This window comes from Heptranchias perlo, unplaced genomic scaffold (genome assembly GCF_035084215.1).
Source record: "Heptranchias perlo isolate sHepPer1 unplaced genomic scaffold, sHepPer1.hap1 HAP1_SCAFFOLD_43, whole genome shotgun sequence".
In the NCBI taxonomy this organism is placed as follows: Eukaryota; Metazoa; Chordata; class Chondrichthyes; order Hexanchiformes; family Hexanchidae; genus Heptranchias; species Heptranchias perlo.
The window spans coordinates 7682437-7826615 of record NW_027139442.1 but is presented as its reverse complement, the minus strand read 5'-3'; the positions used below and the strand labels follow the sequence as shown (position 1 = coordinate 7826615).

Here is a 144179-nt window from a genome sequence, read left to right as displayed (position 1 = left end):
ATTTTGGATGTTGTTTTGTGTAATGAGTCTGGGTTAATTAGTAATCTCTTGGTAAAGGATCCTGTGGGGAAGAGTGATCATAATATGATCGAATTTCACATTGAGTTTCGAAGTGATATAATTCAGTCAGAAGCTAGAGTATTAAACTTAAATGAAGCCAATTCCATAGGAATGAGGGGGGAGTTGGAAACATAGAACCAGAGAAAAGGTACAGCACAGAAGGGGGCCATTCGGCCCATCGTGTCTGCGCTGGATCGAAGAGCAACCAGATGCCGATTCCAATCCCACCTTCCAGCACCTGGTCCGTAGCCCTGTAGCTTACAGCAATTTAGGTGCAGGTCCAGTACTTTTTAAATGAGTTGAGGGTCCCTGCCTCGACAACCAATTCGTGCAGCGAATTCCATACACCCACCACCCTCTGGGTGAAAAAGTTTTTCCTCAAGTCACCTCTATTCCTTCCACCAATCAGCTTAAATCTATGCCCTCTAGTTATTGAACTCTCCGCTAGGGGAAACACGTACTTCCTGTCTGCTCTATCTGGGCCCTTCATAATTTTGTACACCTCAATCAAGTCTCCCCTCAGCCGCCTCTGCTCCAAGAAAAACAACCCCAGCCGATCCAATCTCTCCTCGTAGCTGCAATTTTCAAGCCCTGGCAACATTCTTGTCAATCATCTGTGCACTCTCTCCAGAGCAATTACGTCCTTCCTGTAATGTGGTGACCAGAACTGCGCACAATACTCCAGCTGTGGCCTTACCAGCGTCTTTTTCAATTCCATTATTACATCCCTGCTTTTGTATTCTATACCTCGGCTAATAACGGAGACTATTCCGTAAGCCTTCTTCACAACCTTATCTACCTTTACTGCCACCTTCAGGGACGTGTGCACATGCACTCCAAGATCTCTCACTTCCTCTACCCCTCTCAATATATTCCCATTTACTGCGTATTTCCTTTTACGCTTTGCCCTCCCTAAGTGCATTACCTCAGACTTCTCCGGGTTGAACTTCATTTGCCACTTTTCGGCCCACTCCACCAACCCATTGATATCTTTTTTGGAGTCTACAGCTATCCTCTTCACTATCAACTGCATTTGCCAATCATGTCGCCAACATTGAAGTCCAAATCATTAATATATGCCACAAACGGCAAGGGACCCAACACTGAACCCTCTGGCACACCACTGGAAACAGATTTCCATTCGTAAAGACATCCATCGATTTTTACCCTTTGTTACCTGTTACTGCGCCAAATTTGGATCCAATTCGCCACACCTCCCTGTATCCAATGGGCTTTTACCTTTCTGACCAGTCTGCCATGTGGGACCTTGTCAAATGCCTTACTAAAATCCATGCAGACAACATCCACTGCATTACCCTCATCATTCCTCCTTGTCATTTCCTCAAATCATTCAATCAGATTTGAAAGACATGACCTTCCCTGAACAAATCCATGCTGACTATCCCTGATTAAAACATGCCTTTCCAAGTGACAGTTTATCCTATCTCTCAGTATTGATTCTAATAGTTTGCCCACCACCGAGGTAAGACTGATTGGCCTATAATTGTTCGGCCTTTCCCTCGTACATTTTTAAACAATGGTACTACGTTTGCAGTCTTCCAGTCCTCCGGTACCTCCCCTGTATCTAGTGAGGATTGGAAAATGATCCTCAGAGCATCCGCTGTTTCCTCCCTGGCTTCCGTTAATAGCCTTGGAAACAATCCATCCAGCCCTGGTGACTTGTCAACTTTCAAGGATTCCAGTCCCTCTAGTACTTCCTTTCTCGTTACGTTTACCTTATCCAATATTTCCCACCTCTCCTCTTTAACTACTATGTCCGGATCATCACTTTCCTTTGTGAATACGGAGACAAAATAATCATTTAAAACACTACCCACATTCTCTGCTTCTTCACACAAGCTACCCTTATCATCCCTGATAGATGCCACCTTTTCCTTAGCTAGTCTCTTGTTCTTAATGTATTGATAAAACATCTTTGGGTTTTCTTTAATATTACTAGCTAATATTTTCTCATGCCCTCTCTTTGCTTTCCTCATTTCCTTTTTAACGTCATCCCTGTACTTTCTATACTCCGCTAGGCTTTCTGCAGTACTTAATTTGCTGTGAGTCATAAGCTTTCTTTTTCTGTTTTATCTTGCCCTGTATACTTCTAGACAACCAGGGGGCTCTAAATTTGGCAGTGCCACCCTTTTTCTTTGAGGGGACGTGTCTCCATGTGCCCGTAGAATTTCACTTTTTAGTGCCTCCCCTGGCTTGCCAGTGATTTCTCCTCAATTAGTTATGTCCAGTCCACTTCTGCCAAATCACCTCTTAGTTCTGTAAAATTTGCCTTCCCCCAAATTAAAACGTTTACTCCTAATTTAACTCTGTCCTTTTCCATAATAATGCTGAAACTGACTGAATTGTGGTCAACAACCCCATATGGTCACCCGCTGTCAATTCACCCACTTTCCCATCTTCATTTCCCAGGACTAAATCTGGAATTGCATCCCCTCTTGTTGGGCTTTTCACGTATTAGCTAAAAAAAGTTCTCCTGGACACTGATCAATAATTTTGCGCCCTCTGTGCCCCTCACACTGTTTGAATCCCACTTGATGTTCGGGTAGTTGAAGTCCCCCACTATTATTGCCCTCTTATTTTTGCAGTCAGAAATTTGCCCACATATTTGTTCTTCTATCTCCCTTTCGCTATTCGGGGGTCTATAGTATACGCCTAGTAGTGTAACTGCCCCTTTTTTATTTCTTAGCTCAACCCATATGGCCTCGATTGATGATCCATTTAGCATATCATCCCTTCTCACAAGTGTAATTGATTCTTTAACCAATAATGCTAACGCCCCTCCCATTTTATCACACACTCTATACTGCCATAAAAAAACTCTGTTTCCAGGGACATTGAGCTGACAATTATCCCGCTCTTCAAGCCCGGTTTCCATTATAGCAATGATATCATGCTGCCGTGTGTATATCTGTGCCCTTAGCTCATATGTTTTGTTTGTAATATTCCTTGCATTGAAGTATACACCCTTCAACCCCGTCAATTTCCTCTGCTGAACACGAATTAACCTTTGCTTCTTTTGTCTTTCTGAGTTGCTAACTACGTCACTGTTAGGGTAAAATTTGGGCTGTTGGGTTAAAGGCAAAGATGAAGTGACTATTGTGTGCATGGCTGCGGTCATTGCCCCAAGACCACACTGAAATGCGCTTTGTGCAGACCAGACTAACCCTAATTAAAAGCTTAAACATAACACGTGCCTACTAACAAAATGGACTGTACTAAACAAAATGGATACTGTGACTGTGGGAAAGACAGGTAAAGTGCAGAGTTTGTATATTCCGAAAACTGACTTACAGTCTGGGAATACAAAAGACATTTCACAACGAACTGATAAAAACTACAGAACCAGACTGAATAGACAAAGACCATACTGTCTTAAGGTGATAATAGTTGTTTTAATATGATTGGAGGTCCGTGGTTGCTGTGCTAATGTATACACTAATAAAGACTAATGATGTAATAGCTACTGAAAATCTGTATTTCAAAGGTATAAAAAAGCATGACAACCATTTTGAAGTTGAGAAGGTAGTTGCGAACGCTGCGGAGCGTCCAGTTCTTCTCCCAAAGTACTTTGTCCAATAAACTGCATGTTGAATCTTTAAGTCTGACTCCGAGTGGTGATTTTCCCACAACAAATTGGCGTAGTCGGCAGGTTCTCACTGCTGGTGAGCTGATCAGTTGGCCTCTATCAGCGAACTGGAGTAGAGATTATTGAACTGTGGGAGTCAGACTGAGCCAACAGTGCAGTTAAAAACGTGGGGTAAGTTAAGAGAATTCATGGGACTGTTGGGTATAAACAGGAACTGGTTGCTTGTGCTGATCCGGTATCAAACTCTGTAGTGGCGAACAAACGCAGAGATTAGAGCATAAGTTAGAGCTTAAGTTAATTTACGATGTGTACTATCTGATCATATTAACCTGGAGCCGAACTCCATGCGAGGAAGCACATTACCAAACTGGTAATTGTGGCCGTGAGTATTTAGTTGCAACTGAAAGTAAAATCTGGAGTGGAGTTCGGGCTGGGATTTCAGAAAGTTTCAGAAAGTTTGGGAGGAAAAAGTAAGTCTGGTGAGACCGGCAGTGACCGGTGATTAGAGGTCGGCAGTGCCCGACAAGACCGACAGTGATCGGTGATTAGATCCGGCTGAGTTCCGGGGCCAGGATCCGAAAGTTTGAGAGAAAAGAAAATCCGGTGAGAGACAGGAACCCGAAAGATTGAGAGAAAAGAAAATCCGGTGAGAGACCGGAACCCGAAAGATTGAGAGAAAAGAAAACCCGGTGGGTGGACCGGGACCCGAAGGATATAGCGAGATCAGGACACAGCAATTAAAGATGACAAGTGAACAACCTCGATGGGGACCTGCGAGTTCCCTTATTGAGAAGAATATGACAGACAGACGCTCGTTGATTAAGCAGATGCAAAAGGATGGTTGAGATATTTCTCAGACCTTAGAACAACAGAGAAAGTGGATAGATGGGGAAAAGAAGGATAGAACAAAAAAGGCAGGAGTATTACTAGTCCACCAACTAGCTGGACTAATAGGACAAGTAGGCACCTCCTCTAGAAAGTGGAGCGAAGATAAGGATAAAATAAGGGAATTCGAAAAAAAAATCAATTAAAATGTTTAAAAGACAGAGACACGGAAAAGTAAGGGTGTACTGTCTCTTTAAAAAGCCTGTCCTGATCGTGAGTGTTTTTTTTCGGTGTTGTGGGCCACGCCCCCTTCTTACTGCGTCTTCCGTGTTTTCTTCTTTTGTGTGTGTTTTGTCTTGTGTTTAATTCTGAGATTGCTGAATTAAAATTGGAGTTATTGAGGTTAAGTCACCTATTAAATCCTGATTCTTATAAAATGTGAGCATGTCAAATTCCAGACATGGGATCTTCTAAAAATTGGCATTTTGAATTTTTATCTTGTGATTGGCTGTGGTTAAAAAAAAAGGTTAAAAAAAAATAACGGGACAGATATAAAAAAGCTATCTGGTATCACCGTGATCGGAAACGTTGGAAAGCTGGAACAGCTCGGAGAGTTGGTCACAATCATACCCACTAAATGTATGTAAAAAAAATGAATTGGAAAGCTATAGTTGTGTATGACGAGCAAATTTCAAAACTTACGAAGACTAACTATAAACTAAAATGTACGATGGGAGATGTTGTTTCCCGGTATGAATTTTTTTAAAAAAAAGAATTTATGTGAAAATTACGTTGACGTATGCTGAGAAAAGTTTAACGTTCCCAAGGACACCGATATCTGTTTCCAATTCACCAAGACAAAATGAGGTTTTAATTGTAAAGAAAGATAAAGTGCAGATTTAAAGAATTACAAGTTACAATTGCAGGATGATCTCTAGTTATAATTTAAACTGATCTTCGAAGCATTTTGTGCTATTGTGATTGATTAAACACTATGATTAAAATAAATCTCAAAAAATAGTGTGAGAAAGATAAAGTGAAAGCAATCCACAAATGTGAGAAGTGAAAAAAAAATTCAGTCAAAGCTGTGTGAAGTTAATTTTAACCCCTTCCATCCCAAGAAGCCAGACTGTCATGCCAAGCAGTTCAAACAGATAGAAATGACCCAACCCAGTCGGTTGAGAACTGTCTGAGGCTTGCCCAGAACACAGGTTGAACATGAGGTAACAATTGGTATAGGTTATATTATTAAAGTTGACCCAATTACTCGGAAATGCCAAAGGCACCCAGACAATGCTACAGTGGAAAAAATTGATAAGAAAGGAATGTAAAACAAATCATATGAAGAGAAAGCATAGGTTAGACAATTGGAAGTCCATTACTTGAGCTATGTACTGACAGAGCGTACTAAACGCCTATCAGTTTTACCCCGCCACAGCATGATAAGGAACTTCGACAAGTTCGGGGGCTATTCACGAATAATAGATAGAATACAAATCTGACCATCGAGGGGAGACGTTCCCTGACAAATTATATAACTCGCATTGAGAATGCTAAGAAAATTCAACAATTATCTCAACACCTCCTAACTCAAGTGTTAAAACAAAGCGAGACATGGAATAGATGTGGACATCGTAAAAGAGATAGACAAATATGGAGACCTAAAGGTCTGTGATAAGTCATTGATTTGGACATCTTGAAAACACGGGGATTAGGACTTGGAGTTGGGAATTCCAGTCTGCAGTCCTACGTACATCTGAATGTGGGAGAGGCAGTGTTTATTTCAGACAGGCTGCGTGCTCCAGAGAGAGAGAGAGAGAGAAAGAGACAAGGCAATTTCTCTCTCCTGTTTTGTTTTCTCATTTGGTTTCGGGTAAAGGGATTATTCCTTTGGACAAAATAAATAATAAATGAAGATTTGACAAATTAACCCCTTGGGCTCTCAAGAAGAGCCGCAATGGATTTTCTGTGTTTCTTTCAAAACAGGTGACCCTGGTTTTTGGGACCACATGAGTGTTGATGTTGCAGGATTACCAAGAGTAATTACAAAGTTACGATGCAACCTTTGCTGGACAAATTTGGTGCATGAAACGATCCAGTGATGTTAAAGATTTAAGACTTTAGCTGCAGACATCAGCAGATACCAAATGTCACAGCGTGGTGATATCAACCTGATTCACTTCCTTTGAAAACATTTTGATTTGTTTTGTTTTAACCCATTTATTGTCTTCTGAGACAGAGTGCTCGAGGTGGGAAAATATGGGAGTTACTTCCAAAAAAAAAAATTATGAGTACTTCATCTCTACTATAAAACCACAAAGCCTGGACATAATTTGTTTCTGAAATTGGAATTGATAACAAAAATTTATATGAGGAGAAAAATTCACTGGTAATTTCAGGGGATAATCAAATTATATATTAAAATAAAAGAAGTCCAGTCGAAATGGTTCCTATTGAATGCTGTGTATCAAGAATTCTTTTCGGGAGGGAAGAAAATTTTACATTCACAAGTCCTGTCAGTCCAACAATACTGCTCTCAAGTTGGGATAATTGTGAAATGATAGAAGGGACTCGGGCACAATGTAGTGGGATATTTTGGGAAATGAAAAGCGGTTCAAGAAGAAATTACGTAAAATAAATACATTTTGGGATATTGGAGCTAACTGTAAATATTGTATCGGACAGTAACATTGATTTGGCAATATTAGATCAAAAGGTCAGAGATTTAGGGCCTCGCATTAAAGATATATTTAAAAATAAATGAAAATACAGATAAGGAATTGTCTAAGGATCAAATACTGATCATACATTTGCACAGGATAGCTACAGTGCTAGAAACACATGCCCGAACGATTAATAAATTAATAAAAGACGAATATAATGTATCTTAGCAGGCGGCTGCTAATAACATCTGCAGTACATATGGTAACTGGATTGTGGAACAAACACGAGAGAACCTAGCCCAGATACAGGCAGGGGAAGTACCCTTATGAATAACGAATCAACAAACTGAGGGTGAGCCTGACCTGTGGGCATGATGGAGGTGGTACCTCCAACCGGCTGTTACCAAACAAGAACATCACCCCTTGCCAATTCAGGGCAATGGAGCGAGTGTACCCCACTCAAGTGGAGTGTAAACCTGACGGAGGAGGGCTCCTAGGGTTGGTACTAGTAATACTGGTGATGGCACCCGAAACCCAGGGACGAGAGATGTAACAAGAATATTGGGGTAATGAAGGACGGAATGCACATATCCCATCACAATATGTTACAATATGCTGAAAAAAAAAATTAAAGGGAATTTGGCTGGAACAAAATTGAAGGGATGTGTTACTTGACATGCTGTGACTGTATGTCCACATAGTGTTGGACACAGCCCAGAAGCACAGGGTGAGATAATTTACAACAGAAATGCGTATGTGCCGCCCCAACAGCCGAATAGCATAAAGATAGGGCACTTTGCACCCAAAATCTGTAACATTTAACCTGTGAGTTACGGGTTAGGCATACGCACAGAACATCACGGAAGATAAATACCCGAAAGGCTGTGTATTAAGTGTCGGACCAATGTTCCATGGACTTTATCGGTATTGGTCTCAATGATTATTAAGCCATAATCATGACCAAAAGGGGGGTCTGTTACGGTAAAATTTGGGCTGTTGGGTTAAAGGCAAAGATGAAGTGACTATTGTGTGCATGGCTGCGGTCATTGCCCCAAGAGCACACTGAAATGCGCTTTGTGCAGACCAGACTAACCCTAATTAAAAGCTTAAACATAACACGTGCCTACTAACAAAATTGACTCAACTAAACAAAATGGATTCTGTGACTGTGGGAAAGACAGTTAAAGTGCAGAGTTTGTATATTTCGAAAACTGACTTACAGTCTGGGAATACAAAAGACATTTCACAACGAACTGATAAAAACTACAGAACCAGACTGAATAGACAAAGACCATACTGTCTTAAGGTGATAACAGTTGTTTTAATATGATTGGAGGTCCGTGGTTGCTGTGCTAATGTATACACTAATAAAGACTAATGATGTAATAGCTACTGAAAATCTGTATTTCAAAGGTATAAAAAAGCATGACAACCATTTTGAAGTTGAGAAGGTAGTTGCGAACGCTGCGGAGCGTCCAGTTCTTCTCCCAAAGTACTTTGTCCAATAAACTGCATGTTGAATCTTTAAGTCTGACTCCGAGTGGTGATTTTCCCACAACAGTCACTAACTGCTTTTCTACTTCCCGTTTCCTGTTCTGAATTTGTCCGATCTGTACCTGACCTTTGGTTCCCATCCCCCTGCCATACTAGTTGTAATCCTCCACAACAGAACTAGCTAATGACCCCGCGAGGATATTGGTCCCGGTTCTGCTGGGGTGCAACCCGTCCAGCTTGTACAGGTCCCGCCTTTCCCAGAATCGTTCCCAATGCCTCAGGAATTTAAACCCCTCCCTCCAACACCATCTTTCAAGCCGTGCATTCATCTGGTCTATTCTCCTATTTCTGCTCTCGCTAGCACGTAGCACTGGGAGTAATCCTGAGATTACGACCTTAGAGGTCCTGCTTTTTAATGTATTTCCTAACTCCATATATTCTGCTTGCAGGACCTCATCCTTTTTTTTAAAAAAAGTTTTTGTTGGTACCGATATGGACCACGACCTCTGGCTGTTCACCCTCCCCCTTCAGAATGTCCTGCAGCCGCTCCGCGACACCCTTGACCCTCGCACCAGGGAGGTGACATACCATCCTGAAGTCACGTCTGCGGCCGCAGAAACGCCTATCTGTTCCCCTTACGATGGAATCCCCAATCACTATTGCTCTCCCATTCTTTTTCCTCCCCTTTTGTGCAGCTGAGTCACTGGTGTTGACCCGGTCTTGGCTCTTGATGCATTCCCCTGATAAGCCATCTCCTCAAACAATATCGAAAGCGGAATATCTGTTTGAAAGAGAGATGGCCACAGGGTCTCCTGCTCTAATTGCCTCGTCCTTTTACTCTGCCTTGCGCTCACCCATTTCCTTTCTGACTGCGTAATCTTTATCTGCAGTGTGACGACCTCACTGAACGTGCTATCCACGATAATCTCACATCACGGATGCTCCACAGTGAATCCACCCGCAGCCCCAGCTCCGAAATGCGGTCAGAAAGTCGCTGCAGCTGGACATACTCCCTGCACAGATGGTCGCCAGGGACACCGGTAGTGCACATGACTTCCCACATAGCGCAGGAGCATATCACGTGTGCGAGCTCTGCTCGTTAAGCTCGTTAGTTATTGAGTTTACTCCTTTAAATTACTCCTAATTTAGAGAATGTTAACTACACTAGGGACCTTGATTCACTTGCTATAACTAAATTAAGTTGCGTTTTTTAAAGTTTAGTTTTACGCAATGAGTTACTTCGCCCACAGTGCGAAGAAAGAAGAATACAGAAAAGATTCTCACCACCAACCACCGACCTGCCTTACCTGCGACGTCACACTGCAGTTTTGTGTTGTTGTTGCTGTGGCCCGCTCTCGGTTCGCTGCTCTCCGCTCTGATGACTAATCAAATGCACCTCACCCCTGACTGCACCAAATCGTCAATTATAGACTCTGTCGAAACCAAACTCCGTCGATGGCGATGGCTGTTGCTTCTCCATGCTCCCTCATTCCCGTGCATTAGGAAAACCTTTCTTAATTTATGCTCGCTAGAATACCAGTCACCTGAGTGAGCCCAGCTGACAGTAGATTACCAGTTCTAACAAGTCACCTAATTAACTAGGTGACCAACTGTCACTTCAAGCTGCTTGTTTACCACTAACTGAAAACTGCAAGTTAAGATTAAATTTAAGGTAAATGCTTGATGCCAAACTTAATGAAATTTTAGATGAAGGTCAACCCTTAAAAATCCCCTCACTCACCAAATTCCCAATCACAGACTCTGTCGAAACCAGACTCCGTCGATAGCCGTTACCCCGTGCTCTCTGATTGATACAACTCACGTGAGTCTCATCGGGTGCAGCCTGCGGTGAATGTCTCAGTCCTTCCCGTCTGGAGAGAAAGCTTCTTGTCCAATGATTGATTAGAAAGGAGAAATAAGGTGCACAGAGGACTGGGAGAGACAAGTAGCATTAGAATAAAGAATAGTTCAGAAATAGCAGGGACCAGGCAGGGGGCAAATGTGGGGCAGTCTTTGATGACATTGGAATGCATGTCCATAAATGGGCGTAGCTTGGGAAATAATGTCGGTGAGCTGCAGGCTCAAGTCCAGATGGCACTATGATATAGTGGCAATAACAGAGACCTGGCTCAAGGTGGGGGAGGATTGGGAAGGGGACGTACTTAATATTCCTGGCTAGAAGGTATTCAGGAAAGATAGGGAAGGAAAGAAGGGAGAGGGTGGCAGTATTAATCAAATAAACTATTATAGCACTGGAAAGGGATGATGTCGTTGATGCGGCCAAAGACAGAATCTATTATCTGGTGCAGAAACTTAAATCCGGGACAAAATAAATTGGCACTTGGAAAAGTATGGCCCAACAAATGAAAGTCGGGACGGATTTGTGGAAGTAAAATCGCGTTTGACTAAATTGATTGAATTCATTGATGAAGTAACGTAAGGATTGATGAGAGTAGTGCGGTTGATGTGTATGTGGATTTTCTAAAGGCATTTGATAAAGTACCACTTGTTAGCAAAATCAGAGCCCATGGCATTAAATAGACAGTGGCAGCGTGGATATAAAATTCGCTAAGGTACATAAAGCAGAGAATAATGGTAAAGAGTTGTTTTTCAGACAGGAGAGAAGTAAACAGTGGTGATCCCCAGGAGTCAGCATGAGGACCATTGCTCTTTTTGATATATGTTAATGACCTGGGCTTGGGTATAGAGGGTATAATTTCAAAGTTTGCCGATTACACGAAACTCGGAAATGTAGTGAACAATGTGGAGGATAGTAACGGACTTCAGGAGGACACAGACAGACTTCTGAAATGGGAGGACACACGGCAGATGAAATTTAATGCAGAGAAGTGTGAAATGATGCATGTTGGTACGAAGAATGAGGAGAGGCAATATAATGTAAATGGTACAATTGTAAAGGGGGTGCAGGAACAGAGAGATTTGTGGGGGTGCACACACACAAATCTTTGAAGGTGGCAGGACATGTTGAGAAGTCGGTTAAAAAGCCTATTTGATCCTGGGATTTATTAAGCATGGAAGTTATGCTAAATCTTTGTAAAATAATGGTTAGACCTCAGCTGGAGTATTGTGTTCAATTCTGGGCACCATGCTTTAGGAAAGGATGTCAAGGTCTCAGAGAGGGTGTCGAAGAGATTTACCAAATTAGTGCCAGGGATGAGGGACTTCAGTTTCGTGGGGAGATGGAGAAGCTGGCGTTGTTCTCCTTGGAACAGAGAAGGTTAAGGGGAGATTTGAGAGAGGTGTTCAAAATCATGAACGGTTTTGACAGAGTAAACAAGGGGAAACTATTTCCAGTTGCAGAACGGTCGGTTACCAGAGACACGGATTTAAGGTGATTGCCGAAAGAGCCAGAGGGGAGATGAGAAAACATTTTGTTTTTTACGCAGCGAGTTGCGATGCTCTGGAATGCACTGGAAGCAGATACAATGGTAACTTTCAAAAGAGAATTGAATAAATATTTCAAGGAAAAAAAATACAGGGCTATGGGGAAAGAGCGGTGCAGTGGAACTAATTGGTAACTATTTAAGAGAGCTGGCATAGACACGATGGACCGAATGGCCTCCTCTTCTGCTGTACCTACTATAATACTGTGATACAATGATTCCTCCTCCCAAAATTAATCTTTCTTGATCTACTCGTTGCGATATTTTGACAAACATATCCTAAGGGTAGAGGGAGAGAGAGAAAAGGAATTGATTAAGAAACAAAGCAAGGTATTAAAAACAAAGAGAAAGAGCCCAGGGCTCCCTCACCCTCACTCTCTCCGTTACTCGGGCAATCTCTCAGCCACAACATTGACAAACAAATCCCATTTACAAACCAGAAGATCTACAGGGGATAGCGAAAAGTTGGGAGAGACAGAAAGATACTTAGGACAGACTGAAGAGCACAGGCTGACTGAGAAATTCTCCCCACCCCCCGAGAGAAAGGGGAAAGGGTTTGGGATGGGACACACCGCCCAGCCATCCTCTCCCATGTGAACTCCTTGCTTGAGCCTTTGACGTGTTGGGATGAATCGCAATCTACTCCCTTGGGTGCCTGTCCATTGTGATGTTAATCCATAGACAGCCCAGGCCAGGACTAGTTTGACCAGGAGACATGTTGGAATGAGGCACATTCAAATGACCTCGTTTGCTGATTTGAAACCATTACAGTCTGTCTACCCTCCCCCTGTGGCCCAAACACCACAGGATCCCATTGCAGCCTGTCACCACCTCCCAATGTGGCCCAAGAACCCCGGGTCCATTCACAACCTGTCTCCTCATTCCCCTGAGGCCCAAACACCACAGGGGCCCCTCGCACATCCCATACTGCCTGGCAACGATATTTAAAGAACTGAAGTTAAAAAGAATCTGCTCCAAAGACACTATTGATTCAGACTGGAATTGGTGTTGAAACAGGTTTTGTGTATTCTCCCATCTCTTCCTTTCTGTATTTTGTCATTTTGAAGTTTTTCAGACATTTTTTAACGATATCCCATCTGGTACTTTACGGCCTGTGTATATCTCAGTTTCAGCTCCTTTGCATGTACAGTGCACAGTGGGTAGAGGGGACGGTCACTCTGGTCTTGTAATGTGCAGATCATATGTGTCTCAGTGTCAGTTCATGAACATGTACTGTACACTGTGGGTAAAAGGAAATGATTCACTCCCATCTGGCACTGTACAGCCCATGTGTGCCTCAGCGTCAGCTCCTGTACATGTACAGCATACATAGGATAAACGTTGATGATTCATTCTTGTCCAGTACTATACAGCTCACGTGTGTCCCAGTTACCGCTCTCGTACATGTATAGTGCAAAGCTTATAAAATGGAACGATTCACTCCCGTCTTCTAATCTATGGATAGTGTGTGCCTCAGTTTCAGCTCCTGTATATGGACAGTACACCGAAAGAAAATGGGAATGGTTCACTCCTTACTGGCGAGTCGAATAACTAGGATGGCAGATCGGGCTTTAAACTAATGAAAGAGGGGGCAGGGTTCAGATAAGGGTAAATTGATAAGTCTAAAGAGAATAGTCAAGGCTGGATATCAGAGTAGCGATTTTGGTAATAACAAGCAGAGTGTGTTCGGAAGGGACAGCGAGTTTAACAAAGGTAACACGGCTTTAGAATAGAATCACAGAAATTTACGGCAAATAGGAAGCCATTCGGTCCATCATGTCTGTGCCAACCGAAAAAGAGCTATCAGGATAATAATTCCACTTTCCGGCTCTTGGTCCGCAGCCTTTTAGCTTATGGCACTTCAAGTGCATTTCCAAGTACTTTTTAAATGCGATGAGGTTTCCAACTCGTCCAATCCTTCAGGCAGTGAGTTCCAGACTCCCAACACACTTTGGGTGAAAAACATTCTCCTCAACTGCTCTCTAATCTTTCTACCAATAACTTTAAGTCTATACCCCTGGTTATTGAGCTCTCTGCTAAGGGAAACAGGTCCTTCCTATCCACTCTCTCGAGGTCCCTCATAGTTTTGCTCACATCAATTAAATCTCCCAATAGCCTCCACTGTTCCAAAGAAAACAACCCCAGCCTATCCAATCATTCCTCAAAGCTAAAACTCTCCAGTCCTGGCAACATCCTTGTAAATCTCCTTTGTACCACCTCGAGTGCAATCTCATCTTTCCTATAAAGTGGTGACCAGAACTGTAGGCGGTACTCAAGCTGCGGCCTAACTACTGTTTTATAATCTTGAGCATAACCTCCCTGCTCTTACTTTCTATGTCTCTGCTAATAAAGGGAAGTATCCGGTATGTCTTCTTAACTGCCTTATCTACCTGTCCTGCTATCTTCAGGATCTGTGGACATGCACTCCAATGTCCCTCTGTCCCTCTTCACCTCTCAGTATCCTTCCATTTATTGTGTACTCCCTTGCCTTGTTTGCCTTCCCCAAATGCATTACCTCAGACGTCTCTGGATGGAATTCCATTTGCCACTTTTCTGCCAACCGGACCAGTCCATTGATGTCTTCCTGCAGTCTACAGGTTTCTTCCTCACTATGAACCACACGGCCAATTTTTGTTTCATCTAAAACTTCTTAATCATGCTGCCGACATTAAGTCTAAATCATTGATGTATACCAAAAAAGCAAGCGACCGAGTAATGAGCCCTGCGGAACCCCACTGGAAACAGCCTTCCAGTCACAAAAAGACCCGTCGACCATTGCCTTTTGCTCCCTTCCACTGAGCCAATTTTGGATCCAACTTCCCACTTTCCCTTGGATTCCATGGGCTTTTACTTTTATGAACAGTGTGACATGTGGAAACTTGTCAAAAGCCTTGCTATAATCCATGTAGACTACTTCAAAAACACGACCCTCATCAACCTTCCTTGTTGCCTCCTCAAAAAATGCAATGAAGTTAGTCAGACAGATCTTCCATTACAAGTCCATGCCTACAGTCCTTGATTAATCCGTGCCTTTCTAAATGTCGATTTATGTATCCATCAGAATTTTTTCCAATAATTTGCCCACCACCGAGGTTATGGTGACTGGCCTATAATTACACGGTTTCTTCCCTGCTCCCTTTATAATCAATGGTGCAACGTCAGCAGCTCTCCAGTCCCACAGCACCACACCTGTAGCCAGAGAGGATTGGAAAATGATGGTCAGAGCCTCCGCTGTTTCGTCCTTAGTTTCTCTTAACAGCCTGGGATACATTTGATCCGGGCCTGGCGATTTACCTAATTTCAAAGATGCTAAACCCCTTAATATTTCCTTTATCACTATGTTTATCCCATCCAATGTTTCACAATCCTCCTCCTTAACTACAATGTCTGCATCGTCCCCCGGTTTTTGAAGACAGACGCAAAGTATTCCTTAAGAACCATACCCAGGTATTTTGCCGCCACACACAGGATACCTTTTTGGTGTCTAGTCGGCCGTAACCTTTCCTTAGTCATCCTCATGTTCTTTATGTATTTTTTAAACATCCTTGGGTTTTCCTTGATTTTACTTGACAATACATTTTTCCCGTGCCTTCCCTTTGCTTCCTTAATTTCCTTTCTAAATAGTTACTGCACTATCTGTACTCCTCTTGGCTTTCTTGCAGTGTTGAGCTCTCGTTATCTGACATGAGCTTCCATTTTTTGCCTTCACGTACCCTGTATGCTCTTTGACATCCAGGGGGCTCCAGGCTTGGGGGTGCCACCCTTTTACTTGGTGGGAACATGTTTGCTCTGAACCCTCCTTATCTCCCCCTTCAATGCCTCCCACTGCTCAGACACTTATTTACCTTCAAGTAGCTGTTTCCAGTCCACTTTTGCCAAATCATATCTCAGTTAAGTAAAATTGGCCTTTCCCCATTGAGAACTTTTTTTCCTGTTCCATCTTTGTCCTTATCCATAAATACGCTAAATCTAACTGAATTATGATCACTACCACGAAAATGCTCTCCCACTGATACTGCTTCCACCTGCCCAGCTTCATTCCCTAAAACGAAGTCCAGAACTGCCCCCTTTCTTGTCCAGCTTGCTACATACTGGGAAAAATAAGTTCTCCTGAATGCAATTTAAGAGTTCTGCCCCCTGTATACCTGTTGCACTGATTCCTCCCAGTTAATATTAGTGACTAAGGCCATATCAAGGAAAAATAGTAAAAAGTTAAAATTAAAGCCGCTATATCTGAATGCACGAAGCATTCGCAACAAGATAGATGAATTAATGGTGACCAAGGCTAGGAACTAAATATTCCAGGGCACTTGACTTTTCGACAAGAAATGCGAAATGGAAAAGGAGTGGGGGTGTGGGTGGGGGTGGGGGGTGCGAGGGGAGGTGGGGTGGTGGTAGTTCTGATAATAAAAGATGAGATGAAGTCAGTCGTGAGAAAGGACCTTAACTCAGAAAATCAGGATGTAGAATCAGTATTTTTAGAGCTAAGAAATTACAAGGGGCATAAAACACGGGTGGGCGTAGTTTCTCACACCTTAACAGTTATAGTATTATACAAAGTATGCATCTGCACATTGGAGGTGCATGTAACAAGGGCAATGCAATAATCGTGTCGAACTTTAACCCTCATATAGACTGGGAAAACCAAATTGGCAAACGTAATTTGGATGACTAGTTGATGGAATGCAATCAAGACAATTTTCTAGGACAATATATCGAGGGATCAACTAGGCGACAGGCTATTTTACATTTAGCATTGTGGAATGAGACAGTGTTAATTAGTATTCTTGTCGTAAAGTATCCTCTGGTGAAGAGTGATCATAATATGATAGAATTTCATATAGTGTTAGGACGTCGTGTATTTAAGTCCGAAACTATGGTCTTAAATTTAAACAAGAACAATTCTATAGGCATCACGGGTGAGTTGGCTAAGGTAGATTCGGAAAGAATATTGAAGAGCAATGGTGAATATTTAAAGAAATAATTCATAATCCTCAACGAATATACATTCCCTTGAGGAATGTAAATTCCACAGTAAAGTGATCCAAACGTGGCTAACTAGAAAAGTCAAGGGTAGTTTTCGATTAAAAGAAGAGGCTTACAATGTTGCCAAAAGACTAGTAAGCTTGAGGATTGGGAGGATTTTAGAAATCATCAAAGGATGACAATGAAATTGATGAAGAGGAAGAAAATTGAAAATGAGTGTAAACTAGCAAGATATATAAGAACAGATTGTAAAAGCTATTACAAGCATGCAAAAAGGATGAGATTGGCGAACGGAAACGTGGGTCCCTTAGAGGCAGAGACAGGATCGTGCATGAAGAGGAATAAAGAAATGGCAGAGACGTTAATCAAATACTTTTATCTGCTTTCACAGTAGAAGACACAAAAAACATAACGAAAATATTTGGGAATCAAGGCTCTAATGAGGGTGAAGAACTTAAATTAATTAAGATTAGTAAAGAAAAAGTACTGGAGAAGTTAATGGGGCTAAAAACCAACAGAACTCTTGGACCTGATGGCCCCTATATCCTAGCGTATTAACAGATATGGCTGCAGTGATAGTGGATGCATTGTTTTTGATCTGAAATCAGTTGTAGGAAAAATGCTGGATCCTATTATAAGGACCTAGTAATGGGGCACTTAGAAAATCATAAAATAATTCGGCAGCGTCAACACAGTTTTATGAAAGGTGTTTGAAAAATCGATTGGAGTTTTGTTAGGGTGTAACTAGCTGAGTAAATAAGGGGGAACCAATGAATGTATATTTCGATTTCCTAAAGGCATGCGATAAGGTGCCACATAAGAGGTAGTTACAGAAGATTAGGGCTCATGGGATTGGGGGTAATATATCAGCATGGATTGAGGATTGGTTTAACGGACAGAAAAGAGAGGGTCGGAATAAATTGGTCATTTTCGGGTGGCAGGTTGTAACTAGTGGGATGCCGCAAGGATCAGTGCATGGTCCTCAACTGTTTACAATATATATCAATGACTTAAATGAGGGCACCGAGTGTAATGTTTCCAAATTTGGTGATGATACAAAGCTAGGGGGTAAGTAAGCTGTGAGGAGGACGCTAAGAGACTGCAAAGGGATAGATAGCGGTTAAGTGAGTGGGCAAGAAGTTGGCAGCTGGAGAATAAGATGAAAAACAGTGAAATTATCCACTTTATAGGAAGAATAGAAAAACGGAATCGTTTTTAAAAGGCTAGAGACTGAGAAATGTTGATGTTCAGACGGATTTATGTGTACTTGCACACGAACCACAGAAAATTATTATGCAGTCTCAGCAAACAATTTGGAAATGAAATGTTGTGTTAGTCTGTGTTGCAAGAGTTTCGGAGTATGAGAGTAAGGAAGACATGCTGCCATGATATAGGGTCTGGTGAGACCACATCTGGAGTACTGTGCACAGTTTTGTTCTCCTTATCTAAAGAAGGATATACTTGACTTAGAGTGGTGGAATAAAGGTTCACTGGATTAATTCCTGGGATGAAAAGGTTGTCCTATGAGGGGAGATTGTGTAGAATGGGCCTATAGTCTCTCGAGTTTAGAAGAGTGAAAGATGATCTCATTGAAACATAGAAGATTCATAGAGGGCTTGACAGGGTCGGTGCTGAGAGGCTGTTTCCCCTTTCTGGAGAGTCTAGAACTCGGGGTCATCGTCTCAAGATAAAGGGTCGGCCATTTAGGGCCAAGATATGGAAATATTTCTTCACTCAGAGGGTAGTGAATCTTTAGAATTCTCTGCCGCAGAGAGCTGAGGATGCTCCGTTGTTGACTGAGATCAATAGATTTTGGGGCACGAAGGGAATCAAGGGATATCGGGTTGGGGCGGGAAGGTGGAGTTGAGGTAGAAGATAAGCCATGATCTTATTGAATGGTGGAGTAAATTGAGGGGCCATACGGCCTACTCCTGCTCCTATTCTTATATTCTTATGTTCGTATGAGAGAGAGAGAGAAAGAGAAACAGAAATGGACCGGTGCAAACTTGGATCGGTGGATTGGTCGGGTCTGGCTTTCAGATTGGGTGATATGGGATGCAGTTTTGAGAAACCCTTATTCAATATTTTAAAACAAAACACAGTTTTGAAACACAACACGATCTGCATTTGTGTTTTACTTCTGCAACTTCTGACCTGGCAGATGCAATTTAATGCAGATAAGTGTGAAGTGATGCACTTTGAGAGGAACAACACGGAGAGGCCGCATAATCCAAATGGTACTATTTTGAGTGAGGTGAAAGAGCCGAGGGACTTCGGGGAGGCGGCGGGAGAAAATATTCATAAATCTTTGAAGGTGGCAGTGCAAGTTGATAAGTCGGCTAAGAAAGCAAATGGGATACTTGGCTTTTTAAATAGGGACATTGAATACAAAAACAAGGAAATCATGTTGGACATTTACAAAATACAGGTTATGTCTCAGCTTGGAGTGTTGTAGTCAATTCTGGGCACCACACTTCAGGAAGGATTCAAAGGTCTTGGAGCGGGTACAGATGAGATTTACAAACATACCAGGGGTGAGGGACTTCATTCATGTGAAGAGATTGGAGAAGCTGGGATTTTTCACCTTACAGCAGAGAAAGTTAAGGGGAGCTTTAATAGAGGTGTTTAAAATAATGAAGGTTATTGATAGAGCCAATAGGGAGAAATTGTTTCCTCTGGCAGGCGGGTCGGTATCCAGAGGTCATAGATTTAAAATAATTGGCAAAAGAATTAAAGCGGAAATGAGGAGAAATGTTTTCACACAGAGGGTTGTTAAGATCCATAACTCATTACCTGAAAGAGTAGTGAAAGCAGATTCGATACGAACTTTCAAAAGGCGATTGGACATGTACTTCACAAGGATTAATTTGCAGGGTTATGGGGAAAAAGCTGGGGTGTAGGATTGAATGGGATAGCTCTTTGGAAGTGCCGGCACAGGCACGGCGGGCTAAATGGCCTCCTTCTGTGTTGTATGATTCTATCATTCAATGATTTTGTGTATTTCGTGGTCCTCTGTACAGTGTGTGTCTTTCCCAGTGAGGAGAGGTACTCTGTAAAAATGTCCCAGTGCTGTGTTAACACAAAATGGTGCCTAAGAACAAACTCAAAATTGAGGTCAGCACTTGAATCAAAATCGCTGTATTTACATTAAAATAAAATGTCTCTCTCAGTCTGTATCTCCTTCTCTGAACTCTACGGCCATGTGTGTCTCAGTGTCAGTTCCTGTACATGTAGGGTAGACATTAGGTAAAAGGGAACGATTCATTTCTGTCATCACTGTACATCTCCTCTCTGTCTCAGTGTCAGCCCCTGTACTGGAGCCGCACATAGCGGGTTAAAGGGATCGATTCACTCCCTGCTGGTAATATGTGTGTTGACCGGAGACACTACAAAGGCATGTCTGAGGGTTTCAGCAGCAGATGAGCAGGGCGGTGGGACGGTCATTATTACCGGCACGGAAGTCGGTGGGCTTTGCAATGGATAGGATAGGGGATCAGACGCACAGCTCGGGGTTGAATCTGACATCGAAGTTACGAACAGTCAGGATTAGCCTCAGACAAAAGCCCGGGATGGGAATGCAATCAGTGCAAGGAAGTGGAGATCGTGAGACCATGTATCATGACTTTCGAATTGCAACTGTCTCATTTAAAACCGGATGTCGGCCTGACAACACAAAGACATTGGAAGGGTCAAGAGAGGTGTTGGTTTTGTCAGCATGCAGCTGAAGCTGATCCATCTCTGCGGACAATGTCACCAAAGGACAGCATGTAGATGAGGAAGAGGAGGGCGCCAAGGATTGAAACTTTAGAGACATCAGAGATTACAGTGATAGGGTGGGAAGAGAAGCTTCTCCTGCCTATGATCAGATAGGTGAGTGGAACCAAGCGAGGGTAGTTACAACCAAAGAGGCCAGTGTCAGATGAATGAGGAGGTCACGGGTGAGTTTACAGCAGGTGTATGGGGAAATTTGCATGGCTATGGGGCAAGAGCAGGGGCATGCGATTAATTGGACATCTCTTTCAAAGAGCCAGCACAGGGACGATAGGTCGAATGGCCTTCTGTGCATTATGATTCTATCATTTTATATGTCGGGGTGGGTGGGGGGGGGGGGGGGGCGGAGGGGAGTGCGGATGACTGGGCCATGGAAGGATTTAAACCCAAGACTGAGAATTTCAATTGTAAGGCGATGTGGAACTGAGAGACAGTGAGGTTCAGTGATGGCAAACAGGACCTGGTACACGTCCTAAGATGGAGAATGGGTGCCCGGCCAGAAGTGAACTGGAGGAATGGAGTCTGGAGGGGACAGAGGCATGGATGAGGGTTTCAATGGCAATGGGCTGAGGAAGGAATAAAGGCGGGTGAGAGAAGCACGGGGCTCAAATCGGGTCATGAGCTTCACTCAGTTACACGGGACCAATGTTAGGGAGCCATGAACCACATGTAGAATAAACGGGGAAACATCTGCAATAAAGCAACGGAGAGAGGAATGGAAATGAAGCTCGTTCAGTGTCCGACCCCTAATATCACCCACTGTCATTTCTCGGCTAAAATACTGAACCTGCCAGTTAATTCTGTCAGAGACTCAAAATTAATATTTTAACTGGGAAACTGCAGGAACAGATTGAAATGGGTCTGCTGTGTCCGTGGATTCAGTGTAAACTGCGGTGAAATTGGTTTAAATTGAAATGAATAGGTAAGAATGAATATGGTGAACACAATTAGATGAAGACTGTAAATGAAGCAGCTCATTATTGTTGGATCAGTCCTGAATGAGCACAGCTTGTAACTTTATTCCTGAGAGAGATCTGCTTTATTAATGTCCTTGACTTTCAAATGTTTCTCTTATAACCACGTCATTATTTACACCGGAGTCAAAGCAGCTGATTTAATGTGTTTGTTCAAATGACTGTAACTGTAAAGCAATGATCAGGGGTATAACCGTGTCAGTGGAGAATTATTCCCTCTATATATCAGGGATCGGTGGAATGAATCAGCTCACAGTAGCTTCCCGAGCTGTGGTTTCCAGGCCAACAGAAGTCAGTGCTTCTCACAGAAATGGGATATTCAGTAATCTATCAGATACAACTCATTTATTATCCTGTTCTTGCAGCCGTTGGAGTTCTAGGTAAGCCGTTATCTCAGCTGTTAATGGTGTAAATCAGTGTTAACTGTGCCGCTGTACTTGGCACTTTTTTCACCCATCAAGTTTAACACAGCCACCTGTTTTCTTCTATCAGCTGAAGGAATGTCTTGTCTCTGCTCTTTCTGTCTTGTAAGAGTTACATTTGTTTATGTAACGTACATTTTATATCCAATCCTGCGATCGATGCTGGATTATTCTCTGTTCCGAATGCATTATTGAATAATGGTATGTCATTAATTTCTAAACCTTCGGTCTTGCAGCAATTGCATTATATCTGGAATGAAATCTGTACATCCAACCCTGGCAGTGTTACTGGATTAGTCCCTGTATTGAATATATGGAAATCAGGTGTCTGGGCTATGAGCTGGTATCAGACAACCAGAAGCTGTTAAACAGTTTCATGTTGTGGAACTAATCTGTCCTGAAATATTTTTTCAATCAATGTGTTTTCAGTGATTGATAATGAGACAGCTCACTGTCTCAGTGTTACAAGGAGGCAGCGCAATGTCCTCCCTCCCCAATCACATAGCTCAGTTTAACTGGGATTTCAATGTATTTATTGATTATCATTGTTATGAAAGATTATTTGATTGTGTTTGTATCTGACGCCGCTTCAGATGTCTGGCTGCTGAACTGAGTTTGCTGCTTATCCTTTCACATCTTCTTCTCTGATTCACTGTGGATGAATTCACTGTAAAATGCAATGCTTTGAGATTATTTTGCATGAGTTTGCACTTTATCTGTTGGACTCAAGAGCCATTCTATTTATCTGTGGGTTTTTAGCAGCAGCGATGATGTTGGCGTTTTGTTAATTGAACAATGCCGCCAACTAACGCTCTACTTTGTAATTACAGGAGAAAGAATTTCAATTATTGAGGTTTGTCTGGAAGAGGCATTCGATTCTGTTTATTCCATGCATTGTAGACGAAGTGAACAGTGTAGGTGAACAGGTGGATACCTGGATGTTCTGTAAAAACATTAAACAATTCACAGAGGCTTCACCATTTATCAAACTGACATTCAGAATAGAATCGTTGGAACACGGGAATGTTGAACAGAGTGCAGGCGCAGGATGTTAATATTGAATCGGATGTGAAAAGGGGCATTGACAAGGGGAGTAGGGAGTGAGGAGAGATAGAGAGAAGAGATAGAGAGAGGCCGAGAAGGAAAACGAGAGGGGGAGAGAAGAAACGTGAGAAAGAGAAAGTGAGAGTGAGAGATACACAGGGAGACACAGAGACAGGGAGAGAGAGAGAGAGACTGAAAGAGAGAGAGAGACTGAAAGAGAGAGAGAGATAGAGAGAGAGACAGAGACAGACAGACAGGGTGAAAGAGAGAGAGAGCAGCAGCGGGCTGAACACTTAATCGGAATGAACTGCTGAAACTTCCAGCACAAGTATTTGGAGGAAATAAGACTTGAAGGAGCTATTAGGATGTTGTCAGATTGTGAGAGTTGTATTCTGCTCTCTCCAGGTGTGTTTATCGCTATCAGGTCCTCAATCTCTTTAGATGAATGTTCTTTTTTCTTATTTACAAACATAAATATATAACATAAACATTTATAAATAAACATGATTGAAATGTATTTAAATAATAGACTCAGTCATTTCATGACCGTTATGAATTATTTGGATATGTATTCTAAAAGCTATGTGCCAGCTTAAATCAATATAGAATGAGGCTGCATTCTTTAATGCATTAATTTCATATTAATTGAATGTGCAAAGTAAATTTATGAGCACATTTTATCTGCAAGGAGCTGTTTCCTGACACCAATAACCACAGAAACCAATGGTTGAATTTATTGATTGGATTGTGTTACTGGGACCTATAGATTAGATCTCCTCCATCACTCTGCTGCTGTCTCTCCCTGTGAATCCCAGCCACCCCTCCCACTGTATTGAATCCTCTGACTCCTGATCCGTTGCTTCAGTTTATTCTCTTCCACAAACCATCTGCTCCTGATTCCCCTCCAGCTCCTACATGTCCTTTTCCTTGTCTCCCTCCAATCTCACTCACTGGCTCCGTCACCAACTGCCTTTCGTCGTTTACCCAGCCCCGTCGGCTCTCTTAACCGAGAGCAACAAACCAGCTGCACCTCCCCCTGTCCCCTCATCATCCCGGCCCTTCGCTTTCTTTCACCATCCATCTGGAGCCCAAATCCGGCTTTAACCCTTTGGATTCCCGCTCAGTAAAACACCTTCTCCCTTCCCAACCGGCACTGCTTCCACACACGGCACTTCCAGTGGATCCGGTGCTCACTTTATTCACTTTCCTTATCGATTTCCCAATTCATTATTGATCATTGTGTTTAAAAACATTTCTCTGCCCGGAAGTGCTGCCCAGGTCAATGAATCACTTTCCACCCTTCGAGGCAGCAACAAAGACTGAAATTTTATCCCAGATCCTCTCAAACTGCTACTTTGGCTCCAGGTTTGTTCAGTAATTTCTCTGCTTCTTTTCTCTCTCTTACAGTTAACTTGGTGGCGATCGTGATCCTGTCCCGAGGAAAGTGCGATCTCTCCAAATGTATCAGTCGCTACCTGGTGGGAATGGCAGCGGCCGATCTCCTGGTCGTTATCACTGATGTGATACTGAGGCGGATTAATGCCTTTTATTTCCCAGTTTTATTCCTGGACATTACTCACGTGTGTAGTCTCATTAATTTCCTGGTTTTTGGAACCACCGAGGTTTCTGTCTGGCTCACAGTCACTTTCACCTTTGATCGATTTGTGGCCCTTTGTTGTGAGAAGCTGAAAACAAAATATTGCACCGAGAAAACGGCGGCTGTGGTTCTGGGAACAGTGAGTGTGCTGAGCTGTTTAGAGAGTCTCCCCAGGTACTTTATATATAAACCTAAATATATGATTAATAATGTTCCCTGGTTCTGTTTGATTAAAGCAAGCTTCAAGACTTCCCCCGCATGGGCCGCATATGACATGTTTCACCGCCTTTTAACCCCATGTGTCCCGGTCTTTCTGATTTTGCTCTTCAATGCTCTGACGGTCAGACGTATTTTAGTGTCCAGTCGAGTCCGCAGGGGACTCCGGGGCCGCAGCAATGGAGAGAATCAGAAGGATCCAGAGATGGAGAACCGAAAGAAATCCATCATTTTACTCTTCAGTATATCTGGCAGTTTTATATTGTTATGGGTGACACAGGTTGTATTTTACATCTATCAGCGAATTACAAACCGCTATTCTAACTCCTACACTGACACTCTTTTTATCACAAAACGCACAGCAGGAATGCTGCAGATTCTCAGTTCCTGCACAAACACGTGTATTTATGTCCTGACCCAGAGTAAATTCAGAGAGGAGCTGAAGAACGGGGTGAAATACCCACTGATTCTAATTGTTAAATTAGTTAAATTATAGAAAGAGCTGAAGAGTTTCAAGCACTAGAACTAAATCCCATTTCGAATTCTGTCCCCTACACTTCCCATTGGATGGAAAGTACATTTTATATTAGCAGCACCGAGCCCGCAAATGATCTTAAATCTGATTTTGAAATATTTTATTGATAATCTGACCTATTGTGGCAAGTCTTGTCCTGCAGACGACACATGAATTGTTGCTCAAAAAGGCGGCACTAAAGAGCTCAGCTGGACTTCAACTAAATAGCCGCCTTGAAACTACAGGAAAATGGGCAAAGGTGGCAATCATAGTCACTGCTGTGGGTCGGATCCGAATGGGTGCACTCTACATAAGTGAAGAGACGGAATTGCGGAGATAGACAGACAGACAGGCAGACAAACGACAGTTAGGTTCTGGGACCAGAAAACCCTGAGACACATGGGGCACAGGGGGAAGGGGTGACAGGCTGCGAGTGGACCCCTGGTTTCGGTTATCTTACTAGGAGAGCCTGAAAAACATGGCGCACTGATAAAAGGTAAGACAGGCGGTAGAGTGGGAGCCCTAAGTAACGTTATTGGACCAGGAGTGTCTGATACAGATGGGGCACTCCTGGAGAGGGGGAGACAGGATTTGTGGGGGACCCCTTTGTTACGTTATGGGACCAGTGACACTGCGGCACACACAAACATACACACACATACACACACACAAACATACACACACACACACAAAATTTACTCTTAGGAGACACGTGTGCCTTGTACACGCATTGATGTTGAATTGAGCTGAGCTGTGCAACGAATGAATATGGGTTTAAATATCAAATTCAAATCAGTTTGTTCCAGAGCTTCACAATTTTGATTCAAGACACTTTGTCAGAAGCAGACAGAATGAGTGAAAGTGAGAGAGGGTGAGTGAGAGAGAGAGAATGAGGCAGAGAGGCAGAGAGAAACAGAGAGATTAGGACAGATACAGACAGAGAGAGAGATAGTGTGGGAGAGAGGGTTTATTGGGTAGATTAAAAAGGAGAAGGTTAAATTGGGGTCGAGTTTGCAACTGTTTACACCTATGGTATCAGTTCAATCCGGGTGGAATTGGCCGAACCAGGGAACAGATCCGGGGAATTTTAAACGTCAGTGAGTTGCACACAAAAACACTTACGTTGATATTTTCAGCCATCTTTTACATTGGTTGAAGATTCAGATGTCCGGGATCAGGTCCCGCCCTCAGAACTGACCAGATCCCCTGGTCGACATTGCGAGATTCCACCTGTTCTGCTGGTTCGGGAAGCCCTTCAAATTGTACTCGTTTTCTTAGGCACTCAGATAATAATGGGCACGTTTTAAAGGTTGCTCACTTCAAAAAAATATTAATTTACTAAGACATTGACTAGTGTACATCAATGAAACAAGTAAATGATTCAATATCGTTGTTTAAAGTCATTTTCAGTGATTATAAACCAGGTTACTCACAGGTGGAGGAAAGGAAATTATTATTTAAAATGCTAATTTTTGTGATAAGCCCCATTTTGAGCTGTACTAATAAAACTGCACCAGTTTACTACTCCTAAATACATCAAGGAATACTTTTTAATGGAAATAAATTAAAATAAATGATTACTTTCTATTACACTGCCTGATTACGCTGGTTAATTGAAGATTATACCTTTGCGATTATGCAAAAGAAATTCAACGGAAATTTGAAAAGGTTTGATTCCTGCTGTGTGCTGATTCTCTGAGGATGAATGGAACCCTGTCTATGGTGATTCCCGGATCGTGATTCTCTCTCTCTTAGTCTTTCTTTCTGCCCCTCACTTTCGTTTAATTCTTGCTGCCCCCAATCGCCTCCTTCCTCCCTCTGGGATTACGAGCCCTCAAGTCTTGTCCTGGGGTCTCGAGGAATGAAGGATTAAGCTCCTGGACACTGCCGTGAGCAAAAAGCCGGGAGAAAAATCAATGGAACGTCAAAAATTACTTTGAACACTTTTGTTTATTAATGAGGCTGTTTGACCGGGTGATGGGTGAACGGGACTTGTTGCGACTTAGGTTACGGGCAGCAGGAGTTTCGGATGAGCTGGAGTTTCGGAGGATGAAAGATGGGAAACCGGCTTGGAGAGCATTGGAACAGTGGAGTCTGGAAGAGACAAAGGGATGGATGAGGGGGACAACTGGATTACGTTTTGGGACCAATGACACTGACACACACACACACACACACACACTGTACAGTCAGGAGGCACGCGTCGCTTTTACTGACATTGAGGCTGAATTGAGCTGAGCTTTGCCACAAGTGAATAGGCAATTAAAATATCAAATTCAAATCAGTTCGCTTCAGACCTTCCCCATGTGGCTGAGTGGTTGAATTATAATACGATTTCACATCAGGGCCCACAATAGATTCTGAATTTCCAGCTATTTCGTTCTGTCTGTGCAGCTTTTTCAAAATAAAACATAAAACTAAGGAAATATTTTAAGGCTGTTTTCACATTTGGGCAAATTGGGTGCTGCAGGGCGCTCCCTGCCAGTTTTTTTTTAATTCGTTCACGGGATGTGGGCGTCGCTGGCGAGGCCAGCATTTATTACCCAACCCTAATTGCCCTCGAGAAGGCTTTCAATTTCAGTTAAAACCACACACAGGTCACATTGTCAGCCGTGGCTCAGTGGGCAGCACTCTCGCCTCTGAATTAGCAAATTGTGGGTTAATAATCCCACTCCAGAGACTTGCGTACAAAATCTAGGCTGACAGTCCTCGTGAGGAACTGAGGGAGTGCTGCACCATCAGAGGTTCCGTCCTCAGATGAGACGTTAAATTGAGGCCACTTCTGCTTTCTCAGGTGGACCTAAAAGTTTCCATGGCATTATGTTGAAGAAGAACAGGGAGTTCTCCCCGATGCCCTGGTCCATATTTATCGCTCAAACAACATTACTAAAACACGGACGATCTAGTCATTATCACATTGCTGTTTTTGGGGTCTTGCTGTGCGCAATTTGGCAAGATTCCACAAACAGCAGTGTGATAAAGACCAGATCATCTGTGTTTTACATCTATCTTTCCTACAGTACTACAGTGACTACACCTGATCAGTACTTCATTGGCTGTAAAACTCTTTGTGGTCGTGAAAGGAGCTGCATAAATGCGATTCTTTCTAACTTTGCACTCGCCCCAATTCAAAATCACGGCAGATGTTAAATGGGGACAAGGATTGAGCTTAAATTTTTAGAATCGATGAAATGGATGTCAGATGTCAAGGTGACTTTATGAAGCTTTCTGCTAGTCAAACGTACGTTTACGAATGCATATTTTGTTCTCACTGTTGGTAATAAGTTAAAAAGCTGTCGGAAATGCACACAAAATCTGGACTTCTTTGTCTTTCACTCTCTCTCTCTCTGTCTCTGTCTCTCTATGCCTCTCTCTCTCTCTGTGTCTCTCTCTGTATCTGTCTCACGCTTTCTTTCTCTGTATCTCTGTCCATCTCTCTGCCTCTTTGTATCTCTGTGTGTGTGTCTCTCGCTTTCTCTCTCTCTCTGCCTCTCTGTCTGTCCCTCTCTTTCATTTAATTCTTGCTGCCCCGATCGCATCCTTCCCAGCTCTAACATTCCCAGTCCTCCAGAAGTTTCCCGGTCGCTCCAAGAATGAAAAAAATAATCTCCTGGACACTGTTGCGAGCAAAAATCCGGGAGAAAAATCATAGGAACGTTAAAAAATGATTAAAATATTACTTTGAACACTTTTGTTAACAAATGATAAAAATATTGGAGAAAAAGAAGGCTTTTTGACCGGGTGATGGGTGAACGGGACTTAGTGCGAGTTAGGATACGGGCAACAGGAGAGCATTGGAATAGTGAGTCTGGAGGTGACGAAGGCATTGACGAGGGTTTCAGCAGCTGGTGAGCTGAGACAGGGGCGGAAACGTGCGATGTTACGGAGGTGGGACGAGGCGGTCTTGGTGATGGAGCGGATAAGATATATCACTGTATATTTCTGTATATCTGTTTCCATCTCTCACTGTCCCTCTCTCTCTGTCTCTCTCTCTCTCTCCCGCTCTGTCTGTTGGTCTATTTCTCTCTCAATCCCGTTCTCTGTTTCTCTCTCGGTCTCTCTCTCTCTCGATGTCTCTCTATCTCTCAGGAGGAGTTTCGGATGTGCTGCAGCTTACAGGGGTTGAAGATGGGAGGCCGGCCAGGAGAGCTTTGGAATAGTGGAGTGTCGAGGTGACAAAGGCTTGGATGAGGGTTTCAGCAGCAGATAAGCTGAGGTAAGGGCAGAGACAGGCGATGTTACGGCGCTGGAAGTACGCGGTCTTGGTAATGGAGCGGATTTGTTACGCCTCTCTGTCTCTCTCTCTCTGGCTCTTTCTCTCTCTGCCTCGCTGTCTCTGTGTTTCTCTCTCTCTTTCTGTCTCTCTCTCTCTCTGTCTATCTAACCCTGTCTCTATTTCTCTCTATCTCTCTGTGCCTGTCTGTCTCTCTCGATATCTCTTTCTCTCTGTTTGTCTCTCTCTCCCTCTATGTCTCTGTTTCACTCTCACTGTCTCTCTCTGCTCTCTCTCTCTGCCTCTCTAACCCTCTCTCTATTTCTGTCTATCTCTCTCGATTTCTCTTTCTCTTTGTTTGTCTCTCTCTCTCCCTTTATGTCTCTGTTTCACTCTCACTGCCTCTCTCTCTCTCTGCTCTCTCTCTCTCTCTGTCCATCTCCAGGTCTGTCTCGGCGGCTCCAGGAATTACAAATTTATGTCCTGGACACGGTTGCGAGGAAAAATCAGGGAGGCAAATCTTCGGAACGTTAAAAATTGATTTTTTTGAACAATTACTTCGAATAATAGAATAATAGGATCATAGAATGATTACAGCATAGAAGTAGGTTATTGGGCCCGTCGAGCCCGTGCTGGCTCTGTGCACGAGCTCTCCGGCTGCTCTCACTCATCTATCCGTTCCCCATAGCCCTGCAACTTATTTTTCCTTCAAACAATTGTCCAATTCCCTTTTGAAAGCCACTATTGAATCCGCCTCCCCCACAACCTCAGTCAGTACATTCCAGATTCTAACCACTCGCTGTTTAAAAAAAGTTTTTCCTCCTGTCGCCTTGGGTTCTTTTACAAATCATCTTAAATCTGTGTCCTCTGGTTCTTGACACTTCCTCCAATGGGAAAAGTTTCTCTCTATCTTCTCTGTCTAGATCCTTCATGATTTTGAATACCTCTATTAGATCTCCTCTCAACCTTCTCTGCTCGAAGGAGAACAACCCCAGCTTCTCCAGTCTATCCACATAACGTAATTCCTTCAGGCCTGGAATCATTCTAGTAAATCTTTTCTGTAACATCTCTAAGGCCTTCACGTCCTTACTAAAGTGCAGTGCCGAGAATTCGACACAATACTGCAGTTGCGGCCGAAGCAATGTTTTATAAAGGTTCATCATAACTTCGTTGTTTTTGTACTCTATGACTCTATTTATAAAGCCCATGGTCCCGTATGCTTTTTAAATGCTTTCCCAACCTGCCCTGCCACCTTCAACGATTTGCACACATATACCTCCAGGTTTCTCTACCCCTGCACTCCCTTTAGAATTGTACCATTTAGTTTACATTTCCTCTCCTCGTTCTTCCTACCTAATTGAATCACTTCGCACTTTTCCGCGTTAAATTTCATCTCCCATGTGTCCGCCCATTCGACCAACATGTCTGTGTCCTCTTGAAGTCTATCAATATCCTCCTTACTTTTCACTACAAATCGAAGTTTTGTGTCATCTGCAAATGTTGAAATTGTGCCCTGTGCACCCAAGTCAAAGTCATTAATATATCAATAAAAGATAGTGGTCTTACTACCCACCTCAGGGGAACAACACTGTAGACCTTCTTCCAGTGAGAAGAACAACTGTTCACTACACTCTGTTTCCTGTCACTTCGCCTATTTCGTATCCATGCCACCACTGCCCCGTTTATTCCATGGGCTTCAACTTTGATGACAAGCCTATTAAGTGGCATTTTATCAAACACATTTTGAAAGTCCATATACACAACATCAATCACATTGCCCTCATCTACCCTCTCTGTTACCTCATCAAATAAAACAATCAAGCTGGTTAAACACGATTTGCCTTTGCAAATCCGTGCTGGCTTTAGTTAATCCATACTTGTCCACACTTGTCCATCTGATAGTTCATTTTGTCCCTGATTATCCTTTCCAGATATTTTCTTACAACCGAGGTTAAACTTACTGGCCGCTGGTTGCCGCGTTTATCCTTACACCCTTTTTTTAACAAGGATGTAACAATTGCAATTCTGCAGTCCTCTGGCACCACCTCCGTATCTAAGGACGATTGGAAAATTATGGCCAGTACCTCCGAAATTTCAAACCTTATTTCCCTCAGCAACCTAGAATGCATCCCATTCGGACAGGGTGGCTTATCTACTTTAGGTACAGCCAGGCTTTCTAGTACCTCCTCTTTGTCATTTTTTAGCCCATCCATTAACTAAGCTACCTCCTCTTTTACTGTGAATTTGACAGCATCTTCTTCCTTGCTAAAGACAGATGCAAAACATTCATTTTGTACCCCAGCCATGCCCTCTGCCTCCATGTGCAGATCTCCTCTTTGGTCCATAATTGGCCCCACCCCTCCTCTTACTACCTGTTTACTATTTATACGCCTATAGAAAACTTCTGGATTTCATTTAATGATATTTACCAGTCTATTCTCATATTCTCTCTTTGCCGCTCTTATTTCCTTTTTCTCTTACCCTCTGAACTTTCTATATTGAGCCTGATTCTCACTTGTATTTCTGAACCTAACATTCCCTTTTTCTGCTTCATCTTACTCTCTATCTCTTTCGTCATTCAGGGAGCTGTGCTTTGGTTGCCCTACCTTTCCCCTCGTGGAAATGTACCCAGACTGTACCCGACCAATCTCCTCTGACAAAGGCCGCCCTTTGATCGATCACTGATTTGCCTGCCTATCTTTGATTCCACGTTACCCGGGCCAGATCCATTCTCAACCCACTGGGTTGGTGCTTACAATTAAGTACTTTTACTGTAGAGTGCTCCTTGTCCTTTTCCATAGCTAATCTAAACCTTATGATACTATGATCACTGTTCCTTTGAACACTTCTGTTAGTGATAAAAGTATTGGAGAAAACAAAGGCTGTTCGACCGGGGTGATGGATGAACCGGGCAGCAGGGGTTTCGGATGAGTGGCAGTTTACAGAGGGTGGAAGATGAGAGTTCGGCTGGAGAGCGTTGGAATAGTGGAATCTGCAGGTGACAAAGGCAGGAATGAGTGTTTCAGTAGCAGAGCTGCCAGAGGCAGTAGTAGAGGCGGGTACAAATTTGTCTTTTAAAAAGCATTTGGACAGTTACATGGGTAAGATGGGTATAGAGGGATATGGGCCAAGTGCAGGAAATTGGGACTAGCTTAGTGGTATAAACTGGGCGACATGGACATGTTGGGCCGAAGGGCCTGTTTCCATGTTGTAACTTCTATGATTCTATGATTCTATAAGCTGAGGCAGGGGCAGAGAAGGGCGATGTTTTGGAGATTGAATTAGGGGACTTGGTGATGGAACGGATATGATATGTCGTTCTATCTCTCATTCTGTCTCTGTCTCTCCCTCTCTGTCTCTCTATGCCTGTATCTCGGACTGTCTCTCTCTCTGCCTCACTCTCTCTCCGTCCCTCGCTCTCTTTCTCTTTCTGTCTATCTATCACTTTGCCTCTCACGCTCTCTCTCTCTGTTTGCATCACACACACTCTCTCTCCCTCACTGTCTCTGTCTCTCTTGCTCTCGAACTCGCCCTTTCGCTCGCTCTTTCTCACTGTCTCTCTCTCTAACTCTCTCTCTGTCTCTCTCTGTCTCACTCCATTACTGTCCCAGAAGCTCCAGGAATGAACGTTTAATATGCTGGACACTGCTGCGAGCAAAAATCCGGGAGAAAAATCATAGGAACGTAAACAAAAAGGATTTGAAAAAATACTTTGTACATTTTTGTTTATTAGTGATAAAAATATTGGATAAAAAACACGTTTGACCGGGTGATTGGTGAATGCGATTGGTGCGAGTTAGTTTCCGGCAGCAAGAGTTGGTGTTTACGGAGGGTGGAAGATGGGAGGCCGGCCAGGAGAGCATTCGAATAGTGGAGTCTGGAGGTGAAAAAGGCATGGATGGGGGGGATTCCTGTGTTATGTTATGGAACCAGTGACACTGAGGCACACACGCAGAGACTGTTCAGTCAGGAAGCGCGTATCCCTTGTACAGATATTGGGATTGAATTGAGCTGTGCTATGCCACAAATGAATTTCCGAATACAATAATAAATTCAAATCCGTTCACTCCAAAGGTTCCCCATGTGTCTGTGTGGTTGCATTACAATACAATTTCACAACAGGGCCCAAAATGGCTTCTGAATTAACAGCTGTTTCTTTCTGAGTTTTAGGTGCACTTGTTCAAAAATAAAACTTAAAGTAAGAAAACATTTAAAGGCCGTTTTCAGCATTTGTGTAAATTGCAAGTGCTTTTAATTTCAAATAAAACTCTACATATGTTACATTGTCAGCCGTGGCTCAGTGGGTGTCACACTTGCCTCTGAATTAGAAAGTTGTGGGCTGAAGTCCCACTCCCAAGATTTGAGCACAAAAATCTAGGCTGACACTCCCGGTTCTGTACTGATGGAGTTCTGCACTGTCGAACGTTCCATCCTTCAGATGAGACGTTAAACCGAGGCCACATCTGTCCTGTCAGGTGGACGTATAAGATCCCGTGGCACTATTTTTAAGAAGAGCAGGGGAGTTCTCCCGGATGTCCTGACCCATATTTATCCACTGTGATTTGAGCCACATCAAATATTTTGCACCGAGCATGTGCCTTGTTGTCGGGCATGCGCACATGATGTTGAGCCGCATAGGCGCGCGTGGTGTTGAGCCCACGGCCGCGCATGGTCCATCGTGCCGCGCAGACACGCCATGTTCGAACTTCAGCCATCGTAGTAGCTGCCATTGGTAAGCCGTGCCTGGAGGGAGACCGAGTCTGCTGAAGGAACTTTGACCGATGCCTTGCTGGACCAACCGAGCCTACCAGGGGAAGCAAGAACCCCTTTGCTGCCTTGCTGGACTGACCGAGCCTGCGAGGGAACGTTGACGGGGGAACCTTTGACCCGTTTGATACCATGCTGGACTCACCGAAGTTGTTCAATGCTCTGCGGCATAAAGCTAAGTGGATCTTTGTGGTATCTTTGGATGTGCTTTGCTTTTTAATTGTTGATTGCTGGTTCAATATCAGTGAGTTCATAGTAGTTGCGCTTTAACGTTCTTGTTGATTGCTGCTTTAATCACGGTTGTATTTTGTGAGTTCATAGTAGTTGCGTGAGCTACCAGTAGAATCGCTTCAACCGCTGTAGCGATTCGTAGATTCTTATCGTTGCACGTTAACATCAGACGTGCTTCGAGATAGCATCATCAACGACTGCATGAATCATAGTAGTCAGGTTAGTGCTTGCTCGATGTGGCCTCACATTTTCCTTTGCTGCATTAACCCTGATGAGCACCGTATTTTTAGCCAATTGAAGAATCCTTCAGGTCTCCCTTCTGTGAAAGTCCGTGGGTACGGTTAACATCACTGTGTGAAAGTCTGTGAGTATAGTTCGCTACATGCCGCTTATTGTGTTCAGTGCATTTGATATGATCCATGCAAAACTGCCTGCCTGTTACTTTGTTTCTTGCGTTTGTCTCCACGTGTTATGCCCTGTGCCTTTTGTCTGGAGCACGTAAAGCTGCAGCACATTGTGTAAGGCCCACGTGCTCCCATTTGTCCACCGAGCTTCTCACCATGAGCTCCCCTTTGCCCATTGTACAACGAACTTCTAACCATGAGCTCCCCTTTGCCCATTGTACAACGAGCTTCCCACCATGTGCTCCCCTTTGCCCATTGTACAACGAGCTTCCCACCATGAGCTCCCCTTTGCCCATTGTACAACGAGCTTACAACCATGAGCTCCCCTTTGCCCATTGTACAACGATATTCCAACCATGAGCTCCCCTTTGCCCATTGTACAAAGAGATTCCAACCATGAGCTCCCCTTTGCCCATTGTCCACCGAGCTTCTCACCATGTGCTCCCCTTTGCCCATTGTACAACGAGCTTCTCACCATGAGCTCCCCTTTGGCCACCTGACAACAAGCTTCTCACCATGTGCTCACCTTTGGCCACCTTACAACGAGCTTCTCACCATGAGCTCCCCTTTGCCCATTGTACAACGAGCTTCTCACCATGTGCTCCCCTTTGGCCACCTTACAACGAGCTTCTCACCATCTTCTCCCCTTTGGCCACCTGACAACAAGCTTCTCACCATGTGCTCCCCTTTGGCCTCCTTACAACGAGCTTCTCACCATGTGCTCCCCTTTGTCGGTGTATCCATTTCATTTGTAGTATAACTATGAGAGCTGTGTTTTCTTACTTGCAGGTGCAGGAACCTCGGACAATGTTCCTCCTTTGTGCATTTATTTGGCGCATCTGGACCTAGATTTATCAATTCACAAGCGAAAGACATTGGGGTTTGAGGCCTGGAAGGTACAAATTTTCTGACCATCTGTAATTTTGCAGTGATCAAGAATTTAGGGAGCTAGGTAGCAGATTAAAGAGCAGGACCCCAAAGGTTGTAATCTCTGGATTACTCCCAGTGCCACGGGCTAGTGAGTATAGAAATAGGAGGATAGAACATATGAATGCGTGGCTAAAGAGTTGGTGCAGGAGGGAGGGTTTCAGTTTCCTGGATCACTGGGCCTGCTTCTGGGGAAGGTCGGACTTGTACAAGTCGGACGGGTTGCACCTGAACCAAAGCGGGACAAATATCCTTGCGGGGAGGTTTGCTAGCACTGTTGGGGGATTTAAACTAACTTGGTAGGGGGATGGGATACAGAGTGGAGCTACAATAGGGGGTGATGTGCAGCCAAATATAGAGAAAAAAACAAGTCAGCTTGGAAGACAGGGCAAATATGTGAGGGCAAGGCTGGATGGCATCTATTTTAATGCAAGGAGTCTTGCGAATAAGGTGGATGAACTGGAGGTGTTGATAAACACATGGGAGTATGATATTGTTGCTGTCACAGAGACATGGTTGAGGGAGGGGCAAGACTGGCAGCTCAATATTCCGGGGTACAGAATCTTCAGGCGAGACAGAGGGGGAGGTATAAGAGGAAGGGGGGGGGGGTCGCAATATTAATTAAAGAATCAATTACTGCCATAAGGAGGGATGATATATTAGCAGGTTCCTCTAATGAGGCCATATGGGTGGAGCTTAAAAACAAAAAGGGGGCAAGCACTTTGATGGGAGTGTACCATAGGCCCCCAAACAGTGAGGGGGAGATAGAGGAACAGATATGTAGGCAAATCTCAGAAAATTGTGCAAATAATAGGGTAATAATAGTGGGGGATTTCAACTTCCCCAATATTAACTGGGATATTCAGAGTGTAAAAGGCTTAGAGGGTAAAAAATTCTTAACGTGCATCCACGAGAGATTTTTGAGCCAGCATGTAGAAAGTCCGACAAGAGAGGGGGCGGGACTGGACCGAATTCTAGGGAATGTGGCCGGCCAAGTGGAAGAAGTGCCAGAAAGGTGAGCACTTTGGTGACAGTGACCATAATTCGGTGAGATTTAAGGTGGTCATGGAAAAGGACAGGGAGGGGCCGGAAATAAAGGTTCTAAATTGGGGGAAGGCCGATTTTAATAGGATAAGGCAGGATCTGGCCAAAATGGACTGGGATCAGCTGCTTGTAGGAAAATCCGCATCGGAGCAATGGGAGTCTTTCAGAAGGGAGATTGAGACCATACAATGGCAACATGTTCCCGTAAAGGTCAAGGGTGGTTCCAAGAACTCCAGGGAACCTTGGATGTCAGGGGATATACGAGAATGGATTCGGAAAAAAAGGAGGGCTTTTGGCAGATACAAAAGGCTAAAGACGGAGGAAGCCCTAGAGGAGTACAAAAAGTGCAGGGGGTTACTTAAAAAAGAAATTAGGAGATCAAGGAGGGGCCATGAAATAACACTGGTGAGCAAAATAAAGGAAAATCCTAAGATGTTTTATAAGTATATTAAGGGTAAGAGGATGACTAGGGAAAAAATAGGGACCATTAGGGACAAAAATGGCAATCTGTGTGTGGAGCCGGCAGATGTAGGAGGGGTTCGAAATGAATTTTTTGCATCTGTTTTCACTATGGAGAAGGACGATGTAGACATAGAAATACGGCAGGGGGACTGTGATATACTCGAACATATTAACATCGAGCGGGAGGAGGTATTGGCGGTTTTAGCAGGCCTAAAAATAGATAAATCCCCAGGCCCGGACGAAATGTATCCCAGGCTACTGTGTGACGCAAAGGAGGAGATTGCGGGGGCTCTAACACATATATTCAGAACCTCTCTGGCCACAGGGGATGTGCCAGAGGACTGGAGAACCGCTAATGTAGTACCATTATTCTCAAAGGGGAGTAGGGAAAAACCGGGGAACTCAAGGCCAGTGAGCCTAACATCGGTCGTAGGAAAATAATTGGATAAAATTCTGAAGGACAAAATTAGTCTCCACTTGGAGAAGCAGGGATTAATCAGGGAAAGTCAACATGGCTTTGTCAAGGGAAGATCATGTCTGACTAATTTGATTGTTTTTTTTGAGGGGGTGACTAGGCGTGTGGATGAGGGTAACGCAGTGGATGTGGTATACATGGATTTCAGTAAGGCCTTCGATAAAATCCCCCACAGGAGACTGGTCAAGAAGGTACGAGCCCATGGAATCCAGGGTGCCTTGGCACTTTGGATACAAAACTGGCTTAGTGGCAGAAGGCAGAGGGTGATGGTCGAAGGTTGTTTTTGTGACTGGAAGCCTGTGGCCAGTGGGGTACCACAGGGATCGGTGCTGGGTCCCTTGCTGTTTGTGGTCTACATTAATGACTTGGATATGAATGTAAAAGGTATGATCAGTAAGTTCGCTGATGATACAACAATTGGTAGGGTGGTAAATAGCGAGGAGGATAACCTCATTCTGCAGGACGATATAGATGGGCTGGTCAGATGGGCGGAACAGTGGCAAATGGAATTTAACCCGGAAAAGTGCGAGGTGATGCACTTTGGAGGGACTAACAAGGCAAGGGAATACACAATGAATGGGAGGACCCTAGGCAAGACAGGGGGTCAGAGGGATCTTGGTGTGCAAGTTCACAGATCCCTGAAGGCGGCGGAACAGGTAGATAAGGTAGTAAAGAAGGCATATGTGACACTTGCCTTTATTAGCCGAGGCATAGAATATAAGAGCAAGGAGGTTATGATGGAGCTGTATAAAACACTGGTTAGGCCACAGCTGGAGTACTGTGTGCAGTTCTGGTCGCCACACTACAGGAAGGATGTGATCGCTTTGGAGAGGGTGCAGAGGAGATTCACCAGGATGTTACCAGGTCTGGAGCGCTTCAGCTATGAAGAGAGACTGGGAAGATTGGGTTTGTTTTCCTTGGAGCAGAGGAGGCTGAGGTGGGACATGATTGAGGTATACAAAATTATGAGGGGCACAGATAGGATGGATACTAAGGAGCTTTTTCCCTTCGTTGAGGGTTCTTTAACAATGGGACATAGATTCAAGGTAAAAGGCGGGAGGTTTAGAGGGGATTTGAGAAAGAACTTTTTCACCCAGAGGGTGGTTGGAGTCTATAACTCACTGCCTGAAAGGGTTGTGGAGGCAGGAACCCTCACAACATTCAAGAAGCATTTGGATGAGCACTTGAAATGCCATAGCATACAAGGCTACGGACCAAATGCTGGAATATGGTATTAGAGTAGACAGGGCTTGATGGTCGGCGCGGACATGTTGGGCCGAAGGGCCTCTATCCGTGTTGTGTCACTCTATGACTCTCTATGACTCTATATTATGGAGGTCTTGGCAATGGAACGAATATAATATGCCTCTCTGTTTCTCTGTCTGTCTCTCTGTCTCTGTCTCTCTTTCTTTGTCTCTCACTCAGCAGGCTACTGAAGGTATGCTGCATTGTCGGTGGTGACGTCCTTCAGATGAGACTTTAAAGCGAGTTCGAGTCTGCCTTCTCAGGTGGACGTAAAAGATCCAACGGCACTATTTTGAAGAAGAACAGGGCAGTTCTCACCGCTTCTCTGGCCATATTTATCCCTCAACCAACATTTAGTGATTATCTACACAGATTATCCGGTCACTTTTACTACATTTCTACAGTGACTGCACTTCAAAAGTACTTCATTGGCTTTAAAATGATTTGGGGTATCCTGAGGTCATGAAAGGCGCTGTATGAATGCGATTCTTTCTTTCCTTATTTACATTCACCGCAAGTCAAAATCATGACAGATGTTAACTGGGACCAAAGTGACCCAATATTTTGAGATTCAATTTATTGGATATTAAGATTTCCAGTGGGGAAAGTCGCTTTATGAAGCTTGGGCCTCGGTTACAACATCTCAATGTCTCCATAAGTTCAACTGAAGGTCGTATTCTCTCCACACATAAGCCACAAATAGTTTGATACACTTTGTGCTATTTTTGAAACGTTGCACTTGTAAGGAACTTAGAGAGGAATTTGGGCCCCAGCAGATGCTAATTTTCTGGCACTACAGAGCTGGGTGGAGATGAGCAATTGGGTCCACAGCTTTCCTGGTCTCTTCACCATCTGCTTTAACTTATATTTTTTGTATTGTTAGAAACAACATGTCAGGGGTTAACTCCTAACACCACACAAAGTTTGCTTCTAACAAGACAGACATCATCTGGACTCGCGAATCAGAAGTATAATTGACACCACATTGGAGGGTTTGGTTAATACAAAGAACATAAGAACATAAGAAATAGTAGCAGGAGTAGGCCAATCGGCCCCTCGAGCCTGCTCCGCCATTCAATAAGTTCATGGATGATCTGATCCTAACCTCAATCTAAATTCATATCCAATTTCCTGCCTGCTCCCCGTAACCCCTAATTCCCTTTACTTCTTGTAAACTGTCTATTTCTGTTTTAAATTTATTTAATGATGTAGCTTCCACAGCTTCCTGGGGCAGCAAATTCCACAGACCTACTACGCTCTGAGTGAAGAAGTTTCTCCTCATCTCAGTTTTGAAAGAGCAGCCCCTTATTCTAAGATTACGCCCCCTAGTTCTAGTTTCACCCATCCTTGGGAACATTTTGACCGCATCCACCCGATCAAGCCCCTTCACAATCTTATATGTTTCAATAAGATCGCCTCTCATTCTTCTGAACTCCAATGAGTAGAGTCCCAATCCACTCAACCTCTCCTCATATGTCTGCCCCCTCATCCCCGGGAAGGATTGCAGTACTGAGGAGGACTGCGACAAAACACAGGGAGACGTTATAAAACTTGAAGAATGGGCGAGTAAATGGCAAATGAATTTCAATATAGATAAGCGTGAGGCGGTACATTTTGGTAGGAGTAATAAGGAGACCACATATTCCTTGGAAAATAAAAGTCTAAATGGGGAAGAGGAGCAATGGGATCTCGTCGAACCAATACACAAATCATTAAAAGTAGCACCGCGAGTTGACAAAGTCATTAAGAATAAACAAATAAAGCTATGGGGTTCATTTCTATGGGACGATAATTGAAATATTTTAAGCTTCTATAGAACATTGGTTTGTTCACACTTGGAGTGCTGTGACTGGTTCAAGTCTCCATTTCATACCATAACTCTGTAGAAGGTTCAAAAAAGATTTGCAAGGATGATATCAAATTGAAACGGTGCACCTCTCACATCCCACAGACTTTTTTTGGCTGATTTGTAACCTTTCCGCTCTCTTAAATCCTTGTGGAGAATATTAGTGCAGTTTTAATTAGTTACAAACACTGATCCTACTTCCCCACTGCCCCGGAAACAACTCACACGAGCCCCTTTCACAGGGCTCGAGGGCAAAAACCAGGCCCCAGTGAAAGAGATCGATTACAGACACAGCTCACCCTCAACACCCACACACAGGGGCTGGAAGGAGCAAAGTGTGGACATGGGACACACTCCTTCTACACACAGAATGTACAATCGGGAGGCACGTCTCCGTGCATGTAAAAGGGAACGATTCACTCCCGTCTGGTACTGTACGTCCGGTGTGTGTCTCAGTTTCATCTCCTGTACATGTGCAGTACACAGCGAGTAAAAGGGAACGATTCACTCCAGTCTGATACTGTACGGCCCGTGTGTGTCTCAGTATCAGCTCCTGTACATGTACAGCACACAATGGGTGAAATGGATCGAATCAGTGAGAGATTGCAATATTCAGTATAACGGTTATTTGAGGGGTTCAGTTGCTAAACCGGTTTTGATTTTGGCAGACACTATTTACAGTAAAGTATTGAGTGGGAGGTTGGTATAATCCATGTCCGGTGCATACTTGACCTGTGAAATACTGAATTTTGATCATAATAAAGTGCTTTTGGATTAATAGGGGATACGATTTAACTACACTGGGCTGGATTGTTGTTTTTAAATCATTCATTAACTCTCTCTCTCTCTCTCTCTCTCTGTAAACACTCTGAGGCAGTGAAACTCTCTCTGACAAACTGTTCAAAGAAATAAATACATCAGACATGGACAATAAATAAAACCCTGGGCTAGAAATGAGCCCTCGCCGCCCCCCCCCCCCCACCCCCCCCCCCAACCCCCCCTCCCCCCACCCCCGTACTTTTCAATAAAGAAGAAATGAGAGGGACAACAGAGAGTGGAAGAAAGAAATAGAGAGGGAGAGAAACAGGGTGAGATATAGGAGCAAGAGAGAGGAGCCAGAGATAGGGAAAGAGGGAAAGAGAGAGAGAGAGCGAGAGAAACAAGGACTCCGTGTCAGCTCCTGTACAGGTACAGCACATAATGGCCTAAAGGGTATGTATGATTCAATCCTGTCTGATAATGTACGGCCCGTGTGCATCTCAGTGTCAGCTCCCGTACATGTACAGTGCACAATGGGTAAATGGGAACGAGTCACTCCTGTCTGGTAATGTATGGCCCACGTGTGCTTCAGTGTCAGCTCCTGAACTTGCATCAGGAAAGATTGAGCAGGCTGGGGCTCTTTTCTCTAGAAAAGGGAAGACTGAGGGGTGAAATAATAGTCTTTAAGATTATTAAAGATTTTGATAGGGTAGACATAGTGAAGATATTTTCACTTGCATGGTAGACCAGGGGCCATAAATATAAGATAGTCACTAATAAATCCAATAGTGAATTCAGGAGAAACTTTTTTACCCGGAGAGTGGTTTGAAAGTGAAACTCGCTACCACAAGGAGTAATTGCGGCTTCCAGCATTGATGCATTTAAGGGGAAGCTAGATAAACACAGCAGGGCGAAAGGAAGGGAAGGGTATGTTGATAGGGTTAGATGAAGAAGGAGGGAGGAGGTGCATATGCAATATAAATACAGGCATGGACCTTTTGGGCCGAATGGCCTGTTTCTGTGCTGTACATTCTACGTAATTCTATGCAAATGTAAATGGAAACGATTCACTCCTTCCCATACTGTACAACCCGTGTATGTCTCATTATCAGCTTCTTTGCATGTACAGTACACAGTGAGTACAAGGGAATGATTCACGCCCGTCTGGTACTGTACGGCCCGTGTGTGTCTTAGTGTCGGCTCCTGTACACGTACAGCATATAGCTTGTAATAGGGAACATTTCATACCCGTCTGGTTCTCTACCGCCCTTGTGTGTCTCAGTGTCAGTTCCTGTACACGTACAACATACAGCAAGTAAAATAAATGATTCACTCCCGTCTGGTACTGTACGGCCTGTGTGTGTCTCAATGTCAGCTCCTGTACATGTACAGTACACAGCACGTGTGAGATGAATGAGGAGGTCACCAGTGGGTTTCCTGTAGTTGTATGGGGAACTTTTCAGGGCTATGGGGCAAGAGCAGAGGAGGGCGACGAATTGGATAGTACTTTCAAAGGGCCAGCACAAGCACGATGGGTCGAACTGCGTACTCTGTGCTCTAGATTCGATCATTTTATGTGTGGAGCTGGGGGGAGGGGGCAGTGGGATGCGGGGGGTGGGGGCGGGTCTATGGTATTTAAACCCAAGAATGATAAGTTTAAATATAAGGCGATGGGGAACTGGGAGCCAGTGAGGGTCATTGAGGCCGAGAAGGTCCTGGTGCGGGTCGGAAGGTGGAGGATGGATGGTCGGCCAGGAGTGAACTGGAGGAATGGAGTCTGGAGGGGACAGAGGCATTGATGAAAGTTTCAATGGAAATAGGCTGAGGAAGGAATGAAGGCGGGTGTGGGAAGCACGGGGTCTTTGTGATGGAGGTCAAATCGGGTCATGAGCTCAGCTCGGGGTTACACGGGACCAGTTTTATTGGAGCCATGAATCAAATTTAGTAAAAACGCGGAAACATCTGCAGTAATACAATGGAGAGAGGAATGGCAATGAAGCGCGTTCAGTGTCCGACCCCAAATATCACCCACAGTCATTTCTCGGCTGTAATTCTCAACCTGCCCTTTAACTGTCCTTTTGTAAGATTATACTGTCACCTGCGAAATCTGTATCAAATATATCGTTTTGGCAATGTACTTTTTGTATTAATTAAATTTATATTTGATGATTGTTAACCAATGTATTGCCCTAATCATACGTGTACTTGGACTCATTGTACAACCTATTTTTGGGACATGTACCTTCTTCTATCCTTGTATGAACGCAATTTTCTCTTTTATATTAAATAAGCAAGTATATAGTAATTAACCACACAACTTAGAATCTGCCAAGCTTTGTAAAAAGTATGAAATCGCCAGCACGGCACATAACCTGTCACCATAGCTACGCAGACATGTCCACGAGGCTGGAACCTAACGTTCCATATGAAACAATAGAGACTTAGATTTCCAAGCCTGGGGCCCAGACAGGAGTGGAAGATAGCAGACGGTGCTAAAATTGGCTTTTAGAAAAACACCACCAGATAAAGTGAGGGTCCAGTCCCGAGGGAATGGTGGTAACTGGTGATTGGTCAATTCAAGGGGCATGGCATGGTGGTAGGAGTGGCAACTCCATCACCCCCTGTCCATCCGAGAAAGAGAGAAGGATACTCGACGCTCTATTGGCATCTCGCCCTTTTGAGAGACCCCAATTGTGTAAACCCCTCTGCCAATAATAGGCTCACCCTCAAAAGTGGCATGAAAGAGACAACCCTTGCGAGTGTCAGGTTATAGAGGACACAGACGTGAGTAACCGTTGACCCTGGATCGAAAGTAGGCATCCTTAAGGAAGGAAGTGTCTGGATCCAAAATGGTCAGAGGCCAACGAGACAGGGACCGACAGGGAGCCTTGTCTTGGAGAACAGGAAAGCCTCAGAGGGGGTAGAAAGGGAACCTTGTCTCGAGGGATAGGAAGACCCCAACCGTAGACAGAGGAAGCCTCTACGGGGAAGGACAACGATATTAGCGGAAGAGACCACTGGGGGGATGACCGTCAAGAGTCCTGTGCGAAGTAAGCACACTCTCGACACAGGACGGGTGATATAACTCTAGTTCTGTATTTACTAACTATTGCTTAAGCACGCATAGTGCTGAACCTTCTGAGAAACATAATAAAACTCCACTGTACCATAATCGTGTTAGAAATACCCTACACAGATGTTCAAATCCATATTTTAACTGGGAAACTGCAGGAAAAGAGCGAAACGGGTCTGTTTGTGTTCCTGGAATCAGTGTGCAGGCGGTGAAATCGGTATAAATCGGCAAGAGTGAACATGGTCAATGCAATTATATGAAAATTGTAAATGAAGCCGCTCATTATTGTTGGATCAGTCGTGTATGAGCACAGCTTGTAACTTTATTCCTGAGATAGATCTGATTCAGGTGGTTTTCTGAACTTTGGGATGTTTGTGATATATCCATGTCATTATTTACATCGGAGTCAAAGCTGCTGATGTAATGTGGTTGTTCAAATGACTGTAATTAATAACAATAATCAGGTGCATAACCGTGTCAGTGGAGATTTATCCCCTGTATAAATCAGGGATTGTTGGAATGAATCACCTCATAGTGCCTTCCAGAGCTGTGGTTTTCAAGCCAAAATAAGTCACGGCTTCTCGCAGAAATGCATTATTCAGTAATTCGTCAGATAAAACACATTTATTATCCTGTTCTTGCAGCCGTTGGAGTTTCGGGTAAGTCGATGTTAACTGTGCTGCTGTACATGGTATTTTATTTCTCCCATCATGCTTTACACAGCCGGCAGTTCTTGTATTCTATCAATCGATGGAATGTCCTGTCTCTGCTCTTTTCGTCTTGTAGCAGCTGCATTTTATCCGTTATAATTCAACCCTAGCATTGTTACTGGGTTATTCTCTATACTGAAAATATTGTTGAATAATGGTATGTTCTTAACATTTAAACATTTGGTCTAGGAGGAGCTTCATTATATCTGTAATGTACTTTGTAATCCAACTCTGGCATTGTTATCAGATTATTCTATGCACTGAAAGTACTGGTGTCAGGTGTTTGGTCTAAGAGCTAGTATCAGACCATCAGGAGCTGTAAGCAGTTTCATGGTGTGGAACTAACCAGTCCTGGAATATTGTTTCATCAATGAGTTTTCAGTGATTGTTAATGAGACAGTTCACTGTTTCATTGTTACTGAGAGACAGCGCAATGTCCTCCCTCCACAATAAAATGGCTCAGTTTAACTGGGATTTTCATGTATTTATTGGTTATCACTGTTGTAAAAGATTATTTCATTGTGTGTATCTGTCGCGGCTTCAGATGTCTGGCTAATGAACAAAGTTTGCTGCTGATTCTTTCAAATCTCCTTCTCTGATTGACTGTGGATGAATTGACTGTAAAATGCAATATTTTGAGGTTTTGTTCTATTAGTTTGCACTTTTTTCTGTTGGAATCAGGAGCCATTCCATTTATTTGTAGATTATCAGCAGCAGAGGTGATTTTGGCGTTTTTTTAATTGGTCAATGCCGCCATCTAAAGCTGTACTTTAAAGGAACATTTACCTGAGGAAGGAGGAAGCCTCCGAAAGCTTGTGAATTTAAAATAAAATTGCTGGACTATAATTTGGTGTTGTAAAATTGTTTACAATTGTCAACCCCAGTCCATCACCGGCATCTCCACATCATGTACTTTATAATTGCAGGAGAATGAATTTCAATTATTGTGAGATGTGTCTGGGAGCTGCATTCGGTTCTGTTTATTCCATGCATTGTAGGTGAAGTGAATAGTGTCGGTGAACAGGTGGAGACTTGGATGATCTGTAGCAACATTAAACTATTCACAGAGGCTTCACCATTTAATAAACTGCCACGGAGAATAGAATCGTTCGAACACGGGGCTGGTGAACAGAATGCAGGCTCAAGATGTTAGGATTGAATCGGATGTGCAAACTGGCATTGAGAAAGAGAGCAGAGAGACAGAGAGATACGGGGGCGGGGGGGGGGGGGGGGGGGGGTGGGGAGAGACCGAGAGAAAGCAGCAGCGGAGTGAACAATTAATCGGAATGAGCTGCTGAAACTCCCAGTACAATTATGAAGCAGAATTGTAACTTGAAGGTTTTATTAGGATAATTTCAGATTGTGAGAGTTTTATTGTACTCTCTCCTGGTGTGTTTATCGCTTTCAGGTCCTCAATCTGTTTAGATCAATGTTCCTTTCAATAATTCACTGACTGAATAAATAAACATAATTGAAATATATTTAAAGAATAGACTCAGTCATTTCTTGACCGTTATGACCTATTAAGATACTGCATTCTAAAAGCTATGTGTCAGCTTAATCCAATAAAAAACGAGGCTGATTTAGTGAATAAATTTTAATTTAATTTTAATCGAATATGCAAAGTTAACTTATTGAAAGCAACATCTACCCAACGAGTAGTTCCCTGACACCAATAAGGACAGAATTCAATGGTTGAATTTATTGATTGGATTGTGTTAGTGGAGCCTATAGATTAGATTCCCTCTAACATTCTGTTGCAGTCTCTCCCTATGAATTCCAGCCTCTCCTCCCCCTGCATTGAATCCTCTGTCTCCTCACCCGTTGCCTCCGTATATCCGCTTTCCCAAACCACCCGTTCCTGACTCCCCTCCAGCTCCCACATGTCCTTTTCATTGTTCCCCTCCCAATTTCACTCAATTGCTCGATCTCCAGCTGCCTTTCCCCGTTCAGTGCCAGTCCCTGTCGGCTATCTTAACCCAGAGCAACAAATCAGCTGCACCTACCCCTGTCCTCTCACATTCTCGACACTTAGCTCTCTTCCCCGTCCGTCTGGAGCCCAAATCCGGCGTTAATTCGCTGCATTCCCGCTCAGTGAATCCCCTTCTCCTTCCCCACCATCACTGCGCCCACACTCAGACCTTCCACTGGGTCACGTGCTCACTTTATTAACTTTCTGTCTCGTTTTCCCAATTCATTATTGATCATTGTGTTTAAAAACATCTTTCTGCCCGGAAGCGCTGCACAGGTCAATGAATCATTTTCAACCGTTTGATGCAGCAACAAAGCTGGAAATTTCACCCCAGATCCTCTGAAACTGCTGCTTTGGCTCCAGGTCTGGTCAGTAATTTCTCTGCTCTATGTTCTCTCATTACAGTTAACTTGGTGGCGATTGTGATCCTGTCCAGAGGAAAGTGCGGACTCTCCAAATGTATCACTCGCTACATGGTAGGAATGGCATTGGCCGATCTCCTGGTTGTTATCTCTGATCCGATATTGAGGCGGATTAGTGTGATTTATTTCCCAATTTCATTCCTGGATATTACTCCCGTGTGTAGTCTCGTTACATTCCTCGTTTTTGCAACCACGGTGGTTTCTGTCTGGCTTACAGTCGCTTTCACCTTTGATCGATTTGTGGCCATTTGTTGTGAGAAGCTGAAAACAAAATATTGCACCGAGAAAACGGCAGCTGTGGTTCTGGGAACAGTGAGTGTGCTGAGCTGTTTGGAGAGTCTCCCCTGGTGCTTCATAATTGAACCTAAATATATTATTGATAATGTTCCCTGGTTTTGTGTGAGTAAACCGAGCTTCAATACTTCTACCGCATGGGTCGCATTTGACATGATTCACCTCATTTTAACCCCTTGTGTCCCGGTCTTTCTGATTTTGCTGCTCAATGTTCTGACGGTCAGACGTATTTTATTGTCCAGTCGAGTCCGCAGAGGACTCCGGGGCAGAAGCAATGGAGAGAATCACAGGGATCCAGAGATGGAGAACCGAAAGAAATCCATCATTTTACTCTTCAGTATATCGGGCTGTTTTATATTGTTATGGATGACACAGGTTGTATTTTATATCTATCAGCGAATTACAAACAGTTATTATTATTACTCCCCCACTGACCCTCTTTATATCACGGAATCCACTGCAGGAATGCTGCAACTCCTCAGTTCCTGCACAAACACGTGTATTTATGTTCTGACCCAGACTAAATTCAGAGAGGAGCTGAAGAAAGCGGTGAAATACCCACTGATTCTAATTGTTAAATTAGTAAAATTATAGAAAGAGCTGAAGGTTTTCAAGCACAAGAACTAAATCCCATTTCATATTCTGTGCCCACACTTCCCAATGGACGGAAAGTTAATTTTATATTAGCAGAACCGACACCTCAAATGATCTTAAACCTGATTCTGATATTATGTTTTGTAAATAATCTGACCTATTGTGGCAGGGCTGGTTCTGCAGATGACACATGGATTGTTGCTCAAAAAGGCGGCACTAAAGAGCTCAACTGGCCCTCAACTACATGGCCGCCCTGTATCTACTGCAAAATGGGCAAACCTGGCAACTATAGTCACTGCTGAGTGTCTGATCAGAATGGGTGCACTCTACAGAAATGGAGAGACAAAATTTCAGAGATGGACAGACACACAGGCAGACAAACGACAGGGTTACGTTATGGGACCAGGAAACACTGAGACACAAGGGGCACATGGGGTGGGGGTGACAGGTTGCGAGTGGACCTCTGGGTTAGGTTATTGGACCAGGAGAGTCTGAGAAACATGGCGCAAACGGAAAAGGTGAGACAGGCTGTGAGGGGGATCCCTGCGTTACGTTATTGGGCAATGAGTGCCTGAGACACATAGGGCACAGGGAGAGCGGGAGACAGGATTTGAAGGGGAACCCATTTTACGTTATGAGAGCAGTGACACTGCGACAGACACACACACACACACACACATACACACAATGTCCAGTCAGGAGACACGTGTCCCGTGTACACACTTTGATGTTCATTTGAACTGAGCTGTGCCACAAATGAACATGGGATTAAAATATCAACTTCAATTCAGTTTGTTCCAGAGCTTCACAATTTTGCTTCAAGACACCTTGTCAGAAGCAGATGGAATGAGTGAAAGTGAAAGAGGGTGATAGAGAGAGAGAGACAGAGAGAGAATGAGACAGAGAGACAGAGGGAAACAGAGACATTGGGACAGATACAGACACAGAGAGAAATAATGTGGGAGAGAGGGGTTTTGAGGGTAGATTGAAAAGGAGAAGTTAAAATATGAAGGTCGAGTTTGCATTTGTTTACACCAGTGATATCAGTTCAATCCGGGCGGAATTGGCCAAACCAGGGAAAAGATGGGGGGGGATTTTAAACTTCAGTGAGTTGCACCCAAAACCACTTAGGTTGGTATTTTCAGTCATCTTTTATGCTCGTTGAACAATCAATTGTACCGGATCAGGGCTTGCCCACAGAACTGATCAGGTCCCCAGGTCGACATTGCGAGATTCCGCTGATTGCGCTGGTTCGGGAAGCTCTTCAAATTGTCTCGTTTTCTTCGGCACTCAGGCATTAGTGGGCACGGTTTAAAATGTTCTTCACATCAAAAAATAAGAAATTGACTCGTGTATATCAATGAAACACACTGTGACTCTATACAAGGCTACGGACCAAATGCTGGAATATGGGATTAGAGTAGACAGGGCTTGATGGCCGGCGCGGACACGATGGGCCGAAGGGCCTCTATCCGTGCTGTATAATTCTATGAAACAAGTAAATGGTTCAATGTAGTTGTTTAAATCATATTCAGTGATTAAAAACAGGTTACTCACAGGTGGAGGATTGGAAATTATTATTAAAAATGCTATTTTTGGTGATAAACCTCATTTTCAGCAGCACCAATAAAACTGCACCAGATTACCACTCCTAAATACATCAAGGAATACCTTTTAATGGAAAGGAATTAGACGAAACGATGTCGTTCTATTACAATGCCCGATTACGCTGGTTAATTGAAGATCATACGTTTGTGATTATGCAAATGATTTTTAACGGAAATTTGAAAGGGCCTGATCCCTGGTCTGCGCTGATTTACTCATAGTTTACTGGGAAACGACCCTGATCTCTGGTGTGTGCTGATTCACCTGATAGTTTAGTGGGTAAAGGCCCTGATCCCTGGTTTATGCTGTTTTACTCATAGTTTACTGGGTAAAGGCCCTGATCCCTGTCTGTGGTGATTCCCTGATCGTTTGGAGGGTAAAGGCACTGATCCCTGTCCTGTGCTGATTCACCCAATGATTTACGGGGTAAAGGCCCTCATTTCTGGTTTGTGCTGATTCACTCATAGTTCACTGGGTAAAGGCCCTGATCCCTGGTGCGTGCTGATTTACCTGATAGTTCACTGGGTAAAGGCCCTGATCCCTGGTGCGTGCTGATTCACCTGATAGTTTACTGGGTAAAGGCCCTGATCCTTGGTCTGCGCTGATTCACCTGACAGTTTCCTGGGTAAATCCCCTGATCCCTGGTCTATGCTGATTCACCTAATAATTTACTGCGTAAAGGCGCTGATACCTTGTCTGTGCTGATTCTCTGATGGCTTTCCAGGTAAATGTTATCAAGTGTGTCAGTCTTCTATTTTGAAGAATACTTGTAAATACTTGTAGTAAGCTGAATACAGTAGGCTTCTTCCAATTAAAAGAAAGCCTCTCCTTTAGTGAGAGAGATTCAACAAACTCGGTACAATCAAAGGTAGATATGTGCTCTTTTATTCCAGCATGTCTGTGGATACAGCACAGTGGAGACAGCTCCTTCAATATTGCACGAAAACTAAAAACTAACACCAAGAACTGTGGGCTTTTGTAGATCAAAACATGGTTGCACACAGTACATTCAGTATCCGAATGTTACAATGAAACGTGACAATATCTAATTAAACAACTGTCAGCCCACAGGTGCAGAATTTCACTGGATCAACAACCTCACCAAATGTTAAATCACATCTCGTAGCAAGATCCACAAACCGAACACAAGTTGAATGGGCAAATACACCAATCCCTGACCTTCCTTAAAGGTTTACTGGGCAAATGTTATGGAGGTGAATGTAAGCGGTCCTGGTGAAGGAACGGTTATGATATGTCTCTCTGTCTTTCTCTCTCTATCTCTGTGTGTGGGTCTCTCTCTGTCTCTCTTCCTGTCTCTATCACTCAATTGATCTCTCTCTCTCTCTGTCTTTTTGTCTTACCCTCTGTCTCTCTCTCTTTCTGTGTGTGTGTCTCTCTCTGTCTCTCCTTATCCCTCTCTGTCTCTCTCTCGGTCTCTCTTTATCTCAGTTTCTCTCTCTCTCTCTCTATGTCTGTCGCTCTCTGTCTCACTTTCTCAGTCTTTCTTACTGTCCCTCTCCTTAATTTAATTCTTGCTGCACCCAATCGCCTTCTTCCTCTCTCTAGGATTCCGAGCCGTCAAGGTCTGCCGCGGGGGCTCGAGGAATGAAGGATTAAGCTCCTGGTCACTACTGTGAGCAAAAAACCTGGAGAAAAATCACTGGAACGTCAAAAATACTTTGACCACTTGTCTTTTTACTGAGGCTGTTTGACCGGGTGATGGGTGAACGGGACTTGTTGCGAGTTACGTTACGGGCAGCAGGAGTTTCGGATGAGTTGGAGTTTCGGAGGGTGGAAGATGCGAGGCCGACCAGGAGAGCATTGGAAAAGCGGAATCTGGAGGTGACAAAGGCATGGATGAGGTGGACTCCTGGGTTACGTTTTGGGACCAGTGACACTGACACACACACGGACTGTACAGTCAGGAGACACGCGTCCCTTGTAATGACATTGGGCTGGAATTGACCTGAACTGTACCACTAATGAATAGGGAATTAAAATATCAAATTCAAATCAGTTCGCTCCAAAGCTTCCCCATATGTCTGAAAGGGTGAATTCCAATAAAAATTCACATCAGGGCCCAAAATAGATTCTGAATTAACAGTTATTTATTTCTGTAGGTGCACCTTTTAAAAAAATAAAACTTAAAACTAAGGAAATATTTTACGGCTCTTTTCACATTTGGGCAAACCGGGTGTTGCAGGGCGCAAACTGCGAATGCTTTCACATTCAATTAAAACCACACACAGGTCACATTGTCAGCCGTGGCTCAGTGGGCAGCACTTTCGCCTCTGAATTAGTAAATTGTGGGTAAATAATACCACTCCAGAGACTTGCGTACAAAATCTAGGCTGACACACGTAGTGAGGAACTGAGGGAGTGCTGCATTGTCAGAGGTTCCGTCCTCAGATGAGACGATAAACTGAGGCTGCGTCTGCTCTCTCAGGTGGACCTAAAAGATTCCATGGAACCATATTGAAGAAGAACAGGGGAGTTCTCCCCGATGTCCTGGTCTATATTTACCCCACAAACAACATTACTAAAACACAGACGATCTGGTCATTATCACATTGATGTTTGTGGGATCTTGCTGTGCGCAATTTGGCAAGATCCCACAAACAGCAATGTGAAAAAGAACAGATCATCTGTGTTTTACATCTGTCTTCCCTCCGCTACAACAGTGACAACATTTCATAAGTACTTCATTCGCTGTAAATCGCTTTGGGATATCTTGAGGTCGTTAAAGGGACTGCATAAATGCGAGTCTTTCTTACTTTATACTCACCCCAACTCAAAATCAGGTCAGATGTTAACTTGGGCCAAATTGATCCTAAATTTTTAGATTCCATGAAATGGATATTTAGATTGATAATTGTGAAGGTCACTTAATGAAGCTTTCTGCTGGTCAAACGTACGTTTATGAATGCACATACTGTTCACACTGCTGGTAATAAATCGGAAATGCACTCAACATCAGGACTGCTTTCTCTTTCAGAGTGTCTATATCTCAGTCTCTCTCTCGCTCTGGCTCTCTCTGCTGCTCTATCTCTCTGGCTATCTCCCTGTGTCTCTCTCTCTGTATCTGTCTCTCTTTCTCTCCTTCTTTCTCTGCCTCTCTCTGTCTCTCTCTCCCTCTTTGTCTCTCTCTCTCTGTCTCGGTCTCTCCATCTTTCAGTCTCTCTCTCTGTCTTGCTCTCTCTCTGTCTTCTTCTCTCTTTCTCTCTCTCTCTGCCTCTCTGTCTGTCCCTCTCTTTCATTTAATTCTTGCTGCCCCCGATCGCATCCTTCCCCACTCTATCATTCCCAGCCCTCCAGGACTGTCCCGATAGCTCCAGGAATGAAAGATTAACCTTCCGGACACTGCTGCGAGCAAAACTCCAGGAGAAAAATAAAAGTAACGTTAAAAAATGATTAAAAATTGCTTTTAACATTTTTGTTTATAAATAATAAAACTATAGGCAAAAAGAATGCTGTTGGACCGTGTGATGGATGAACGGGACGTACTGCGAGTTAGGATACTGGCAGCAGGAGTTTCGGATGAGCTCGAGTTTACAGAGGTTGGATGATGGGAGGCCGACCAGGAGAGCATTGGAATAGTGAATCTGGACGTGACAATGGATGAGGGTTTCAGCAGCTGCTGAGCTGAGGCAGTGGCGGAGGAAGGTGATGTTATGGAAGAGGAATTGGACGGTCTTGGTGATGGAGCAGATATGAAATGCCTCTCTGTCTCTCTGTCTCTCTTTCCCTTTCCATCTGTGTGTGTGTTTCTCTCTCTCTCTCTTTCTCTGTCTTTCTCTCTCTGAGTCTCTCTCTGTCTCTCTATCCCTGTGTGCCTCTTTCTCTATCTCGCTCTCTCTGTGTCTCTCTCTGTTTCTCTATCCCTGTGTCCCTGTCTCTGTCTTTTTCTCTCTGTGACTCTCTCTGTCTATCCAACCCTGTCTCTCTTTCGCTCTATTTTCTCTTTCTCTCAGTCTTTCTCTGTGCCTGTCTGGCGATCTCCCTGTATCCTTCTCTCTGCCTGACTCTCTCTCTCTTCCTCTCTCTCTGTTTCTCTCTCATTGTCTCGCTCTCTCTCTCTCTGCCTCTCTTCAGGACTGTCCCGGAGGCGCTAGGAATTAAAGATTAATGTCCTGGACATACTGCGAGGAAAAACCAGGGAGACAAATTTTAGGAACATTAAATAATATTTTAAAAATGCTTCGAATCATGGAATAATAGAATCATAGAATGGTTACAGCACAGAAGTAGGCCATTCGGCCCGTGGAGCCCGTGCTAGCGCACTGCATGAGCAATCCAGCTCATCCCACACCACATTCCTTTCACTGTAGCCTGCAATTTATTTTTCCTTCAAGTACTTATCCAATTTCCTTTTTGAAAGCCATGATTCAATCCGCCTCCACTAGCCTCTCAGGTAGTACATTCCAGATCCTAACCACTCGCTGTGTGAGAAAGTTTTTCCTCATGTCACCTTTGGTCCTTTTGCAAATCACCTTAAATCTGTGTCCTCTGGTTCTTGACCCTTCCGCCAATGTGAACGGTTTCTCTCTATCTACTCTGTCTAGACCCCTCATGAATTTGAACACTGCTATCAAATCTCCTCTCAACCTTCTCTGCCCCAAGGAAAATAACACCAGCTTAGAATCATAGAATCATAGAAAATGTACGGCACAGAAGGAGGCCATTCGTCCCATCGTGCCCGCACCTGCAGAAAATGTGCCAGCCAGCCGAACCCCACCCTCCAGCACTTGGTCCGTAGCTGTAGCTTGTGGCACTTCAGGTGCACATTCAGGTGCTTTTTAAATGCATTGAGGGTTTTTGCCTCGACCACCCTTTCAGTCATCGAGCTCCAGACTCCCATCACCCTCTAAAACTTTCACCACCACCGAGGTTAAACTGACTGGCCCGTAGTTGCTGGGTTTATCCTTACACACTTTTTTGAACAAGGGTGTAACATTTGCATTCTTTAGTCCTCTGGCACCACCCCCGTATCTAAGTATGATTGGAATATTGTGGCCAGTGCCTCCGAAACTTCCACCCTTACTTCACTCAGCAACCGAGGATGCATCCCATCCGGATCGGGTGACTTCTCTACTTTAGGTACAGCCAGCCTTTCTAGTACCTCCCCTTTATAATTTTTTAGCCCATCCAGTATTTAACTTCCTCCTCTTTTACTGTGACTTCAGCAGCATCTTCTTCCTTGGTATTACAGATGCAAAACATTCATTTAGTTTCTCAGCCTCCATTAGTAGACCTCCTTTTTGGTCCCTAATTGGTCCACCCCTCCCCCTAATACTCGTTTATTTTGTTATTATTCATTCATGGGATGTGCGCGTCGCTGGCGAGGCCGGCATTTATTGCCCATCCCTAATTTCCCTTGAGGAGGTGGTGGTGATCCGCCTTCTTGAACCCCTGCAGTCCATGTATTTATATGCCTATAGAAGACTTTTGGATTCCCTTTAGTGACCATTCTACTCTCATACTCTCTCTTTGCCCCTCTTATTTCCTTTTTAATTTCCCCTCTGAACTTTCTATATTTAGCCAGGTTATCACTTATATTATCAATCTGACATTTGTCAGACGCCCGTTTTATCTGCTTCATCTTACTCTCTGTCTCTTTCTCCAACCAGGGAGCTCTGGCTTTGGTTGCCCTCCCTTTCCCATCGTAGCAATGTACCTAGACTGTACCCGACCTATCTTCTCTTAAAAGGCTACCCATTGTTCGATTACAGTTTTGCTTGCCAATCTTTGATTCCAATTACCCGGGCCAGATCTGTTCTGAACCCAGTGGAAATTGGCCCACCTACAGTTAAGTATTTTTACTGTACAGTGATCCTTGTCCTTTTCGATAGCTAATCTACACATTATGATACTATGATCATTGTTCCTTTGAACACTTTTGTTTGTTAGTGATAAAGGTATAGGAGAAAGAAAAGGCTATCTGACCGGGTGATGGCTGAACGGGATTTGTTGCCAGTTAGGTTACGAGCAGCATGGGTTTCGGATGAGTTGGAGTTTAGGCAGGGTGGAAGATGGGACGCTGGCCAGGAGAGCATTGGAATAGTGGAGTCTGGGTGACAAAGGCGTGGATGTGGGTTTCAGCAGCAGAATCCCTAAGGCAGGGGCGGACAAGGGCGATGTTATGGAGATGGGATTAGGCAGATTTGGTAATGGAGCCGATTTGATATGTCTCTCTTTCTCTGTTTCTCCCTCTCTCTCTGTCTCTATCTCTCTCTCTCTGAGTATGTCTCTCTGTCTCTCTCCCTGTGTCTCGAACGTGTGTCTCCGACTCCCTCTGCCTCTCTCGCTATCTCTTTCTGTCTCTCTATCACTTTGTCTTTCCCGCTCTCTCTCTTTCTGTCTCTCTCTCTCAGTCTCACTCTCTCTCTCTGTGTCTCTCTCTCTCTCACTCTATCTCTGTCTCTCTAGCTCTCGAAATCTCCTTCTCTCTTTTTCTTTCTAACTGTCTCGCTCACTGTCTCTCTCTCTCTCTGTCTCTCTATCTCTTTGTTTCTCTCTAGGCCTGTCCTGGAAGCACGAGGAATGAAAGCGTAATCTTCTGGACACTGCTGCGAGCAAAAATCTGGGAGAAAAATCAAAGGAACGTTAACAAAAAGGATTTTAAAAATATACTTTGAATACTTGTTTATTAGTGATAAAAATTTTGGAGAAAATAAAGCTGTTTGAAATGAGCAAGAATCACCGCTCCTTGTATCACCTGCGCCTCAAACAGCAGGAGGCTGATCCAGTCACGGTGACCTCTGGTGTTAAGGAGTATAATCTGCCGATATGTGATGGTCAAGCTATCTGCAACTGACTTTTCTGACTTTGGTATTCACCCTCTTGCAGATATGCAGTTGTAGCCCAAAGGCATTTGGCGTTTTCTCTGGGGAGACTTATCCCGCTGTGGGCCGTTGGCCGTCATCGCAAACTCGTGTGCAGACAGTCACAGGTGCTGGTGTTGAGAGAACTGAAGCCCATCCGCGCCCCCTCACAAGCGCTGAGAAGCACTGACTTGCATCCGATGCGTGACGCCACCAGTTGTTCTTCCTGACCAGCACTGGAACGGAGCCATTTTGACAAGTTGCAGCGAGTAGAGGAACCTTGGATGGAAATTTCCGAGGGGACGGCTGAACCAAGCAGCAACTCACTGAGCTTCACTGAAGTGCCTCTTGAGAATGCCGTCACTGTTGTTCCTTCTGATGTTGATGACTCTGATCCCCCCCTCCTCCCCGCATTGTACATCGTGAAGAGGACATCCGTGGGTGATAAAGCTCCTAGCCCCTCACCACCTGACCGCACCCAGTTTGCAGTTGGCACTGTGAGTTCCAGCAATGTCTGCCAGCACACCACTCGGCTTCATACAGCCGAGCAGCCGTGGCCGCTGTCTGTCACATGGGGCGGGGGAGCAGGCTGACTGATGGTTCACCTGGCTCAGCACAAGAGACGGCTGCAGCTATTGTGCGGCCCCAGACTTCACAATACATCGAACCTCGTGGGACTCGGGTCAATTTCGCCTTCAGGCACTTGAAGGTTGCCGATTGTGGTCTGTTAAACGACGAGGACAGCCAAGGGGTTCAAAAGGCTCTGGGACACTTCAATAAGAAGAAAAAACCACAAGATCCAAACGCTGCACCAGCTGGTTGCGACTTTTGTCACATGGGGAACCCACCCAGCCGCCTAATCAATGATCCAGAGGTTTCATGGTTGCAATGTGGGGTGTCGGATGTTTCACCATTGTTGCTTCCCTCCCGGTGTGACCCCATTCACATATATATGTTAAGAGTGTTCACACTAACCTTGCACATGTATCTTTTCTATGATGGATACCGAACATGCTGCAAAGTTGATGGTTGCACTGAATCATTCAGAACAGGTCCATTTGGAACAAGTGTAAGCTCATCGATATCAACAGCCAATGTTTACCACACATGGGAATGGACAGTTGTTTCGTTCTGCTAGCGTTGCTTCTAATTTTGCAAATGTATTACGGCTGACCACGGTCTCCTGGAGCTTTGCTTGATTGCTTTAAGGAGTCGGGCCGGAATTTCCTAGAGCGCTTCCAAAAATTGGACCGTGTTTTTCCCTTTGGGTTTTTTGTCTCCCCTCGGAGTGAGAAATGATCCTTGTAGTTGATCGCTGGTGCACGCCGTTACATTGACTGATGCAAGATTTTCAACTCTCTATCGATTAAATCCATGAAAGTCGCACTATCGTACTCGTTTGTCTCGTGAGTCCCACGTCAATAAATTTCATGAAATTCTTTCTATATCATGTGTTTCTTTCATGAATCCCGTATCAGTAAAATTCCTGTTGCGGCAGTTGTCTGTTTTGTGAATCCTATATCAACACAATCTGTGAGTTTCAGCCTGTGTCGCCTTGCACTTTATCGTCGGTGTGACGATCTGCACATCGTGAAGCCAATATTCAGCTGGAAGCCCAACAGTGCGGCGGACCACTGCACCAGGAATTAAGCGTAGAAACATGAACATCTCAACTCCTTTTCCCTCCGTTTACAGTGCTGCCCTGGAAATATGGGATGTGTCAGGCATCGCTGAGAGCTTCTGGGACAGCCCAGATTGAAAACACACCCGTCCTTAATGCCCCTGACAGTGTCAGTGGGTGGCAGCCCTCTCTTGCACGTATCTGTTACTTTATCCACTGCTCCTCTCACATATCTGTACTTTACCTGCACTGTGGTCGGAGTCCATCACCGATCAGGGCCCAGACCACCTGTGAGCAGCACTGCAGGCGAATGTAAACTCAGTGCAAAAGTGGAACTTGCAGCTGATTCCCAGCCCTGGGAGGCATGTAGGGAGACACACATATCGAAATGACTTCACCCTTGTGAAGGGGCTCACAGGAAAAAGAGCCAAGAATAATTACAGGGAATCAGCAAAGCATTGTAAAATAGTAATCTCAAGGAGGGTATAGGGAGATACAACTTGAAGCAAACAAGAGAGGTGAACAAAACAATAGTGAATGAAATTAGAACAGAAACAGAAACAATGCTGAGAATACTGAAGTTTAAAGCTATTTGCCATTAGTTCTACCCTGCATTTGTTAAAATGTGCAAAGCTCATTTTGTGCAGGAGCATGGCAAATCACCAGCCGTGCTCTTTGAAAAATTATAGGTAGCCCAAAAGCTGAGGCTGTCGTTAGAAATATGGTGAGTGCTTGACATGCGCTGCTCGCTGCATCAGTATCACGAAACACTCTACTTACTATTCAGTAAGGGATTGGGGAGAGAATGTGAAATAACCAATGAACAAATTAAACAGGCCTTGCGCTTGGGTGGTGGTGATACTGACCACTGGGGTGGGGGCGATAAAGTTCACTGGTGTGGGGGCAATAATTTTCACTGTGGGGGGGCAATAATGCTCACTGGGGTGGGGGCGGTACTGACCACTGGGGTGAGGGTGATAATCGTCACTGTGGAGGGGGGGTGATACTGGCCACTGTGGTGCGGGTGATACTGCTCACTGGCGTGGTGATACTGCTCACTGTGGTGCGGGTGATACTGCTCAGTGAGGTGGGGGTGATACTGCTCAGTGCGGGGACGTGATACTGCTCACTGATGGGTGACACTGTTCACTGGGATGGGGGTGAGACTGCTCACTGAGGGGAGTGATATTGCTCACTGGGATGGGGGTGATACTGCTCACTGCGGGGAGTGATATTGCTCACTGAGTTGGAGGTGATGCTGCTCACTGTGGGGGGATGATACTGCTCACGGGGGAGGGGGCGAGTCGACTCTGCAGAACGGTGGGGTGATACTGCTTACCGTGGGGGGATGATAATGCTTGCTGGGGTAGGGGTGATACTGCTTATTGGGGTGGAGGTGATGCTGCTAACTGTGATGGGGATGATACAGCTCACCGTGGGGGGGGGGGGGGTTCATATTGCTCACTGGGGTGGGGGTGACACTGCTCACTGGGGTGGGCTTCATACTGCTCACTGGGGTGGGTGATACTGCTCACTGGGGTGGGGGTGAGACTTTTCACTGGAGTGGGCTTCATACTGCTCACTGGGGTGGGGGTGAGATGGTTCACTGTGTTGGGGTTGATAATGACCACTGTGGTGGGGGTGCTAATTTACATTTGAGGGGGATGATTCTGACCACTAGGATGGGGGTGATACTGCTCACTGGAGGGGTTAACTGGGGTGCTGTTGCTATTGCTCACTGGGGGAGGTGTTGGACTGCTTACTGGGGTGGGGCTGATACTGCTCACTTTGGGGTGATACTGCTCACTGGGGGTAGGGGCGATACTGCTTAGTGAGCGGTTCTGGGCACCGCACATTCGGAACGACATATTGGCCTTGGAGGGAGTGCAGCGTAGGTTTACTAGAACGATACCCTGACTTCAAGGGTTCAGTTACGAGGAGAGATTACACAAATCGGGGCTGTATTCTCTGGAGTTTAGAGGGCTAAGGGGTGATCTGATCGAAGTTTATAAGATATTAAGGGGAACGGATCGGGTGAATAGAGAGAAACTATTTCCGCTGGTTGGGGATTTTAGGAGTAGGGGGCACAGTCTAAAAATTAGAGCCAGACCTTTCAGGAGCGAGATTCGAAAACATTTCTAAGCACAAAGGGTGGTAGAAGTTTGGAACTCTCTTCTACAAACGGGAATTGATACTAGCGCAATTGCTAAATTTAAATGTGAGATAGATAGTTTTTTGGCAACCAAAGGTATTAAGGGATATGGGCCAAAGGCAGGTATATGGAACTAGAGCACAGATCAGCCATGATCTTATCAAATGGCGGAGCAGGCACGAGGGGCTGAATGGCCTACTCCTGTTCCTATGTTCCTATGATATGAGGATCGGGCGGGAAAGTGGATTTGAAGTCGAAGGTCAGCCATGATCTTCTTGAATGGCGGAGCAGGCTCGAGGGACCGTGTGGCCTACTCCTGCTCCTTTTGCTGAAGTTCTTGTGCATACTGTACCACTTTTGTGTATCTCAGTGATAGCTCCTATACATGTACAGTGCACAGTTGGTAAAAGGGAAAGATTCACTCCCGTCTGCTACTGTCCGGTCCTGTGTGTCTCAGTTTCAGCTCCTGTACATGTACAGCACACAGCGGGTAAAAGTGAACGATTCGCTTCCATCTGGTACTATAGGGCCCATGTAAGTCTCAGTGTCAGCTCCCGCACATGTACATGTACAGCACCGAGAAATGTTTGATTTGATAGAAAAAATATGTCATAAATTGGTCAGCACATACACGGGATATGTGTCACTGACTGTTCAAGGTGTGTGTGTTTCAGTGTCACTGATCACATAATGTCACCCGCGTCCCCTCACAGCCTATCCACCCTCCCCCTGTGGCCCAAGAACCCCAGCTACCCCTGGCACATCCCACACTGCCCGGCGACGACATTTCAAGAAATAGAGTTCAACAGAATCTGCTCCAAATACACAATGGATACAGAAATAGAATCAGTGCTGACACCTTCCTTCCGCTCTGCTCTGGGCCTCAGGTTTTTTCTATACTCTCCCATCTCCTGTTCTTTTAAGTTTTTTGTCATTTTGTCGTTTCTCAGGCATTGTTTAACCATTTCCTTATCTCAGGCTATTCACTGTAAACAGCTTCAATCCAGTGTAGATGTCAAAGCTGGGTATTCTGCGGCGAGTGACTCACCTCCTGACTCCCCAAAGCCTTTCCACCATCTTCAAGGCACAAGTCAGGAGTGTGATGGAATACTTTACACTTGCCTGGATGAGTGCAGCTCCAACAACACTCAAGAAGGTCGACACCATCCAGGACAAAGCAGCCCGCTTGATTGGCACCCTTTCCACCATCCTAAACATTCACTCCCTTCACCACCGGCGCACAGTGGCTGCAGTGTGGACCATCCACAGGATGCACTGCAGCAACTCGCCAAGGCTTCTTCGACAGCACCTCCCAAACACGCGAACTCCACCACCTAGAAGGACAAGAGCAGCAGGCACATCTGAACAACACCACCTGCACGTTCCCCTCCAAGTCACACACCATACCGACTTGGAAATATATCGCCGTTCCTTCATTGTCACTGGGTCAAAATCCTGGAACTCTTCCTAACAGCATTGTGGGAGAACCTTCACCACACGGACTGCAGCGGTTCAAGAAGGCGGCTCACCACCACCTTCTCGAGGGCAATTAGGGATGGGCAATAAATGCCGGCCTCGCCAGCGGCGCCCATATCCCATGAACGAATAAAAAAATACTTCCGCGTGACGTCTCGTCACCTTCCTGATTTTTGTAACCACAGAGGTTTCTTTCTGGCTCACAGTCGCTTTCATGTTTAATCGATTTGTGGCCGTTTGTTCTGAGAAGCTGAAAACAAAACATTGTACCGAGAAAACGGCGGGTGCGGTTCTGGAAACAGTGAGTGTGCTGGGCTGTTTAGAGAGTCTCCCCTCGTACTTTATATATATATATATATATATATAGCATTGACGATGTTTCCTTGATGTGTGCTTAAACCGAGCTTCAGTACTACTCCCCCACACACAATGTGCCCCATATGATATGTTTCACCGCATTTTAACTCCATGTGTCCCGTTCTGTCTAATTTTGCTGCTCAATGTTCTGACGGTCGGACGTATTTCAGCGTCCAGTCGAGTCAGCAGTGGGCTCCGGGGCCGTAGCAATAGAGAGAGTCACAAGGATCCAGAGATGGAGAACCGAAAAAATTCCATTATTTTACTCTTCATTATATCGGGCAGTTTTATATTGTTATGGGTGACACAGGTTGTATTTTCCATCTATCAGCGAATTACAAATAATCATTCTGACTCCATCACTGGCCCTGATTATATCACAGAATCGTCATCAGCTATGCTCCAACTTCTCAGTACCTGCACAAACACGTGTGTTTATATCCCGACTCAGACTAAATTCAGAGAGGAGCTGAAGAACGCGGTGAAATACCCATTGATTCTAATTGTTAAATCAGTTAAATTATAGAAAGAGCTGAAGGGTTTCAAGCACTAGAACTAAATCCCATTTCATATTCTATCCCGTACACTTTCCACTGGGCGGAAATTACATATTATGTTAGCAGCACTGAGACCGGAAATGATCTTAAACCTGATTCTGATGTTATATTTTATGGATAATCTGACCTATTGAGGCAGGGCTTGTTCTGTAGACGACACATGAATTGTTGCTTAAAAAGACGGCACTGAATAGCTCAGCTGGGCATCAACCAAATGGCCGCCCTGCACCTGCAGCAAAATGGGCAAACCTGCCAATCACAGTCGCTGCCGTGGGCCTGATCAGAATGGGTGCACTCTACATAAATGGAGAAACAGAATGAAGGAGAGAGACAGACAGACAGCTGACGGGTTTTCATTATTGGACCTGGAGAGCCTGAGACAAATGGTGCACAGGGGGAGGGGGAGACGAGACTGTGAGGGGACCCCTACATTACCTTATGGGATCGGTGACAGTGAGGCACACGAGGCACAAAGGAACGGGGATACAGGCTGCGAGGGGTCTCTTTCCTTACGTTAATGGACCAGTGACACTCGGACACACACGCACACACGCACACACACGCACACAGACTGCACAGTCAGGAGACGCTTGACCCTTGTACACACATTGATGTCGAATTGAGCTGAACTGTGCCACAAATGAATATGGGGATCGAAATATCAGATTGAAATAAGTTCGCTACAGAGCTTCGCAATTTTGCTTCAAGATATCTTGTCAGAAGTGGATAGAAGGGGAGATTGAGACAGGGTGATAGAGAAAGAGAGGGGGAGATGCTGCTGGAGAGAGAGAATGGGAGAGAGTGAGAACGGGTGATAGAGAGTGAATGAGAGTAAGAATGGAAGAGAGTGAGGGCGGGTGATAGAGGGAGAGAAACAAATTAAATAGAGTAAGAGAGGGTAATAGAGAGAGAAACAGAGAGAGAGCGAGAGAGGATGACAGAGAGGGAATGAGAGAGAGTGAGAGAGGGTGATAGAGAGAAAGAATGAGAGAGGGTGATATAGTGAGAGAGAAAATTGTAGAGTGAGAGAAGGTAATAGAGAGAGAATGAAAGGCTGATAAAGGGAGAATGAGAGAAAGTGAGGGAGGGTGTTAGAGAGAGAGAGAGAGAGAGTGAGAATGAAACAGAGAGACAGAGAGAAACAGAGCCAAAATGAAAATCAGGCAGTGAGAATGAAATCGAGAAGGAGAATGAGACAGAGAGAGAGAATGAAACAGAAAGAATCGCGCATAGAGAGAATGAAACAGAGACAGACATGGAGTGAGATAATGTGGGAGAGAGGTAGATTTTAAAGGAGAATGTAAAGTATAGAGGTCGTGTTTACATTTGTTTACACCAATAGTATCAGTTCAATCCAGGAGGAATCGTCCGAATCAGGGCAAAAGAACGGGGAAATTTTAAACAGTGAGTTGCACCCAAACCACTTACTTTTGTATTTTCAGCCATTTTTTACGCTGGTTGAAGATTCAGTTGTCCCGGATCTGGTCTCGCCCACAGAACTGACCAGGTCCCCAGGTCGACGTTGCGAGATTCCACAGATTGCCCTGGTTCGGGAAGCTCTTTGTACTCGTTTTCTTAGGCACTCAGGAAAAAGTGGGCATGGTTTAATATGTTCTTCACATCAAAAAATATTAACTTACTAAGAAATTGAGCAGTGTGCATTAATGAACCAAGCAAATGGTTCAATATAGTTGTTTAAAGTCCCTTTCTGTAATTATAAACTAGGTTACTCACAGGTGGAGGACAGGGAATTATTATTAAAAATGCTTATTTTTGGTGATACTCCCAATTTTTAACTGTATGAATAAAACTGCACCGGGTTACCACTCCTAAATACATCAAGCAATAATTTTAATGGAAAGAAAAAATAAATAAAAGTGATAACGTTCTATTACGTTGGCCGATTACACTGTTTTATTGAAGATTTTATGTTTATGATGATGCAAATGAATTTCATCGGAAATTTGAAAGGGGCTGATCCCTGGTTTGTGCTGATGCTCTGAGGGATTACTGGGTAAAGGCCCTGATCCCGGCACTCTGCTGATTCCCTGATAGTTTACTGTGTTAAGGCCCTGATCCCTGGTCTGTGCTGATTCACTGATGGTTTACTGTGTAAAGGCCCTGATCTTTGTTCTGTGTTGATTCTCTGGTAGTTTACTGAGTAAAGGCCCGGATCCTTGGTCTGTGCTGAATCTCTGATCTTTTACTGGGTAAAGGCCCTGATCCCAAATCTGTGCTGATTCACTGATGGTTTACAGAGTAAAGGCCCTGGTCTATCCTTTATTGAGGGAAGTTCAACAGACAGGGTAAAATCAAAGGTTGCAGCCTGTCTCTTGATACATTACAGTGGAGACAACTTCTTCAGTATTGTACCAAAACTGAAAACTAACAGCAAAAGTCGTGGTGTTCTGTATATGAAAACATGGTTGCACTCAATGCATTCTGTGCCAGAATGTTGCAATGAAACGTCCAATATCTAATTAACTAACTGTCAGCTCACAGGTGCAGAACTTCACTGGATCAACAATCTCACTAAATTTTAAAGTACATCTTCTGACAAGGTCTACAAACCCTACACACTTTGTCCCATTTTTTTAAGTGAGCCTTCCTCTGTGGATTCAATGTAATGGAGGTGGAAGTAAGCCGCTGAAGGAGCGGATATGATGTGTCTCTCCGTCTCTTTCTCTCTCTTTGTCTCATCCTGTCCCTCTTTCTGCCTCTCTATCTATTTTTCTGTCTCTCTCTCTCTGCCTCGCTCTCTCTCTCTGACTCTGCTTCTCCCCGTCTCTCTCTTTGTCTCTGCTTCTCTCTGTCTCTCTATCTCTTACTCTTCCTCTATCTCACTGTCTCTCTCCCTCTCTGTCTCTCTCTCTCGGTCTTTCGATAAATACCTCTCTCTCTCTCTGCCTCTCTCTGTCGCTGTTTCATTGCCTCTTTGTCTCTCCAGCTCTGTCTCTCTGTCTTGCTCAGTTTCTTTTTCTGTCCATCTCTTTCATTTAATTCTTGGGTCCCCAGCCCTCCAGGTCTCCGGAATGAAAGATTAATCTCCTGAACACTGCTGCGAGCGAACTTCCGGGAGAAAAATCATAGGAAATGTTTTTAAAATGTTTTTTTAAAAGAAATTACTTTGATCACTTTAGTTTATTAATGATTAAAATAGTGGAGAAAAAAAGTCAATTTGACCGGGTGATTGGTGAACGGGACTTGGTGCAAGTTTGAATACGGGCAGAATGAGCTGTAGTTTACAGAGGGCGAAAGATGGGAGGCTGCCAGGAGAGCATTGGAATAGTGGAGTCTGGAGGCAACAAAGGCATGGAGGAGGAATTCAGCAGCAGATGAGCTGAGGCAGGAGCAGAAACGGGCGACGTTACGAAGGTAGAATTAGGCGGTCTTGGTGAATGAGCGAATATGATATGTCTCTCTGTCCCTCTGCCTGTGTCTCTGTTTCTCTCTCTCTCTCTCTCTGTATCTCAGTACAGTACTGAGGGACTGCTGTATTGTCTGTGGCACCGACCTTCAGATGGGACGTTAAACCGATGCCCCGTCTGCACTCTCAGTTGGACATAAAAGATCTCATGGCAGTAATTCGAAGAAGAACAGGGCAGTTCTCCGCGCTTTCCTGGCCAAAAGTATCCCTCAACCAACATTTACTCATTTTCTACTCAGATTATGTGGTCATTACCACATTGCTGTTTGTCGGATTTTGCTGCAAGCAATTTGGCTGCTGCCTTTCCCACATTTCAACAGTGACCACACTTCAAAAGAACCTCAGTGGCTGTAAAACGCTTTGGGATGTCCTGAGGTCGTGAAAGGCGATGTATAAATGCAAGCCTTTCTTTCTTTCATTGGCCCCAAGTCAAAATCAGGACAAATGTTAAATGGGCACAGAGTGACACAAACTTTTTAGATTTGATGAAATGGATATTTAGATTACCAGTTGTAAAGGTCACTTTATGAAGCCTGAGCCTCGGTTACAACATCTCAATAACTCCACAAGTTCACCTGAAGGTCACGTTATCGCCATACATAAGCGACAAATAGATTGATGCACGTTTTATTATTTTTGAAAAGATGCACTTGCAAGAAAATTTATGGCGGAGCAGGTAATGATTTCCTGGCATTACTGAGCCGGGTGGAGATGAGGGATTGGGTCCACAGCATTCCTGCCCTCTCCGCCATCTACTTTAATATATAGTTTTGTATTGCTATAAATGGCATTTAAGGGTTTAACTCCTAAAACCGCACAAAGTTTGCTTCTGACAAGACAGACACCATTTGTACTCCCGAGTCGGAAGTACAATTTCAAAATTTGGGGATGACACCAAATCGGGGGCGTAGATAATACTGAGGAGATCTGCGACAAAATACAGGAAGATGTTTATAAAAATGCAAAATGGGTGCGTAAATTTAAAATGAATTTCAACATGGATAAGAGCGAGGTGGTACATTTTGTTTGAAGGAATAAGAAGGCCACATACTCCTTGGACACTAAGAGTCTAAATGAGGAAAAGGAGCACAAGGATCCAGGGGTACAAATGCACAAATCATTAAAAGTGGCAACGCAAGCTATTAAGGTCATACAAAAGCAAAAAAAGCTCTGGGGTTCATTTATAGGTGAATAGAATTGAAAAGCAGGGAAATTGTGTTAAACTTGTACATAACTTTGGTTGGACCATACTTGGAGTACTGTGAACAGTGCTGGGCTCCATGTTACAACAAGGATATAGAAGCTCCGGAGAAATTTCAAGAAAGATTTACAAGGATGATACCAGAACTGAAAGTTTGCACCTCTCACATCCCACACATTGTTTTTCTTTGCTGATTTGAAACCTTTCCACTCCCCAGTGGGGATTATTACTGCTGTTTGCAATAATTATAAACACCTTCCCCACTGCCCCGAAATCAACTCACACAAGCCCCTTTTACAGGGCTCGGGGGCAAGGAACAGACCCCAGTGAAAGAGATCGATTCCAGACACAGCTCACCCCCAACACCCACACACAGGGGCTGGAAGGAGCAAAGTGTGGACATGGGACACACTACTTCTGCACACATAAACACTGTCCAATCAGGAGACGCGTGTCCGTGTATGTAAAAGGGAAGGATTCACTCCCGTCTGATAATGTATGGCCCATGTGTGTCTCAGGGTCAGCTTCTGTACATGTACAGTGTATAGCGGTAAAAGGGAACAATTCACTCCCGTCTGATACTGTATGGCCCTTGTGTGACTCAGGGTCAGCTTCTGTACATGTACAAGGCACAGTGGATTAAATGTAACGATTCATTCCTGTCTAGCACCGTACTGCTCCTGTGTGTTCCAGTTTCTGCTATTATACATGTACAATGTCCTAAAATGGAACGATTCACTCTTGTCTGATCATGTAGGGCCCGAATATGTCTCAGTGTGAGCTCCTGCACATGTACAGTACACAGCGGTAAACAGGAGCAGTTAACTCCAATCTGATAGTGTATAGCCCGTGTGTGCCTCAGTGTTAGCGGCTGTACATATACAGTAAACAGAAAGTTAATGGGAGTACGGCATGCATGTACCTCATGATCAGCATCTGCACATGCACAATACACAGAAAGTAAATGGGAATGATTCACTCAGTACTGGTGAATCGAATAACAAGAGTTGTAGATAGGGCTTTAAACTAATAAAAGGAGATTGGTTCAGGGATGGGTACATCTATTAATGTAAAGACAGAAGTTAATGCTGCAGAGCAGTGTAGCGATTTGAGTAAAACAAGCAGCATGTGTCAGAATGACACAGAGAGTTTAACAATGATAACAGGGCATTATTGACAAAGGTACCATCAAGGAAAAATAGTAAAAAGTTAAAATTGAAGGCGCTATATCTGAATGCACGAAGCATTCGCAACAAGATAGATGAATGAATGGTGCAAATAGAGATAAATGGGTTGGACCTTTTAGCCATCACTGAGACGTGGTTGCAGTATGGCCAATGTTGGGAGCTAAATATTCCAGGGCACTTGACTGTTAGAGAAGATAAGCAAAATGGAAAAGGAGGGATAAGTGTGGTGCCGGGTTAGCCCTGATTACAAAGGGTGAGATAAAGGCAGTAGTGAGCTCAGAAAATCAGGAAGTGGAATCAATATGGTGGAGTTAAGACGTAACAAGGGACAGAAAATAATGTGGGAGCACATTATAGGCCCCCGAACAGTTCTAAATTTGGAAAGGGTATCCATCAGGAAATTAGAGGCGCATGTAACAAGATTAATGCAATAATCGTGGTAGGCTTTAAACATCGTATAGAAGGGAAAAAGCAAATTGGCAAACATAGTTTGGAGTACGAGTTCATGGAATACATTCCAGGTAGTTTTCCAGAATAATAACTAGAGAACAGGTTACTTTAAATATAGTATTGTGTAATGAGACAGGTATAATTAGTAATCTTATAGTAAAGGATCCTCTTGGGAAGAGTGATCATAATATTAAAGAATTTCATATTGATTCTGAGAGTGAAGTAGTTAAGTCCGAAACTAGGGTCTTAACTTTGAACAAGGCCAATTATGTAGATATGAGGGGTGAGTTGGCTACCATAGATTGGGAACATTATGTTAAAGGATAAGATGGTAGATAAGCAATGGTGAACATTTAAAGAACAAATTCATAATTCACAACGAATATACATTCACTTGAGGAACAAAAACTCAACGGGAAATATGATCCAAGCGTGGCATATATAATAGTAAGCCTGAAGATTGGGCGGGTTTTAGAAATCAGCAAAGGAAGAAATTGATAAAGAGGGAGAAAATTGAATATGAGAATAAACTAACATGAATTAAAACAGATTGTTAGACTTTTATAATGAAGTAAAAATGCAGAGAATGGCGAAAGTAAACGTTGCTCCTTTGGAGGCAGAGGCAGGAGAATGTATAATGGTGGATAAGGAAATGGCAGAGACGTTAAACAAATGGTTTACAGATGGTGGCTTTCCACCATCTACAAGGCACAAGTCAGGAGTGTGATGGAATACTCTCCACTTGCCTGGATGAGTGCAGCTCCAACAACACTCAAGAAGCTTGACACAAACGGACAAAGCAGCCCGCTTGATTGGCACCCCATCCACCATCCGAAACATTCACTCCCTTCACCACCGGCGCACTGTGGCTGCAGTGTGTACTATCCACAGGATGCACTGCAGCAACTCGCCAATGCTTCTTCGACAGCACCTCCCAAACCCGCGAACTCTACCATCTGGAAGGACAAGGGCAGCAGGCACATCGGAACAACACCACCTGCACGTTCCCATCCAAGTCACACACCATCCCGACATGGAAATAGATCGCCGTCCCTTCATCGTCGCTGGGTCAAAACACTGGAACTCCCTTCCGAACAGCACTGTGGGAGAAACTTCACCACACGGACTGAAGCGGTTCAAGAGGCGGCTCACCACCACATTCTCAAGGGCAATTAGGGATGGGCAATAAATGCTGGCCTTGCCAGCGACACCCACATCCCAAGAACGAATAAAAAATATATGTATTATATCTGTCTTCTCGTAGAAGACACAAAAACATACCAGAAATAATGGTGATCCAAGGGTCCAATGAGAGGGAGGAACTTATAGTAATTAAGATTAGTACAGAAAAGTTAATGGAGCAACTAATGGGACTAAATGCTGACAAATCCCTTGAACCTGATGGCCGACAACCTCGGGTTCTTAACGACGTGGCTGCAGCGATGATGGATGCATTGGTGTGAACTGCCAAAATTTCGCAGACGACAGAACAGTCACCGTCGATTGGAAGACAGCAAATGCAACCTCGTTATTCAAGAAAGGCAGAAGAGAGATAGGAGGGAACTCGAGGCCAGTTAGCCTGACATCAGTCGTGGGGGAAATGTTGTCATCTATTATTAAGGAAGCAATAAGAGGCCATTTAGAAAATCATATTATGATTTGACAGATTCAACACGGTTTTATGAAAGATAAATCGTGTTTGATTGATGAGTTGAGTTTTTTGAGGATGTAACGAGCACGGTAGATGGGGGGAAACAGTGGATGTATATTTGTTTTTTCTAATGGCATTCGAGAAGGTACCACACTGGAGGTTGTTACACAACATTAGGGCTCATTCGATTGGGGGTAATACATTAGTATTGATTGGGAATTGGTTCACGGACAGAAAACAGAGTGCAGGAATAAACGGTTCACATTCGGGTTGTCAGGTTGTAATCAGTGGGGTGCCGCAATAATCACTGCTTGGGCCTCAGCTGTTTACAATATAAATCAAAGAGTTAAATGAGGGGACCGAGTGGAATGCATCCAAGTTTGCTGACGATGCAAAGTTTGGTGGGAAAGTAAGCTGTGAGAAAGACGCAAAGAGGCTGCAAAGGGATATCGGCAGATTAAGTGAGTGGGCGAGACGTTGGCAGTAGGAGCATAATGTGGGAAAATGTGAAATTATCCAATTTCTAAGAATAGAAAAGCTGAATATTTTTAGAAATTGAGAGACTACGAAATGTTGGTATTCTGTGGGATTTAGTAGCCCCTGTACACGAATCACAGAATGTTAACATGCAGGTACAGCAAGTAATTATGAAAGCAAATGATATGTTAACCTTTATTGCAAGGTGGTTGGAGGACAAGAGAAAGGAATGATTGCTGCAACTATACAGGGATATGGTGAGATCTCGACTGGAGTATTGTGTACAGTTTTGGACTCCTTACCTAAGGAAGGATAATGTTGCCTTCGAGGGGGTACAACGAAGGTTCACTAGATGGATTCCTGGGATGAGAGGGTTGTACTATGAGGAGAGTTTGAGTAGAATCGGTTTATATTCTCTGGAGTTTAGAAGAATGAGATGTGTTCTCCTTGAAGCGTATACATTTCTTAGAGGGCATGGCAAGGTAAGTTTTGAGTGTTTGGTTCTCCTGTCTGCAGAGTCTAGAAATAAGGATCATAGTCTCAAGCTTACGGATCGGCTATTTAAGGCCGAGATAAGGAAAAATTCCTTTGTTCAGAGGGTTGTGAATCTTTGGAATTCTCTACCCCAGAGGACTGTGGATGCTCTGACGCTGAGTATATTCAAGACTGAGATCGATGGGTTTTTGGACACAAAACCAATCAAGGGATATGGGGATCGGGCAGGAAAGTGGAGTTGAGGCCGAAGATCAGCCTTGATCTTACTAAATGGCAGAGCAGGCTCGAAGGGCCGATGGCCTACTCCTGCACCTATTTCTAGTGTTCTTATGTTCTCATGTTTTAATGTAAGAGAGAGGGAGGGAGAAAAAGAGACAGAGATGGAGAGAGAGAGACTGAAACAGAAACAGAGAAATGCTCGAGTACAAACTCAGTTCGGTAGATTTGTCGTGTCTGGCATTCAGATTGAAGTTTGCAGGATGTAATTTTTTGAAAACTTCGTTCAATATTTTAAAATGAAATAGCAGCATTTAAAAATTATTTTGAGGGGGTGGAAGAGCAGAGGGAACTCGGGGTGCATATTCACAAATCTTGAAGGTGGCAGAGCAAGTTGATAAGTGGATTAAGAAAGCATATGGTAAACTTGCCTTTATAAATAGGGGCGTTGAATACATAAACAAGGAAGTCATGCTTAAACATTACAAATTACTGGTTAGGCATCAGCTGGAGTATTGTGCACAATGCAACACTTTAGGAAGGAATCCAAGGCCTTGGAGAGGGTTCAGAGGACGATTACCAGGTTCATACCAGGGATGCGGTGTTTCATTTACGTGGAGAGATTAGAGAGCTGGGATTGTTGTCCTTGGAGAAGGTTAATGGAAGTCCTATTAGAGGTGTTCAAAATAATGATGGGTTTTAATAGAGCAACTAGGGAGAAAGTGTTTCCTCTGGCAAATGGGTCGATAATCAGAGGTCATGAATTTAAAATAATTTGTAAAAGAACTGGAGCGTAAAAGATGATAAATATTTTCACTTGGAGGGTTGTTATGATCTGGAATGTACTTCTTGAAAGCGTGGTGGAAGCAGATTGCATAGGAACTTTAAAAATCCAATTGCACTAAAGAGGACTGATTTGCAGGCTGATACGGAATAAGCTGGGCTGTGGACTAAGTGGGATATCTCTTTGAAAGAGCTCACACAGGCACGATGAGCTGCATGGCCTCTTTCTGTGTGGTTAGATTCTATCATTCTGTGATCCTCTACCTGTGTTTCACTTTGCTTTTCGTGGTATTCTGCACAATATGTGTTTCTCCCAGTTAGGAGTGAAACATTGCAATAAATTTCCCAGTGCTGTGTTAACTCAACATTTTTGCCCTGAACAAACACATAATTGAGGTCTACTCCTGAATCAAAGTCACTTCATTTACATTGGAACAAAATATCTCTCTCAGTCTGTACCTCCTTCTCTGTAATGTACGGTCCACGTGTTTCTCAGTGTCCGCTCATGTGCATGCCCAGTCCACTGCAGTTAAAAGTGAACGATTGAAGCCTGTCTGATACCGTACGGTCCTTGTGTGTCCCCGAGTCAGCTTCTGTACATGTACCGTACATAGATAGAATGAGATGGAGAGACGGAGAGAATAAGGCATAGAGAGACAGACAGACAGAGAATGGGAGAAAGTGCAAAAGACAGAGAGAAATTGAGACCGAAAATAAAGAGAAGGAGACAGAAAGTTAGACAGTGTGAGTAAGGGAGAGAGAGATGGGGGAAAGGGAAATAGTGAAAGAGGGAGACAATGAGACATAGTTTGAAGGAAAGTGAGACAGCATGAAAGGGGCACAGAGCAAGAAGCAGAGCGAGACAAACAATGACAGAGGGTGAGAGAGAGAGAGAGGGAGAACAGCAATCAAGGAGGCTAAGAGTTGGGGAAAAGAGGGCAAGAGAAAGGAAGCTAGATGGAGAGAGAAACAGAGAGAGGGAAACCATGAGAAATAGAGCAGGACTGAATGAGACAGAGGGAGAGAGAGTGAGAGAGAGAGAGACAGAGAGACCAAGAGACTGAAACAGAAACAGAGAAAAGGACTGGTGCAAACTCACATCGGCAGATCGGTTGGGTCTGGCATGGAGATTGGCAGATGTGGGATGTAGTTTTGAGAAAACTTTTAAAAATGTTTTGATCTAAAACACCAGTTTTTAAACATAACGTTGAGATCTGTGCATTTGTTTTACTTGTGATTTCAGATCTGGCAAGTGCAATTTAATGCAGATAAGTGTGAATTGATGCTCTTTAAGCTGAACAACACGGAAAGGCAGTGCAAACAGGATGAGGTCCTACAAGCTGAATTTAGGGAGTTAGGAGTTAAACTAAAGAGTAGGACCTCAAAGGTAGTAATCTCAGGATTGCTACCAGTGCCACGGGTTAGTCAGAGTAGGAATGACAGGATAGCTAAGATGAATACGTGGCTTGAGAGATGGTGCAAGAGGGAGGGATTCAAATTCCTGGGCCATTGGAACCGGTTCTGGGGGAGGTGGGACCAGTACAAATTGGACGGTCTGCATCTGGGCAGGACTGGAACCAATGTCCTAAGGGGAGTGTTTGCCAGTGCTGTTGGGGAGGGTTTAAACTAATGTGGCAGGGGGATGGGAACCGATGCAGGAAGTCAGTGGGAAATAAAGTGGTGACAGAAACAAAAGGCAGTAAGGGAGAGTGTACAGAACATGACCGGACAGATGGTCTGAGAAAGCAGGGCAAAGACCAAGCGAAGTCTAGATTAAACTGCATTTATTTCAATGCAAGAAGTCTGATGGGCAAGGCAGATGAACTCAGGGCATGGATGGGTACATGGGACTGGGATGTTATAGCTATTACTGAAACATGGCTAAGGGAGGGGCAGGACTGGCAGCTCAATGTTCCAGGGTACAGATGCTATAGGAAAGATAGAGCAGGAGGTAAGAGAGGAGGGGGAGTTGCGTTCTTGATTAGGGAGAACATCACGGCAGTAGTGAGAGGGGATATATCCGAGGGTTCGCCCACTGAGTCTATATGGGTAGAACTGAAAAATAAGAAGGGAGAGATCACTTTGATAGGATTGTACTACAGACCCCCAAATAGTCAACGGGAAATTGAGGAGCAAATATGTAAGGAGATTACAGACAGCTGCAAGAAAAATAGGGTGGTAATAGTAGGGGACTTTAACTTTCCCAACATTGACTGGGACAGCCATAGCCTTAGGGGCTTGGATGGAGAGAAATTTGTTGAGTGTATTCAGGAGGAATTTCTCATTCAGTATGTGGATGGCCCGACTAGAAAGGGGGCAAAACTTGACCTCCTCTTGGGAAATAAGGAAGGGCAGGTGACAGAAGTGTTAGTGAGGGATCACTTTGGGACCAGTGATCATAATTCCATTAGTTTTAAGATAGCTATGGAGAAGGATAGGTCTGGCCCAAAAGTTAAAATTCTAAATTGGGGAAAGGCCAATTTTGATGGTATTAGACAGGAACTTTCAGAAGTTGATTGGGAGAGTCTGTTGGCAGTCAAAGGGACGTCTGGTAAGTGGGAGGCTTTCAAAAGTGTGTTAACCAGGGTTCAGGGTAAGCACATTCCTTATAAAGTGAAGGGCAAGGCTGGTAGAAGTAGGGAACCTTGGATGACTCGAGAGATTGAGGCAATAGTCAAAAAGAAGAAGGAGGCATATGACATGCATAGGCAGCTGGGATCAAGTGGATCCCTTGAAGAGTATAGAGATTGCCGGAGTAGAGTTAAGAGAGAAATCAGAAGGGCAAAAAGGGGATATGAGATTGCTTTGGCAGATCAGGCAAAGGTGAATCCAAAGAGCTTCTACAAATACATAAAGGGCAAAAGGGTAACTAGGGAGCGAGTAGGGCCTCTTAAGGATCAACAAGGTCATCTATGTGCGGAACCACAAGAGATGGGTGAGATCCTGAATGAATATTTCACATCGGTATTTACGGTTGAGAAAAGCATGGATGTTAGGGAACTTGGGGAAATAAATAGTGATGTCTTGAGGAGTGTACACATTACAGAGAGGGAGGTGCTGGAAGTCTTAACGCGCATCAAGGTAGATAAATCTCCGGGACCTGATGAAATGTATCCCAGGACGTTATGGGAGGTTAGGGAGGAAATTGCGGGTCCCCTAGCAGAGATATTTGAATCATCCACCGCTACAGGTGAGGTGCCTGAAGATTGGAGGGTAGCAAATGTTGTGCCTTTGTTTAAGAAGGGCGGCAGGGAAAAGCCTGGGAACTACAGACCAGTGAGCCTGACATCTGTAGTGGGTAAGTTGTTAGAGGGTATTCTGAGGGACTGGATCTACAGGCATTTGGAGAGGCAGGGACTAATTAGGAACAGTCAGCATGGTTTTGTGAGAGGAAAATCATGTCTCACGAATTTGATTGAGTTTTTTGAAGGGGTAACCAAGAAGATAGATGAGGGCTGTGCAGTAGACGTGGTCTACATGGAATTCAGCAAAGCATTTGACAGGGTACCGCATGGTAGGTTGTTACATAAGGTTAAATCTCATGGGATCCAAGGTGAGGTAGCCAATTGGATACAAAATTGGCTTAACGACAGAAGACAGAGGGTGGTTGTAGAGGGTTGTTTTTCAAACTGGATGCCTGTGTCCAGCGGTGTGCCTCAGGGATCGGTGCTGGGTCCGCTGTTATTTGTTATTTATATTAATGATTTGGATGAGAATTTAGGCGGCATGGTTAGTAAGTTTGCAGATGACACCAAGATTGGTGGCATTGTGGACAGTGAAGAAGGTTATCTAGGATTGCAACGGGATCTTGATAAATTGGGCTAGTGGGCCGATGAATGGCAGATGGAGTTTAATTTAGATAAATGTGAGGTGATGCATTTTGGTAGATCGAATCGGGCCAGGACCTACTCCGTTAATGGTAGGGCATTGGGGAGAGTTATAGAACAAAGAGATCTGGGAGTACAGATTGATAGCTCCTTGAAAGTGGAGTCACAGGTGGATAGGGTGGTGAAGAAGGCATTCAGCATGCTTGGTTTCATTGGTCAGAACATTGAATGCAGGAGTTGGGATGTCTTGTTGAAGTTGTACAGGGCATTGGCGAGGCCACACTTGGAGTACTGTGTACATTTCTGGTCACCCTATTATAGAAAGGATATTATTAAACTAGAAAGAGTGCAGAAAAGATTTACTAGGATGCTACCGGGACTTGATGGTTTGACTTACAGGGAGAGGTTAGACAGACTGGGACTTCTTTCCCTGGAGAGTAGTAGGTTAAGGGGTGATCTTATAGAAGTCTATAAAATAATGAGGGGCATAGATAAGGTCGATAGTCAAAATCTTTTCCCAAAGGTAGGGGTGTCCATAACGAGGGGGCATAGATTTAAGGTGAGAGGGGAGAGATACAAAAGGGTCCAGAGGGGCAATTTTTTCACTCAAAGGGTGGTGAGTGTCTGGAACGAGCTGCCAGAGGCAGTAGTAGAGGCGGGTACAATTTTGTCTTTTAAAAAGCATTTGGACAGTTACATGGGTAAGATGGGTATAGAGGGATATGGGCCAAGTGCAGGCAATTGGGACTAGCTTAGTGGTATAAACTGGGCGACATGGACATGTTGGGCCGAAGGGCCTGTTTCCATGTTGTAACTTCTATGATTCTATGATTCTATGAATCTGAATGGCACTATTTTGTGTGTGGAGGTCCAGCAGAGGGCCCGGGGCCGGGGTTCCTATTCACAAATCTTTGAAAGTTGCAGGGCAAGTTGATAAGGGGGTTATGAATGCATATGGGCTACTTGGCTTTATAAATTGGGGCATTGAATACACAGACAAGGAAGTCATGCTTAAACTTTACAGATCACTGGTTCGGCCTCTTCTGGATTTCTGTGTACAATTCTGGGCCCTAAACTTTCGGAAAGATGTCAAGATCTTGGAGAGGGCACAGAGTAGATTTGCCAGGTTGATACCAAGGGTGAGGAACTTCATTTATGTGGAGAGATTGGAGAAGCTGGGATTGTTCTTCTTGGAACAGAGAAAGTTAATAGAGGTGTTCAAAATAATGAAGGGTTTTCTTAGAGCAAATGGTGAGACATTGTTTCCTCTCGCAGGTGGGTGGGTAACCAGAGATAATAGATGTAAAATAATTGGCAAAAGAACGAAAACTGAAATTAGGAGAAATGTTTTCACACAGAGGGTTGTTAAGATCTATAATGCATTACCTGAAAGAGTAGTGAAAGCAGCTTCGATAGGAACATTCAAAAGGCGATTGGACATGTTCTTGATGAGGATTAATTTGCAGGGTTATTGAGACAAAGCTGGGGTGCAGGATTAAATGGGATAGCTCCTCCGAAGAGCCGGTACAGGCCCGACGGGCTGAATAGCCTCCTCCTGTGTTGTAAAATTCTAGCATTCTATAATTTCTTTTCTGCGTTTCACTTTGTATTTCGTGCCCATCTCTATATTGTCTGTCCTTCCCAGTGAGCATAAGAAGAATATAAGAAATAGGAGCCATAGTAATAGTAGGCCATACGGCCCCTCGAGCCTGCTCTGCCATTCAATCAGGTCATGGTTGATCTTCGACCTCAACTCCGTTTTCCTGCCCGATCCCCATTTCCCTTGATTCCCTGAGATTCCAAACATCTATCTACATCAGCCTTGAATATTCTCAACGAATCAGCAATGGAGAGAAGAGGGGTTGAATTGAAAGTCGAAGTTACGAACAGTCAAGTTCGGGCTCAGACAAAAGCTCAGGGATGGGGATAGAATCAGCGGCAAGGATGTGGATATTGTAGAATCAAAGATCATGACGTTCCGAATTGTAACTGAAGGAAATTGTGGCTCATCTAAAACCGAATGTTGGTCTGAAAACGCAAAGACATTGGAAGGGTCAAGAGAGGCGGTGGTTTTGTCAGCGTACCAAGCTGGTCCATGTCTGTGGACGACGTGACCAAAGGGCAGCGTGTAGATGAGGAAGAGGAGCGAGCCAAGGATTGACCCTTTGGAGACATCAGATATAACGGTGATGGGGGTGGGAAGACAACCTTCTCCAGTCTATGATCAGAAAGGTTTGTGGAACAAAGCGAGGGTAGTCCCACCAAAAGAGACCAGCGTCTGATGAATGAGGAAGTCTCTTGTTGGTTTGTTGTGTATGGAAATTTTCAGGGCTATGGGGCGAGCGCAGGGGAGTGCGATTAATTGGATCGTTCTTTCAACAGCCGGCATAAGCACGATGGGCCGGGTGGCCTCCTTCTATGCTGTATGATTCCATCACTTTATCTGTGGAGGTGAGGGTGCCATGAGGAGTGGTGGGCCATGGAGTGATTTAAAACCAAGAATGAAAATTTTAAGTGTAAGTCGATGGGGAACTGAGAGCCAGTGAGGGTCAATGAGGCTGAGCAGGACGTGGTGCTGGTCAGAAGGTGGAGGATGTATAGCCGGCCAGGTCTGAACTGGAGGAATGGAGTCTGGAAGGGACAGAGGCAAGGATGACGGTTTCAATGACTATGGGCTGAGGAAAGAATGTGGGCGTGTGAGGGAAGCACAGAGCTTTTCTTCTGGAGGTCAAATCGGGTCATGAGCTCTGCTCAGTTACACGCAGCCAATTTTACTGGAGCCATGAACGAAATGCAGGGCAAACGGGTCAACATCTGCAGTTAAACAACGGACAGAGGAATGACAATGAAGCACATTCAGTGTCCGTTCCCTAATATCACCCACATTCATTTCTCAGCTACAACCCTGAACCTGCCCTTTTACTGTCCTTCTGTCAGAGACTCAAAATTCATATTTTTACAGGGAAACTGCAGAAACGGGTCTGTTTGTGTCCCCAGTTTCAATGTATACTGCAGAGAAATCGGTATCATTGATAAATAAATCGGCAGGAGTGAACATGGTCAATACAATTATATGAAAACTGTAAATGAAGCCGCTCATTGTTGTTGGATCAGTCCTGTGTGAGTACAGCTTGTAAATTGATTCCTGAGAGGAGTCTGATTATGATAATGGCCTGGATTTTGAGGTGTTTCTGTTATATCCACGTCATTATTTTACATTGGAGGCAAAGCTGCTGATGTAATGTGTTTGATCAAGTGACTGTAAATAACAGCAATGATCAGGGGTACAACTGTGTCAGTGGAGAATTATCCCCTGTATAAATCAGAGTTCGTTAGAATGAATCAGCTCACAGTGCCTTCCAGAGCTGAAGTTTCCAAGACAGCAGAAGACAGTTCTTCTTACTGAAATGGGATATTCAGTAATCTAGCTGATAGAACGCGGTTATTACGATGTTCTTGCAGCCATTGGGGTTTCTGGTAAGCCGAAATCACAGCTGTTAATGGTGTAAATCGATGTTAACTGTGCTGCTGTACTTGGTATTTTATTTTTCTCATCATATTTTAAACAGCTACCTGTTGTGTTCCATCAGTTGATGGAATGTCCTGTCTCTCATCTTTTTGTCTTGTAGCAGCTGCATTAAATCTGTAATGATCTTTATAATCCAACCCTGACATTGTTGCTGGATTATTCTCTGTCCCAAAGGTGTTGTTGAATAATATTATGCGCTTAACTTCTAAACGTTCGGTTCTGGAGCAATTGCATTATGTCTGTAATGTACTTTGGGCATTCAACCCTGGCATTGTTACTGGATTATTCTCTGTACTGAATGTATTGGAATCAGGTGTCTGGGCTAAGAGCTGATTTCAGACCATCAGGAGCTGTTAACAGTTTCATATTGTGGAACTAACCTGTCCTGGAATATTTTTTCATCAATGCGTTTTCCGTGATTGAAAATGAGACAGCTCACGGTCTCATTGTTACAAGGAGGCAGCGCAATGTCCGCCCACCACCCCCACCCCACCATAACATCGTTCAATTTAATTTGGATTTCAATGTATTGATTGGTTATCACTGTTGTGAAAGATTATTTCATTATGTGTGTATCTGACACCGCTTCAGATGTCTGGATACTGAACTGAGTTTGTTGCTGATTCTTTCATATCTCCTCTGCTTCACTGTGGATGAATTAACTGTAAAATGAAATGTTTTGAGGTTATGTTGAATCAGTTTGCACTTTATCTGTTGGAATCAGGAGCCCTACTATTTATCTGTAGATTATAAGCAGCAGCGGTGAAGTTGGCGTTTTGTTAATTGAAGAAAGCCACCATCTTACACTGTGCTTTATAACTACAGGAAAGGGAATTTCAATTGATATGAGGTGTGTCTGGAACAGGCTTTCGATTCTGTTTCTTCCGTGCATTGTAGATGGAGCGAACAGTGTAGGGGAACGGGTGGAGAATTGTATGATCTGTAGAAACATTAAACTATTCACAGGGGTTTTACCATTTAATAAACTGACATTGATAATAGGATCGTTGGAACACGGGGTTGGTGAACAGAATGCAGGCGCAGGATGTTAGGATTGAATTGGATGTGAAAAGGGGCATTGAGAGAAATAATAGAGACCGTGGAGAAAGATAGAGAGGAGCGATAGAGAAATGGACTGAGAAGGAAAATGAGAGGGAGGGAGAAATGGAACGCGAGACAGCAAAAGAAAGAGTGTCAGAGGCAAGGGGAGAGACAGAGAGAGAGAGACAGAGAGAGAGGCAGACTGAGAGGGAGAGAAAGAGATCGTCAGAGAGAAAGTGAATGCAGCAGCGAGGTGAGCAATTAAACTGAATGAACTCTTGAAACTTCCAGTGCAATGGTGAAGAGGAAATGTGACTTGAAGGTGTCATTCGGATGTTGTCAGATTGTGAGAGTTTTATTTTACTTGAGCATGGTCTGTTTATCACCACGTTGTCCTCAGTCTGTTCAGGTTATTGTTACTTTCATTTATTTACTGGTTAAATAAATCAGCACTATTGAAATGTATTGAAAGAATAAACTCAGTCATTTGTTAACCGTTGTGAATTATTACGATACTGAAATCAAAAGCTATGTATTTGCTTAATTCAATAAAGAACGAGGCTGATTTCATTAATAATTTTTATATAATTTTAATTGAATGTGCAAAGTAATTTATTGGACACATTACGTACCCAACGAACTGTTCCCTTGCACCAATAACCACAGAAATCAATTGTTGAATTTATTAGTTGGATTGTGTTACTGGGACCTATAGATTAGATTTCCTCTGACACTCTGCTGCTGTCTCTCCCTGTGAATCTCAGCCTCTCCTCCCACTGCATTGAATCCTTTGTCTACTATCCATTGCTTCAATTTATTTGCTTTCCCAAACTATCTGCTCCAGCCTCCACTCCAGCTCCAACCTGTCCTTTTCCTTGTCTCCCTCCCAATCTCACTCACTGGCTCGGTTTCCAGCCGCATTTCCCCGTTTAGCGCCAGCCCCTATCGGCTTTTTTAATCCGGAGCAACAAACCTGCTGCACCTCTACCTGTCCCTACACCTTCTCGAAACTTCGCTCCCTTCCCCATCCGTCTGGAGCCCAAACCCGGCCTTAATCCGCTGGATTCCTGCTCGGTAAAACCTCTTCTCCAACCCCACCGGCACTGTGCCCTCACCCAGCCCTTCCAGTGGATCCGGTGCTCACTTTATTCACTTTCTTTATCGATTTCCCAATTCATTATTGACCATTGTGTTTAAAAACATTTCTCTGCCTAAAAGCGCTGCCCAGGTCAACGAATCACTTTCCACCCTTCGATGCAGCAGCAATGCTGGAAATTTCAATCCAGATCCTTTCAAACTGATGCTTTGGCTCCAGGTCTCATCAGTAATTTCTCTACTTCGTTTCCACTCTCTTACAGTTAACTTGATGGCGATTGTGATCCTGTCCCGAGGAAAGTGCGGACTCTCCAAATGTATCAGTCGCTACCTGGTGGGAATGGCGGCGGCCGATCTCCTGGTCGTTATCACTGATGTTATATTGAGAGGGATCAGTTTGTTTCATTTCCCATTTTCATTCCTGAATATTACTCCCGTGTGCAGCTTCGTTTCCTTCCTGATTTTTGCAACCACAGAGGTTTCTGTCTGGTTCACAGTCGCTTTCACCTTTGATCGATTTGTGACCATTTGTTGTGAGAAGCTGAAAACAAAATATTGCACCGAGAAAACGGCGGCTGTGGTTCTGGGAACAGTGAGTGTGCTGAGCTGTTTAGAGAGTTTCCCCTGGTACTTTACATTTGAACCTCTATTTATAATTGATAATGTTCCCTGGTTTTGTGTGCTTAAACCGAGCTTCGATACTTCTCCCGCATGGGTCGCATTTGAGTTGTTTCACCGCATTTTAACCCTTTGTGTCCCGTTCTGTCTGATTTTGCTGTTCAATGGTTTGACGGTCAGACATATTTTAGTGTCCAGCCGAGTCCGCAGGGGACTCCGGGGCAGAAGCAATGGAGAGAATCACAAGGATCCAGAGATGGAGAAGCGAAAAATGTCCATCATTTTACTCTTCAGTATATCGGGCAGTTTTATATTGTTATGGGTGACACAGGTTGTATTTTACTTCAATCAGCGAATTACAAACAGTAATGATTATTACTTCTCCCCCACTGACCCTCTTTATATCGCGGAACGCGCAGCAGGAATGCTGCAGCTTCTCGGTTCCTGCACAAACACGTGTATTTATGTCCTGACCCAGAATAAATTCAGAGAGGAGCTGAAGAACGCGGTGAAATACCCACTGATTCTAATTGTTAAATTAGGTAAATTATAGAAAGAGCTGAAGGGTTTCAATCACTAGAACTAAATCCCATTTCATATTCTGTCCCCTACACTTCACACTGGACGGAAAATACATTTTATATTAGCAGCACGGAGCTCGGAAATGATCTTAAATCTGATTCTGATATACTTTATAAATAATCTGCCCTATTGAGGCAGGACTTATTCTGCAGCCGACACATGAATTTTTGCTCACAAATGCTGCACTAAAGAACTCAGCTGGACTTCAACTGAATGACTGCCCCGCACCGATAGCAAAATGGGCAAAACTGGCAATCACAGGTCACTGCTGTGGGCCGGATCGGACTGTGTGCACTCTATATAAATGGGGAGACGGAATGACGGAGACAGACAGACAGACAGACAACAGGGTTACGTTGCAGGGCCTGGAGACCCTGAGACTCAGGAGGGCACAGAGGTAGCGCGAGACAGAATGCGAGGGGGAATCCTGGTTGTGTTTTTGGACAAGTGATACGGGCCATTCAAGTAGGGGGAGTAAAAGGAATGAGGTTTTTGTAGGCGACCGTATAGTTAGAGGGATAGACACTGTTGATGATGGATAAGCAGTGGCAAACATATATAGGAACATAGGAACATTGGAACAGGCGTAGGCCATTCAGCCCCTCCTGCCTGCTCCGCCATTTGATAAGATCAATGCTGATCTGTGATCTTAACTCCATATCCCTGCCTTTGGTCCATATCCCTTATTACCTTTGGTTGCCAAAAAGCTATCTATCTCAGATTTAAATTTAGCAATTGAGCTAGTATTAATTTGCGTTTGTGGAAGAGAGTTCCAAATTTCTACCCCCTTCGTGTGTAGAATTGTTTTCTAATTTCACTCCTGAAAGGTCTGGCTCTAATTTTTAGACTGTGCCCCCTACTCCTAAAATCCCCATATTTTAAGTACTTTTTAAAAAGTTTCTATGATTTTTCTCCCGGATTTTTTCTCACAGCAGTGTCCAGGAGATGAATACATCATTCCTAGAGCTTGTAGGACAGTCCTGGAGAGAGACAGATAGAGAGTGACAGAGAGAGAGAGACAGTGAGAGGGATAGAAGTCCAGAATTTGAGTGCATTTCCGACAGGTTTTTAACTTATTACCAGCAGTGAGAACAGAATATTCATTGGGAAACGTATGTGTTGGCAAGCAGAATGCTTCATAAGGTGACCTCCACAACTGGCAATCTAAATGTCCATTTCATCGAATCTAAAAAGTTTGAGCCAGTTCACATCTGTCTCGATTTTGACTTGGGGTGAGTTTAAAGAAAGAAAGTCTCGCATGTATACAGCACCGGTCACGACCTCAGGATATCCCAAACGCTTTAGAGACAATGAAGAACTTTTGAAGTGTAATCGCTGTTATAACGTAGGGAAGGCGGCAGCCAAATTGCGCACAGCAAGATTGCACAAACAGCAGCGTGATAATGACCATATCAAATTTATTTTATTCATGTTGGTTGTGGGAAATATATGGGCCGGGACATCTCTTCTGCTCTTCTTCAAAATAGTGGCAAATGATCTTTTACATCCACCCAAGAGGGCAGATAGTGCCTCGGCTGAACATCTCATCTGAAGGACGGCACCTCCGACAGTGCAGTGCTCCCTCAGTACTGTACTGAAAGTTTCACCGTAAATTTTGTGCTGAAGTCTCTGGAGTGGGAGTTGAATCCACAACTTTCTAATTCAGAGGAGAGAGTGCTACCCACTGAACCACGGCTAACAATGTAACATATGTAGTGTCTTAATCGAAATTAAAAGCACTTACTGGGAGCACCTTGCAGCACACAGTTTGCCCAAATATGAAAACAGCCTTAAAATATTTTCTTTGTTTTAAGTATTATTTTGAAAAAGTGCACCTAAAACTCAGAAAGAAATTGCTGTTAATTCAGAAGCCATTTTGTGCCCTTACGTGAATTTGTATTGTAATGAAACCACACGGACACATGGGGAAGGTCTGCAGCAAACTGATTTGAATTTGATATTTGAATCGCATATTCATTTGTGGCACAGCTCAGCGCAATTCAATCCCAATGTCTATACAAAGGACACGTGTCTCCTGACGATACATTCTGTCTGTCCGTGTGTGTCTCAGTGTCACTGGTCCCATAACGTCACGCAGCGTCTCCTGACACATCCCACACTGCATGGCGACGACATTTAAAGAACTAAAGTTAAACAGAACGTGCCACAAATGAACAGCAGATCTCGAGATTGACTGTGTGTTGATTTCCTCCTTCTCTCTGCTCTGTGAGGGGGCGGGGAGGGGGGGCGGCGGTGTCATTTGAAACCGATGTTTTTGTACATTCCCCATGTCCGATGTATTTCTTTCTTTGAACAGATTTTCAGAGAGAATTTCACCGCCTCTGGGTGTTTACAGAGAGAGAGAGAGAAAAAAAACCTGTTCACATCCTGGTCTGAACGACCCAGTCAAGTGACAGATTTAAGAGAAAGCAATTCAGCCCAATGTAGTTAAACCTTGTCCTCTGTTAAGCCAAACGCACCATATTATCATCAAAATTCAATATTTCGCAGGGCGAAGATGTACCAGAATCGGATTGTACCCACCTCCCTAAACTAAATGCAATTCTTCTCTGTTCTCTCTTTTCTACTCCCCCTTTTGTGCAGTATTCCCCCTCTTTGTTTACTATTCCACCTCTGTGTACCATTGACCCTCTGTGAACTATTGCCCCCTCTGTGTACTATTCCACAGTCTATCTAATATTTACCCCCCGTGTACCATTCCACCCTCTGCGTACTATTCCCCGTCTGTGTAACATTCCCCCTCAGTTCACTATTCCCCCCTGTACTATTTGCCCGCTCTGTGTACTATTCCCTCCTCTGTGTAATCTTCTCCCCTCTGTGTTATCCTCCACACTCTGTACAATCTTTCCCACTCTGTGCAATCTCCTCCGATCTGTGTAATCCCCCCCCCCCACACTCAATGTATTCTTCCCCTCCCCACTCTGTGTAATCTTCCCCCCTCCCTCAGTTCTGTGTCATCTTCTCCGCTCTGTGCAATTCTCCACACTCAGTGCAATCTTTCCCCCTCTGTGCAATCTCCTCCGATCTGTGTAACCACCACCCCACTCCCCAGTCTGTGTAATCTTCCCAACTCTCTGCAAAATCCCCTCATCTCTGTTTAATTTTCTCCGCTCTGTGTAATCTTTCCCCCTCTGTGTAATCATTCCCCCCCGTGTGTCATCTCCCCCCCCACCCTCTGTGTAGTATAAACTCTCACCCGCCGTGTAAAACTTCCCCCTTCTCTGTAATTTTTCACCTTTTGTGTAATATTTCTCGCTCTGTGTAATATTTCTCCGCGTGTAATCTCCCTCTCTAAGTAATGCTCCTCCTGGCCCACACAAGGGATCAATAATAAAGATTTAAAAATCAACGACCTGGATCTCTTCTGATCCTGAACTCTTCTCACCACAAATTTCACTGGACATGATTCGGACCAAAAGGAGCACAGCTGGAACTCAACAAAATGGATGTCCTGCATCTAACACAAAGTGGACGACACTCGCCTTGTGCTAAATGACTGGCTAGAAACTAAATGGAGCCTGAGAGAGAAGACTGGGGATAAAGCAAGTGAAGGGCAGAGGTCGAGGGATTACAGAGAGAGACCAAAATCGATAAGGACAATCAAAATAGACAAACTGAGGGGCAGTCTCCGAGCAAGTGATGTATAGACAGGAAGAAATAAAAAGACGCACCTTTGCACACAGGAGGATCCGAGCACAAGACATCTCCTTAACTGCAGAAAGGCGTTCCTCCCATCACTGCAAGGAATCACAAACCCAAGCTTGGTGTCACTTACCCATGAATAGAGACAGTCAAGAGAACAGAGAGGAGGGCAGAGAAACGCATACATGGGCGATATAGGAGCAGGAGTCGGCCATTCAGTGCCTCGAGCCTGTTCTGCCAATCAGTTAGATCACTGTCTGATCTGTACCTCAACTCACCCACAAGAGGTAGAGATACAAAGAAAGAGGCAGAGACTGTGAGGTTAGCAGATATGTAGAGAAAGGAAAAAAAGACTAGGGTAGATTTTGACTTTACGTGATAGTACAAACCGGGTAATAGCGGGATTTAACATTTCTCCCCATTTTTACATCATTAGGAAAAAAATCAATTCTTCCCATTGATTTTTAAATCAATGGGAACAAAAGTAGAGAGATTGGTAAAACGGGCTCCCGATTCGCTGTCACCCGCTTTACACAATCGCACAAAGTCAATATCTAGCCCCAGTGAGAAGGACTGAGCCACACAAAACAGTAGGACAAAAAGGCAGAGGTACAGAGAGAATAACAGCGAGGGCGATCACCAGAAAGAGAGAAACTGAGACCAGAGGCACAGACATTCAGAAAGAAAGAGAGGTGTGTAGACAGAAAGGGATAACAAGGGCATAAAGCGAGACGATAAAGATGCAAAGAGTAAAAACACAGAGAGATGTATAGAGAGATTTAAAGTGATACAGAGAAGATAGAGATTCATAAAGATATATATATATATATATAGGTGCAGAGATATAAAGAGAGAGGTACAGAGACAAAAAAACAGAGAGATACACATAAACAGAAAGGTGCAGATATAAAGAGATATAGATTGATAGAAAGAGAAAGACAGATAAAAAAAATCAACATAAATATTCTGTGTCACTGTGTCACCGCTGCCTTTGTGTAATGTTCCCCTTTGTGTAATCTCCAACTCTGTGTAACATTCCATCTGTGTACTAGTCCCCTCTGTGTAATATCCCCAACTGTGTAACATTCCTGCTGTGTAATCTCCACACTCTGTGCAATCTCCCTCTGTGTGTAACAATCCATCTGTGTAATTTTCCACCTCTGTGTAACATTCATCTCTGTGTAATCTCCCACTCCGTGTCATTTCTCCAACTATGTAATCTCCCCTTCCATGTAATCTAATCCCTCTGTGTAACATCCTCCTTTGTGTAATCTCCTTCTCTGTGTAATTTTCCCATCTGTTTAATATTCCCGCTTTGCGTAATCTCACCCTCTGTGTAAACTCCACCCTTTGTGTAATCTCCTCCTCTGTGCAATCTCCACCCTCTGTGTAATCTCCAACCTCTGTGCAATATTCACCCAATGTGTAATCCCCACCCTCTGTGCAATCTCCATCCTCTGTGTAATCTCCACATTATGTGTAATCTCCACCGTCTGTGCAATATTCACCCAATGTGGAATATCCACCCTCGATGTAATCTTCACCCTCTGTGCAATCTCCACCCTCTGTGCAAACTCCACACTCTGTGCAATCTCCACCCTCTGTATAATCTCCACCATCTGGGCAATCTTCACCCTCTGTGTACTCACCACCCTCTGTTAATCTTCACCCTCTATGCAATCTCCACCCTCTGTGAAATCTCCACCCTCTGTGAAATCTCCACCCTCTGTGTAATCTCCACACTCTGTGTAATCTTCACCCTCTGTGAAATCTCCACCCTCTGTGAAATCTCCACCCTCTGTGAAATCTCCACCCTCTGTGAAATCTCCACCCTCTGTGAAATCTCCACCCTCTGTGTAATCTCCATACTCTGTATAATCTTCACCCTATATGCGATCTCCACTCTCTGTGAAATCTACACCCTCTCTGCAATGTCCATCCTCTGTGCAATCCCCACCCTCTGCGTAATCTCCACCCTCTGTTCAATCTCCCCCTCAAGTAACCTCCACCCTCTGTTCAATCTCCCCCTCCATGTAACCCCCACCCTCTGTGCAATCCCCACCCTCTGTGTAATCTCCACCCTCTGTTCAATCTCCCCCTCAAGTAACCTCCACCATCTGTTCAATCTCCACCTCCATGTAACCCCCACCCTCTGTGCAATCTTCACACTCTGTGCAATCTGCACCTTGTGTATAATCTCCAGCATCTATGCAATCTCCACACGCAGCAATCTGCACCCTTTGTGTAATCTTCCCCCTCTGTGAAATCTCCACGCTCTGTGAAATCTCCAACCTCTGTGAAATCTCCACCCTCTGTGCAATCTGCACCCTCTGTGTAATCTCCACCCTCTGTGATATGCCCTTCTCTGTAAACTTCTTCCTCTGTATAATCTCCTTCCTTTGTGTAATTGCCACCCACTGTGCAATCTCCACCCTCTGTGAAATCTCCACCTTCTGTGTAATCTACCCCTCTATTTATTCTCCACCCTCTGTATAATCTGCAACCACTGTGTGATATTACCCACTGTGCAATCGCACCCTCTGTTTAATAGCCCCTCCCTGTAATCCCCGAACTCTGTGTAATTTCCCCCTCTGTGTAATTTCCCCCTCTGTGTAATATTCCCCCTTTGTTTTATCTTCCCCGCTTTGTCATCTGCGCCCTCTGTGTGGCATTCCCCTCTGTGTAACCTCCCACTCTGTGTAAAGCCTCTCCTGACGAGGAAACGTTAATAACGATTTATAAATCACTGACCTGGATCTCCTCTGGCCGTGGACTCATTTCGCCACAAATTCCTCTGGACATGCGTGGTCTTGCACCGAACACAAAATAGCCCTTTGCACTTAAAACTAAATGGATGCCTCTCGCCTAACGGAGAGGGATAGAGCAGCATGGATACACAGCAGGAGAGACAGATCGAGAGGGAGTTACAGAGAGACACCAAAAGAGATCAGGGCAATTTTAAAGAGACGAACTGACATACTTAGAGCAAGAGATATTTTGGCAGGCAGACATAAAGGGGCACAACTTTGCACACAGGAGAATCCCAGCCTCAGACCTATCCCGCACTGCAGAAAAGTGTTCCTCCCATCACTGTAGGGAATCAGAAACTGAAACGTTGTGTCCCGTACCCATGAATGGAGTAAGGTGAGAGAACAGAGAGAATTGCAGAGAGACATAAAACATGGGTGAAGTGGGAATAGGAGAAGGCTATTCAGTCCCTCGAGCCTGTTCCACCAATCAGTTCGATCATGGCTGACCTGTATCTCAACTCACCCACAAGAGGGAGAGATACAGAGATGGAGAGATAGGGAGAGAGATAGATAGATAGAAAGAGAGAGAGAGATGCAGAGTCGGTGAAGGGAGCGGATATGTAGAGAGATGAATACAAACACTGGGGTAGATTTTGACTTTATAAGTTATTGTAAACCGGGTGATGGCGAGCTTTTACATCTCCATATTTTTGCATCAGTGGGAAATAAACTCGGAAGAAATGTGAAACATGCTCCCGATTCGCTGTCACCCGCTTTACACAACTGAATCATTGCAACATCCACCACCAGTGATAGCGACTGAGAAGCAGAAAACAGAAGGCAAAGATAGAGAGAGAATAACAGCGTGGGAGATCGCAGGAGAGAGAGAGAGAGTAACTGAAATAGAAGGCAGAGATATTCACAAAGATAGAGGGAGATGTGTTGATAGAGATAAAAGAAAGGCAGAAAGAGATGCATCGATGTACAAAGCGAGATGGATAAAGATGCAGAGAGTAAGAAGATGTAGGGAGAGATATATAAAATGATGCAGACAGATACACTCAAAGAGAGAGTTACAGAGATATAAAGAGAGAAACAGAGTTTTATCGGACGAGAGAAACAGATAATAAGAAAGACACATATGAATATCCACCAGCTGTGTAATCTCCACACTCTGTGTAATTTCCCCATCTGTATAATCTCCCCTTCAGTGTAACATTCCACTTTGTGTAATCACCGTGTTCTGTGTAAATTTCGCCCTCTGTGTAATATTCCTCCTCTGCGTTATCTCCCCGCTGTGCAGTCTCCCCTGTGTGTAATCTCCGCTCGGTGGAAATTTCCCCCTCTGTGTAATCTCTCCTCAGCGTAATCTCCCCTCTGCGTAATCTCCCCTCTGTGTAATCGCCCCTCTGTATAATCTCCCTTCTGTCTAATCTCCCCTCTGTGTAATCTCCCTTTTGTGTAATCTCCCCTCTGTCTAATCTTCCTTCTGTGTAATCTCCCACTCCGTGTAATCACCCCCTCCGTCTAATATTCCCCTCTAAGTAATATACCATCCGTGTAATATTCCCTTCTGTGTAATCTCCCCCACTGATTAATCTCCCCCTCTGTGTAATCTTCCCCTCTGTGTTATCTCCCTCACTGTGTAATCACCCCCTCTTAATAATGGTTTAAAAATCGGCGACCTGGATCTCTTCTGGCCGCGGAGTAATCTCACCACAAATTTCTCTGGAAATGAAATAGACACAATGGAGCATATGTGGAACTCAGCATATTGGCTGCCTTGCACCTAACACAAAAATAGACTCCTTGCAGCTAAAATAAAATGGCTATCTTGCTCCTAACACAAAATGGATGTCCCTCACTTAATGGAGAGCGAGACAGAAGCCTGGCGATACAGAAGGAGAGCGACAGAGATCGGTGTGGGGTGGGGTACCTGATGAAATATATCCCAGGACGTTATGGGAGTTTAGGGAGGAAATTGCGGGTCCCCTAGCAGAGATATTTAAATCATCGACAGCTACAGGTGAGGTGCCTGAAGATTGGAGGGTAGCAAATGTTGTGCCTTTGTTTAAGAAGGGCGGCAGGGAAAAGCCTGGGAACTACAGACCGGTGAGCCTGACATCTGTAGTGGGTAAGTTGTTACAGGGTATTCTGAGAGACAGGGTCTACGGGCATTTGGAGAGGCAGGGACTGATTTGGAACAGTCAGCATGGTTTTGTGAGAGGAAAATCATGTCTCACGAATTTGATTGAGTTTTTTGAAGGGGTAACCAAGAAGATAGATGAGGGCTGTGCAGTAGACGTGGTCGACATGGACTTCAGCAAAGCCTTTGACAATGTACCACATGGTAGGTTGCTGCATGAGGTGAAATCTCACGGGATCCAATGTGAGGTAGCCAATTGGATACAAAATTGGCTTGACGACAGAAGACAGAGGGTGGTTGTGGAGGGTTGTTTTTCAAATTGGAGGCCTGTGACCAGCGGTGTGCCTCTGGGATCGGTGCTGGGTCCACGGTTGTTTGTTATTTATATTAATGATTTGGATGAGAATTTAGGAGGCATGGTTAGTAAGTTTGCAGATGACACCAAGATTGCTGGCATTGTGGACAGTGAAGAAGGTTATCTCGGATTGCAACGGGATCTAGATAAATTGGGCCAGTGGGCCGATGAATGGCAGATGGAGTTTAATTTAGAAAAATGTGAGGTGATGCATTTTGGTAGATGGAATCGGGCCCGGACCTACTCCGTTAATGGTAGGGCGTTGGGGAGAGTTATGGAACAAAGAGATCTGGGAGTACAGGTTCATAGCTCCTTGAAAGTGGAGTCACAGGTGGATAGGGTGGTGAAGAAGGCATTCAGCATGCTTGGTTTCATTGGTCAGAACATTGAATGCAGGAGTTGGGATGTCTTGTTGAAGTTGTACAAAACATTAGTAAGGCCACACTTGGAATACTGTGTCCAGTTCTGGTCACCCGATTATAGAAAGGATATTATTAAACTAGAAAGAGTGCAGAAAAGATTTACTCGGATGCTGCCGGGACTTGATGGTTTGACTTATAGGGAGAGATTGGATAGACTGAGACTTTTTTTCCCTGGAGAGTAGGAGGTTTAGGGGTGATCTTATCGAAGTCTATAAAATAATGAGGGGCAAAGATAATGTAGATAGTCAAAATCTTTTCCCAAAGGAAGGGGAGTCTATAACGAGTGGGCATAGATTTAAGGTGAGAGGGGAGAGATACACAAGGGTCCAGAGGGGCATTTTATTCACTCAAAGGGTGGTGAGGATCTGGAACGAGCTGCCAGAGGCAGTAGTAGAGCGGGTACAAATCTGTCTTTTAAAAAGCATTTCGACAGTTACATGGGTAAGATGGGTATAGAGGGATATGGGCCAAGTGCAGGCAATTGGGACGAGCTTTGTGGTATAAACTGGGTGACATGGACATGTTGGGCCAAAGGCCTGTTTCCATGTTGTAAACTTCTATGATTCTATGAGACACGTGTCCCTTGTACACACATTGATGTTGAATTGAGCTGAGCTGTGCCTCAAATGAATCTGTGATTAAATATCAAATTGAAATCAGTTTTCTCCAGCTTCAAGATACCTTGTCAGAAGCAGATAGAATGAGAGAGAGTGAGATAAGGTAAGAGTGAGAGAGAGGAACAGAGACAGAGAGAGAATGAGAGAGGGTGAGAGAGGATGAAAATGAGGCAGAGAGAATGAGAGAGAGAAAAAGATTGAGAGAGAGAAAGGCAGAGAGAATGAAACAGAAACAATCAAGCATAGAGAGAATAAAGCAGATACAGACAGAGAGAGCTAATGTGCGAGAGAGGGGTTGTTGGGGGAGATGAAAAGGATGATATAAAACAGAGCAGTCGAGTTTGTATTTGTTTACACAGTAATATCAGTTCAACCTGGGTGGAATCGGCCGAACAAGGACAAATGTTCGCGGGAATATTAAACGTAGTGAATTGCACCCAAAACCACTTACGTTGGTATTTTCAGCCATTTTTTATGCTGGTTGATCAGGTCCCACCCACAGAACTAACCAGGTCAACACTTTGACATTGAGAGATTCCTCCCATTGCGCTGGTTCGGGAAGCATTTCAAATTGCTCGTTTTCATAGGCACAAAGGCAATAATTGACAATTTTCAAAATGTTCTTCACACCAAAAATATTAACTTACTAAGAAATCGACTAGTGTACATTAATGAAACAAGTAAATGGATTAATATTGTTGTTTAAAGTAATTTTCAGTGATTATAAACCAAGTTACTCACAGGTGGACGACTTAAAACTTATATTAAAATTGTTTATTTTTGGTGATAAACCACATTTCTAGCTGTACTAATAAATCTGCACCGAGTTACAAATCTTAACTACATCAAGGAATACTTTTTAATAGAATAACAATCAAAGAAATGAATACGTTCGAATACATTGACAGATTGTGCAGGTTTATTGAAGATTGTGATTGTGCAAGTTGAATTTTAAAGCAAACTTGAAATGCCCTGATTTCTGGTCTGTGCTGATTCACTGATAGTTTAATGGGTAAAGGCCCTAATCCCTGGTCTGTGCTGATTCACTGATAGTTTACTGGGTGAAGACCCTGATCTCTGGTCTGTGCTGATTCACTGATAGTTTACTGGGTAAAGGCCCTAATCCCTGGTCTGTGCTGATTTACTGATAGTTTACTGGGTGAAGACCCTGATCACTGTTCTGTGCTGATTCGCTGATAGTTTACTGGGTAAGAGCCCTAATCACTGGTCTGTGCTGATTCACTGATAGTTTCCTGGGTGAAGGCCCTGATACTTGCTCTGTGCTGATTCACCTGCTGGATTACTGGATAAAGGCCCTGGCACCCGTTCTGTGATGATATAGATGCTGGTTTACTGGGTAAAGGCCCTGATCCATGGTCTGCGCTGATTCACTGATAGTTTACTGGGTAAAGGCCCTGACACCTGTTCTGTGCTGATTCAGCTGCTGGATTACTGGATAAAGGCCCTATTCCCTGCTCTGCGCTGGTTCTCTGATAATTTACTGAGGAAAGGCACTGGTCCTTGGTCTGTAACGATTCACCTCTTGGTTTACTGTTTAAAGGCCCTGATCCTTGGTCTGTGCTCATTCACCCGCTGGTTTATTGGGTAAAGGCCCTGATCCTCATCTGTGCTGATTCACCTGCTGTTATACTGGGAAAAGCCCTGATCCCTGATCTGTGTTGATTCAAATGTTGGATTAACGGGTAAATCCCCTGATACCTGGTCTGTGCTGATTCTCTGATAGTTTACTCGGTAAAGGACCTGACACCTGGTATGTGCTCATTCACCTGCAGGTTTGCTGGGTAATTGCCCTGATCCCTGGTGTTTTTTTCATTCGTTCATGGGATGTTGGCGTCGCAGGCGAGGCCAGCATTTATTGCACATCGTTAATTGCCCTTGAGAAGGTGGTGGTCAGCCGCCTTCTTGAATCGCTGCTGTCCGTGTGGTGAAGGTTCTCCCATAGTGCTGTTAGGAAGGGAATTCCAGGATTTTGACCCAGCGACGATGAAGGAACGGCGATATATTTCCAAGGCGGAATGGTGTGTGACTTGGAGAGGAACGTGCAGGTGGTCTTCGTCCCATGTGCCTGCTGCCTTTGTCCTTCTAGGTGGTAGAGGTCGCGAGTTTGGGAGGTGCTGTCGAAGAAGCCTTGGCGAGTTGCTGCTGTGCATCCTATGGATGGTACACACTGCAGCCACAGCGCGCCGGTGTTGAAGGGACTGACCGCTTAGGGTGGTGGATGGGGTGCCAATCAAACGGGCTGCTTTGTCCTGGATGGTGTCGAGCTTCTTGAGTGCTGTTGGAGCTGCACTCATCCAGGCAATTGCAGAGTTTTCCATCACACTCCTGATTTGTGCCTTGTGGATGCTGGAAAGGCTTTGGGGTGTCAGGAGGTGAGTCACTCGCTGCAGAATACCCAGCCTCTGACCTGCGCTTGTGGACACAGTATTTGTATGCTGATTCTCCTGCTGGTTTACTGGGTAAAGGCCCTGATCCCTGCTCTGTGCTGATTCTCTGATGAATTACTGGTTACAGGCCCAGTTCACTGGTCTGTACTGATTCCCTGTTTGTTTAGTGGATAAAGGCCCTGATTCCTGGTTTGTGCTGATTCTCTGTTGGTTTACTGGGTAAATATGAACGAGTGTGTCAGTCTTCAATTTTAATGAATGCTTGAGAATACTTATAGTAAGCAGAATTCGTTAGGCTTCTTCCAATTAAAAGAAAGTCTCTCCTTTATATGGAATTGTTGAAAAAACAGTGTACAATCAAAGGTAGATATGCGTTCTTTAATTCCAGCCTCTATCTGGATACAGGACAGTCGAGACATCTCCTTCAGTCTTGCACCAAAACTGAAAACTAACAGCAAAAAGCGTGGTCATTTGTAAATCAAAACGTGGTTACTCTCAGTACATTCAGTAGCCAATTGCTACATCGATACGTGACTATAGTCTCATGAACCAACTGTCAGCCCACAGGTGCAGAACTTCACTGGATCAATAAGCTCACAAAATGTTAAAGCACATCCCGTAACAAGGTCCTCAAACAGAACACAAGTTGCCCCTTTTCTAAGTGAGTCTTTCTCAGTGGATTCAATGTTATGCAGGTGGAAATAAGCGGTCCCGGTGAAGGAGCAGATATGATCTCTCCCTCTCTCTTTATCTCTTCCTATCCCTCTTTCTGTCGCTCTCTCTCTATCTCTCTCTCTTTCTCTGCCTTTGTCTGTCTTTGTCTCTCTTTTCACTCTGTCTCTCTCTGATTATCTATCTCTCTGTATATCTCCGTGTGTTTTTTCCTCTCTGTAGCTCTGTCTTTCTCTCTCCCTCTCTCTGTCTCTCTCTCTCACACAATGTATCTCTCTGTCTCTCTGTATCTCGGTCTGTCTATCTATGCTTCCCTCGCTCTCTCTCTCTGACTTTCTCAGTCATTATTTCTGAACCTCTCTTCAATTTAATTCTTGGAATCATAGAATCATAGAATGGTAACAACACGGAAGGAGTCCATTCGGTCCGACGAGTACCTGCCGGCTCTCTGCAAGTTCAATTGAGCGATTCCAACTACCCCATCCTTTCCCTGTAGCACTAGAAAATTTTCCCTTCAAGTATTTATCTAATTCCGTTTTGAAAGTCACGATTGAATGTGCCTCCACCACCCCCTCAGGCAGTGCATTCCAGATCACAACCACTTGCTGTGTGAAAAACTGTCTTTTCATGTCGCCTTTTGGTTCTTTTGTCAACCACCGTAACTCTATGTCCTCTGACCCTCCTCATCATTGACCCTTCCGCCAATGGGAACAGTTTCTCGCTATCTCCTTTGTCGAGACACTTCATGATTTTAAATACCTCTATCCGATCTCCTCTCACACTCACTGCTCCAAGGAGAACAACCACAGCTTCTCCAGTCTATCCACGTAACTGATTTCCCACATACCTGGAATCATTCCAGTAAATCTCGTCTGCACCCTGTCTAAGGTCTTTACATCCTTCCTAAAGTGCGGAGTACAGAACTGGACACAATGCTCCAGTTGTGGCCGAACCAGTGTTTTATAAAGGTTCATCATAACCGCTTAGCTTTTGGACTCTGTGCCTCTATTTATAAAGCCCAAGACCCCATCTGCTTTCGTAACCACTTTCTCAACCTGTCCTTACACCTTCAACACTTTTTGCACATATACCACCAGGTCTCTCTGTTCCTGCACCCCTTTTAGTATTGTACCCTTAATTTATACTGCCTCTCTTTGTTCTTTCTACCGAATTGCGTTGAACTTCATCTGCCACGTGTCCGCCATTCCACCAGCCTGTATATCTCCTCTTGAAGACCATCACCATCCGACTTACTGTTCACTGCCCTTCCAAGTTTTGTTTCATCTGCAAATTTAGAAATTGTGCCCTGTACACTCAAGTTCAACTCATTAACATATATTTTAAAAAGGAATAGTCCCAGTACCGGCCACTGGGGCACACCGCTGGACATCTCCCTCCAGTCCAAGAAACAACCGTTCACCTCTACTCTCTGTTTCCTATTACTTAGCCAATTTTGTAACCATGCTGCCACTGCCCACTTTATTTCATGGGCTTCATCTTTGATTACAAGCCTGTTATGCCACTCTTGATCAAACGCCTTTTTGAAGTCCATATACACCACAAACCACATTGCCCTCATTGACACTCTCTGTTACCTCATCAGAAAACTCAATCAATTCTTGCTGCCTCCGACTGCCACCCCCCCCCCCCCACCTCTAGGGTTCCCAGCCATCCATCACTATCCCTGAGGCTCCAGGAATTAAAGATTAATCTTCTCGACACAGCTGCGAACAAATATCTTGGAGGAAAATCATAGGAATGTTAAAAACAGTGTTGATTTTAAAAGAATTACTTTGAACGCTTTTGTTTATTAGTGTTAAAAATATTGGAGAAAAAAAGACTTTTTGACCGGGTGATGGATGAACTGGACTTGGTGCGAGTTAGGGAAACGAACAGCAAGAGTTTCGGATGAGCTGGAGTTTATGCAGGGTGGAAGAGAGGAGACCGGCTCGGAGAGCATTGGAATAGTGGAGTCTGGAGGTGACAAAGGCATGGATGAGGGTTTCAGCAGCAGATGAGCTGAGGCTGGGCGGAGACGTGTGATGTTATGGAGCAAGAAGTTGGCGGTCTTGGCAATGGTGCGGATATGATAGGCCTCTCCGTCTGCCTCTCTGTCTCTGTCTCTCTGTCTCTCTCTGTCTCTCTCAGTACAATACTCGGAATTTGGGTCCGAGCAGATGATGATTTTCTGGCATTACTGAGCGAGGTTGAGATGAGTGATTGTGTCCACAGCATTCGTGCCCTCCCCACCATCTGCTTTAACTTATACATTCGTATTGCTAGAAACAGCATGTAAAGGGTTAACTCCGAACACCACACAATATTCTCTTCTAACAAGACAGATAACATTTGGACTTGCAAATCGGAATTACAATTTCAAAATTTACCGATGACACCAAATTGGGTGCTGTGGTTAATACTGAGGAGGGCTGCGACAAAATACAAGAAGACGTTAATAAACTTGCAGAATGGGCATGTAAATGGCAAATGAATTGCAATATAGGTAAGCGTGAGACACATACTCCGTGGAAAATAAGAGTCTAAATGGGGGAGAGGAGCAATGCGATTTAGGGGTATAAATAAACAAATCATTAAAGTAGCAACGAGAGTTAACAAAGACATTGAAAAAACAAAAGAGCTCTGGGTTCATTTTCAAGGGAATAGAATTGAAAAGCAGGGAAATTATCTTAAGCTTGTATAGAACCTTGGTTAGACAACACGTGGAGCACTCTTGACGGTTCTCGTCTCCATATTATAAAAGGGGTATCGGCGCTCTGGAGAACGTTCATAAAAGGTTTACAAGGATGACACCAGAACTGAAAGATTGCACCTCCCACATGCCACAGACTGTTTCTTTTTTGCTGATTTGAAACCTTTCCACTTTTTTCAATCCTTGTGGGGAATATTACTGCAGTTTGAAATAGTTATAAACACTGATCCCACTTTGTCCATTGCCCCGGAAAGAACGCAAACAAACCCCTTTCACAGGGGTCGTCGGCAAAGAACAGACCCCAGTGAAAGCGATCGATTCCAGACACAGCTCACCCGCAACACCCACACACAGGGGCTGGAAGGAGCAAAGTGTGGACATGGGACACACTCCTACACACACACGCGCCCAGATTATACAATCAGGAGACATGTATCCGTCTTTGTGAAAGGCCACGATTCACTCTCTTCTGGTGCTATGTGTCTCTGTGTCAGCTCCTGTATATGTACAGCACACAGTGGATAAAAGTGAACAATTACTGAGAAACTGCAATGTTCAGTATAACGGTTATTTGAGGGGTTCAGTCCCTAAATCGGCTGTGTTTTGGCAGGGACTTTTTAAATTAAAATGTTGAGTTTTGTTTAGGGAGGTGGGTGCAATCCGTGACCGTGACATATTCGCCCTGTGAAATATTGAATTTTTATCATAATCAAGTGCATTTGGATTAATAGGGGTCAAGTTTTAACTACACTGGGCGAGATTATGTTTTTCTAATCACTCACTGACTCTCTCTCTCTCTCTCTCTCTCTGTAAATTCCCTGAGACAGTGAAACAATCTCTGACAAACTGTTCAAAGAAATAAACATATCGGACATGTGGAATATACAAAGACCTGGGCTTGAAATGAGCCCCGCCCCACAGAACAGAGAGAAGGAGGAAATCAACACACATTCAAGGTCTGGATTTGTTGAGTCTTTGCAGCAGGTTCTGTTGAAATATAGATCTTCACATGTAGTCGCCGGACAGTGTGGGATGTGCCAGGAGGCCAGGAGACAAACTGGACACCTGGTCCCATAACATATCTCATGTATAAACAGTGATAATAATCACTGATTATTCCTCTCTCTCTTTCTCACTCAATGTCCCGATTTATATATTTGTAGATATAATATATGCATGTGTGTACAATTATATTAATCCATGATTATTCCCCTCTCTCACTGTACCAATTCATATATTTATAGTTATTGATATAATCATATATATACATTTATATTAATCCCTGGTTATTCCTCTCTCTCTCACACTGTTCCACTTTATATATTAACTAATATATATTGATGGAGATACATTTAGATTCATCCCTGATTATTCCCCCTCATTCTTTGTCCCAGCATATATATTTATAGATATTGGTATATTCATGTACATACATTTATATTAATTCTTGATTATCCAGCTTTCTCTCTCACTGTCCCAGTTTATATATTTATAGACAGAGATATGTTCATGTGTATACATTGATAGTAATCCCTGATTATTCCTTCACTTACTGTCCTATTTCTTATATTTAGATATATACATTTACATAATCCCTGATTATTCCTCTGTCCCAGTTTATATATTCATAGATATGGATATATTCATGTATATGCATCAATATTAATTCCTGATTAATCCCCTCTCCCTCACTGTCTCAGTTTATGTATTTATAGATTTATTCATGTTTATACGTTTATATTAATCCATGATTATTGCTCCTCTCTCACTGTCCCAGTTTATATACTTATAGATATTTTCATGGGTATACATTGAAATCAATACCTTATTATTCCTCTCTCATTTGCGGATCCAGTTTATATATTGATACGGATATAATCAAGTGTACCCATTTATATTAATCTCTGATTATTGCCCTCTCTCTCCCATTTTCCCAGTTGAGAACAGGGCAGGTAAATAAGGCATTCAGGATAATTTCCTTTATTAGACGAGGCATAGAATATAAGAGCAGGGAGGTTATGCTCGAACTGCATAAAACATTGGTTAGGCCAGAGCTTGAGTACTGCCTACAGTTCTAGTCACCACATTACAGAAAAGATGTGATTGCAACTAGAGAGGGCACAGAGTAGATTTACGGGGATGTTGACAGGGCTGGAGAATTTTAGCTATGAGAAAAGATTGGGTAGGCTGGGGTTGTTTTCTTTGGAAGAAAGGAGGCTGGCGGGAGATTTAATTGAGTTATATAATATTATGACGGGACAAGAAAGAGTGTATAGGGAGGATCTATTTAATTTAGCAGAGGGGTCGGTGATCAAGAGATATAGATTTAAAGTAATTGGTGGAAGGATTAGAGTGGATCTGAGGAGAATTGTTTCCACCCAGAGGGTGGCGGCGGTCTGGAATTCACTGCCTGAAAGAGTGGTAGAGGCAGAAACCCTCAAATCATTTAAAAGGTACTTGGATGAGCACTTGAAGTGCCGTAACCTGCAGGGCTACGGACCAAGTGCTGGAAAGCGTGATTAAGCTGCATAGCTCTTTTTCGGCCAGCACGGACACAATGGGCCGAATGGCCTCCTACGTGCCGTAACTTTCAATGATTTTATGATTCTATGGTGGGGAGGACAGGAATGCTGTTGACACAATCGCTCGTCTCCATTTCTCAGTAATGCCAATAAACCATCATCTGCTCGGGCCCAAATTTCTCCCTTAGTTCGTTGCAAGTGCAACTTCTCAAAAAGAACACAAAGTGCATTAAGACATTTGGAGCTTATGTGTGGAAAGAACATGACCTTCAGATGAACTTGTGGAGTCACTGAGAGGTAGGAACCGAGGCTCAAGCTTCATAAAGTGACATTTACAACTGGAAATCTAATTATCCATTTAATCGAATATAAAAAGATTGGGTCATTTTGTCCCGCATGAACATCTGTCCTGATTTTGTCTTGGGCTGAGTGTAAAAAAGAAAGACTCGCTTTATACAGCGCCTTTCGTGACCTCGCGGTATCCCAAAGTGTTTTCCAGCCAAATAAGTACTTCTGAAGCGTAGTCACTGTTGTAAGGTGGGAAAGGCGGCAGCCAAAACGTGCACAGCAAGCTCCCACCAACAACAATCTGGTAATGACCAGATAATCTGTGTAGGTAATCAGTAAATGTTTGTTGAGGGAAAACTATGGCCAGGAAAGCGAGAGAACTGCCCTGCTCTTCTTCAAAAGAGTGCCATGTAATCTTTTCACTCACCGAAGAGGGCCGATAGGGCCTCGGTTTAACTTCCCATCTGAAGCACGGAACCACCCTGAGTACTGTACTGAGAGAGAGATAGAGACAGACAGACAGCGACAGAGAGACAGAGACAGCGATGCATATCATATCCACTCTATCACTACGACCGCCTACTTCCACCTCTGTAACATCGCCCGTCTCTGCCGCTGCCACACCTCACCTGCTACTGAAACCCACATCCATCCCTTTTTCACCACCAGACTCTACTATTCCAATGCTCTCCTGACCAGTCTCCCATCTTCCACCCTCCATAAAATACAGCTCATCCGAAACTCCTGCTGCCCGTATCCTAACTCGTGCCACGTCCCGTTCAACCATCACCCTGTCAAACAGCCTTTTTTTCTCCAAAATGTTATCAGTAATAAACAAAAGTGTGCGCAGTAATTTTCTAAAAAGACATTGTTTTTAATGTTCCTATGATTTTTCTCCTGGATTTTTGTGCACAGTTGTGTCCAGGAGATTAATCTTTCATTCCTGGAGCCTCCGGGACAGACCTGGATGGATTGGAAATGTAGAGGGGGAGCGAGGCGATGGGAGCAGCAAGAATTGTTTGAGTTTTTTGATCAGATGACAGAGGGTAGATGAGAGCAGTTTGGTTGATGTGCAGAAAATGGACTTCCAAAAGGCATTTGAGAAAGTGCCGCATAATAGGCTTGTCATCAATGTGGAAGCCCACGGAATAAAGTGGGCAGTGGCAGCAGGGATAAGAATTTGGCTAACTAGTGGAAACAGAGAGAAGTGGTGAACGGTTGTTATTCAGACTGGAGGGAGGTACACAGTAGTGTTCCCCAGGAGTCGGTACTAGGGTCAATACTCTTTTTATATATCAATGAATTTGATTGTGTGTACAAGGCACAATTTCTAAATTTCCAGATGACACAAAACTTGGAAGGGTAGCGAATAGTGAGGAGGATAGTGATAGACTCCATGAGGTCATAGAGAGGCTGGTGGAATGGGCAGAAACGAGGCAGGTGAAATTCAAAGCAGAAAAGTGTAAAGTGATACATTTCGGAGGAAGAACAAGGAGAGGAAGTTAAAACTAAAGATTACAATTCGAAAAGGAATGCAGGAACCGAGAGATCTTGGGGTATATGTGCACAAAGAGTTGAAAGCGGCGGGACAGGCTGAGAAAGCGGTTAAGAAAGAATATTCGATCCTGGGCTTCAGAAACAGAGGCATAGAGCAGAAAAGTAAGGAGGTTATGAGGAACCTTTATAAAACACTGGTTCAGCCACAAAGGGAGTATTGTGTCCAGTTCTTTCTAATTGTGTCAATTCTGGGCACCACACTTTAGGAAAGATGTGAAGGCCTTAGAGACGGTGTAGAAAAGATTTGCTGGAATGGTCCCAGGGATGAGGGACTTCAGTTGCGTGAACGGACTGGAGAAACTGGGGTCGTTCTCCTTAGAGCAGAGAAAGTTGAGAGGAGAATTGATGGAGGCATTTAAAATCATGCAGCGTCTCGACAGAGTGGATAGAGAGAAACTGTTCCCATTGGCGGAAGGGTCAAGAACCAGAGGACATAGATTTAAGGTGATTGGCAAAAGAATGAACGGCGACATGTGAAAAATCTTTTTTTACTCAGTTAGTGGCTGTGATCTGGAATGCACTGCCTGAGAGGGTGGTGGAGGCAGATTCAATCGGGGCTTTCAAGAGGGAATTCTTTAAGTACTTGAAGGTAAAAAAAAGTGCATGGCTACGAGGATAGGTTGGGGGAGTGGGACCAGCTGGATTGCTCTTGCAGAAAGCCGGCAAGTATTCGACAGGCCGAATGGCCTCCTTCCATTTTGTAACCATTCTATGATTCTATGATTCTATGACTCGAAGAATTAAATGAAAGAGATGGAGAGAAATAGAGATTAAGAGAGACCGAGATAGAGGGACAGAGAGGGCGATAGAGAGACAGAGAGAAAGAGACAGAGACATTGAGACAGAGACAGAGAGAGAGAGAGGCAGAGAGAGAGACACACACACAGAGGCATAGATAGACGGACTGAGAGAAAGGCACACAGAGAGAGACAGGGAGAGACTGAAAGCAACAGAGAGAGAGGGAGGAGACAGAAAGACAGAGAGGAACAGAGAAAGACAGAGAGAGAGAGACTCAGAGATAGAGAGATATAATAAGAGAGAGAGAGAGAGAGAAAGAAAAAGACAGAGATAGACGGAGGGACAGAGAGAGAGACACAGACAGAAAAAGACAGATGGACTGGAAGAGATAGATAGAGAGAGAGAGAGAGACAGAGACAGAGAGACATATCATATCCATTTCTTGATCAGGGCCTTCTATTTTCACCTCCGTAACATTGAATCCACAGACGAAGGCTCATTTAAACAGACGAAGGCTCAACTTGTGTTGGGTTTTCGGACCTTGCCATGAGATGTGCTTTAACATTTGGTGAGATTGTTGATCCAGTGAAGTTAGGCAACCGTGGGCTGACAGTTGCTTGATTAGATGTTGTCACGTTTCATTGTAACATTCGGGTACTGGATGTATTGCGTGTAACCATATTTTGATCTAAAAAACACCACGCGTTTTTCTGTTACTTTTTAGTTTGGTACAATACTGAAGGAGCTGTCTCCACTGTATTGTATCCAGAGACAGGCTGGACTTAAGGAACGCATATCTAATTTTGATTGTACCCTGTGGAACTGCTCTCAATAAAGGAGAGGTTTTCGTTTAATTGGAAGAAGCAGACTGTATTCTGCTTATGACAAGTATTCGTTAAAATAGGAGACTGAAAACACTCGTTAAAAATTACACAGTAAACAGAGAATCAGCAAAAATCAGGGATCAGGGCCTTTACACAGTAAACTATCAGAGAATCAGCACAGACCAGGGATCAGGGCCTTTATCCAGTAAACTATCGGGGAATCAGCACAGACCAGGGATCAGGGCCTTTGCCCAGTAAACTATCATAGAATCAGCAAAGACCAGGGATCAGGGCCTTTACCCAGTAAACTATCAGAGTATCAGCACAGAACAGGGATCAGGGCCTTTACCCAGTAAACTATCAGAGAATCAGCACAGACCAGGGATCAGGGCCTTTATCCAGTAAACTATCGGGGAATCAGCACAGACCAGGGATCAGGGCCTTTGCCCAGTAAACTATCAGTGAATCAGCACAGACCAGGGATCAGGGCCTTTACCCGATAAACTATCAGAGAATCAGCACAGACCAGGGATCAGGTCCTTTACCCAGTAAACTATCAGAGTATCAGCACAGAACAGGGATCAGGGCCTTTACTCAGTAAACTATCAGAGTATCAGCACAGAACAGGGATCAGGGCCTTTACTCAGTAAACTATCAACGAATCAGCACAGATCAGGGATCAGGGCCTTTCAATTTTCCGATAAAATTCATTTACATAATCACAAACATATAATCTTTAATAAACCAATGTAACCTGGCAGAGTAATAGAACGTTGTCATTTATTGACATTTTTTTCCATTAAATATATTCCTTGATGTATTTTTGAGCGGTAACCTGGTGCAGTAATATTTAAACAGGTCAAAATGGGGTTCATCACCAAGAGTAAGCTTTTTAAACTACCATTTCCAGTCCTCCACCAGTGAGTAACCTGGTTTATAATCACTGAAAATGATTTTAAAGAGCTACATTGAACCATTTACTTGTTCCATTGATCTAAACCAGTCAATTTCTGAGTAAATTCATATTTTTTTGATGTGAAGAACATTTTAAACCGTGCCCACTAATGCCTGAGTGCCTATGAAAACGAGCGCAATTGGAAGAGCTTCCGGAACCAATGCAATCGGTGGAATCTCGCAATGTCGACCTGGGGATCTGGTCAGTTCTGCGGGCGGGACCTGATCCCGCAGAATTGAATCTTCAACCAGCATAAAAGATGGCTCAAAATACCAACGAAAGTGGTTTTGGGTGCCACTCACTGACGATTAAAATCCACCCGATCTTTTGTCCTGATTCGGATGATTCCACCTGGATTGAACGGATATTAGTGGTGTAAACAAATGCAAACACGACCCCTATAGTTTATATTCTCCTTTTTAATCTACCCAAACAACACCTCTCTCCCAAACGATCTCTCTCTCTCTGTCTGTATCTGTTTCATTCTCTCTATGCTTGATTCTCTCTGTTTGATTCTCTCTCTTTGTCTCATTCTCCTTCGCTCTCTCATTCTCTGTGCCTCATTTTCATTCTATCTCTATTTCTCTCTGTATGTCTGTCTCATTCTCACTCTGTCTGTTTCTCTCTCTATCACTCTCTCTCACTCTCTCTCATTCTCTTTCTCTGTTTCTCTCTCTATCACCCTCTCTCACTCTCTCTCATTCCCTATCCCTCTATCACCATCTCTCACTCTCTCTATCATAATCTTCCTCTCTCTATCATCCTATTTCAATCTCTCTCATTCTATACACTTCTGACAAGGCATATTGAAGCAAAATTGTGAAGCTCTGGAGCAAACTGATTTGAATTGGATATTTTTATCCAATATTCATTTGAGGCACAGCTCAGCTCAATTCAACATCAATGTGTGTACAAAGGACACGTGTCTCCCGACTGCACAGACTGTGTGTGTGCGGGTCTCAATGTCATTGGTACCATAACATAACCAAGGAGTACCTCTCGCATCCTGTCTCCGCATTACTCTGTGCTGCGTATGCCTCAGTTTCACCAATTCCATAAGGGAACTTAGGGGTCCCCCTCTCAGACCGTCTCCCCCTCCCCTTGTGCCCCATTTGTCTCAGGCTCTCCTGGTCCAATAACGTAACCGATGGAACACATGAAACAGCCTGTCCCCCATCACCCTGTGCCACATGTGATTCAGGCTCTCCTGGTCTGTATCTCTGTCTGTCTTTCTGTCTATCTCTTTCTTTCCGTCTCTCCATTTATGCACAGAGCACCCATTCTGATCAGGCCCAAAGCAGTGACTGTGATTGCCAGTTTTGCCCATTTTGCTTTAGGTGCAGGGCAGCAGTTCAGTTGCAGTCCAGCTGAGCTCATTAGTGCCGCATTGTTGAGCAACGATTTATGTGTCGTCTGCAGAACAAGCCCTGCCTCAATAGGTCAGATTATCAATAAAATATATTATCAGAATCAGATTTAAGATAATTTCCCCGCTCAGTGCTACTGATATAAAATGTAATTTCCGTCCAGTGTGAAGTGTAGGGGATAGAATATGAAATGGGGTTTAGTTCTAGTGATTGAAACTCTTCAGCTCTTTCTATAATTGAACTAATTTAATAATTAGAATCAGTGGGTATTTCACCGCGTTCTTCAGCTCCTCTCTGAATCTAGTCTGGGTCAGGACATAAATACACGTGTTTGTACAGGAACTGAGAAGCTGCAGCATTCCTGCTGTGTATTCTGTGATATAAAGGGGGTCATTATAGGAGTAATAATAACTGTTTGTAATTCGCCGATAGATGTAAAATACAACCAGTGTCACCCATAACAATATAAAACTGCCCGATATACTGAAGAGTAAAATGATGGATTTCTTTCTGTTCTCCATTTCTGGATCCTTGTGATTCTCTCCATTGCTTCGGCCCCGGAGTCCCCTGCGGATTCGACTGGACACGAAAATACGCCTGACCGTCAGAACATTGAGCAGCAAAATCAGACAGAACGGGACACAAGGGGTTAAAATGCGGAGAAACATCTCAAATGCGGCCCATGCGGGGGAAGTATAGAAGCTCGGTTTAGTCACACAAAACCAGTGAACATTATCAATTATAAATGCAGGTTCAATTGTAAAGCACCAGGAGAGACTCTCTGAACAGCCCAGCACACTCACTGTCCCCAGAACCACAGCCGCCGTTTTCTCGGTGCAATATTTTGTTTTCAGCTTCTGACAACAAATGGCCACAAATCGATCAAAGGTGAAAGCGACTGTGAACCAGACAGAAATCTCGGTGGTTGCAAATATCAGGAAGGTAACGAGACAACACACAGGAGTAATGGACAGGAATGAAAATGGGAAATAAATCTCACCATTCGCCCTCAATATCGGATCAGTAATAACGACCAGGAGATCGGCCGCTGCCATTCCCACCAGGTAGTGAGTGATACATTTGGAGAGTCCGCACTTTCCTCGGCACAGGATCACAATCGCCATCAAGTTAAGTGTAAGAGAGAGAAAGGGATGCAGAGACATTAGTGATCAGACCTCGAGTCAAAGCAGCAGTTTGAGAGAATATGGGGTGAAATTTCCAGGTTTGTTGCTTCATCGAAGGGTAGAAAGTGGTTCGTTGTCCGGGGCAGCGCTTTCGGGCTGAGAGATTTATAAAAAAACCTCAATTATCAATAATCGATTGGGTAATCGATACAGAAAGTGAATGAAGTGAACACTGGATCCACTGGAAGGGTTGAGTGAGGGCGCAGTGCTCGTGGGGAAGGAGAACTGGTTTCACTGAGCGGGAATCCAGCGGATTCAAGCCGGATTTGGGCTCCAGACGGACGGTGAAAGAGAGCGAAGGGTCGGAAAGGCGATGGGACAGGGGAGGTGTTGCTGGTTTGTTCTTCCGGGTTAAGAGAGGCGACAGTGGCAGGCACTAAACGGGGAAATACATGTTGAGACTGAGCCAGTGATTGAGATTGGGAGGGAGACAAGGAAAAAGACATGTAGGAGCTGGAGGGGAGTCAGGAGAAGCTGATCTGTGAAAGCGGATAAACTGAAGCAACGGATGAGGAGACAGAGGATTCAATGCAGTTGGAGGAGAGGCTGTGATTCACAGGGAGAGATTGCAGCAGAGTGTGAGGAGAAATCTAATCAAAAGGTCCCACTAACACAATCCAATGAATAAATTCAACTATTGATTCCTGTGGTTATTGGTGTCAGGGAAAAGTTCTTTTGATGCAAAATGCGTTCAGTAAATTTATTTGCACATTCAATTAAAATTAAATTATAATGTATTAATTAAATCAACCTCTTTATTGAATTAAGCTGACACACATATTTAGAATACAGTATCCGAAAAATTCATAATGGTCACATGAAATGACGGAGTCTATTCTTTAAATACATTTCAATTATGTTTATTTATTCAGTTAGTAAATAAGTTAAAGGAATATTCACATTTCGGAATATTCATCTAAACAGCCCGATGACCTGATAGTGATAAACACACCCGGCGAGAGTACAATAAAACTCTCACAATCTGACAACATCCTAATAACACCTTCAAGTCACATTTCCTCTGAATAATTGTACTGGAAGTTTCAGCAGTTCATTCCGGTTAATTATTCACCCTGCTGCTGCTCTGTCTGGCTCGTTCTCTCTCTCTCTGTCTCTCTCGTTGTCTCTCCCTCTCTCGATGATTTTCTCGCTGTGTCTCACACTCTATTTCGATCTCTCTGGGGCTCTTTTTCTCTGTCTCTCTCCTCTTTCTCTCTATTTCTTCTTTTCTCTCCCTCTCTCTCTCTTTCTGTGCCTCTCTCCTTCACTCTATGTGTTTCTCTCCCTCTCTTTCCCTCTCTCCCTCTCTGTGACTCTCGCACTCTCTCTCCCTTCTCTCGTTTCTTCTCTCCCCTCCCTCTTGTTTTCCTTCTCAGTCGCGTTCTCTGTCGCTCCTCTCTATCTCTCCGCAGTCTCTCCTCTCTTTCGCAATGCCTGGTTTCACATCCGAGTGAAGCATAATATTCTGCGCCTGCTTTCTGTTCATCAGCCCCGTGTTCCAACGATTCTATTCTCAGTGCCAGTTTATTAAATGGTGAAAACTCTCTGAAAAGCTGAATATTTCTACAGATCATACAGGTCTCCACTTGTTCCCCGACACTGTTCACTTCATCTACAATGCATGGAATGCCTCTCACAGACACACCTCACAATAATTGAAATCCTGTAATTATAATGTACAGCGTTAGATGGCGGCATTGTTCAATTAACAAAACGCCAACATCACCGTTGCTACTTATAATCTACAGATAAATCGAACGGCTCCTGATTCCAACAGATATAGTGCAAACTGATACAACATAAACTCAAAACATTTGCATTTTACAGTGAATTCATGCAAAGTGAAGCAGAGAATGAGATTTGAAAGAATCAGCACCAAACTCAGTTCAGTAACTGGACATCTGAAGCGGTGTCAAATAATATTTCACAACAGTGATAACAAATAACTACATTGAAATCCCAGTTAAACTGAACCATGTTATTGGGGAGGGAGGACATTGCGCTGCCTCCTTGTAACACTGAGACCGTGAACTATCTCCTTATCAATCACTGAAAACACATCGGTGAAAAAATATTCCAGGACAGGTTAGTTCCACAATATCAACTGTTAACAGCTCCTGATGGTCTGATAACAGCTCTTAGCCCAGACAGCTGATTCCAATACAATCAGTACAGTGAATAATCCAGTGGGCATCCCAGGGTTGGATTACACATTATATTACATATATAATGTAACTCCGACAACATAGGGAGAGCAGAGACAAAACATTCCATTAACTGATGGAACAGAACAGGCGGCTGTGAAAAACGCACAGGACGAAATAAAATGCCAAGTAGAGCAGCACAGTTAACACTGATTTACACCATTAACAGTTGAGATAATGGCTTTCCAGAAACTCCAACGGCGGCAAGAACAGGATAATAAATGCTTTCTATCTGATGGATTATGGAATATTCCATCCCTGTGAGAGGCACTGAATTCTGTTGGCCTCGAAACCACAGCTCCAGCAGGCACTGTGAGATGATTCATTCCAACCACCCCTAATTTATACAGGGGATTAGTCTCCACTGACACGGTTATACCCCTGATCATTGTTATTATTAGAGTAACTTGAACAAACACTTTGCAACAACAGCTTTGACTCCAATGTACAATAATGACGTGGATATAACAGAAACATCTCAACGTCCAGGACGTTATCTTAATCGGACCTCTCTCAGGAATAAAGTTACAAGCTGTGCTCATTCATGACTGATTCAACAATAATGAATGGCTTCATGCACAGTTTTAATATAATTGAATTGAGCATGTTCATTCCTGCCGATTCATTTATCATTGTTACGGATTTCTCCGCATTGTACACTGAATCCAAGGACACAAACAGACCCGTTCACTCTGCCCCTGCAGTTTCCCAGTTAAAATATGAATTTTGAGTGTCTGATAGAAGGACAGTTCAAGGGCTGGTTCAGGATTGCAGCCAAGAAATGACTGTGGGTGATATTAGGTGTCGGACACTGAAGCAGCTTCATTGCCATTCCTCTCTCCGTTGTTTTACTGCAGATGTTTCTCCGTTTGTTCTACATTTGATTCATGGCTCCAGTAAAATTGGTCCCGTGTAACTGAGCTGAGCTCATGACCCGATTTGACTTCCGTCACAAAGTCCCAGTGATTCCCTCACCCGCCTTCATTCCTTCGCCAGCCCATTGCCAGTGAAACCCTCATCTATGCCTCTGTCCCCTCCGACTCCATTCCTCCAGTTTAATCCTGGCCGGTCACTCATCCTCGACCTTCGGACCCGAACCAGGTCCTTTTCGGCCTCACTGAACTTCACTGACTTTCAGTTCAACATCGCTTTCCAGTTGAAATTCTCATTCTTGGGTTTAAATCCCTCCATGTCCCACCATTCTGCACCCTCTCCCCCCCAACCCGACAAACACATAAAATGATAGAACCATACTGCACAGAAGGCCATTCGACCCATCGTACCTGAGGCTGCTGTTTGAAAGAGCTGTCTATTTAGTCGCATGCCCCTGCTATTGCCCCATAGCCCTGCAAATTTCCCCGTACACCTGCAGTAAACTCACCCGTGACCTCCTCATTCTTCTGACGCTGGCCTCCTTTGGTGGGACTGCCATCACTTGGTTCACGCACCTTTCTAAACACGGCCGGAGAAGCTTCTCTTCCCACCCTATAACCTTTATCTCTAATGTCTGTAAAGGTTCAATCCTTGCCCCCCCCGCCTCGTCCTCATCTACATGCTGCCCTTTGGTGACATTGTCCGCAGAGATGGACCAGCTTTCAGCTGCATGCTGACAAAACCAGCACCTCTCTTGAACCTTCCAATGTCTTGGTGTTGTCAGACAGAAATTCTGTTTTAAATGAGACATAATTTCCTCCAGTTACAAGTCATGATATTTTGTCTCCTAGTTTTCACATCCTTGCAATGATTGCATCCCCATCCCGGGCTCTTTTCTGAGGCTAACCCTGACTGTTCATAACTTCGATGTCCGATTCAACCCCGAGCTGAGCTTCTGAACCACTCTCCTCTCCATGGCAAAGACCATCTACTTTCGTGTCCGTAATAATGCCCATCCCATCCGCCCCACCCATCTGCTACGGAAACCCTCAGATATGTCTTTCTAACCTCTCCGGTAAACACACACGGGTCGTAAATTACCAGACAGGAGTGAATCGTTCCCTTTTAGCGGATGTGTACAGCTCCAGTACAGGAGCTGACACTGAGACACAGATCAGATCTACAGTACCTGACAGGAATGAATCGTTGCCTTTTACCCACTGTCTACTGCACATGTACACGAGATGTCAGTGAGATATAGAAACATAGAAAAATGGAAAATAGGAGCAGGAGTAGGCCATTCAATATGATCATGGCTGATCCTCTATCACAATACCATATTCCAGATCTCTCCCCACACCCCTTGATGTCTATTGTGTCTAGAAATCTATCTAGCTCTTTCTTAAGTTTCTTCAGTGACTTGGCCTCCACAGCCTTCTGTGGTAGAGAATTCCATAGGTTCTCCTCATCTCAGTCCGAAATGTCCTATCCCGTATCCTGAGATTGTGACCCCTCGTTCTTGACCCCCAGCCAGGCGAAACGTCATTTCCTTCATCCAGTCCGTCTCGCCCTGCGACAATTGTATACGTTTCAATGACATTCTCTCTCATTCTTCAAAACTCTAGTGAATACAGACCTAGTCGACCCAATCTCTCTTCATACGACAGTCCTGCCATCCCAGGAATCAATCTGGTGAACCTTCGCTGCACTCCCTCGATGGCAAGTATATCCTTTCGTAGGTAAGGAGACCAAAATTGCACTAATGCTCCAGCTGTGGTCTCACCAAGGCCCTGTATAACTGTAGCAAGATATCCTTGCTCCTGTACTCAAGTCCTCTTGCAATGAAGGCCGACATACCATTTGCCTTGCTAACTGCTTGCTGCACCTGCATGTTTGCTTTCAATGACTGGTGTACAAGGACACCCAGGTCCCTTTTTACATCAAAATTTCCCCAATCTATCACCATTTTAATAATACACTGCTTTTCTGTTTCTCCTTCTGAAGTGGATAACTTCACATATACTGCATCTGTCATGTATTTGCCCACTCACTCAACTTGTCTAAATCGCCTTGAAGCCTCTTTGCATCCTCCTCACAACTCACATACCCACATAGTTTTCTTTCGTCAGCAAACTTGGAAATATTACATTTGGTGTCCTCGTCCAAATCATTGATATGTATTGTGAATAGCTAGGGCCCAAGCACTGATCCCTGCGGTAGCCCACTATTCACCGCCTGCCACCCCGAAAAAAGGGCAATTTATTCCTACTCTCCATTTCCTGTCTGTTAACCAATTTTCAATCCATACCAGTATATTACCCCCAATCCCATGTGCTTTAATTTTGCACACTAACCTCTTATGTGGGACTTTATCAATGGCCTTCTGAATTCCAAATACAACACATCCACTGGTTCTCCCTTATCTATTCTGCCAGTTACAGCCTCAAAAAACTTCAGTAGATTTGTCAAACACGATTTCCCTTTCATAAATGCATGTTGACTTTGTCTAATCCCATTGATATTTTCAAAATAACCTTTTATCACATCCTTTATAATGGATTGGAGCATTTTCCCTGCTGCTGATGATAGGTTAACTGACCTGTCGTTCCCTGTTTTCTCTATCCTTCCTTTTTTAAATAGTGGGGTCACATTTGCCACCCTCCAATCTGCAGGAACTATTCCATAATCGATAGAATTTTGGATGATGACAAATAATGCATCCACTACTTTCATGGCTACCTCTTTTAGTACTCTGGCATGCAGATTATCTGGCCCTTGGGATTTAATGGCTTTTAGTCCCGTTAATTTCTCCAGCACTATTGTTTTTACTAATATTAATTTCCTTTAATTCCTCCTTTTCACTAGACCCTTGATTCCATGGCATTTCCGGGAAGTTACTTGTGTCCTATTCTTGAAGACAGAACCAAAATATTTGTTCAATTGCTCTGCCATTTCCTTGTTCCCCATTATAAATTCTCCCGTTTCTGACTGTAAGAGACCTACATTTGTCTTCACTCATCTTTTTTTTTCTTTTCACATACTTGTAGAAGTTTTTACAGTCCACTTTTATGTTCCTTGCAAGTTTACTCTCATACTCTATATTTCCCCTCTTAATCAATCTCCCTGTCCTTTTTTGTTGAATTCTAAATTTCTCCCAATCCTCAGGATTGCTACTTTTTCTGGCAACTTTATATGAATCTTCTTTGGATCTAATACTATCCTTAATTTAGTTTGTTAGTCATGATTGGGCCGCTATTCCTTTTGCGTTTTTGCGCCAAAAAGGAATGTCTAATTATTTCAATTCATGCATTCGTTCCTTAAATATATATATCAGTGACTTGGATGAAATGAACGAATGTATGATTGCTAAATTTGCTGAAGACACAAAGGTATGAGGAAAGTAAGTTGTGAGGAGGACATAAGGAGTCTGCAAAGGGATATAGATAGGTTAAGTGAGTTGGAACAAATTGACAGATGGAGTATAATGTGTGAAAATGTGAACTTGTCCACTTTGGCAGGAGGAATAGAAAAACAATATATTATTCAAATGGAAAGAGATTGCAGAACTCTGAGGTACAGAGGCATCTGAGTGTCCGAGTACATTAATCACGAAGAGTAAGCATGCAGCTACAGCAAGTGATAAGGAAGGCAATGGAAATTTGTAATTTATTACAAGGGGATTGGAATATAAAAGTAGAGATATTTTGCTACAGTTGTATAGGGCATTGATGAGACCACATCTAGAATACTGTGTGCACTTTGGGTCTCCTTTTTTAAGCAAGGAGCTAATTGTTTTGGGTGCGGTGCAGAGAAGGTTCACTCGACTGATTCCTGGGATGAGGGTGTTATCTTATGAGGGATGGTTAGACAAGTTGGGCCTGCACACAGTGGAGTTTAGAAGAATGAGAAGTGATCTTTTTGAAACATATAACATCCTGAGGGGACTAGAACGGGTAGATGCTGAGATGATGTTTCCCCTTGTGGGCGAGACTAGAACAAGGACTCACAGTTTAAAAATAAGGGGTCTCCCATTTCAGACGGAGATTAGGAGAATTTATTTCTCTCGGGGGGTTGTGGGTCTGTGGAACTCCCTTCCCCAGAGGGCATTGAAGGCAGGTTCATTGAATACTTTTAAGGCTGAGTTAGATAGATTCCTGATTAACAAGGCAGTCAAAGGTTACACTAGGTAGACTGGAAAGTGGGGTTGTCGTCCCAATCAGATTAGCCATGGTCTTATCAAATGGCAGAGCAGCTCGAGGGGCCGAATGTCCTACTCCTAGTCTTAATTCGTATGATCTTATGTTCATCTCTCCGACTCTCTGGTGTCAGTATCTCTCTGACTCTGTCATTCTCTCTCTCGATTTCCCTCTCTCTGCCTCTGTCTCTCTCTCTCTCTGTCTTTGTCTGTGTCTTTCTCTGTCTCTCTCTGTCTGTCTCTCTCTGTATCTCTGTCTAGCTCTTTGTTTCTCTCTCTATCTCTCTCTCTCTGTCTCTCAATCTCTCTCTCACTCTCTCTCTCTGTCCCTCTTTTTCTCTCTGTCTCTGTCTCTGCCTCCATCTCTCTCTATCACTCTCTCTTTCATAGGCTACGAAAAACTTCATCCTGCGGATCCCACATCGTCAGATTAGTAAAGTTTGACGTTCAGTTTATTTAGCGATGATACTGACAAGATCTCCCCTGCGTCGAAAACTGGTCCACTCTGTAAAAATGAAGCCGGTGAAGAGTGAGGAATCGATGCCTCGAGGCCCCTCCTCTATTGTTTGAATCCCGAAATCATATGTGCGTCGGCCTTGACCACTTTTCTCGTCTTCAGCACTTCCCACTCCACCCGCACCTCACCCACCCCCCCCCCACCCCCGCCAAAGTCCCTCACGGCCCAATGGATTCATTCTGATGTGACTGTGGCTTTGCCAGCTAATATAACAACCAATTTTTGCACAGCAAAGTCCAACAAACAGTATTGTGATAACGAGCAGATGCTCTGTTTTAGTGATATTAGTTGAGGGATAAATATTGGCCAGGACACCGGGAAGAACTTTACTTTGACCAGTGCCGTGGGATCTTCGATGTCCATTTGAATAGCCACCACTGACGGGTGTGTGTAATTACAGCGTAAGGAGTTTACATTGGTTGTTTCCATTATAAATGTTGACATACGAATATATAATGGAAATATAAAAGCAAGGGCAAGATGTAAGACTTTAAAATGAGGGGTCAGCAGCAGTTGTGGAGACGGGCAATGTTACGGAGGTGGAAGTAGGCGGTCTCGGTGATGGAGCGGGTATGTGGTTTGAAGCTCATCTCAGGGTCAAATCGGACGCCAAGGTTGCGAACGGTCTGTTTCAGCCTCAGACGGTGGGCAGGGAGAGGGATGGAGTCAGTTGCTAGGGAACGGAGATTGTGGCGGGGACCAAAGACAATGGCTTTGGTTTTCCCAATGTTTCATTGGAGGGAGTTTTTGCTCATCCAGTCCCACCCAGCTGGACGACGGAGGAGAGACGTTGAAGGAGGATGGTGGGTCAACCATGTCAAAGGCTGCAGACAGATCGAGAAGGATGAGGAGGAATAGTTTACCATTGTCACAGTCACATAGGATGTCATTTGTGACTTTGGTAAGGGCCCTTTCAGTACTGCGGCAGGGGCGGAAACCTGATTGGAGGTATACAAACATGGAGTTGCCGGAAAAATGGCACGGATTTGGGAGGCGACACCAGGCTCAAGGACTTTGGAGAGGAAAGGGAGGGTGGAGATGGGGCGGGCGTTTGCAAAGACAAAGGGGTCAAGGATGTTTTTTTTGAGGATGGGGCTGATGACGGCATATTTGAAGATGAGGAGGACAGTACCTGGTGAGATGGAAGCGGTAACAATATCAGCTAACATGCGGGTCAGGGAGGGAAGTTGAGTGGCCAGCAGTTTGGTGGGGATAGGTTCGAGGGAGCAGGACGTGGGTCTCATGGTCAAGCTGAGCTCGGAGAGGGCATCAGGGGAGTTCGGACAGAAACTAGATTTAACGTTAAAATATTTTAGGTTGAGATATTATATTTACCTGACAGATTTCCAGCTGCTAACTGAATCATAAATTTAGCAACTATAGTCCAGTCAGTTTAACCTCGTTGGTGGGGAAACTTTTAGAAACGATAATCCGGGACAGAATTAACAGTCATTTGGGCAAGTTTGGATTGATTGGGGAAAGCAAGCACGAATTTGTTAAAGGCAAATCAGCTTAACTAACTTGACAGAGCTTTTTGCTGAGGTAACAGAGAGGGTAGATGAGGGCAATGCAATTGATGTGGTGTATATGGACTTTCAAGTGGCGTTTGTTTAATAGGCTTGCCACATAATAGGCTTGTCATCAAGATTGAGGCCCATGGAATAAAGGTGGCATTGACAGCAAAATTGGCTAAGTGATCGGAAACAGAGAATAGTGGTGAACGGTTGTTTTTCGGACTGGAGGGACGTGTACAGTGGTGTTCCACGGGGGTTGGTACTGGGACCACTGCTTTCCTTCATATATATTAATGACTTGAACTTGGGTGTACAGGGCACAATTTCAAAATTTGCAGATGTAATAAAAATTGGAAGTTTAGTGAACAGTGAGGAGGATAGTGATAGACTTCAAGAGGATACAGACAGGCCGGTGGCATGGGCGGACAAGTGGGAGATGAAATTTAATGCAGAAAAATGAGAAGTGATAAATTTCAGTAGGAAAAACGAGGAGAGGCAATGTAAACTAAAGGGCACAATTCTAAAAGGGGTGCAGGAACAGAGAGATCTGGGGGTATATGTACACAGATCGTTGGCGGTGGCAGGACAGGTTGAGAAATCGGTTAAGAAAGCATACGGGATCCTGGGCTTTATAAATAGAGGCCTAGATTACAAAAGCAAGGAAGTCACGATGAACCTTTATAAAACATTGGTTCGGCCGCAACTGGAGTATTGTGTCCAGTTCTGGGCATCTCACTTTAGGAAAGATGTGAAGGCCTTAGAGAGGGTGAAGAAAAGATTTGCTAGAATGATTCCAGGAATGAGGGACTTTAGTTACGTGGAAAGACTGGAGAAGCTGCAGTTTTTCTTCTTGGAACAGAGACGGTTGCGAGGAGATTTGATAGAGGTATTCAAAATCATGAAGGGTCCAGACAGAATAGACAGAGAGAAACTGTCCCCATTGGCGGATGTGTCAATAACCAGAGGGAACAGATTTAAGGTGATAGAAAAAAGAACCAGAGGTGATGTAAGGAAAAACTTTTTACACAGCGAATTGTTAGGACCTGGAATGCGCTGCCCGAGGGGGTGGTGGAGGCAGATTCAATCGTGGCTTTCAAAAGGGAACTGGATAAGTACTTGAAAGGAACAATTTGCAGTGCTACGGGGTTAAGGCGGGGGAGTGGGACTAGCTGGATTGCCCTTGCATAGAGCCAGCACGGACTCGATGGGCGGAATGGCCTCCTTCCGTGCTGTAAGGTTTCCATGATTCTATGATTCTATCCTCCAGAAATGTGATTTGTTGTTGTTATTCTAAACAATGAGGCAGAAATGTTCCACGGTACTTCTGAATCAAGGAAAATTCAGATAAACAACAGAGAAAAAGGTAGAGTAAAAGAACGAAATAGAGAGGGAGAGACTCCGTCTGAGATATAGGAGCAGAGGGAGGGGACCAGAAATAGGGAGAGAGAGCAACAGTCACTCAGTGTCAACAACTGTAGATATACAGTACACCGTAGGTAAAAAGGAACGTCTCACTCCTGTCTGGTAACGAACTGTCCGTGTTTGTCTCATTGTCAGCGTCTGTACTTTTGCAGCACACTGATGGTAATAAGGAATGATTCATTCCCTTCTGGCACTGTACGGTCCGTGTGTGGCTTATTGTCAGCTTCTGTAAATGTACAGCACACTGAGTGTAGTAAGGAATGATTCACTCCTGTCTGGTACTGTATGGCTTGTGAGTGTCTCAGTGTCAGCTCCTGTATATTTACAGCACACAGATAGAATGTGATAGAGAGTGGCAAAGGGAATCAGACAGAGAGAGACAATGGGGTCAGAAAAAAAGAGAGAATGTGACAGAAAATGAAAGACCGAATGAGACAGAGAAACAGACGGATAGAGTGTGGTACAGAGAGACAGAAAGAAAGAGAGACAGTGAAAGAGAGAGACAATGAAACATAGTGAGAGAGAAAGTGAGACAGAGTGAAAGAGGCACAGAGCAAGAAACAGAGCGAGAAATGCAGAGATAGACAGACAATGAATGACGGGGAGGGAGAGTAAGAGAAGCAGACAGGGAGTCAAAGAGCAAGGGGAAAGAGAGAAAGAAAGTGAGAGATCGAGAGGAAAATAGATCGGGAAACAATGAGAAACAACTTGACCTCATAATTTAACCCTTTTCGCCCCAGTGTCATTCTGGTGAATTTGCACTGCATCCCCTCAAAGGCAAATCTATCCTCCTGAGGTGCGGTGACCAGAACTGAACCCAGTACTCCAAATGCTGTCTTATCTGAGCTTTAGACAACTGTAGCATTCGGGATCCTTGGCTTTCTAAACAGAGCCATAGATTACAAAAGAGGAAGTTATGTTCAGCCTTTTTAAATTACTGGTTAGGCTCGAGCTGATAAATTGTTCCAATTCTGGGCACCACACTTTAGGAGGGATGTCAATGCTTAGGAAAAGTTGCGGAGGGGATTTATTAGAATGGTTCCAGGGATACTGGGCTTCAGTTATGTGGAGAAACGGGGATTGCCCACATCGCATTAGAGAAGAAAAGGGGGAGATTTAATAATGTTCAAAATTAATAAAGGGTTTTGAAAGTAAATAAGGAGAATCTGTTTCCAGTGGCGGAAAGGTCGGTAACCAAAGGACACAGATTTAAGACAATGTGCAAAAGAACCAGAGGGAGATGTGATTTTTTTTTATACAGCGAATTGTTATGATCTGAATTGCACTGCCTAAAAGGAGGGCGGAAACAGATTCGATAATAACTTTCAAAAGGAAATTGTGTAAATAATTCAACGGAAAAGAAAAATGCAGGGATATTGAGAAAGGGCAGGGGATTGGTACTAATTGGATAACTCTTTCAAAGAGCCGTACCAGGCACAATGGCCCAAATAGTCCACTCCTGTGCTGTATCTTTCTATAAATGTATAATTCTGAATTCCCCGGCTTTATATTAAGATTAAAGGCTAACATACCATTAGCATCTTTGATTATTTTTTTGTAATATGAGATAAAAATACAGTGAAAGAGAGAAATAAATCTCCCGGATCTTTCATTGTAAAGGTAAAGAAAGACAAACACGTGAAAGGTTAATAAAAACACAATGAGGCAGAGAGTGCAAGATATAGATAAGGAAACATCCATACATAAGAACAGTCAGACAGAAGGAAAAGGTGAGTTAGAAAGAGAAAGGGAGGGAGAAAGTCACAAGACGGGCATCGCACAAAGAGAGAGAAAAGAAGACAGCGAGAGAAGAAAATAAAAAGAGAAAAGAGAAAGAATGCAGAGAGAGCGTGCACATAGGGAGCAGAGATATTTGTACATTAACAAGAAAGAATGGAGATGGATAACACAGTTAAGTATTAAAAGAGACAGGGAGGGAGTGCGTGTGATTGAGAGGAAAAGGGAGCGAGGCGGGTCCACAGATCAAGTAATAAACTGAAGGGCAGAGACAAAGTTAGATAGAGGGTGAGTGAGAGCCCGAGGGAAATAAAGAGATGGATTTGGAAAGGGACAGAAAATAAAATAAGGAGAGCAGAGAGAGCCAAATGAAAATATAAGAAGATAGACACACGGAAAAACGACAGAGAGAAAGAAGCGGAGATATAGACAGAGGATTCAAGCAAAGAGAACGAGAGACAAAGGAAGAGGCAGAGCTGGAGTGTGACAGAAACATATACAGAGTGGAACAAAGAAAGAGGCGGTCATTTTTTGGTCTATATCTGTAAACTGTAAAGATTCCTTTCAAAAAGTTGCATTGAAATCAATGGAATTAAAAATCGGTATCGATTTAGAACGGGCTGCCGATTCGTTAACTCCCGTTTTATAGAAGAGCACAACATCAAAATTACCCCCAAACAATTCACATAGAAAGCGCTGAATAATTTTAAATGCGAGTTATTATCAGCCTTTGGTGTGTGAGTGCAGACTGGCAGAAAGGCAGGAGATGAAGCCGGCGAGAAAATTAATGTCTGTTCTGGGGTAAAACACGTTTATGTTGAAATTTGACAGTTCTAAAGGTGATGCGTGGAGGCTGCAGAATAAAGTCACCCTGTCTTGTGTAACTGACCCTACCTATTACTTACTGCAGGAGCTTTGTCAGCTGTTCTGTACAATGTTTAACTTTCCCAGTGACCTGCTGTATTCGGTAATAAATCAGAATGTACTCTTACCCCTCCTATTGTGTTACTGAGCTGGACAGGGTCACTCAGCACTCTCCTGCTCTCTGATATTGATAAAAAAAAATTCTCCTATTGGTGCAGATTAAATTTTAAAAATGATGAAAAAGATTGATAAATGGCACTACGGTTCAGAAGTACATTAAGATTCAACCCAATTTTATTCAGATTGAATAAATAAAGCGCAGTTGCCTTCTCTACAGATAATGGACGACACACCCTTTCCTCAGAGTGACTGATCTCTCCCTCTCCATGAACATTACTTCGGAGTAACAAACTTCGCTCCATTTACTCTTCACTGTAGTTCATATTTCAGGGGTTTAATTCCCTCCCTCCCTGCTGTCTCTGTGTTAAACTCTTGCCTGTGCCATGTTAACACAATTTAAATGCCTGTTTTCACGTTTAGTTTGAACCTTTTATTTAGTGCAGACAGTGATTCAACAGGAACATATATTTTAACCCCCTCATTGTCTCTCAACATAACAAACTCTGACTGGCCTGTCTGCTTCACCGAGATTTAACAGCCCATCAGACCTTACGCTTTACATCTAACTAAAAGTGGGACGACCAGATTGCACCTCAACGAGATAAACTCACGTGGGCATCTGATGGTCAAAAGTCCATGTCTCTCCCCCTCTGAACAATGCTGGAGAAATCCATTGGGACGGGAGAAATCTCTTGGGTTTCCAGATATCTACTGGGGTTTCGATTAATCTATTGATGGTCCAGAAAACAGTGGGACAGGAGAAAGGTGTCACACAAGAGATTGTTACACAAGACTAGGGCTCATAGGACTGGGGGCAATTAATTAGCAAGGTTTGACGATTGGTTAACTGACAGAAAAAAAGGAAGTAGGAATAAACGGGCCATTTCGGGTTGGCAGGTGGTAAGTAGTTGGGAGCCGCAATGATCAGTTCTGGAGCCTCAGCTGTTTAAAACCTATATCAATGATTTATAGAAGGGGACCGAGAGTAATGTATCCAAATTTGCTGACCATACAAAAGTGGGAAAGTAAGCGGTGAGGAGGACGCAAAGAGGCTGCAAAGGGATAGAGACAGGTTAAGTGAATCGGCGAGAAGGTGGCAAATAGAGTATAATGTGGGGAAATGTGAGGTTATCCGCTTTGGTAGCAAGAATGGAAAAGCAGAATATTTTGTAAACGGTGATAGAGTAAGAAATGTTGTAATCAGAGGGATTTGGGTATCCTTGTACACGAATCAAAGAAAGTTAACATGCAGGTACAGCAAGCAATTAGGAAGGGAAATGGTATGTTATCCTTTATTGCAAGGAGGTTGGAGTACAAGAATAAGGAGGGCTTGCTGCAAATATATAGGACTTTGGTTAGACCACATCTGGAGTATTGTGCACAGTTTTGGTGTCCTTACCTAAGGAATGATATGTTTGCCTTGGAGGGCGTGCAACGAAGGTTCACTGAATTGATTCCTGGGATGAGAGGGTTACGCTGTGAGGAGAGATTGAGCAGAATGGGCCGATGTTCTCTGGATTTTAGAAGAATGAGTGGTGATCTAATTGAAACGTACAAAATTCTTAGAGGGCTTGACAAGGTAGAGGCAGAGAGGCTGCTCTGCTTGGCTGGAGAATCTAGAACTTGGGGGTTACAGTTTCATGATGAGGGGTCGGCCATTTAGGACCGAGAAGAGGACAAAAATTACTCAGCGGTTTGTGAATCGTCCGAATTTTGTACCCCCCAGAGGGCTGTTGATGCTCAGCTGTTGAGTATATTCAAGACTGAGATCGATAGATTTTTGGACACTGAGGGAATCAAGTGATATGGGGAGACGGCGGAAAGTGGAATTGAGGGAGAAGTTCAGCCATGATCTTATTTAATGGATGAGTCGGTTCGAGGGGCCGTATGGTCCACTTCTGATGTGATGTACAGGAAGATCTATGCACCAACCATCTCGACTTCTTTGCTTCAAAATTTGGCAAAGGTTTTGCTATTTAACTATAAATGAGGAAGGTCTTTAATTTATAAAGCGCCATTGACGATCAAAGCAATACCGAAAGCGATTTACAGCCAATCAAGTGTTTTTTGTAGTGTAATCACCGTTGCAATGTCGGAACACAGCAACCGATTTGCACATAGCAAGGTTCCATAAATAGCAATGTAATAATAACCAGATTATCTGTACTGGTGATGTTGGTTGAGGGATAAACATTGACCAGAACATTCGGTGAAACTTCCCTGCTTTTCTTCGAATAGTGCCGTAGATTATTTCACGTCCACCCGAGAGAGAAAATAGGGCCTCGATTTAATCTCTTCTCTGAAAGACAGATCCTCCGACAGTACCAAACTCCATCAGCCCTGCACTGGACTAATCTGGTCAGCCGAGATTTTGTGTTGAATTCTCTGGAGTGGGAGTTGAAACCACAAAGTCCAATATCAGGTGTAAGGAGTCTAGCAACTGTGCCACGATTGACAGCTATCAACAAACAGTAATAAAAAGTGACGAATTGTATAAAAAGAGCCGAATGAATTCCAAAAGGGGATTGAATTCCATCTAAACATCATCGCCCAGTAACCCTCAACCCTCCAATAATATTTCACTTGAAAATTATACATAGCCTTGAGTCCACGTGCCCAAAGTTCTGGGACTTCAATTACCAACATGTTAAAAAATCATTTGCCTGCACCTTCTTACTGTTTAAAAACGCACTTCCGCTTGTTAATTTATGTCACACTTCTGCGTCACCTCTTTCCATTAGACATTCCTATATTGTATTTATTTTTACAGTACAAAAATCTGCCTCTGTAAATTTGTCATTTTGTAATTACACACGCCCACCAGAGGTGGCGCGCTAATACATTGATTTTGCAACTGCCACCTTCTCATTCTGTTTGCAAAAACCTTTGATACTTCAACCAAACCGAATTGCTTCAGAAGTTGAAAATATTTTACCACTTCACTGTCAATCTACAATAATTTTAAACAATGTATGTGCACATTTCCTATTGTATACAAATAAGCAGAAAATGTCAGACATTAAAAGGAAGGTTACATAATAAAAAATGATAATTTCTCCTGTAACATGCAGTGAGAGGAGGATAGTTGCACAAAATAAATTGATTATTTCTCCACTAAAATGCAGTGAGTGGAGGATAGGCACAGAATACAAATTGGTTATTTCGCCAGTAAAATACAGTGAGTGGAGGATAGTTACATAATACATATTGATTATTTCTCCAGCAAAATGCGGTGAATATCGGAGAGTTACAGAACAGAAATTGATTATTTCTCCAGCAATATATCAAGCGAGAGCTGTACTTGTTTCTGGCTGGGGTGGAGATCACCGCTTACAATAGTTGGATAATGCATAGAATTATCACGGCCAGAATAATCTCCCTGGTCTCGTTTCGATCTCCTCAGGGATCGGAGAAGAAATTCCCCGTCCCTCACCACCCTAAATTGGACTGGATTTTTACTTTTTTTTTTCCTCACGCAGGAGATCGCGTGGCTTTTGGTGGGGTGGGGAGTGTATACACTGTGATACACAAGGTATGACAATCGCATGAATAGGTCTGAATCGACCAGAGGGTCCTTTCCTGCCTGTCATTGTTCGTATGTTTGTCTGTTTGTAAAATGCGATGAGAGGAGGATAGTTACAAAATTCAAATTACGTGCGTAAAACCAATCCGAGTAACTTACAGCAGTAATTGACGGGGGAATTACCCAATCATCTCCATTCTGACCGGGAATAGTGGCGTCACGATATGCTGCCCTCAATAAACTGTGAATTTTAGTTGAGTGATGTTGGCGAATTATGGATCTAAATTGAAGTTGATGTTGTATTGACCACGAACCGAACCCGAGTCACTTCTGTGAGGGGCAAGAATTCGACCACTGCACCACCAACGCTTCACTTGAGAGCGTTTGAGCTTCTTTTATCTCCAACAATCAGCCGTGAGAGCTGGTTGTCTGGGAGAAACAAAGGGGAAAACATACATGTGAGGTGAGGTGCCTGAAAATTGGAGGGTAACAAATGTTGTGCCTTTGTTTAAGAAGGGCGGCAGGGAAAAGCCTGGGAACTACAGACCGGTGAGCCTGACATCTGTAGTGGGTAAGTTGTCAGAGGATATTCTGAGGGACAGGATCTACAGGCATTTGGAGAGGCAGAGACTAATTAGGAACAGTCAGCATGGTTTTGTGAGAGGAAAATCATGTCTCACGAATTTGATTGAGTTTTTGAAGGGGTAACCAAGAAGACAGATGAGGGCTGTGCAGTTGACGTGGTCGACATGGACTTCAGCAAAGCTTTTGACAAGGTACCGCATAGTAGGTTGTTACATCAGGTTAAATCTCATGGGATCCAAGGTGAGGTAGCCAATTGGATAAAAAATTGGCTTGACGACAGAAGACAGAGGGTGGTTGTAGAGGGTTGTTTTTCAAACTGGATGCCTGTGTCCAGCGGTGTGCCTCAGGGATCGGTGCTGGGTCCGCTGTTATTTGTTATTTATATTAATGATTTGGATGATAATTTAGGAGGCATGGTTAGTAAGTTTGCAGATGACACCAAGATTGGTGGCATTGTGGACAGTGAAGAAGGTTATCTAGGATTGCAACTGGATCTTGATAAATTGGGCCAGTGGGCCGATGAATGGCAGATGGAGTTTAATTTAGATAAATGTGAGGTGATGCATTTTGGTAGATCGAATCGGACCAGGACCTACTCCGTTAATGCTAGGGCGTTGGGGAGAGTTATAGAACAAAGAGATCTAGGAGTACAGGTTCATAGCTCCTTGAAAGTGGAGTCACAGGTGGATAGGGTGGTGAAGAAGGCATTCGGCATGCTTGGTTTCATTGGTCAGAACATTGAATGCAGGAGTTGGGATGTCTTTTTGAAGTTGTACAAAACATTAGTAAGGCCACACTTGGAGTACTTTGTGCAGTTCTGGTCACCCTATTATAGAAAGGATATTATTAAACTAGAAAGAGTGCAGAAAAGATTTACTAGGATGCTACCGGGACTTGATGGTTTGACTTATAGGGAGAGGTTAGACAGACTGGGACTTTTTTCCCTGGAGAGTAGGAGGTTAAGGGGTGATCTTATAGAAGTCTATAAAATTATGAGGGGCATAGATAAGATAGATGGTCAAAAGGTAGGTGAGTCTATAACGAGGGGGCATAGATTTAAGGTGCGAGGGGAGAGATACAAAAGGGTCCACAGGGGCAATTTTTTTCACTCAAAGGGTGGTGAGTGTCTGGAACGAGCTGCCAGAGTCAGTAGTAGAGGTGGGTACAATTTTGTATTTTAAAAAGCATTTGGACAGTTACATGGGGAAGATGGGTATAGAGGGATTTGGGCCAAGTGCAGGCAATTGGGACTAGCTTAGTGGTATAAACTGGGCGACATGGACATGTTGGGCCGAAGGACCTGTTTCAATGTTGTAACTTCTATGATTCTATGATTCTATGTTTACTTCAACTCGAACTTATTTCTGAATGCGTCTATAGCTCTTTGTTCAAGCGCATTTACACAGCCCCATGTTATAACCCCGGCATGTCTATTCATGGATGTTTCAAATTGTGAAAAAATCCTCTTGGACTCGCCTCACCTTTACACACAAAGACAGACAAGACTTTCTTTACCTCGAGAAAAATCTAACGCTCCGCATAGGATACAATTCAATAGAAGAGCGCACGCACCATTTCAATGCCCCCCAACCCCAGCTCATCAAGATGTTTTCAGTGAAACGATCTTTGAACACAAATCCACACTTGGGACATATCCTACGTCCGTCTTTAGTGAAATCGGACCCAATTCTCTCTTTGTCTCACGTTGCACTCTTCTGAAATTCAAGGACTCAAAGTATTCTTGCAGACATCTGCTACAATATGTGCCTGAGTATTTCTAATCCCGTCCAACTGTCTGCTTCCTGACTGATAAGGGGATGGTTCGAAAAGCGGGGACCGGAAACAGGAAGGGGTGTTATTGTCCAGCTGTGCTTGCAATTACTTTTGGAGATAACTCTCATATCTCCACCCACTAGATAATAACAAATAATCCTGAATGGGTTACAGCCGAGCCTTTCAGAGGCAAAGTCTCGGACCTAATCTTCACAACGCTGTAACATTCGCTATCTGCCGACGTCTGCCGATGAGATCTTAAATTCTTAACACTACTGGATCTCCTACTGCACCTAAGCTTTTCCAGCAAAGTTTGATCCATATCTCCGTGAAGCCACGTTTATGTCAAAGAACGACTCTCGGGAATCCTGCACCATAAACACTCATTCAGTTCCAAAAACCAAGTTCACCTGTTCTTAACAAAAACTGAAAATCCACTGTGGCTCCTCTTGAGAGCCCAAGGGATTAATTGCACAACATACATTTGTCAATCCCTGATTTCTTTCCATCAACGTGGGGAAATATCCACTCAAATTAAGAAACTTAAAAATGTAAAAATGCCTGATATATGTTTATATTGTGCAATGGAAAAAGTTGTTGCTTAGTGAATATTTAAGCAGAGTTAATGTTACACTGGACGAAATCTAAATCAGCTGCCTCTAGAAGGGGTTAACTTCTCTGCAGTGAAGAAGCAGGTGGACCCAGGACTCACGCAGCGTGCGTCACGCAGCTTTCACATCAACTTCAAAAAAACTGAGCTGAATAGAAAATAACTAAACTCCATTTTACTTCCCACCATGCCTCTGTACCGTTAAGCAATAATAACTTGCACAAAGGTCCGAATACAATTAATTTTGGAAAATAAATTTCAGCTTGATTTTACCATCAATTTTCATAATATGTGCCGTGAAGGCACAGAAATTTCTTTCCCAAGTTGTTGTTTAGTTGGGAATTAAAAATCTGTTAAAACAAGCAGAAATCTTTAATGACACCACTATTAACTGTAAACACATTCCTGTCAGGGACGACAGCATTTTAGTTCATACATCTCATTTTAAGGAGAGTTGGTTGTACCTATTCGTGTGCCTCCTAATGACACTCAACAGTAACTGCTTATCCACGTCAAATCATTAACTCCTTGGCATTTTTGAGAAATTCAAAAATATCGCTTTCTTTTGTTGTGATAATCTCATGTCTGGAACTAAAGACTCTCACACAATTTACAATAATCAGAATTTCACCGTGGCCAAAATAAACGTCTGGTTTTCACTATTTAATAGATCAGTTTACCTCAATACCTCCAATTTAATTCAGCAATATCTTAAACGTAACGCAATTCGGACCAGATAAATTTATCGAAATAGCACGTGCTTACAAAAACCCAATAAATTACTTCACCTTTATTTTTGTTCATTCTTCAGGCCCCTTTCCAATTGAGAGTAAAAAGATCTTAATATAACGGAAGAAAAAGTTAGCCTTCACAGCATAACAAAATCTTTGTAACATTCTTACACTGCAGGCTGAAAAAGAGAGTGTCGCCACAGCCAGTGGCACCAAAACATTCACTTTTAAAGTGACAGTGCGCTGCAAGCAAAAGATTTTCTGGACCTTGTAATTCTTCCCCTCTCTCCTTTATCCAATAAACTAATTTATCCTTTTTCTCCCAAACCAATTTTCAATTTCTGATGTTCGCTACTTAACTCCATTCTCTACTGATTCAAAGTCTCAAGCTCACTGTCTGTGCCCGCACCCAAACCTGTTGCGTCCTGGACAATTCTTAGTAGACTTCTCACAGACTCTTTTCAAAAAGCTTCCCTGATAGTCACCATGGTTACTGTTATTATTGGAGGGAAAATTCATGCTTCCGCCGAAACAGTTTTCCTCCATTAACGGACTGGGTTCAGCACCCTGTCCGTTGGAGGCACTTAGTTTCACACAATCTACATCATCGCAGGTCAAGGTCCGACGCCGCAGTCGCCAGTTTGTAAGATCGATTCAGACTCGACACCAATAAGTTGCGATTAATCCTTTATTGAATATAAGCAAGTATCAACACACACAATGTTGAAGGCCGTAGCATTACAAAGAAGGACACGATACTAACCATTAGTCTTGCTTTGGATAGAAGCTGTAACCCTCGGATGGCTGCTTATCCGTCTCTCTCGCTCTCTCTCTCGCCTTCCTGTCCTTCTATAAATTCAGATGTAAAACTAGAATTCTTTATACGACTCATTTCATGCAAACGCTCCTTTATCTTCATTTGTTATTCACATTCCTTGACCCCCTATCAGAACTGCTCATGGTCTGTGCGGACCCAAGACCCCTATATCTCGACATGCCCAAGGTCTACACATTCTCTGCATAGTCTCAACACATTCTCAACACATTCTCTACATATTGTCTACATATTCTCTACATATTCGCAACATAGTCGGAACACATTCTCTACATATTGTCTACATATTCTCTGAAGTTCAAGGGCGCGAAATATTCTTGTAGGCATCTGCTACAATGTGCCTGAGCATTTCTAATGCCGTCCAAATATCTGCTTCCTGACTGATAAGGGCAGCGTTCGTAAAAAGGGAACCTGAAACAGGAAGGATGGTTATCGCCCAGTAGTGCTTGCAATTACTTTTGGAGATTGCTCATATCTCCACCCCCTCGAACACTCTATCTCGGATGATAACAAATAACCCCGAATGGGTGAAAGCCGAGCCTTTGAGAGGCAAAGTCTTGGACCAAATCGTCACAACGATGTGACATTCGATATCTGCCGCTGTCTGCAGATAAGATGTTAAATTCTTAACACTCCTGGATCTCCTCCTGCACCTCCCTTTCTCCAGCAAATGTTGCTCAGTAACCCTGTGAACCCACCTTTGTGTCAAAGAACTACTCTCGGTAATCCTAACCGTCAACACTCATTCGGTTCCGAAAAGTATAATCACCTGTGTTAACTCGGCCATTTCATGATCCTCAGCGACTACCCTCCGATTCTCAGCGATTTATGTTTATAAGCGGGTGCTGTTTATGCGTTAAGATGCCGAATGTAAACGTGAGTGGTTTCTATGGTTTATATGTTGAAAAGACCTCTTCTAAATGTACGCTTTTTGTGCTAAAAATGCCTGATATTACACCACGGATTCTCTTACCCCTCTCCACCCGCCGCCCGCGGAAAGATGAATATTCTGAGGCTCCACAAGTATTAAATTATCCCGGAGCAGGACTTCATCTCACGGTCGCCTCAGCAGCTCAGCTCATTACAGCCCACGACTTACCGGAATGTGTGACGTTGCAATGTCGAGCGAGCACTCGCAGTTCTAGGTCCTGTTTGACGATCTGTCATTCATACAACTCACTTTATGATTCAGAGGTTGGAATTCAGCGAACAGGCGTTTGACTATACAGAGATAAGAATAGTCTGGACGTTAGCCGGTTCTTCTTTTCCTTCTGAATAGTGAGTCTCTGGAATGCATTGCCGGCTGGTGTGGTGGGTGCGGACTATCTCTCTGCCTTCTCGAAGGATCTGGATCGTTTCTTGACAGGGGCAGTGATCGCATCATAAAGAAGGTGAGTGGTTTTACAGTTAACCTCCGCATGGTCAAAGTGATCCACTGAACTCGATTCGATCGCCTGAGGGAGTCGAGGAGGAATTTCCCCTCCTTATTGGCCCTCGGTTTTTTTCAGGTTTGTAACCGGTCCCAGGAGATGATATGTTTCCGGTGGGTGGGGCGGGTGGTGTCGGTAGGAAGTGTCCAGTCACGATGCTTCAGTCATGTGGGGCAGGATTGATGAACCAGCTGGTCTTTTCCTGCCGTCATGTCCGTCTGTAACCCCAGCTCGTCAATGTCTTTTTAGTGAAGTGATCGTTAAACGCAACCCCACAATTCCTGTGTCCGTCTATAGTGAAATGAGACTCAATGCTCTCCCCGCCTCACGTTGCCTTCCTCTGAAGCTCAGGGACTGGAAATATTCTTGCCGGCCTCTGCCACAATGTGCCTGAGCATTTCTGGTCCCATCCAACCCTCAGCCTCGTGACTAATAACGGAAGCGTTAGAAAAATGCGCCCTAAAATAGGAAGGATGGTTGCAGCACTGCCCAAGGAGGTTCTCCCCCCTCTCCCAGCCTATCTTCTCAACGCCCCCTTTCTCATTACTCTGAGTGCTGAGGCCTGGATTCTTCCGTTCACCCACTGTTATATCAGGTCCGCATACTTCATCTTTAATTGTCTGGTTGCAGCAGAAAAGGAGATGATTTTAAGCCCAGTATACAGAGAGTCAGCACCCAACACACCAGCCGGCAATGCATTCCAGAGACTCACTACTCTCTGGGAAATGAAGAACTGCCGAACATTCAGACTATTCTTACTGCTGTGTGGTCTAAACGCCTGTTCTCTGCTCCTGCCCAATCTGTGAAACTGGAAATAATCTGCCACTGGGCAGACCCACCTTGGGTGGACTCATAAAGTGTGAACAATCAGTTCTTCTCTCCCTTCTTAAAGGTCATTATTATCTGGGGATGCACCTCAGTGGTAGAGCGCGTGATTTGCATGTGTGAGGTCCTGGGTTCAATCCCCAGCCTCTCCAAATGTATTTTTTCACCAGAATTACCCACGGAAAGGCAAATTGCGTTTTCTGAGTGCAGCGAGTTCCAACTTCTGAGGCTCCACAAGCTTTAAATTGTCCCGCAGCAGGACTTCATCTCACGGTCCCCTCGGCAGCTCAGCCCATAGCAGCCTCCAACTGACCGGAATGTGTGACGGTGCAATGTCGAGCGAGCAGTCCCAGCTCTTGTTCCTGTCTGACGCTCAATCATTCTTCCATCTCACTTTCTGATTCAGAGGTTGGATTTCAAGCCAGTCACTGACCATTACCAATTGTATTTTTTATTTCCGCACACCTTTTATTGGAAAGTTCAATGTGAAGAAGAGCAAAAACCCTGTGAACTGAAGCAGAGGTTGGATATCGTGAGCACTTGGGACGACTGGGCATCTCGTTGTGCGGGAGAGACGGAGCGGAAAGCCCACTTGTTTAATGCTAAAGTAGCGCTATTTTTTTCTCAGCGGGTGTAGCTCAGTGGCAAACCATGTATGAGGTTCAGGGTTGAATCCCCGGCATCTCCAAACGCTTTATGTTTCCAATTTTGAAAAGATCCTCTTGTCCTTACGTCACCTTTTCACACAAGGACAGGCGTTTCTTTACCTGGAGAAAAACCTAACGCGCTGCGCACGATCCAATTAATGATAGCACGCGCGGGCCTTTTAAATGGCTCCCATCCTGGGGCTGGACAGCGTGTCCAGTGATCGAAACATCGAAAATAGCAGGAGGAGGAGGCCATTCGGCCCTACGAGCCTGCTCCACTATTCAATATGATCATGGCTGATCCTCAATCTTAATACCATATTCCCACTTTCTCCCCATACCCCTTGATGCCTTCTGTGTTCAAAAGTCTATCCAGAAATTTACCGACCTCCTTCTTAAATATATGTAGTGACTTGGCCTCCACAGCCTTCTGTGGTAGAGAATTCCATAGGTTCACCACCCTCTGAGTGAAGAAATAGATTATTTCCATTTGCACACATTGGGGAGGAGCAGCGGACAGACTTATAGAATAAAACAGAGGTAAGAATTGGCTGGATCTCAGGCGGTACTACTTTTCCCAGAGACAACTAACCCTCTGGAATGCATTCCTGGCTGGTGTGTTGAGTGCTAACTCTCTTTCTGCCTTCTCGAGGGATCTGGATTGGTTCTTGACTGGGGCAGAGTTCGCATCATATAGAAGGTGAGTGGTTTTAAGTTAGCATACGCATGGTCAGTGTGATCCAATGAACTCGATTTGATCGCCTGAGGGAGTCGGGGAGGAAAAAAATCCCCTCCATTTTGGCCCTGGATTTTTTTCTGGTTTCTTACCGCTCCCAGGAGATTACATGTTTCCGGTGGGTGGGGCGGGTGGTGTAGGTAGGAAGTGTCCAGTCACGATGCTCCAGGCATGTGGGGCAGAATTGATGACCAACTGATCTTTTCCTGCCCGTCATGTCCGCCTGTAACCCCAGCTCGTCAAGGTGTTTTAGTGAAGTGATCTTTAAACACAAACCCACACCTGGGGCAAGTCCTGCGTCCGTCTATAGTGAAATGAGACTAAATGCTCTCTGTGCTTCACCTTGCCCTGCTCTGAAGCTCAACTACCTGCAATATACTTGCTGTCCTCTGCTACAATGTTCCTGAGCATTTCTAGTCGCGCCCAATCGTCAGCCTCGTGACTGATAATGGGAGCGTTCGAAGAACGTCGACCAGAAACAGAAATAATGGTCCGCACAGCGCGAGGCGACTCTCCCTCTCTCCCAGACTTTCTTCTCAACGCTCCCTTTCTCATATCTCTGTGTGGCGAGACCTGGTTTCTTCTGTTCATCCACAGTTTTATCAGTTCGCATACCTCAGGTACAGTTGTCTGCTTGGAGTACAAAATGAGTTACTTTTCAGCCCAGTAAATCCTCGGGTGGCCTTAGGAAAATGAGGCACTGAGTTACTTTATACTTGGTTAGAGCTCTTCAGTGTGTGGGTGTTGTCGCTCAGTGATAGACCACTCGCTTCGCGTGTACGAGGTCCCGGGTTCAAACTCCAAGCACTTTATGTTTCGAATTGTGAGTATATTTGTGAAATGACCAGTTTGAATTCGCCTCAACTTTAAATACAAGGACAGGAAAGGCTTTTTTCTCACGTCGAGCAAAATCTAACACTCCACGCAGGATTAAATTCAATGGAAGAGCGCATGCGCCATTTCAATGGCTCCCAAACCCAGGGCTGGATGACTTGCCTCGTGATATATAGTTCCAGTTTGACAGATTGGGGAAAACCAGGGGACAGGCGTTTAGATTGCACAGAAGTAATCAAGGCGACATGGTGGTCGGTTCTTCTTTGCCCAAAAAGTAGTGAGTCTCTGGAATGGTTTGCCGGCTGATGTGGTCGGTGTTGAATCTCTGCATGCCTTCTCGATGGAGATAATATCATACGATCATAACAGGATACAGCACAGAAGGAGGCCATTCAACCCATCGTGCCTGTGCCGGCTTTTTGCTGGAGCTATCCAAATAGTCCGACTCCCCTGCTCTTTTCCCATAGCACTGGAAATGTTTTTCCTTCAAGGATTGATCCAATTGCCTTTTGAAAGTTATTATTGAATCTGCTTCGACTACCCTTTCAGGCAATGAATTCGAGATTAGAACAACTCACTGCCTAAAATAACTGGTTCCACATGTCACCTCTAGTTCCTTTCCCAATTACTTAAATTTGTGTTCTCTGGTTACCGAACCTACTGCCGCTGGTAACAATTTCTCCTTATTTACTCTAGCAAAAACGTTCATGATTTTGAACACCAACCCCAGCTTCTCCAGTCTATCCACATAACTGAAGTCTCTCATCCCTGGTAACATTCTGGTAAATGTTCCCTTAACGTTCTCTGCTCTGAGGAGAACAAACCGAGCTTCTCCAATCCCTCCATAAAATTGAAGTCCCTCATCCTTGGTACCAATCTAGTAAATCTCATCTGCCCCCTCTCTGAGGCCTTAACATTCTTCCTAGTGTTTGATGCCCGGAATTGAGCACAATCCTCCGGCTGAGGGCTAACCAGTGTTTTATAAAGTTTCAGCATAACTTCCTTGCTTTTGTACTCTATTTCTGTATGTATAAAGCCAAGAATCAAATATGCCTTTTTAACAGCCTTCTCAACTTCAAGAGATTGTGTACATAAACCCCCAGGTCTCTCTCTTCCTCTATTTAAAATTATATCATTTAGTTTTCATTGCCTCTCCTCGCTTTTTCTACCAAAATGTATCACTTCACACTTCTCGGTTAAATTTCATCTACCATGTGTCTGCCCATTTCACCAGTATGTGTACGCCCTCCTGCAGTCTGTAACTATCCTTCACATTGTTTACTACATATCCTAGTTTCGTGCCATCTGAAAACTTTGAAATTATACCCTGTATACTCACGTCCAGGTCATTAATATATATCAAAAAGAGAAGTGGTCCTAATACTGACCCTTGGGAAACACCATTGAATAGTCCCCTCCAGTCTGAAAAACAACTGTTCACCACTACTCTCTGCTTTCTGTCCCCTAGCCGATGTTGTGTGCACGCTGCCACTGTCCCTTTAATCCCATGGACTTTAATTTTGCTAACAAGTCGATTATTGTGATAATGAATCTAATGCCTTTTGAAAGTCCATGTACACGACATCAACCGCAGTACCCTCATCAACTCTCTCCGTTGCTTCATCAAAGAATTCAATCAAGTTAGTCAAACACGATTTTCCTTCAACAAATTCGTGCTGACATTCATTTATTGTGTTTGTTTATACTTAGTTACATTCAATAAAGGATTAATCACAAACTATTGTTGTCAAGTCCCAATCGATCTTGCAAATTGGTGACTTCAGCATAGAACCTTGACCTGCGATAATCTGGATAGAGTGAAACTAATTGTCTCGGATCGACAAGGTGCTAAACTCAGTCAGTTAAAGTAGGAAACCCGTTTCTGCGATAGCATGAGTTTTCCCTCCAATACTGACAGTAACCATGGAGACTATCAGGCATTTGTTTTTGATTTATTTCGCTGCCCTCACAATTCCATGGAATTATATATTTAAGTATTTTAAAGCTTTCTTTTATTCCCCATCCTCCAGTGTCAAAAATTCGTTGTTTTCTTCCAATGTCTGTCAATTTACATTAAAATGCAGCCAAGATGCCTGTATAATTCTTGAATTTCTTTAATCATTTTCCTCACAGTTTACTAAACCCTGCTGTTGTTTCTGAGCATATTTGGAGATTGGGCTCCGTCACCCTTCGTCCAATCATCTCTACTAACTGTTCCTAAGAGTTTCTCCACAACTGATGTGAGAGGCGCTAGCCTATGAGTGTCCAATTGATTCCTTTCTCCTTCCCACGGAGAAACAACATACTGATTTCATACCAGGACACCACAATGTCTGAACACAGGGGCTCTTTATCAATCAGCCCCAGGGAGCAGAGACATCACAGACCGGATGGCAAAAAATGAAACAGGCCCTAACCAATGATAATAACTAATAAAGCTTCATCCTAGTCATTAGCAACAGAGGACAGTAAAACGGGTTATAATCAAATAGATAAAAGAGAAATAAGTCATGAAACTTCGCCATAATCACTGTAGCTGATTTAATCTTAGAGACTGACGAAAGACTGCCTCACATTTGTACAACCGTATTTCAAAGTCTGTATATAAACCTAGTTTTGTTGTTCCAACAAAAAAGATTCCAAGAGTAGTTGCCAAGTCCGTCTATTATTTAAATCTCTTTCTAGTACAATAATATTAGCCCAGAAATTACTTTTGCTCATAACGTGGAAAATTACTGAAACACATTCCATTGAAAGCCAACAACATCTCGCATTCACAGACCGCCTTAAATGTAATAAACATTCCAAAGGGGCTTCACAGAGGCGTGAGGAACAACGGGCTCAAAAGGAATAAGAAGATATCAGGAGAAGTGATGAAAACCTCGGTCAACGAGTGGGTTCAAGGAGGCTGCAAGAAATGGAAATGAAGAGATAAAGAAGGGTTTTCAAGAGTAGAGTTTAGTTGTCTGAAGGAATAGTCACTGAGGTATAATCAGACGAAAATAGACCCCCGGCCAAAGGAGGAGATATTAGGAGGGATGACAAATTCATGAAGCAAGAGATGGCTTTAATTTAAGGTCTGAAAGAAGGAAATAACTTGCCTTTATATAGCGCCTTTCAAGACCTCACGACGCCCCAAAACGCTTTACAGCAAATTAGTGCAATTTGAACTGAAGTCACGGTGGTAATGGAGGAAACGTACCAGTCAATTTGTACACAGCAAGTTCATACAAACTACAAAGAGTTAAATGACCAGTAAATCAGGTTTAGTAATGTGGGTTGAGGGATAAATATCGCACAGGACACTGGGGAGAACTCCCCTGCTCTTTTCGAATGTTGCCATGGGATATTTTACATGTACTTGAGAGGACAGATGGGCCATCGGTTTTACGTGTCCTCCGTAAGTCGACAACTCCGACAGTACACCGCTCCCTCAGTACTGCACTACACTGTCAGCCTGGATTATATATTCAATTCTCTGGAGTGGGAATAAAACGCACAATTTTTAACTCAGAAGCGAGACTGCGACAACTGAGGCGGTGACACCCGAATGGGGGAGAGGGCGATTGGGGGCGGGGTGCGTGGGGTGGCGGTGGACGGGTGAATGCATTCTGGAGCGTGGATATGGCTGAAGGCACGGCTGTGAAAAGTAGGACAAATAGACTGAGGATGCAAAAGCGGCCAGAGGTGGAGGAGCGGAGTGTTTCACAGGGGCTGCAGGGCTGGAGGAGGTTACAGAGATAGGGAGGAAACATAGCAACATGGGAGCAAGAGTAGGCCATTTGGCCCATCGGCCCTGCTCCGCCATTCAAAATGATCATGGCTGATCGTGTAACTCATTACCCTGTTCCTGCTTTTTCCCCATATCCCTTGATCCCTTTAACATTAAGAATTATATCTATCTCCTTCTTGAATATATTTAATGATTTGGCCTCCACTGCCTTCTGTGGTAGAGAATTCCACAGGTTCACCACCCTTTGAGTGAAGAAATTTCTCCTCATCTCGGTTCAAATTGGCATACCCCATATCCTGAGACTGTGACCCCTGGTTCTGGACTCACCAATAATCGGAAACATCCTCCTTGCATTTTGTTTTGTCTAGTCCTGTTAGAAATTAGTATGTTTCGATGAGGTCACCTCTCATTCTCACTCTAGTCAATATAGGCCTTGTCGACTCAATCTCTCCTCATACGTCAGTCCTGCCATCCAAGGCATCAGTCTGATAAACATTCGTTGGACTCCCTCCATGGCAAGGACATCCTTCCTCAGCTAAGTTGACGAAAACAGCACACAATACTTCAGATGTGGTCTCACCAAGTTCCCGTGCAACTGCAGTAAGACATCCCTGCTCCTGTACTCAAATTCTCTTGCAATGAAGGCCAACATATAATTCGCCTTCCTAACTGCTTGCTGCAACTGAATGCTCGCATACCCAGGTCTCATATGAACATAAGAAATAGGAGCAGGAGTAGTCTCGTTGCAACTCCCCCTTTCCCAATCTATCAGCATTCAGTTAATAATCTGCCTTTCTGCTCTTGCAACCGAAGTGAATAACCTCACATTTATCTACGTTATTTTGAATCTGCAATGTTCTTGCCCACTCACACAACTTATCTAAATCACATTGGAGCCTCTTTGCATCCTGCTCACAGCTCACATTCCACCCAGCTTTGAGTCGTCTGCAAACTTTGAAAAGTTACATTTAGTTCCCTCATACAAATTATTGATATATATTGTGAATAGCTGGGGCCCAAGCACTGATCCCTTTGGTATCCCACTAGTCACTGCCTGCCACCCGGAAAAAGACCCGTTTATTCCGACTCTATGTTTCCTGTCTGCCAGCCAATTCTCAACCCATGTCAGTATATTCCCCCCAATCCCATGTGCATTAATTTGGCACACTAACCTCTTGTTTGGGACGTTTTAAAAAGCCTTCTGAAAATCCAAATACACCACATCCACTGGTTCTCCCCCATCTATTCTACTAGCTACATCCTCAAAAAACTCCAGTAGATTTGTGAAGCATGATTTCCCTTTCTTAAACCAATGCTAACTTTGTCCAATCCCGGTAATGCCTTCCAAGTGTTCGGTTAGCGCATCTTTTATACTGGACTCTACCATTTTCCCCACTACTGATGTTAGGCTAACTGGTCTGTAATTCCCTGTTTTTTCTCTCCCACCTTTTTTAAACAGTGGGGTTACATTTTCCACCCTCCAATCTGTAGAAACTGTTTCAGAATCTATAGAATTTTGGAAGATGATCACCAATGCATCCACTTTTTCCAGGGTCACTTCCTTTAGTACTCTGGGGTGTAGATTATCAGGCCCTGGGGATTTGCCAGCCGTTAGCCCCATTAATTTCCCTAGTACTATTTTTTTTTACTCATACTGGTTTCCATCAGTTCCTACCTCTCACTAGACCCTTGGGTCCCTAACATTTCTGCGAGGTTATTAGTATCCTCCTTTGTGAAGACAGAACCAAAAAATGTGTTTAATTGTTCTGTCATCTCTTTGTTCCCCATCATAATTTCCCCCATTTCTGACTGCAAGAGTGATGAGGCCTTGGTAGATTTAAGTGTAAGAAAGAATAAAAATGAACTACAGGCTTAGGAAACTGGAAGTCAATGCATGGAAAACAGAGGGGCGGGATGGAATCAGTCGTTAGGATGTGGAGATTGTGGGGTCAAAGATCATAACTTCCCAATTTTTAAATGGATGAAATTGTGGCTCATCTAAATCAGAATATCGCTCTGTTAACACAAAGACATTGGATGGGTCAAGAGAGGCGGTGGTTTTGTCAGTGTACATCTGAAAGCTGGTCCATGTCTGCGGACAATGTCACCAAAGGGCAGCATATGGATGAGGAAGAGGAGTGAGCCAAGTATCGAACCTTTAGTTACATCAGACATAACGGTGTTAGGGTGGGAAGAGAAGCTTCTCCTGGCTATGATCAGAGAGGTGAGTGGAACCAAGCGAGGGCAGTCCCACCAAAAGAGCCGAATGATCGATGAATGAGGAGGTGACGGGTGGGTTTCCTCCAGCTGTTGAGGAGAAGGCGGAGATGGGGAAGGGTGGGCCATGAGAGGATGTAAACCCCAGGATGAAAATGTTAAATATTATGCAATAGGGAACTGGGGGTCAGTGAGGGTCAGTGAGGCCGAGCAGGACTTGGTGCTGGTTGGAAGGTGGAGCTTGGGTGACCGACCAGGAGTGCTTTGGATGAATGGAGTCTAGAGCGGACAGAGGCATTGATGAGGGTTTCAATGGCAATGGGCTGAGGAAGGAATGGAGGGGGGTGAGGGAAGCACGGTGCCTTTATGATGGAGGTCAGATCGGGATCAGAGCTTCGCTCGGAGTTACACGGGAGCAATTTTACTGGAGCCGTCAACCAATGTAAAATAAACGGTAAACATCTGCAGTAAAGTAACGGAGAGAGGAATGGCAATGAAGCTCGTTCAGTGTCCGACCCCTAATATCAACGACAGACATTTCTCGGCTGCAATCCTCAACGTGGCCTTTAACTGTCCCCGTGTCAGAGACTCAGAATTCATATTTTAACTTGGAAACTGCAGGAACAGAGTGAAACTGGTCTGCTTTTGTCCCTGGATTCAGTCTACACGGGGTGAAATCGGTAAAATTTATCAATGAAACGGCAGGAGTGAATACGGTCAATACAATTATATGAAAATTGTAAATGAAGCCGCTCATTGTTGTTGGACCAGTCCTTTCTGAGCACAGCTTTTAACTTTATTCCTGAGAGACGTCTCATTAAAATAAGATCCTGGACATTGAGATGTTTGTGATATATCCACGTCTTTATTTACATTGGAGATAAAGATGCTGATGCAATGTGTTTGTTCAACTGACTTTAACTAATAGGGGTATAACCGTGTCAGTGGAGATTTAAACCTGTATAAATCATGGCTTGTTGCAATGTATCAGCTCAGAGTGCCTGCCAAAGCTGCGGTTTCCCGGCCAAAAGAAGTCACTGCTGCTCACCAAAATGGGATATCCAGTAATCTATCAGATAGAAGACATTTATTATCCTGTTCTTGCAGTCGTTGGAGTTCCGGGTAAGCCGTTATCGCAGCTGTTAATGGTGTAAATCCGTGGTAACTGTACTGGGCACTTTTTTTTTCTCCGATCATGTTTTACACAGCCGCCTGTTCTAAGTCTCTGCTCTTTCAGTCTTGTAGCAGCTGCATTATAACTATAATGTACCTTGTGTATCCAAACCTGGCATTGGTACTGAATTATTCTCTGTACTGAATGTATTGGAATCAGGTGTCTGGGCTAAGAGCTGGTCTCAGAGCTGTTAACTGTTTCATGATGTGGAACTCAGCTGTCCTGGAATATTTTTTCATCAATGTGTTTTCAGTGTTTGATAATATGATAGCTCACGGTCTCAGTGTTACAAGGAGGCAGCACAATGTCCTCCCTCCACAATAACATGGTTCAGTTTAACTGGGAATTCAATGTATTTATTGGTTAACACTGTTATGTAAAATTATTTCATTGTGTCTGTATCTGATGCAGCTCCAGATGTCTGGCTACTGAATTGAATTTGTTGCAGATTCTTTCACATCTCATTCTCTGCTTCATTGTGGATGAATTCACTGTAAAATGCAATGTTTTGAGGTTATGTTGTATCAGTTTGCACTTGAACTGTTGGAATCATAAGCCGTTCCATTTATCGAAAGATGAAAAGCTGCAGCGGTGATGTTGACGTTTTGTTAATTGAACAATGCCGCCATCTAACGCTGAAGTTTACAATTACAGGAGAAGGAATTTCAATCATTTTGAGGTGTGTCTGGAAGAGGCATTCGAGACGATTTATTCCATGCATTGTAGATGAAGTGAACAGTGTAGATGAACTGGTGGAGACTTGGATGATCTGTAGAAACATTAACCTGTTCACAGAGGCTTGAAAATTTAACACATTGTCACCAAGAATAGGATCGTTAGAACAGGGGGCTGGTGAAGAGAAAGCAGGCGCAGTATGTTAGGATTTACTCGGAAGTGAAAAGGGGCATTGAGAAAGAGAGTAGAGACAGTGCGGAGAGATAGAGAGGAGTGATAGAGAACGCGACTGAGAAGGAAAACGAGAGGGAGACGGGAGAAGGAACGTGAGAGTTGAAAGCGAGAGACAGAGAAAGAGAGACAGACGGATGGAGAGAGAAGCAGCTTTGTGAATAATTCACCGGAATAAAGTGCTGAAACTTCCAGTACAATTATGAAGAGGAAATGTGACTTGAAGGTGTTATTAGGATGTTGTCAGATTGTGAGAGTTTTATTATACTCGCTGCGGGAGTTTTTGTCGCTATCAGGTTCTCAGTATGTTTCTGTGAATGTTCCTTTTACTTATTCACTGACTGAATAAATAAACATAATTTATCTTATCAAATTATTAGAATACTGTATTCTAAAAGCTATGTGTCAGCTTAATTTAATAAAGAACGAGGCGAATTTGATTACTATATTTTAATTTAATTTTAATTGAATGTGCAAAGTAAATTTATTGAACTCATTTTATACCCAGCGCCCAGTTCCCTAACTCCAAAAAACATAGAAATGATCTGTTGAATTTATTAATTGAGTTGTGTTGCTGGGACCTTTCGATTAGACTTCCGCTAATAGCTTCCTGCAGTCTATCCCTGTGAATCCCAGCCTCACATCCCACTGCATTTAATCCTCTGTCTCCTCATCCATTGTTTCAATTTATCTGCTTTCCCAAACCATCTGCTCCTGACTCCCCTCCATCACCTTGTCTCCCTCCCAATCGCATTCACTGGCTCGGTCTCCAGCTGCCTTTCCCATCTTATGACAGCCCCTGTCGTCTCTCTT

At 43.8% G+C, this 144179-nt stretch overlaps 1 pseudogene; it reads left to right on the top strand.

Annotated features, from left to right (window-relative positions):
• Window positions 1-45612: 45612 nt before the first annotated feature.
• LOC137312573 (probable G-protein coupled receptor 139) lies at window positions 45613-49048 on the top strand (annotated as a pseudogene).
• Window positions 49049-144179: the final 95131 nt, after the last annotated feature.